The sequence below is a fragment of the Dromiciops gliroides genome, chromosome 3 (assembly GCF_019393635.1).
Source record: "Dromiciops gliroides isolate mDroGli1 chromosome 3, mDroGli1.pri, whole genome shotgun sequence".
Taxonomy (NCBI): Eukaryota; Metazoa; Chordata; class Mammalia; order Microbiotheria; family Microbiotheriidae; genus Dromiciops; species Dromiciops gliroides.
Genome location: NC_057863.1, coordinates 226643631 through 226787809, shown reverse-complemented (window position 1 = coordinate 226787809; position 144179 = coordinate 226643631). Strand labels below are relative to the sequence as shown.

The window sequence follows — 144179 nt, the reverse complement described above, 5'->3', positions numbered from 1 at the left end:
ACCCCACATTTCAATTGTATAAATATTCAATAATAGTATTGGGGGCAAGGTCATGTTTTATACTTATTCTTTATCACCTTGGGAAGGTCCAGTGATGGTTAGAGGAGGTCATTTAACTCTAAAACTAATTTTCACTTTCTAAAACAATATACTATATTAAATTTCCACTAAAATTTAATTTGCCCTATGCTTAATATGCCAATGTGAGAAAATAATAATTAATAATGAATTTTTTGGGGGGACACAGAGTTCAGTTTCAGTCCTTCCCCCCCCCCCACATACTCCAGAATGTCTAGTTCTTGAGGAACTTCAGAAAATTTTTTCTGGGACAAACCCAAGGGAACAAAAGAAATGGAGATAGACACTTTCGTCTAGGTCTATGAAAAACCACACTTAGTTAAAAGTAAAATACAGACAAATAGTCTTCTTTGATTAGGAAAACTGTCAGGGCAGGTAGGTGGCGCAGTGGATAGAGCACCGGCCCTGGAGTCAGGAGTACCTGAGTTCAAATCCGGAATCAGACACTTAACACTTACTAGCTGTATGACCCTGGGCAAGTCACTTAACCCCAATTGCCTCACAAAAAAAAAAAAAAGAAAACTGTCTCAGATTCTAAGCAGTGTTCTAGGTTGTAAATATCATAAAGATAGTGAGATTTTAGTTGGATGGTATTCTGTTTCTATTCTGAAGGAATTCTTCCTGAAATGGTATTATGAGGAACAATTTATTATAAAGAACCAAAAAAAAAGAACTGGTCCCGGTAACAGCAGTACACATGGTATGTTAAAGTGGTTTCTACCTCTATAGTTGCTTTGAATTTATGATGTTTTGCTTACCATTTGATTATTTTTTTACTTGAATTGGTACCGTGAACCACAACAGCTAGCTAACAGTACCCATAGAGGAAGTGGAGAACTGATTATCTCTAATGAAATTGTGAAATTTTCCCTTTTTGTACCAAAAAGCTTGGGTGGTGTCTTCATGGGAATGAGATTATCTAGGGTCCTGAAAACCAAAATGATGTGTACAAACATTTTCCTGGTGGTACTAGGAAGCCAATTGGGCTGAGTGAGTAGGGGGCTAGACTAGACTTGAGGGGATCTGCACTTGAATAAGGTGACTTTGATTCAAGTGGAGTAGAGGAGGAGGGACAGATGGGTGGCAGGTAGACTATTCAGCAGGCAATTGTGGTAGTCCAGGGTCGAGGTGATAAAGGCCTGTACCTAGGTTTTGACAGTGGAGAAGGGAAAAGAAACACCAGATAGTAAGTACCGATTTGTGGGTGGTAAAAATCCACAGCTATTTGGTTGGCACCTGATGGATATGAGAGGTAAGGAAGAAGGAGATGTTGAAGAAGACACCTCAGCTGTGAATGGGGGGAGTAGGAGGATGGTGGTACCCTCAAATAATATCAGGGAATTCAGGGTTAAGGTAGGGCTTAGGAGGGCAAGGATCTTGGTTTTGATTCCACAATTCCTGAGTTGAAGAAATCTAGGGAGTCAGTGGCTAATGAGTGAAATCAGCACCTACCTAAAATTCCAGACAGAGTACTGGAAGAACACTTGGAGAAAATATCTCTTTCCCCAAGCTAACACACGAAGCACTTGAATCACCAACCGCCAACCGCCTTCACCCAGTGCTCTCCAATGGAGAACTAACTGAGCCCCCTTCTGTTACCTTGGAGATGAAGGGAAACATTTCCTTTGTGATGTAAGCAAGACTGGGCATTGGCTGTTGGGAGTACTGCTCACTGTAGAAAGCCTGGTTTAGGTGACCCATCACAATTGTCCAGCTTCAAGATGGGGAAAATGTCCTTGCTATCTCTCTTCATAGGCATGAGGCTTTTGCTTAATAATTTATTTTTCTCTCATTTGTTTCTTGCTTTCCAGCCTGGAAGCATTGGTGCACTCAGGAGAGAAATTAAAAGGGTCACTCTAGGGCCACTCCTATGATCTATCTTCTTCCAAGTGACCCTTGAATCCAAAATCCTCTCTGTTTCTTTCTGAGAAACAGAGGCTTTACATTAGAACATTGTTTCAAAGCAAAACACTAAATCTTTCTTGGCAGCAAGGATGGGCTTATGTGGGAAAACATGACAGTTTCTTATAAGTTTCTCTACTTCCCAAATAAATTGGAGTGTCCTCATATGCTATAGCCAATTGCATGCCCCCATCCCTGGGAACTGATCCTACTTGGGGTGAAAATGGCTCCAATCCCAGGCGGGCCGACCCGTGCCTGTGCCTCTGGGGGTTCGAGGTGTGGGTTAGGAAGCCCAGTATTAGGGCAAGGCACATGGGGTCTGCTCAGCCAGGGTCAAGGCCTGGGGGGGAAGGTGTCATTTTTATTATATTAGCTCGGCCTATCCATGAGCAATTGATATCTTTCCAATTTTTTAGATCTGATTTGATTTGTGTGAAGAGTGTTTGGTAATTCTGTTCATAGAGTTCCTGGGTTTGTCTTGTCAAGTAGACTCCCAAGTATTTCATATTATCTACTTTTACTTTAAATGGAATTTTTCTTTCTATCTCTTGCTGCTGGACTTTGTTGGTCATGTATAGAAATGGTGACCATTTATGTGGATTTATTTTATATCCTGCTACTTTGCTAAAGTTGTTCATTGTTTCAAGTAATTTTTGAGTTGATTCTCTAGGATTCTCTAAGTATACCATCATATCATCTGCAAAGAGTGATAGTTTTGTTTCCTCCTTGCCTATTCTAATTCCTTTAATTTCTTTTTCTTCTCTGATTGCTAAAGCTAACATTTCTAGGACAATATTAAATAATAGAGGTGATAATGGACATCCCTGTTTCACCCCAATCTTTTTGGGAAGACCTCTAACTTATTTTCATTACATATAATGTTTGCTGATGGTTTTAGGTAGATACTACTTATTATTTTAAGGAAACCTCCACCTATTCCTAAGCTCTCTAGTGTTTTAATTAGGAATAGGTGCTGTATTTTGTCAAAAGCTTTCTATGCATCTATTGAACTAATCATATGATTTTGGTTAGTTTTCTTATGGATGTGGTTGATTATGTTAATAGTTTTCCTAATGTTGAACCAGCCCTGCATTCCTGGTATAAAGCCACCCGGTCATAGTGTATTATCCTGGTGATGACTTGCTGTAATCTCTGTGCTAATATCTTTTTTATGATTTTAGCATCAATATTCATTAGGGAAATTGGTCTATAATTTTCTTTCTCTGTTTTTGCTTTGCCTGGTTTTGGTATCAACACCATATTTGTATCATAAACCAAATGTGGTAGAACTCCTTCTTCACCTATTTTTCCACATAATTTGTACAATATTGGAATTAATTGTTCCTTCAATATTTGGTAGAATTCACTTGTAAACCCATCTGGCCCTGGGGATTTTTTCTTAGGGAGTTCATTAATGGCTTGTTCAATTTCTTTTTCTAATATGGGCTTATTTAAGGATTTTATTTCATCTTCAGTTATCCTGGACAGTTTGTATTTTTATAAATATTTATTAATTTCATTTAGATTGTTAAGTTTATTGGCATACAGTTGGGCAAAATAGTTCCTAATTATTGATTTAATTTCTACTTCATTGGTGGTAAGAACTCCTTTTTCATTTTTGATACTGGTAATTTGGTGTTCTTTTTTAATCAAATTAACCAATATTTTATCTATTTTATTGGATTTTTCATAAAATCAGCTCTTACTTTTATTGATTAATTCTATAGTTTTCTTGCTTTCAGTTTTATTAATTTCTCCTTTAATTTTCAGGATTTCTAGTTTAGTATCTAATTGGGGATTTCTAATTTGTTCTTTTTCTAGCTTTTTAAGTTGCATGCCCAATTCATTGATCTCCTCTTTTTCTTTTTTGTTCATGTAAGCAGTTAGAGCTATAAATTTTCCCCTAAGCACTGCTTTGGCTGCATCCCATAGATTTTGGTATGTTGTCTCATTATTGTCATTCTCTTGGAGAAAGTTATTGATTGTTTCTATGATTTGTTGTTTGACCCACTCATTTTTTGGAATGAAATTATTTAGTTTCCAATTGATTTTCAGTCTACCTTTCCATGGCTCTTTCTTACATGTAATTTTTATTGCATCATGATCTGAGAAGGATGCATTTACTATTTCTGCCTTTCTACATTTGACTATGATGGTTTTGTGCCCTAATACATGGTCAATTTTTGAAAATGTGCCATGTACTGCTGAGAAAAAGGTATATTCCTTTCTATCCCCATTCAATTTTCTCCAGACATCTGTCATGTCTAACTTTTCTAGTATTCTGTTCACCTCTTTCACTTCTTTCTGATTTATTTTGTGGCTAGATTTATCTAAGTCTGAGAGGGGAAGATTCAGCTCCCCCACTAGTGTAGTATTACTGTCTATTTCCTCTTGTAACTCATTTAACATTTCTTCTAAGAATTTGGATGCTATACCACTTGGTGCATAGATGTTTAATATTGATATTACTTCATTATCTATAGTAACTTTTAGCAAGATGTAGTTTCCTTCCTTATCTCTTTTAATGAGATCAATTTTTGCTTTTGCTTTGTCTGAGATAAGGATTGCTACCCATGCTTTTTTGACCATAGCTGATGCACATATTCTTCTCCAGCCTCTCACCTTTACTCTCTGTGTATCTCTCTGCTTCAAATGTGTTTCCTATAACCAGCATATTGTAGGAATCTGGTTTTTAATCCACCCTGCATTTTGTTTCCTTTTTTTGGTTGTTTATTTTGGTTTTTTGGCAGGGCAATGGGGGTTAAGTGATTTGCCCTGGGTCACACAGCTACTAAGTGTCAAGTGTCTGAGGCTGGATTTGAACCCGGGTGTTCCTGAATCCAGGGCCGGTGCTTTATCCACTGCACCACCTAGCTGCCCCCTTGCTTCCGTTTTATGGGAGAGTTCATCACATTCACATTCACAGTTAAAATTATTAACTGTTTATTTCCCTCCGTTTTCATTTCCCCTTCTTTCCCCCTATTCCACTTGACCAGTGTTTTTCTTCTGACCACTGCCTCCCTCAATCCGCCCTCCCTTTTATCAGCTGCCCCTCTTTTTCTTGCCCCCTTTTCCCCCACTTGCGCCCTCTCTTTTATCAATATCACCCTTTTCCCCCTTCCCTTTTTGTTTCCTTACAGAGTAAGCTAAGTTTCTTTATACAAATGGGAGTGTATTTTGTTCCCTCCCTGAACCAAGTCTGATGAGAGTAAGGTTGCAACAATGCCCACCCCCTCCCTTCTTTCCCTCTGTTGTAATGGGTTCTTTTTGTGCCTCTTCCTATGATATAATTAACCCCATTCCACCTCTCCCTTCCTCTCCTCCCCCTAGTCTTCTTTTATTCTGTCCCTTATGTTTCTTTATATCACATCAAACTTGATGTAATAACACTACCTTTACAGAGATACAGATCTTGAGAGTTAAAGGTATTATCTTCCCTTATATAGACTCAAGCAGTTTAACATCATTGAACAACCCTTTTCTCCCCCTTGTTTACCTCTTTATATTTCTCTCGAGTCTTGTATTTGGAGATCAAATTTTCTGTTCATTTCTGGTCATTTCCCTGGCAAATTGGTTGCCATGGCAAGTATAAATTGATTCTAGAAGTATTGTTTTTGATAAACATATTCCAATGGAAAAAAAAGAGGGGAACATTTGTAAAAGCTTTTTTTTAAGTTTTCTTTGAGATTGTGTTGTGCTTTAACTTGTATTTAAATATGTTCTGTTTTTTCACAAAAGTAATTGTATACTAAGTCCAAAAAAGGAGTATTATTTAAAATTGTTGCATAATTATATATTATATTCTAAGTCCAGATGTATTCACATTTTTTGCAATTGTTTATTATCATCATTTTTTAAATCCATATGAGACTTGGATTATGGGAACTAATCATTTAAGACATTAATTGCCTTTATTCTGAGTTATCAGATGCCAGTTGGCCAAGATACCATCCAATCACAAGAGGAATACATGCAAGAGCAGACATTGAACTGTCACATGAGGGGAGACATGCCTGAAGTCAAGGTATGGCTGAGGGAACGGCTTTTGACAAATGTTCAGGTTGGATTCTCTTGGCTTAATATTTTATTTTCTTTTTCCCCACAATACTGTACAGATGGTTGGAAGTTTTGATCCCACCCATCTCATTTCCACACCTGGCTTCTATGGCCCCTCCTATATGACTAATGTCATGGACATCTCAATCCCATGCATCTGATTAAGTCTGACTCAGTTTCCTCCAATATGTTCAGTGGCATGGACATATATTCCATCCACCTATTTTAAGCTTGGCATACTGCATGGACAGTATATATTGCTCAAGTGTGGGAATGCTCATATCCCATCATTTCTCTGTTCTTTTATGGTAACCCCCATAATTATCTCAGTTGTCATGATAAATAATAGTGTTGAATTTGGCCTTGACATCTGTTACCAATTATATTAGATTTTTTAATTTCTCATAATGACATGAGGATAATTAGGCAGATGATGCAAAAAGTGATGAAACAAAGATAAAAATTATTTTTAAAATTAATAAAATTTATATTATAATAATTAATAAAATTAATAGGAATTTGGGAATCCATGTGGTCTACCTACTGTCACATAGCTCTCCTACATTGGTTAGATACTTAGGGAGTCTTACAAATTACAGTTAAATACTAGTCCATTCTAAAGTACCTTTTTAAATTATAAATTACTCTGTGGGGAAAAGGACAAAAAAGCCCCTTGTAGACTCCCCTTAATTTGTAAACTTGCCAGGTTTCTAGAAACCTTCTGTGTAGGCAAAGTCTTTAGCCATGGGAAAAGAGTTTCTTATAGGTTATGGAATTCCTTAACAAGGAATGGTCTTCCTGAGAATTTATGTTTGCTTATTATATATTAGCGATTTCTAGTGATTGATCTTTCTACCTGGATGAGTATAAACTCAAGGAGAGGAGGAGAAAAACAAGTGAGAGATGTTACTTGAGGTCTCCTGTGTGTGTGTGTGTGTGTGTGTGTGTGTGTGTGTGTGTGTGTGTGTGTGTGGGTGTGGGTGTGGGTGTGGGTGTGTCTCCTGATAAACTTTATTACCTATTGTAATTCCATGAGAGTTAAAAATAACTATATCTGGTCTTAAGCTGTGACTATTGAAATTTGTTTTCCAAGATAAAGTCTCTTGGGACTGGAAATACTATTGTTTTGAGTTTTGAATAAAGGTATAGTTGTCTGATGGATCATTAAGTCAGTAATCCCCTAACTGAGAGAAAAGCCACAAGCTACTCAGAGGGAATGTGTTCCTGAATTGTTACAAGTTGAGGTCAGTATCTGGTAAAAAGTTGAGGGGATGACCTTGGCCCTGCCTAAGGTAGGATATTTATGGCTCAATTTCCTCATTGTGTTCCTTTTGAATAGGAATGTTTCCCACCTGGTTACTTCTGAGTCTGGTTATGAGGCAGAATTGTTACTCTTTGATTGGTTGTCACCTGTGACTCCTACCTGAAAGTCACACAGAGTCAAGGATACTTTATCCTGCCATATATGTGTTTTTAGGCTTAGATGTGAAGGACCAGTCTGATGCTGTTATAATCATGTCCCTGTTTTATTCTTTTATACCAAATTTCTATAATCAGAGCAAGTGGTCAGTAGAAGATATGAGCACTATTCAACTATATAAGATCTAACTCTTTTCAGGCTAAATGTATATTCATTCCATATCCCAAACAACTGAGTAAATTCATGTGTGTAATCATTTGGTAGAAACTCTCTCCCTGCAAGAGTTTTTTTCCTAATGTTTTTATGTATAGGATTGAATACTCAAAATAGCATCTGATACTGCTAAAGCAATTGGAATCAGAGTGGAAAATTTTGAGGAAGCAACATCAGGCAATCCTGCATGTCAAATGTAAATTATACTAAGGGGACATATAAAGGCTTAATTCATTCTCTAAAGTTTCAAATGAATGCACCTATAAGATTTAAGCTATTTAGCCTAGAAATCCTAGTCCTTTCTATATTTGAAACAACTAAAGTGGATGAGTATCCATTACTCATTTTATTTATATGTATATATGTAGGTATTTATATGTATATATGTATTTATATTTATATGTATATATGTGTATATGTATGTATATTATGTATATAAAATATAAAAGTCATATATCCACACACAGAAAGACACAGACATATAGTATATATAAAATCAGATCCTCAAATATTTTTCCTTCAAAAACTGATGTAAGAATAATTGGGTATGGATTCAATAGTTCTGGGAAACAAATTCTTATTTTACTAATTATTAAAACTGAATCAGAAATATCAAGTATGTTTTGAAGAAAAGAATTTTAGTGTTATCACTTTTTTAGAGGAGGGTAATATTATGTAATATTTTGTGTTACAGAAATGGAAAATTCCATTTTATTTGAGTTTATTGTATAATGTGGAAATAGCACCTTTGTTAAACCATGTCCTCTAGAACAAACATGTTTTCTTGTAAACAATTTATGTGATATTCACAGGTTTGAAATTAATTCATTACGTGTTATCTTTAGTCCTTTGCTACAATTGAAATTAATTTCATAATATTTACATAAACTCATTTGCATATCATGCCAGTTTCTTATGCAAAGGATTCTATAATCTATGTTTTATTTGAGGAATAGGTCTTCATCTGGCTCTGCACCTCCTGAGGAGGCTATTGATTGATTGAATTAAATCAGAATTACTTTCAATTTAAGAGTATATTGATTTGGAATACTAAAATGCTTAACCATAAAAAACTGTAAACAATTGAATAAAATTTTGAAAAAAAATATTAAGATCATGTAATTTGAAAAGGTTTAAGAGTTTTGTTTTCTGTGGCATTTTGAAATATTTACCTTGTATGTCTTCCATGTATCTAGGCATTAATAAACCTTTGTCTTGTTATTAATGATGTTTATGCCAGGTCCATAATTATTTAAAGCATTCATGACATAAATTCTCTAAGGTTCAGGTAAACTATGAGGCTTCAATTTTGCTATTTCCCTTATAGCTCTAATCTTAATATGATTTTGGTTTTCACACTGTGAACTGGTTATTGGAGAAGTAAAATTTGAGAGACTCTACTAATTTCTATCGAGATCTCTTTTGTAAAAGATTTTAGCAGGAGCATCTGAGGAGTCTCTACAAGTAACTTGGAAACGGAAAAACAAATCTACTAAAAAAGGTGCCCCTGAGGACAAGACATTTTCCAGGTTGCCCCAAGAAAAGATTTTCCAGAGACCAGACAATGACATGGGACATCTGAGATGCAAGATGAAATTAAATTTACCAATTGAATAGAGGTTGGGAATGGGTTGATGGTCATTATTATAATATTTTACTTTGGATTTTTATTTCCTTTATATGTATGTATGTGTATGTATGTGTGTGTATACACACACATGCATATACACATACATACATCATATATACACACACACATACATACAAACACACTGGGTTCTCTCTGTTATCATAATGTCATGTAAATTGTGCCTCTAAAATCAGTCTAGTTTTAGTTACTCTGACTATGGCTTCTGCTATGATTGGTCAGTCTTGTGGTTATACTAAATTGTCAGAACAAATTTTGATAAGTCTCCCATTGACAAAAGGGGGAAATTGAGAAAATCAAATTGTTCTGATACCATTTTGTTATTGATGCTATTCTATATTACCCCCAATATGTTGAAAAACTGGCCAAGGCATGTTTCTTTGTCTCTAAACTTAGTTCAGAACGTCAGCTGATCTGTTAATAATCATGCCTGCTATTATCATCTTAGTAGTTATTAGCATTTGTTCTTTGCGTTGTATCTGTGGGTTATTATTACTATGTGTATCCTGTCCCACTCTGGCAAAGGGTTCCTGAGGAACATCACAAAAGGTAAGTCCAGGGGGGAGCTAGGTGGACAGTGCATAAAGCACCAGCCCTGGATTTAGGAGGACCTGAGTTCAAATCTAGCCTCAGACACTAGACACTTACTAGCTGTGTGACCCTGGGCAAGTCACTTAACCCCAATTGCTTCACCAAAAAAAAAAAAAGTTAAGTCAGAAAGCATGTAAAAGTGACCCAGCCAGGTGGTGGATTATGGGGTACTATGGTTTTACCTGTATGGTGGGGTCATATAAGGAAGGATGACTTCTAGTTCACCTTGCTAGGGAATTTAGCTTCTCATTCACCATGTTACATAAGGAGGAATACATATGCATGCACATCTTCCAGGCACACTGTCATATCATTAGTCCAGCCTCGACAGTTTTGGAGCTATTTTTATCAATAGTTTCTCAGGGAAGCAAATGTGTACTCCTAGCCTCTCTCCTACATGACATGTTTGCCACTCCTTACAAAATGGGGTCCCTTAGGGTACGATACTATGGGGATCTGGGATCCATGTTGTTCATCCACCATCACAGACCTCTGCTACTCATGTGTGAGTTGCTTATAATAAATCTTTCTTTTGTTATTTGAAATACTGGCTGTTCCAGACTCATTGTTGGGTAATTTCTGTTACCTCAGATTAAAGTGGAATTTATTCTCCCAAGCCCATTTTGTCATCCAACAACATACCAGCAATTGTGAATCTCAAATGACATTTACTTAAAAATCAACCAAATAAAAGTATTCTTTCAGAGATTCCAAGTGTACAGAGCACTGAAGTTAGAGTTAGGAATGGCTAAATTCAAATCCAGCCTTAGACACTTAACTAGCTGTATGACTGTGGGTAAGTCTTTTGGCCTCTCTCAGGCTCTTTCCACATCTATAAAATCAGGGTAAGAATAGGATCACACCAGAGTTGTTGTGAGAATAGAGGAAGATAACTTATGCAAAGCTCTTGACATACCTTAAAACTTTCCACCAATGTTTGCTATGATTGTTACCAGAGTTTTGCATAACCTGTCTTTATGTCCCCAATGTGACAGCTTGTCAATTCTCATGACCAATAAGTCAATTACAGGTAAATCCCAAAGTAAAAAAAAAAAGGGGGCAGAAAGATAAAATTTTCTCTATCACCATTGTGAATCTCAGGGTTTTCTTTTCCTGTTTAATGAAAATCAGTTCAGCAAACATAAGATATCAACTCTGCTGGGAGAACTAAGGAAGGAAAGATGAATAAAGGCATAGCTTTACTCATAGAATGCTCTGAATAGCATTTTCGTAGAGCAAACTACAAAAGCCTAGTTAATGCATATAGTAGCTGAACAGAAGCACCAAAGTGCCTTAACACTAAGGGAAAAGTAAAATTGGTAGCTTTGCTCTAGGTGTATTTGACCACCATGAATGACCAAACCCCTACTTTTGGTGGCACAAAGTTAGAAAAGAAAGTATAGCAGCAACTCTTGTGTCACCTGCAGTGAAGGACTTTTCTGGTGGGGAACTAGAGTGTCCTTTGGAGGTTCCAAAGCATGGATTGTGCCTGTTTAATAATCCTAAGTTGGTGACTAACAATGATTTGGTATTATTCTTTTACAAATTTTGAAATTTCATTTTGAAGTCATTCTCTCAATTAGGCTGCTATCGATGAATCTCTTGCACTAAAACTGGTTTTAATCTCAAGGTTACTCCAATAAGTCCATGAAGAATTAAATCAGCAAGAAAAAAAGTCAAGAAACTCACCATTCATAATAAGCATAGGGTCTTCTAGAAGTTCTGGTATTGGGCATAGCTTGAACTTCCTAGAATAGGAAGTAAATACATTTAAAATGAAACCCTGGTTTTAAAATGACAAATAAACAAATCTGCAACTTTGGAAAAGGATTATTTATCATCATTCTTTCCATATAGATGGTCCCTGGAAGAGGAATCCAAGACAGGCTATATATCTGTAAAATCTATGTCCTTTTCTGAACATATGTCAAACCTGCCATGGGAGTTGTCCTTGTTATGGAAAACTCAGTCTTTTGTCAGTATTGACCAAACTCATAATTTCAAACAAGGTAAAGTAGTTCCTAATAAAGAGACAGCCTCCAAAGTGCTATTTCACATGAAAAGGGGAGAGAAGAATTTAAAGGGTTGTTTCTGATTTCAGGTATGAGTCTGTCATTTTTACAGCAATGGACAGAATGGTGGTAATATTGTAGAGCTGGATTCAGGGGGACCTGAGTTCAAATATGGCCTCAGACACATGACACTTACTAGCTGTGTGACCCTGGGCAACCTAGTTAACCTTCATTGCCCTGCAACATCCACCCCCAAAACAAACAAACAAACAAACATAATTCCAGGGCAGAAAAGAAAGCCTCTGGTTTCTTGCAGACCAGAGCATAGGCCAGGAGAGTGATGAATATGCCTCTCCTTAAATCATATGACCTTGGAAGAACTAAGGACTTACAGGTTCCTAGAAGTAGCTTAAAGAACAGCTGCTCAAATCCCCCTGAAGCTTAGGACTGTGAGCCTCCTCCCCATGGTGACAAGGGAAGATCAAAATACACTCTCAGAAGAAGATAACAAAGTGAAAGCTCCTGGATCCAAAGCTTCCAAGACAAATATGAATATTTCTCAGTCTATAGAAGTGCTGAAAAAAGGGCTTTGAAAATAAAGTAAGAGAGGTCGAGAAAAAATGGAAAGAGAAATGAGAGTGATGCCAGGAAATCATGAAAAAAAAGTCAATAGCTTGGTAAAGGAGACACCAAAAAATACTGAAGAAAATAACACCTTAAAAAAAAAAAAAGACTAGGGGCAGCTAGGTGGCACAGTGGATAGAGCACCTGCCCTGGAGTCAGGAGTACCTGAATTCAAATCCGGCCTCAGACACTTAACACTTACTAGCTGTGTGACCCTGGACAAGTCACTTAACCCCAACTGCCTCACTAAAAAAAAAAATACTAGGGGGTAGCTAGGTGGCACAGTAGATAAAACCCCTGCCCTGGATTCAGTAGGACCTGAATTGAAATCCAGCCTCAGACATTGACACTTATTAGCTGTATGACTTTGGACAAGTCATTTAACCCTCATTGCCCTGCCCCCACCCCTGGGAAAAAAAGCCAGTAAGGAAAAGAATGCCTTGAAAAGCCAAATTGGCCAAATGGAAAATGAGGTACAAAAGCTGTTTGAACAAAATAATTCCTTAAAAATTAGGATTGAGGTAATGGAAGCTAATGATTTTATGAGAAATCAAGAAACAATAAATCAAAACCAAAAGAATTATAAAATAGAAGGCAATGTGAAATATCTATTTGATAAAATGATAATCTGAAAATTTTGGGGCTACCTGAAAGTCATAATCAAAAAAAACAGCCTCGACATCATCCTCCAAGAGATTGTCAGGAAAAATTACCTTGATATTCTAGAACCAGAAGGCAAAATAGAAATTGAAAGAGATCTCAAAATGAAAACTCCCAGGAATATTATAGCCAAATTCCAGAGCACCCAGGTCAAGGAGAAAATACTCCAAACAGCCAGAAAGAAACAATTCAAGTATTGTGGAGCCACAATAAGGATAACACAAGATCTAGCAGCTTCTACATTAAAGGATCTGAGGGCTTGGAAAATGATATTCCAGAGGGCAAAGGGATTGGGATTACAACCACGAATCACCTGCCCAGCAAAAGTGAGTATGATCCTTCAGGGGAAAAATGGGATTTCAATGAGAGGATTTTCAGGTATTGTTGATGAAAAAACCAGTTGAACTAAATAGAAAATTTAACTTTCAAATACGAGACTCAAGAGAAGCTTAAAAAGGTAAATAGGAAAAAGAAATAATAAGGGACATTAAAAGAATAAACTTTTTACATTCCTACAGGGGAAGATGATGCTTATAACAATAAAGGCAACTGTATGGAATATATTTAGACAGAAGGCACAGGTGTAAATTGAGAGGGTTGAGAGGGCAATGCACTGGGAGAAAGGAAGAGCTGGAATGGGAATATGGGGGAAGTGCCAGGGAGTGAGTGAACCTTACTCTCATCAGAACTAGCTCAAAGAGGGAAAAACATATTCAACTGTGTATAGAAATCTATCTTGCCCTGCAGGAAAGTGGGAGGGGTGTGGGTGGGTGTGTGTGTGTGTGATAGAAGTGAGGGCAGATTGGGAAAGTGGGCTGTCAGAAGCAAAACACTTTTGAAGAAAGACCAGGGGAAAGGAGATAGAAAATAGAGTAAATGGCATGGACAAGAAATACAGTTAGCAATAGTGACTGAAAATTCTTTGAAGTAAGTTTATCTGATAAAGGCCTCATTTCTCAAACATGTAGAGAACTGAGTAAAATTTATTAAAATAAGAGCCATTCCCCAATTGATAAAGGATCAAAAGATATGAACAGCTTTCAGATGAAATACTCAAAGCTATCCATAGCCATATAAAAATGCTCTAACTTAGATTAGAAAGATGCAACTCAAAACAATTCTGGGGTACTACCTCATACCTATTGGATTGGATAACAGGATAGCAGAAGAAAATGACAAATGTTGTTGGGGATATGTGGGAGATGAGATATTAATGCACTGTTGCTGGACTTGTAGACTGATTCAAACATTCTGTAGAGCAATTTGGAACTATGGCCCAAGGACTATAAAACCATGCATACTCTTTGACCTAATAATGCCACTACTAGGTTGGTATCCAAAAACAGATAAAACCCCAAAAGTGAAAGGACCTATGTGTACAAAAAATATTTAGGGCAGCTCTTTTCTGGTGCAAAAAATTGGAAATTGAAGTGATGCCCAACAATTGGGGAATGGCTAAACAAATTGTGGGACATGATTATGACTGAACTCTACTGTGCTATAAGAAATGATGATCAGGATGCACTCAGAAAAACCTGTAAAGACTTAAATGAGCTAATGAAAAGTAAAATGTACTATATAAAAGGTATAAACAATATTGTAAGATGATCAGCTGTCAATGATTTTGCTATTCTCAGCAATACAATGATCCAAGAAAACTCTGAAGGACTCATGATGAAAAATGTGATCCATCTCCAGAGAAAGAACTGATGGTGTCTGAATACAGTGAAGCATAAATTCTTTTAGTTTTGTTTGTCTGTTTACTTTCACAAACTGACTAATATGGAAATGTTTTGCATGACCACACATGTATAATATATTGAATAGTTTGCCTTCTTAAGGGTGGGGCTGAAGGAACACACCTGTAGGGGCCAAATTTCATATGGGGAGAGTGAAATGGGTGGCTCACCATAATATTGCAGTTCAGAAAATGATGAGGGACCTCTAGGTCCAAAGATTCCTCCCTTCTGAACTGCCTTTTTAGTTATCTCCCCCAGGTCAATAAGAAAGGTGTTTAACAGCCTCATTTCCACAAACAAATCAGGTTTTATTGATGGGAATAAAATACACAGCAAAAATAAAATTAATTAAGCCAATGACAAGGGAATAGGGAAAGAGAAAACATAAATAAGCTCCCTGGCTCTACCAAAGACCAACATAATCCCCAAACTTGCTTCCAGATAATTCAAAGAGCTGGGCCTGTTTTTATTAACTCACCACCTGGGGTGCATAGGTTCAATAGGAAACAGCTGTGTAACCTCTCAGCAGTCTGCTCCCAGAAGCTCACTGACAGGAAAAGACCAGCTCCCCTCAGTGAGCATTCCCTTTTCTACTTTTACTCTCCCTCTCCCAAAACAGAGGTCCTTCAAGCTGGACGTCTAAGAGTGGTTCCCCTGCTGACATCAGCAGAATATGTCACTCAGGGCAGGCCAGGTGTGGCCCATATCCAATCATCCCTTGCTGTTTTCCCAAACAGTACCAGATCATTCAGATGGGACCCCTGTGCATCTGCCAAATTCCATTATTTTATCATATTTCTCACTTTATTTTTTTGAGGAACGCAGAGTGTTTTCTTGATGAAACAGTAAAATTAAGAGAATATAATACCCTATGCTGACAAACAGTATGTTAATAACAATATAGGAAGGGGAGAAAGGGGAAATTTTGTTCAGATAGGCTGTCCGTCATGGACCCACACTTTGACAGTGTCTACAGAGGGAGGGCCTCTGCAGAGAATACATATTACAGAGGGTGTATATAATAACAGAAGGAAAAAAATGTTCATTTTAAGTCTTTGAAATCTTGGCTGGTTTGAGTGTTGAGATGCCATCAGGGAAAGTAGACTCTGGTCTGGACCCTGGTTGTCTCTGGATTCTTCTTTAGCTGTTGAACTGCTGGATTTTCACTAATCCTTAGTATAGCATTGTCAATGATCAAATTAAACAGTGAGAGTTCTTCAAAATAGAACTCATATTTAAACTTGATAGATACAGCATATTACATCCCCCCCCTCCCGCCCCGCCACTTTGGAGGATACTTATACCTATGTGCAATACAGATTTGAGGCAGTTATGCAATCTATAACACTCCTTACCACCATTTGTCTGGACCAAGGTGAAATTTAGTAATGTGTCTGTGATGACACCTGAAAATGTTATGAAAAGGTTACCATACCAAATCTATGGTTCCAAGACATCCAATAATTGGGCTAGGTCCCAGGAATATGGATTCTGACCATACAATCAGACTGAATGAAAGAAAAAAAAAAAACAAGTTAAGTTAAACCAGGTGCATGTGTTGGAGCTTCTATGACACCAAGCCATTATTGGTGGGAGAGAGGAAGAAAATGGAATATGTCCAGCAATTGTGGTCTACAAAACAGCTATCATAAGCAAACTATGGACTTCCTGAATATATTTGGCTGTTCTCTCAGTTTCCTCCATCAGGGCATCTTACATGTACCTGTCTGTCCTCCTGTTGTACATATATTCTCTGCAGGGCCTGCATTGTGGAGTTGAACCATCTCCATCAAGCTCATAATAAGAGCAATTAGTCTCTGAAAAGATAAGTTTCTGTGATTCATAAATCTCATATTAATTTCACCAAAGACAATATGATGGTAATAACATGTGTTATGCTGCATAATTTAGCATATATTGGTAATATATACAATAATTCCAAAGCATACCCAGAATATACATAGTCACAATGACATATAAATGATAAATGTTAAATGAGCTACAAGAGGAAATAGACAGCAAAACTATACTAGTGGGGGACCTGAACCTTCCCCTCTCAGAATTAGATAATTCTAACCACAAAATAAATAATAACAAAGTTAAAGAGGTGAATAAAATGTTAGAAAAGTTAGATATGATAGATATATGGAGAAAATTTAATGGGGATAAAAAGGAATATACCTTTTCTCAGCATTACATGGCACATATTCAAAAATGGACCATGTATTAGGGTACAAAAGTGTCATAATCCAATGTAAAAAGGGAGAAATAGTAAATGCATCCTTCTCCAATCATGATGCAATAGAAATTATATGTAATAATCAGTCATGGAAAGGTAGACTGAAAATTAATTGGAAACTAAATAATCTCATCCTAAAGAATGAGTGGGTCAAACAACATATCACAGAAACAATCAATGACTTCATCCAAGAGAATGACAATAATGAGACAACATACCAAAACCTATAGGATGCAGTCAAAGCAGTGCTTAGGGAGAATTTTTATATCTCTAAATGCTTACGTGAACAAAAAAAAGAGAAAGAAGAGATCAATGAATTGGGTATGCAACTTAAAAAGCTACAAAAAGAACAAATTCAAAATCCACAATTGAATACTAAATTAGAAATCCTGAAAATCAAAGAAGAAATTAATGAAATTGAAGGCATAAAAACTATAGAATTAATCAATAAAACTAAGAGCTGGTTTTATGGGGAAAAAAACAGTAAAATATATAAACTTTTGGTTAATTTGATTTAAAAAAAAAACCAAATTACCAGAATTTATTCCAATACTATAAAAACTATTTGGAAAAAGAGGTGAACAAGGAGTTCTATCAAATTCCTTTTATGACTCAAATATGGTGTTGGTGCCTAAACCAGGCAGAGCCAAAACAGAGAATGAAAATTACTGACCAATTTCCCTATTGAATATCAATACAAAAATCTAAAATAAAATATTAGCAAGGAGATTACAGCAAGTGATCACCAGGATAATACACTATGACCAGATGGGATTTATACCAGGAATGCAAGGCTGATTCAACATTAAGAAAACTATCAACATAATCAACCACAACAATAACAAAACTAAAAAAAAAATCATATGATTATCTCAATAGATACAGAGAAAGCATTTGACAAAATACAACACTCATTCCTATTAAAAACACTAGAGAGTATAGGAATAGGTGAAGCTTTCCTTAAAATAATAAGCAGTATCTGCCTAAAACCATCAGCAAACATTATATGTAATGGAGATAAGTTAGAGACATTCCCAATAAGATCAGGGGTGAAACACAGATATCCATTATCACCTCTATTATTTAATATTGTACTAGAAATGTTACCTTTAGCATTAAGAGAAAAAAAAGGAATTAAAGGAATTAGAATAGGCAAGAAATAAGCTTTCACTCTTTGCAGATGATATGATGGTATACTTAGAGAATCCTAGAGAATCAACTCAAAAATTACTTGAAACAATGAACACCTTTAGCAAAGTAGCAGGATATAAAATAAACTCACATAAATCATCAACATTTGTATACATGACCATCAAAGCTCAGCAGCAAGAGATAGAAAGTGAAATTTCATTTAAAATCATGGTAAATAATATAAAATACTTGGGAGTCTACCTGCCAAGAGAAACCTAGGAACTCTATGAACACAATTACAAGACACTTTTCACACAAATAAAATCAGATCCATATAATTGGAAAAATATCAATTGCTCATGGATAGGCCAAGCTAATAAAATAAAAATGACAATTCTACCTAAATTCATTTACCTATTCAGTGCCATACCAATCAGACTACCTAAAAATTATTTTATAGAGTTAGAAAAATAACAAAATTCACCTGGAAGAACAAGTCAAAAATTTCAAGGGAACTAATGAAAAAAACTGCCCAGTAAGGTGGGCTAGCCATACCAAATTTGAAGCTAAACTATAAAGTGGCAGTCATCAAAACTATTTGGTATGGCTAAAAAATAGAGTGGTGGATCAACAGAATAGGTTAGGCACTGGAGACACAATAGTAAATAGCTATAGTAATCTACTACTTGATAAACCCAAAGACTCCAGCTTCTGGGATAGGAACTCAGTATTTGACAAAACCTCCTGAGAAAACTGGCAGAGACTATGGCAGAAACTAGGCATAGACAAACAACTTAAACCTTATACAAAATAAGGTCAAAATGGGTTCAAGATTTAGACATAGGGGCAACTAGGTGGCGCAGAGGATAGAGAACCGGCCCTGGAGTCAGGAGTATCTGAGTTCAAATCTGGCCTCAAACACTTAACACTTACTAGCTGTGTGACCCTGGGCAAGTCACTTAACCCCAATTGCCTCACTAAAAAAAAAAAAAGACTTAGACATAAAGGATGATAAATTAGGAAAGGAAGGAATAGTTTACCTCTTAGATGTATGACCAAATAGAAGACAGAGTACATTATGAAATGGAAATTAGATAATTTTTATTATATTAAAAAGGTTTTACACCAAAAAACCAAGGTAATCAAGATTAAAAGGGTAGCAGAAAGCTAGAAAATAATTTTTACAGTCAGTGTTTCTGATTAAGGCCCTCATATATAAAATATGTAGAGAACTAAATCAAATTTATAAGAATACAATTCATTAACCAATTGAGAAATGATAAAAGGTTATGAACAGGCAATTTTCAGATGAAATTAAACCTATCAATAATCATATGAAAAAATGTTCTAAACCACTACTGAATAGAGAAATGCAAATTAAAACAACTCTGAGGTACCACCTCACACCTATCAGATTGGCTAGTATCACAAAAAAGGAAAATGATAAATGTTGGAGAAGATGTGGGAAGACTGGAACACTAATGAATTGTTGGTGGAGGTGTGAACTGATCCAACCATTCAAGAACAGTTTGGAACTATGGGCTATAAAACTATGGAACTAAAGGGCTATAAAAACTGTGGATACAGTTTGACCCAGAAATACCACTACTCAGTCTAAATCTTAAAGAGATCATAAAAAAGGGGAAAGGACCAACATGTACAAAAATATTTTTAGCAGTTCTCTTTGTAGTGGCAAAGAATTGGAAACCGAGGGAATGCCTATCAATTGAAGAATGGCTGAACAAGTTGTGGTAAATGAATGTGCTGGAATATTATCGTGCTGTAAGAAATAATGAGCAGGTCAATTTCAGAAAAACCTAGAAAGACTTAAGTGGACTGATGCTGAGTGAACTGAGCAGAACCAGGAGAACATTGCTCACAGTAACAGCAATTGTAAAATGATAAAAAATGATAGACTTGGCTCTTCTCAGCAGTGCAATGATCTAAGACAATTCCAAAGAACTCATGATGGAAATTTTTCTCCACAGCCAGAAAAAAGAACTGTGGGTTCTGAATGCACAGTGAACACACTGTTTCTACTTTTTGGTTGTTGCTTTTTTTCTTTTTTCAGGTTTTTCCTTGTGTTCTGATTCTTTTTTCACAACATAAGTAATGCAGAAATATGTTTAATGTGATTGTACATATATATCCTAAATCAGATTGCTTTCAGTCTTGGGGAGGGAGGAAGAAAATGTTAGAACCAATAATCTTATGAAAACAAATGTTGAAAACTATCTTTGCATGTAAATGGAAAATAATAAAATATGCTTATGATTTAAAAAACAAAAGATGGTTGAATAATACTCCTGAAGCAGCACTCAACTCAATAACAAATTGACCAGAGATGACATATCTCTACCTACAAGGTGTTCCTCTGCAAAAATACCAAGCACCTGCATTACAAAAGGATGCCTTATGAAAAGGCAAGATACTGATTAGGAATAAATCTGATGTTGGATATGAGGACTCAGCATAGACAACCTCAACACAAATGCAATCAAAAAATATTTACTCTATGCCCATATTTAAGACACAGCTGAATTCATTTAGAGATAATTAAGTTCTCTCTAAAGTTGCTGTTTTAGTCATAACATTGAGTGACAAAAAACAAAATTTCCCATGCAAACTCTATACTTTAAAGAGATCTTCAGTTTTCTATTTCTATGTGGCTAGCTGAATTTATTTTAGATGAATTATCTGAACTCTTATTTCCTTCTTTGCCCCATTCAGGCCTATGATGAGGCACAAGACCACTTCTTTAAATGCTATCACTCAAAATATGGAAAGAAACTGTTGGTAACAAGATAGTTTCCCACCATAATGACTATTTGAGTGAGTGGGGAGAATTCAATATCGTTTGGCCATACCAGAATGATCAGGCTGTCGTAATGTTCTATTGGAGTAAACTATTCTGATCCCAGATATTCCCCAAAAGGGAATGGCGTGGCCAGCACAGAAACACTAGGGATGACTAGTCAGTCACAAGACAATCCCTTGTCCAAAGAAAAAAGGGGGATATGCACTGGGGTGGGAAGTGAGTTTGCATTGATAAGAAAGACCTCCTAGAATTAGAAATACTTTCTACCAATGTAAATTCAGTGTCTTTTCCCCAATTTACAGGGACAGATGCTGAGTACTCAGGAAGGTGAAGTGATACATTCAGTGTTAAAGCCATAAGCAGACACTGTAGAGAAAGGAATCTATGGGATTTCTTAGTTCTGGGACATCCTTTCTACTCCCTAGGAGAATATGCATGAATCACTTCAGTTTGGGGGGTTCAAATTATTCATGAGCATATAAGGGCTAGCCACATTTTTTAACCTCCTTTCCTCCTCTAGCTTCTTATTGTCATTCTCTGACTCAAAATACTTTTTTTTTTTTAACCACTCTTATGGCCTTGTGAAAAGGACCTCTTTTTGTTGTTTCTCATGCTTTGTTTTATAGTAAGTCATACTCCCATGGTTCTTTCTACTTTGGTTTCAGTTTTGGATTTCTAAAATTCCTGATTAGATTCATCCATATCTACAAACTAATTTTATATTTCAAAGCTAAGAAATGAGTAAAAATGGAAATTTAACATAGAATATACAGAGAAAAACTTCATATTCTCCAGATTCCTTCCACAAAAAGAAAAAATATCACCGTAAGGGGAATGTAGAGCAGTAAAAGTAAACAAGAGTTGTGGTACAACAGTGTTCCTTCTGTGACAATTGAAGAAGACCTGAGGAAAAACCCCAGGAACAGACTTTGGTCTGAGTAAAGTACAAACACCTCCAGGCTATCTCCACTGAAATAAGAAAGAACAAACCCTGGGGGCACCTGGGTTGGAAGTTAGCCTCAGCTTCAGCCACAGGAATTCTCACCTTACAGATAGTGTGGGGATCAGACATTAGAGCATGAGAAGATTGAAGGAACCTTTGCTGTTGAGGGATTCAGGCCCAGCTTGGCTCCCCAGATGAAGGACCTCATCTGGGCCTGGGACTGGGCTATGGCTAAAGGAAAGAAGGACCTAGCATAAACCCTAAGTGCAGCAGCAGTAGGGCAGGTATGTTGGAAGCTGTGGGCATTTAAAGAAGAACTGAGTTCCTGGTTTATGTTTCAGGCCAGAGGAGAGAACTAAAGGTTATAGCCACTGAAGGGTCCTCAACAAGTAAGAGTGTTTCCATCAGAGCTTGGCTGGGGGTCCTAGCTGTGGCTTAGAGGGGTAGATGAGTGCTGCAGTTAGGCCCTAGAAAAAACTCAAGAGAATAACAAAGAGTAAGAAAGACCTGAGCCCTGAAGCACCATTCGTCATACCACAAGATTAAAGCTAAAAAGAAGCTGCTGCTAAGAAGAAAAACAAAAACAAATGAACAAACAAAAAAATGAGTAAGCAAAGGCAACAGAACCCAACCATAAACAGCTACTATGGGGATAGAGAAAATCTGAGTTTGTATTTAGAGGATGCTGAAGTACAAAAAAAGCTATTCCTACTACACAAAGCCTCATGAAATGGTTATGTGCCCCCAAAAGTTCTTTAAAGAACTTAAAAAGGACAATAAAAATCAAATAATAGAAATTGAGGGCAGAAATTAGGAAAAAAAAAGAATAATCCAAGAAAATTATAAAAAGGAAGTTATCCAACTAGAAGAAGAGATCAAGAATCTTAAAGGAGAAAATTCCTTGAAAAATAGAAGTGGGCAAGGGAAACCAATGACATTATGAGATATTAAAAAAAATTTTTTTAATCATAAGAACGAAAAAATAGAAGACAATGTGACACAATCTCATAAGAGAAACAACTGATCTGGAGAACAGATTGAGAAGATCAATTAAAAGAATTATTAAACTTACTGGAAGCTATAATCAAAAAAAGAATCTTGATATAATATTACCAGAAATAAAGAAAATTGCTTTGACATTCTAGAACAAGAAGGTTAAGAAGAAATAGACAACTGATCACCACCTGAAGGAGATTCCAGGATGAAAACCTACAAGAATATCATAGCCAAGTTTCAAAACTCCTAGGATAATGGAAAATATTATAATCTGCTAGAAAAAAAAAACAATTCAAATACTGTGGAGCCACAATCAGAACTGCACAAGACCTAGCTTCTACTACACTAAAAGACTGCAGGTCTTGGAACACTATATATTGAAGAGCAAAAGAACTGAGGTTGTGACCAAAAATAATTTACCCAGTAAAGTAAAAGTCCTGGAAAGAAAAGCAAGACATACAATGAATTGTCAGACTGTCAGGTATTTGTCAGAAAAGAAATTTGACATATATGGTCAAGGAGAAATATAAGGCAAACATCAAACACAAGAGATTCAATAAGGTAAAACTACTTGCTTTTTATATATATAAATGTTACAAGTATTCTTAAAACTTCCATCAGTACTTGGGTAGTTTGAAAGGTTGGGGCTGAGTATGATGGAGGTGACTAAAAATAAAATTGTGTAACAAAAGGCCAAACGGAATAATTTATCTTATATGAATGAAGCACAAGAAGAACTGCTAAGTAGGAAACTGAGAGGGGTGGATGGCTAGAAGTAATGAAAGTCTACTTCCATCAGATCTTGGTTAAGGAAGGAACAACAAATACATGAAGCAGGGGATAAAAGTCTTCAAATGTTAAAGAAATCAGGAGAGGAGACAGGGTAAGGGTTTTTGAAGGGTATATAGATTAACATTTAGGAGTGTGGGAGAGAGGAAAAGGGAGGAACCCATAGAGGAATAGGTAGAAGGGGGAATAGAATAGGAGGGTTGGGGAGAGAATGAGGAAAATATATTTCATTAGGGTGTGTATTAGGAAGCTAGTGGTTGGAAGTGTATTAGAAGGAGGATAGGAAATAAAAGAGAGTTTTGCTTGTTATGATTCTCTCAAGTCTTGTATTTGACAGTCAAATTCTCTACTCAGCTCTGGTACTTTCATCAAGAATGCTTGAAAATCCTTTATGTCATTGAATATCCATTTTTACCACTGATAGTTTATACTTCAGTTTTGCTGAATAGGTGATTCTTGGTTGTAATCCTATCTCCTTTTCCCTCCAGAATATCGTCTTCCAAGCCTGCTGGGCCTTTAATGTAGAATCTAGTAAATCTTTTGCTATTCTGTGTCTCCACAATTCCTGAATTGTTTCTTTCTGGCTGCTTGCTATATTTTCTTCTTGACCTGGGGTCTCTGGACTTTGGTTGTAATATTCCTGTGAGTTTTCATTTTGGGATCTCTTTCAGGAGGTGATTGGTGGATTCTTTCAATTTCTATTTTACCCTCTGTTTCTAGAATCTCAGGGGAGTTTTCCTTGATAATTTCTTGAAAGATGTTGTGTAGGCTCTTTTTTTGATCATGGCTTTCAGATAGTCCAAAAATTTTTAAATTACCTTTCCTGCCTCTATTTTCCAGGTCAGTTGTATTTCCAGTGAAATATATCACATTGTCTTCTCTTTTTCACACTTTTACTTTTGTTTTATTGCTTCTTCGATTCTCATAAAGTCATTACCGTCCATTGCTTCAGTTCAAATTTTAGGAAATTGTTTTTGTCATTGAATTTTGTTTTCTTTTTTTTCCCCAAAGTTTATTCAATACGAAACATCTCTACACTTTTGATTGAGGAGGCTGACCATGTTCACGACAAAATCCACCTCTAAACTAGAATTCTGTTGCTGACCCAGCACTAGCCTCAGCCTTCTTGTCAGCACCAGGGGGAGCAGTACTTCGTCTATATACGTCTCTGTCAGCTTCACCACTAGTAAGCCTGGCAGGTCACTTACCCTCCAGGCCTTTAGGCCTTGGCCTTCCTGTCTCAGGATGACTTCTTCAGAGTATGGCAGGCACAATCTCAGGACACAGGTGAAGGTGATCCCAGAGATACTGAATGCCCTCATTGGTGAGATACCAGTAGAAATGCCTCCATGCAAATTGCTCCTTAACATAGCCATGAGACTTTAGAGACTGCATAGCCTTCATGACATGGAGATTGGGCACATTCTTCTCTGCCAGCTCAGGATGCTTTGGCATGTGGACATCTTTCTTGGCTACCATTACTCCCTCCTTAAGAAGGGCTTCGTAGATAGCAATGTGGTTCTTCTTGGACATCAACATCTCGGCGGCAGGTTCTCATCATTGAGTTTTTGTACCTCCTGTTCCAATTGACTTATTTTACTTTTGAAGGAGTTTTTTCCTATTCAGTGAAATTTTCTCCCTCTTCTTCCATTTGGCCATTTCTGCTTTTCAATGCATTCTTCCCCTCACTGGCTTTTTCTACCTCTTTTGCCTTTTAGCAGAGTCTGCTTTTTAAAGTGTTATTTTCTTCCATATTTTTTGGTCTCTCCCTTACAGAGATATTGGCTTTTTTTTCATGATTTTCTTGTGTCACTTTTAATTCTCTTCCCAATTTTTCCTCTACCTCTCTTGATTTTCAAAGTCCTTTCTGACACCTTCTTTGGCCTGAGATCAATTTTTATTTTTCTTGGAGGCTTTGACTTTGTTATCTTCTTTTGAGTGTTTTTATCTTCCTTGTCACCATAGTAACTTTCTGTGGTCAGGACTTTTGTCTGCTTTTTTCTAAATTTTCTAAGATATTTCTTGATTTTTAACTCTTTGTTAAAGTGAGGCTGTGCTTCCAAGGTCTAAGGCAAACTGTTCTGAAGCTGTTTTCTGAGATACTTCTAGGGACTTGTAAGTTTTCAGTTATTCCAAGGTGGTATCATCTAAGTATAGGTATCTCTACTTCTCTCCTGGCTGGTGCCCTGGTCTTTGTACAACCACAAGCACTCTTTTCTACCATGGAACTGTGATCAGGGATCTATTGTGGCCTCTAGTTCTGGTGTGTTATTGTTCCTCCTTGCCCTGGAACTGCCACACAAGACTGCAAACAGGATCTGAGTATGGGCAAAGAAACAGAGTCCTGCCCCCAGTGCCAGCAAAAAGACCCCTATGACTTATGAAAATGGCAACCCATCTACAGAGAAAGAAGTGATAGTATCTGAAAATAGATGGAAACACATTTTTTTTCTTTCTTTTTTTTTTCTTTGGTGAGGCAATTGGGGTTGTGTGGCATGCCCGGGGTCACGCAGCTGGTGGGTGTTGGGTGTCTGGGGCCGGATTTGGGCTCAGGTGCTCCTGGTTCCAGGGCCGGTGCTTTGTCCACTGCACCACCTAGCTGCCCCTGGAAACACATTTTAAAAAAATTTTTTTTTCTCTTTGACAATTCCTCAGTCTGAAGTTTTGGGAGTTTTTTTTACTGTTTTCACTCACAACCTAGCTAATGTGGGAATGTTTTCCATGACTACTCATGTATAACTTATTTTGAAATGCTTGAGTTCTAGTGGGTAGGGGGTGGGAATGGAGGAGGAAGAGGAGTTGGAACACAATTTTTTTAAAAAATTGATGTTAAAATTTGTTCTTACATATATTTTGGAAAATAAAATTCTATTCAATAAAAAAAAAGACCCCTATGGTATCTTTCTGATGACTTGTTCAAACCCCTTAGTATCTGTGGGCTGAGAGTCTGAGAAGCAGCTACTGATACTGCTGCTGATTCAGTGGCTCCCAAAGCCTGCTCCTGGTTTGGTAGGGCCCAGTCTGTGCTGGCACGGCCTGTGCTGGACTGTGTTCCACTCTCACCCAGGTATGACAGACCTTTCCTCCTGACCTTCTAAGTAGCTTTGTCAAGAACATGATTTCACCTCATGCTTGGCAGGGCATAATAGGACAGAATGGAAGAAAAGGACAAGGGACTTGACAAGAGGGTAGAGTAGAGTTGGACTGGCTCACCAAGGTCAAGAAAGGGATAGAAGAGTAGCTAGTGAAGGACTGGATGTCCTCAGAGAAAACGGGGAGGGGGGTGAGAGAATGGAGGTCAGAGTGTGGATGGAAAACAAAGTTTGGTATTGGAAGGCAGAGGAGAGGGAGAAGGAAAGCTTATTGACTGTGTGAGAAAATAATGAATGGCTTTGGGGACCATCCATGGAGGGAGGGGGGAAGGGGAGGATAATATTAAGATTGATTGGAATGACTTTGCTGGTGAACTCACGTAAAGTTAACCCAATTAAAACCACACCTACCTGAAAACACAAGGGGGCAGAGCCAAGATGGCAGAGAGGAATCAGCAAGCTGCCTGAGCTCTCCTTCTGTTCCCTCAAAAAGAACATTAAATCAAGCCTCTGGATGGATTCTGAAACTACAGAACCTGCAAAGAGACAGAGAGACACAGTCTTACAACCAGAGATAATTTAGAAAACTTCAGGAAATGTCGGTCTGACTCGGGCAAAAGGGAGGCGCAGCACAGGGCAGCAGCCCAGCGCCGAGGGGGTCGGGGCAAGTCAGCCAGAAGCTGCGGGCCACAGCCAAACAACTAAGGCCCCTGGACCCTGGCTCAAAAATCTGGTGGCCCAACCGGACAGTGGAAAAACCTACCTGTACCAGCCAAGAGGGCAAGGTGCCAGCTAGAGGGTCATGAACAGGATAGGCTCAACTAGGCCCACTGATCTAGCATGCTCAGACAGGAAGTGCCCAGGGAGGCAAACTGCACGCACTATAAAGGCCTCAGTGTAAAAAGCAGGTCACACAGCACCTGTACCCCTGCACAAGAAGCCCAAAACAGGGACCCTGGTGCCCACAGAGCAGACCTCAACTTAAAAAATAAATAAATAAGCTGCAATAATGAGTAAGAAGCAAAAAAGAGCCCTCTCCATTGAGAGCTTCTGTATCAACAGGGAAGAGGCAAACACAAACTCAGATGAGGACAATATCCTCAAATTGCCTACATGTGAAGCCTCAAGAGGGATGGTGAAATGGACTCAAGAACAAAAAGCTTTCCTGGAAGAGCTCAAAAAGGATTTCAAAAATCAATTGAGAGAGGTAGAAGAAAAAACGGGGAGAGAAATGAAAGCAAAACAAGAAAACTATGAAAAAAGAATCAGCAGCTTGGAAAAGGAAGCACAAAGATTGACTGCAGAAAACAATTCCTTAAAAAATTCATCAGGCCAAATGGAAAAAGGTGATTAATTTCACTGAAGAAAACAATGCCTTAAAAATTCTTTGGGTCTTTTGCCCAAAGAAATCATGGAAAGGGGAAAGGGACCCACATGTACAAAAATATTTATAGCTGCTCTTTATGTGGTAGCAAGGAATTGGAAGTTGAGGGGGTGCCCATCAATTGGGGAATGGCTGGACAAGTTGTGGTATATGAATACAATGGAATACTATTGTGCTGTAAGACACGATGAACAGGAGGAGTTCAGAGAAACCTGGAGGGTCTTGTGTGGGCTGATGATGAGTGAGATGAGCAGAACCAGAAGAACATTGTACACAGTATCATCAACATTGAGTGTTGATCTACTGTGATGGACTATATTCTTCTCACCAATGCAATGATACAGAAGAGTTCCAGGGAACTCATGATAGAAGAGGATCTCCAAATCCAGGAAAGAAAAAAAAACAACTGTGGAGTAGATGCTGCATGAACCATACTATTTCTTTTGTTTTTGGTGCTGAGGTTTTTCCTCATTGCTCTGATTTTTCTCTTATAACATGACTAATGTAGAAATATGTTCAATGTTATTATATGTGTGTGTGTATATATGTATATATATATATATATATACATATATATATAACCTATATGAGATTACCTGCTGTGTAGAGGAGGGGGGAGGGAGGGGAGGGAGGGAGAAAAATCTGAAATTAGAAAGCTTGTATAAACAAAAGTTGAGAACTATCTTTACATGTAACAGGAAAAAAATAAAATACTTTATTAATTAAAAAATTCATTTGGCCAAATGGAAAAAAAATGTGCATAATCTCATTGAAGAAAACAATGCCTTAAAAAATTCATCTGGCCAAATGGATAAAAGGTGCATAATTTCATGGAAGAAAACAATGCCTTAAAAATTAAAATTGGACAGTTGGAAGATAATGAGAGTAGGGTTGAAACAATGTTCACCCCTCCTTTCTTTCCCTCTATTGTAATAGGTTTTTTTTTCACCTCTTCATATGATGTAATTCACCCCATTCCACCTCCCCTTTCCTCTCTTCCCCATAGACTCCCTTTTTAACCCCTTAATTTTCTTTGTATCATCACATCAAAGACAATTTATATTTATACTCTCTGTGTAAAATCCTTCTCTTGGCCCAAACACATTTACAGTTCTGAAGAGGTATGAGTATTATCCTCCTGTGTAGGGATGTAAACATTTTAACCTAATTGAGTAAAAAATAGAAGAAAATGTGAAATACCTCTTTGGAAAATAACTGACGTAGAAAATAGGTCCAGGAGAGATAATCTGAGAATTATTGGACTGCCTGAAAGGCATGATCAAGAAAAGAGTCTAGACACCATATTCCAGGAAATTATTAAGGAGAACTGCCCTGATATTATAGAATCAGAGGATAAAATCATCATTGAAAGAATCCACCTACCACCTCCTGAAAGAGACCCCAAAAGGAAAACCCCAAGGAATATTGTAGCCAAATTCCAGAATTATCAGGTGAAGGAGAAAATACTCCAAGCAGCCGGAAAGAAGCAATTTAAATATCATGGAGCCACAGTCAAGATTGCTCAGGGGGCAGCTAGGTGGCACAGTGAATAGAGCACCAGCCCTGGATTCAGGAGGACCTGAGTTCAAATCCAGCCTCAGACACTTGACACCTTCTAGCTGTGTGACCCAAGTCACTTAACCCCAACTGCCTCATAAAAAAAAAAAGAAAGAAAGAAAGAAAAGGATTGCTCAGGACATGGCAGCTTCAACATTAAAGGACTGTAAGGCTTGGAATATGATATTCCAGAAGACAAAGGAGCTTGGATTACAGCCAAGAATCTCTTACCCAGTAAAAATGCGCATTCTCTTTCAGGGGAAAAGATACATTCAATGACATTGGGGTCTTTCAATGTTTCCTGATGAAAAGACCAGAACTGAATAGAAAATTTGATCTTAACATACAAGACTGAAGAGAAGTTTATAAAGGTAAACAGTACCTTATATGTAAAAAATAAAATAAAATAAAAAATAAAAATAAAAAAAATAAAAAGGTAAACAGAAGGGGGAAAAAGTTACTCTATTAGGTTAAACTGTTTACATCCCTACACAGGAAGGTAATACTCATAACTCTTAAGAATTGTAAATGTATTTGGGTAGAAAGAAGGACTTTACACAGAGGGTATAAATATAAATTGTCTTTGATGTGATGATGCAAAGAAAATTAAGGGGTTAAAAAGGGAGTCTATGGGGAAGAGAGGAAAGGGGAGGTGGAATGGGGTGAATTACATCATATGAAGAGGTGAAAAAAAACTATTACGATAGAGGAAAAGAAAGGAGGGGTGAACATTGTTTCAACCCTACTCTCATTAGATTTTATTCAAAGAGGGAATAACATATATGTTCATTGGGATAAAGAAACTTACCTCATTCTTTAGGGAAATAAAAGGGGAAGGGGAAGGGGGGACTGATAGAAGGGAGGACAAAATCAAGGGAGAAAAGGGTAAAGAAAAGGAAGGGGGTGATAAAAAGGGAGGGCAGAATGGGGGAGGCAAGGGTAAGAAGCAAAACATTGGTGAGGAGGAATAGGGTGAAAGAAGGGGGGGAAGTACAAAGGGGGTAAATAGAATGGAGGGGAATAGACAGTAATAATAACTGTGAATGTGAATGGGATGAACTCTGCTATAAAACGGAAGCAAATTGCAGAGTGGATTAAAAACCAGAATCCTACCACCTGCTGTTTACAAGAAACACATTTGAAGCAGAGAGATACACACAGAGTAAAGGTAAAAGGCTGGAGCAGAATATATTATGCTTCAGCTAAAGTAAAAAAAGCAGGGGTAGCAATCCTTATCTCAGACAAAGCACAGGCAAAAATAGATCTCATAAAAAGAGATAAGGAAGGAAATTACATCTTGCTAAAAGTTATTATAGATAATGAAGTAATATCAATATTAAATATGTATGCGCCAAGTCGTATAGCATCCAAATTCTTAGAGAAGTTAAATGAGTTACAAGAGGAATTAGACAGTAATACTATAATGGGGGGGGATCTGAATCTCCTCCTCTCAGAATTAGATAAATCTAGCCGAAAAATAAATAAGAATGAAGTGAAAGAGGTGAATAGATTACTAGAAAAGTTAGACATGATAGATGTCTGGAGAGAATTGAATGGGGATAGAAAGGAATACACCTTTTTCTCAGCAGTACATGGCACATTTTCAAAACTTGACCATGTACTAGGGCACAAAAACATCATAGTCAAATGTAGAAAGGCAGAAATAGTAAATGCATCCTTCTCAGATCATGATGCAATAAAAATTACATGTAAGAAAGAGCTAGGGAAAAGTAGAATGAAAATCAATTGGAAACTAAATAATTTCATTCTAAAGAATGAATGGGCCAAACAACAAATCATAGAAACAATCAATAACTTTATCCAAGAGAATGACAATAATAAGACAACATACCAAAATCTATGGGATGCAGCCAAAGCAGTGCTTAGGGGAAACTTATAGCTCTAAATGCTTACATAAATAAAAAAGAGAAAGAGTAGATTAATGAATTGGGCGTGCAACTTAAAAAACTAGAAAAAGAACAAATTAGAAATCCCCAATCAGATACTAGAGATCCTGAAAATTAAAGGAGAAATTAATAAGACTGAAAGCAAGAAAACTATAGAATTAATAAATAAAACTAAGAACTGGTTTTATGAAAAAACCAATAAAATAGATAAAATATTGGTTAATTTGATTTTAAAAAAAAGAAGAAAACCAAGTTATCATTATCAGAAATGAAAAGGGTGATGTTACCATCAATGAAGTAGAAATTAAATCAATAATTAGGAATTATTTTGCCCAACTGTATGCCAATAAATTTGACAATCTAAATGAAATGGATGAATATTTACAAAAAGACAAACTGCCCAGGTTAACTGAAGAGGAAATAAAATCCTTAAATAAACCCATATAAGAAAAAGAAATTGAACAAGCCATTAATGAACTCCCTAAGAAAAAATCCCCAGGGCCAGACAGGTTTACAGGTGAATTTTACCAAACATTTAAAGAACAATTAATTCCAACATTATACAAATTATTTGGAAAAATAGCTGAAGAAGGAGTTCTACCAAATCGTTTTATGATACAAATATGGTGGTGATACCAAAACCAGGCAAAGCAAAAACAGAGAAAGAAAATTATAGACCAATTTCCCTAATGAATATTGATGCTTACATCTTAAATAAGATATTAGCAAGGAGATTACACCAAGTGATCACCAGGATAATACACTATGACCAGGTGGGCTTTATACCAGGAATGCAGGGCTGGTTCAACATTAGGAAAACTATTAACATAATCAACCACATCCATAAGAAAACTAACCAAAATCATATGATTATCTCAATAGATGCAGAGAAAGCTTTTGACAAAATACAGCACCCATTCCTAATAAAAACACTAGAGAGCTTAGGAATAGGTGGAGCTTTCCTTAAAATAATAAACAGTTATCTACCTAAAACCATCAGCAAGCATTATATGCAATGGAGATAAATTACAGGCCTTCCCAATAAGATCAGGGTGAAACATGGATGTCCATTATCACCCCTATTAATTAATATTAGACTAGAAATGTTAGCTTTAGCAATCAGAGAAGAAAACAGAATTAAAGGAATTAGAATAGGCAAAGAGGAAACAAAACTATCACTCTTTGCAGATGATATGATGGTATAAGTAGAGAATCCTAGAGAATCAACTCAAAAATTACTTGAAACAATTAACAACTTTAGCAAAGTAGCAGGATATAAAATAAATCCACAGAAATCATCAGCATTTCTATACATGACCAACAAAGTCCAGCAGCAAGAGATAGAAAGAGAAGTTCCATTTAAAGTAATGGTAGATAATATTAAATACTTGGGAGTCTATTTGCCAAGACAAACCCAGGAACTCTATGAACACCATTACCAAACACTCTTCACACAAATCAAATCAGATCTAAATAATTGGAAAGATATCAATCGCTCATGGATAGGCAGAGCTAATATAGTAAAATGACAATACTACCTAAATTAATTTACTTATTCAGTGCCATACCAATCAGATTACCTAAAAATTATTTTATAGAGCTAGAAAAAATAATAACAAAATTCATCTGGAAAAACAAAAAATCAGGAATATCAAGGGAAATAATGAAAGGACAAAAAATGCACAGGAAGGTGGGTTAGCAGTACCAAATCTGGAGCTTTACTATAAAGTGGCAGTCATCTAAATTATCTGGTACTTTCTAAGAAATAGAGTGGAGGATCAATGGAATAGGGTAGGCACAGGAAACACAGTAGTAAATGACACTAGTAATGTTGTTTTTGATAGACCCCAAAATTCCAGCTACTGGGATAGGAACTCAGTATTTGACAAAAACTGCTGGGAAAACTGGAAGATAGTATGGCAGAAATTAGGCATAGACCAACATCTTACACCTTATACTAAAATAAGGTCAAAATGGATACATGATTTAGACATGAGGTGATAACATAGGAAAATTAGGAGAGAAAAGAATAGTCTGCCTTTCAGATCTTTGGAAAGGAAATCAGTTTATGAACAAACAAGTGATAAAGAATATTATAAAATGCAAAATGGATGATTTTGATTACATTAAATTAAAAAGGTTTTGTACAAACAGAAGCAATGCATCCAAAATTAGAAGGGAGGCAGAAAGCTGGGAAACAATTTTTATGGCCAGTACTTCTGATAAAGACCTCATTTCTAAAATATATAGGGAACTAAATCAAATTTATAAGAATCCAAGTCATTCCCCAATTGAGAAATGGTCAAAGGATATGAACAAGAAGTTTTCTGATGAAGAAATCAAAGCTATCTATTCCCATATGAAAAAATGCTCTAAATCACTAATGATTAGAGATGCAAATTAAAACAACTCTGAGGTACTACCTGACACCTATTAGATTGGCTAAAATGACAAAAAAGGAAAATAATAAATGTTGGAGAAGCTGTGGAAAAATTGGAATACCAATGGATTGTTGGTGGAGCTGTGAACTGATCCAACCATTCTGGAGAGCAATTTGGAATTATGCCCAAAGGGTTGTGAAGCTGTGCATATCCTTTGACCCAGCAGTACCACTTTTGGGTCTTTTTCCCAAAGAGATCATGGAAAGGGGAGAGGGACCCATATGTACAAAGATATCTATAGCTGCTCTTTATGTTGTGGCAAAGAATTGGAAGTTGAGGGGATGCCCATCAATTGGGGAATGGCTGGACAAGTTGTGGTATGTGAATGTAATGGAATACTATTGTGCTATAAGAAATGATGAACAGGAGGAGTTCAGAGAAACCTGGAGGGTCTTGCATGGACTGATGATGAGTGAGATGAGCAGAACCAGAAGAACATTGTATACAGTATCATCAACATTGTGTGTTGATCTACTGTGATGGACTATATTCTTCTCACCAATGCAATGGTACAGAAGGATTCCAGGGAACTCATGATGGAGGAAGATCTCCAAATCCAGGAAAAAAAAAAAAAGAACTGTGGAGTATAGATGCTGAATGAACCATACCATTTCTTTTGTTTTTGGTGCTGTTGTTTTTCTATTTTGAGGTTTTTCTCATTGCTCTGATTTTTCTCTTATAACATGACTAATGCAGAAATATGTTTAATGTTATATATATATATATATATATATATATATATATATATATATAACCTATATCAGATTACCTGCTGTTTGGGAGAGGGGGGAGGGAGAGGGGGGGAGGGAGAAGGGGGAGGGAGGGGAAGGAGGGAGAAAAAGCTGAAATTGGAAAGCTTGTATAAACAAAAGTTGAGAACTATCTTTACATGTAACAGAAAAAAAAAATAAATAAAATACAAAAAAAAAAAAAAACCTACCTGAAAGCCTTGCCCTCAGAGGGCATGTTCTCTGAACTCTGACTTCAGCACTTTCTGCTCATGGACCACCCTCAAGTCCAGAAAACCAATAGATTTGAAGGATGCTAGCCAATTAGCTAGGAGCAGAATTTGTTCCTGGGGCAGAGTTTGTTTCTGGACCTTGGAGGGGAATGGGGGGAGGGGGAATGTTCCCTGCAGAGGTCACCTGAGGCCAATGAACAGAATCCATTCAATGGCTCTAAGAGAGGGCCCATGGTCAGGAACTTCTTCCTATCTGACCCTGCTGTAGTTGGGGAAACTGATCCTACTTAGGGCCAAAATGGCTCTAATCCTGGGCAGGCAGGCCCCATGTCTGCTTCTCTGGGGCTCCAGGGGTGGGTCAGGAAGCCAGTTCTTGGGGAAGGGCACGTGGGGTCCACTCTGCCAGGGTCAAGGCCCTGGGGGGAGGGTGGTGGGGGTGGGGCACCCCGATGTGCCTGCACACCTGTAGTCTCCTGGGCCTTCAGCACCAACTTCAGGCCTCGCCTGTGTCCAGCCAGGAGAACAGGGCCAGGCCTGCACTTTGGGCTAGAGGTTCTCAGGCCTGCAGCAGGAGCAACAGAAGCAGGTGAGCCAGGAGTCCTTACTCCCACTTCAGTGGGCCCCGCCCTCCAGGAAGCCTTCCCACTCATTGGCCAGTGGCCCCAGATGCCCCGCCCCCCAACAGTCACGTGCTAATGGGCCTCTGGACTTTGCTTCCATCCTTCTAGGCCTCCAGCCCCTTCTGGTGTCCGCCCACCTGCTCTGACTCACACTTTTGTTCTGGGGCAGCCGGGCCAGGACAGGAGGCCAGGCCATCCCATAGCCTTCTGAACTCTGCCCTGAGAGCCATAGCAGCTTGCTCCTGCCCAGCAGCCCGAGGGGCAGCAAGAGCACCCACTGTCAGCCTCAGTGAGGAGAAGGGGCATCCAGGTGGTTGCGGGAGCTGTGTCTGAGGTCCCCCTGTCCCTGAACCTGAAAGGACTTGGGGCTACATGGGATGTGGGGGAGGGGGAGGGGACCAAGCCCAGACCAGGTACAGATGGAGGAAAAGGTTTGGAGAGTGAAGGGGGTCTTGTTGGGTCATGTGGTGATAACTTCATGTCCCTGGGCCCAAAGATGGATAGATAGAGGCAGCACAAAGCTTTCGATGCTTTCCATGTGATCAATGACACTAGGGATGACAAAGCGTCCAGGGTCACTCGTATCTGCCAATGCCTGGCATCCTATGAATTTGGACGAAAAATTTGTACTTGATTGAATTTCATCATCAAGAACAAGGGGAAAAAAGGATGATTTCAGCCCTGTTAGTACTCTGTGACCTAGAAATCCCTTTGTACTCTTCCATAACTGCCAAAGGGTTGAATACTTCTAAAGGATTAAAACCCTTTCATAAGTAGTAAGGTTTTGTTTTGTTTTTCTGTCTCACTAAGGAATAACGCCTGATTGCTAAGAAATGACATTCAGACAGATTATATCATAAGTATGGGAATGTATATTTCATTGAGAATTTCTCAACAGAGAAGCTTGTTCTATTCCAATCTAAGAGCCTTGTAGTAAACTGACCTATGCAGAAACAAAACCTAAATTCTTGGTGATAGAAGCGTGAGGCTGAAACTATTAGACTCTCTCTAAAGGAACTGAGTGAAAAGTGTCCTGGATTTTTCCACATCTTCTAATCAGGCATCTCTCTGAGAAGATTTTTCCCATTTCACCTTGCTATGATTTCTTAGAAATAGAACAGGTCTTAAATCTGACCACCCTTTGAAGGGAAAATCTCAAATTCTGATATCTTGGGAGAGATGTGATAGCACTTTGACATCTCACTTCCTTCCTAGATTCAGAGGGGCCTGCTGGATCTTGGGGAGGTGTCCACATGATGGTCTCTATTCTTTTTCAGTTTAACAAACCTCAGCTCTGCCTTGATATTATTTTGCTCAAAACCTATAGTTGAAAAGCCCTGGGCTGTACCCTTAGAAAAATTCAAAACACTAAGTTATTTTCAAAGCTACAAAATATCTTTATTTTTCATTTTTAAAAGTTGAGGACCTGGAGGTAGAGATTGAACTTGAGATTTGGCTAGACCACCTGCTCGATCATACCATTCACCATCATGATTCAGATAACTTATTTTCTTGTTTACACTGCTGTCACTTGGCTTTTTGGTAATCCTTCCGGGTATGTCAAACCACCTTATGGGTTATTGTGTGGATTTATAGCTCAAAATTCAGGTTTAAAATAGACTTAGTGATGAGTGAGCTAGCCTGGTCTCCAAACTCCTTTGTGAAGAGGAGAAAATTCTTTTGCGGGTAGATTAGGGTATAAAAATCTATGTCTGCATTAGTGTAAGGAAGTGACAATTGGAAACTTCTCCACTGATTCATCTCATTGGCAACACATCTGAAAGCTGGGGCCTTACAGAATTGTCTGACATTTTCATGACCCTTTCAGATGCTTTGGTTTATGGTCCCTGTTACATATGTAGGTGAAGAGGATTTGCAATAGCTAACTTGCATGAAAATTTTTACTAAGGAAAAAGAGTCACTTATCTTCTTGGATGGTGAGCTTCCATTTTGCCTATAACTTTTTTAGAATTATCTTTCTAGTGAGAACTGAGGCGCTTTGAATAGGTCCTCCACTGAGGTGAAGGGAAAGGGTTCCATTCCTTCAAGTTTCAGGTCTGGTCTCTAGACTTGGAGGAAGGAAAATATCACCACTTCTGCTCCAAAATCTTGCTCCCTCATCTCAACTTCATAAAGCTTTGTATGGAAAATGAAAAAATCTCTTGAAATTTTCCACTTTTAACCAACCCCCACTGGTCATGTTATCCATATCAGAGTGGTTCTGAACTCTCACAGCTATTAGTATTGAAATCTTCTTTGTCACCTGCCTGACCCCCTTCTTCCCATCTGCCTCAACCCAGCACTCCTTTCCATACCCACAACCCTCAGTATCCTGTTCTAAAACTAACCAACCTTTTGGTTGTGCTCTGACCCCAACCCCCAGTGTCCAATTCTTTTTTTCCCATAAAATTATTTTATTATTTTTCAGTTACATGTAGAGATGGTTTGCAACATTTATTTTTTTAAGATTTCTAGTTTCATTTCTTTCTCCTTCCCTCCCCTCCCTCCACAGTACCCAAGACATCAAGGAATCCGATATAGGTTGCATATGTACAATGAAATTAAACATGTTTCTGCATTAGTCATGCTGTGCAAGAAGAATCAGAGCAAAAAGAAAAAAACCTCAAAGAAGAAAAACAACAAACAACAAAAACAACAAAAAATAGAGATAGTATGGTTCAATCTGCATCGAGATTCCATAGTTCTTTTTTTTTTCTGGATTTGCAGAACATTTTCCATCATGAGTCTTTTGGAACTATCTTGGACCATTCTATTGCTGAGAAGAGTCTAGTCTATCACAGTTGTTCAACACACAATGTTGTTGATACTGTGTACAATGTTCTCCTGATTCTCCTCATCTCACTCAGCATCAGTTTGTGTAAATCCTTCCAGGTTTCTCTGAAACCCATCTGCTTATTGTTTCTTATAGCACAATAGCATTCCATTACATTCATATATTACAACTTGTTCAGCCATTCCCCAATCGATGGACAACCCCTCACTTTGCAATTCTTTGCCACCACAAAATAGCAGCTATAGATATTTATATATATATATGGGCCCTTTACCCTTTTTATGGTCTCTTTGGGGAAAAGACCTAATAGTGGTATTGCTGGGTCTAAGGGTTCCAAATCGCTCTCCAGAATGGTTGGATCAGCTCCACCAACAATGCATTAGTGTTCCAATTTTTCCACAGCTTCTCCAACATTTATTATTATCCTTTTTTGTCATATTAGCCAATCTACTAGGTGTCAGTTGGTACCTCAGAGTTGTTTTAATTTGCATTTTTCTAATCAATAGTGATTTAGCGCATTTTTTCATGTGGCAATGGATAGCTTTGATTTCTTCATCAGAAAACTGCTTGTTCATATCCTTTGACCATTTTTTAATTGGAGAATGACTTGGATTCTTATAAATTTGATTTAGTTCCCTATATATTTTAGAAATGAGGCCTTTATCAGAAATATTGGCTATAAAAATCGTTTCCCAGATTTCTGCCTCCCTTCCAATTTTGAATGCATTGCTTCTGTTTGTACAAAACCTTTTTAATTTAATGTAATCAAAATCATCCATTTTGCATCTCATAATAATCTCTACCTCATGTTTGGTCATAAACTGTTCTCCTTTCTATAAATCTGAGAGGTAAACCATTCCTTCCTCTCCTAATTTACCTATGGTATGATCTTTTATGTCGAAATCATGTACCCATTTTGACCTTATTTTAATATAAGGTATAAGATGTTGATCTATGCCTAGTTTCTGCCATACTGTCTTCCAGTTTTCCCACCAGGTTTTGTCAAATACTGAGTTCCTATCCCACAAACTGGAGTCTTTGGGTTTATCAAACAGTACATAAGTTATTTACTACTGTGTCTCCTGTGCCTAATGTATTCCATTGATCCTACAATCTATTTCTTAGCCAGTACCAAATAGTTTTGATGACTGCTGCTTTATAGTAAAGCTTCAGATTTGGTACAGCTAGGCCACCTTCCTGTGCACTTTTTTTTCATTAGTTCCCTTGATATTCTTGACCTTTTGTTTTTCCAGATGAATTTTCTTATTATTTTTTCTAGCTCTATAAAATTATTTTTAGGTAGTCTGATTGGTATGGCACTGAATAAGTAACTTAATTTAGGTAGAATTGTTATTTTATTATATTAGCTTGGCCTATCCATGAGCAATTGATATTTTTACAATTATATGGATCTGATTTTATTTGTGTGAAAAGTGTTTTGTAATTGTGTTCAGAGAGTTCCTGGGTTTGTCTTGGCAAGTAGACTCCCAAGTTTTTTATATTGTTAACCGTTACTTTAAATGGAACTTCTCTTTCTATCTCTTGCTGCTAGACTTTGTTAGTCATGTATAGAAATGCTGATGATTTCTGTGGATTTATTTTATATCCTGCTACTTTGCTAAAGTTGTTAATTGTTTCAAGTAATTTTTGAGTTGATTCTCTAGGATTCTCTGTTTATACCATCATATCATCTGCAAAGAGTAATAGTTTTGTTTCCTCTTTGCCTATTCTAATTCCTTTAATTCCTTTTTCTTCTCTGATTGCTAAAGCTAACATTTCTAGTACAATATTAAATAATAGAGGTGATAATGGACATCCATGTTTCACCCCTGATCTTATTGGGAAGACCTCTAACTTATCTCCATTGCATATAATGCTTGCTGATGGTTTTAGGTAGATATTGCTTATTATTTTATATTTTGAGAAAGCTCCACCTATTCCTAAGCTCTCTAGTGTTTTTTATTAGGAATGGGTGCTGTATTTTGTCAAAAGCTTTCTCTGCATCTATTGAGATGATCATATGATTTTGGTTAGTTTTCTTATGGATGTGGTTGATTTATGTTGAAAGTTTTCCTAGTGTTGAACCAGTCTTGCTTTCCTGGTATAAATACCACTTGGTCATAGTATATTATCCTGGTGATCACTTGCTGTAATCTTCTTGCTAATATCTTATTTAAGATTTTAGCATCAATATTCATTAGGGAAATTAGTCTATAATTTTCTTTCTCTGTTTTTGCTTTGCCTGGTTTTGGTATCAACACCATATTTGTGTCATAAAAGGAATTCGGTAGAACTCCTTCACCTATTTTTCCAAATAATTTGTATAATATTGGAATGAATAGTTCTTCAAATGTTTGTTAGAATTCCCTTGTAAACCCATCTAGCCCTGGAGATTTTTTCTTAGGGAGTTCATTAATGGCTTGTTCAATTTATTTTTCTAATATGGGCTTATTTAAAGATTTTATTTCCTCTTTCAGTTAACCTGTGAAGTTTGTATTTTTTAAATATTTATCCATTTCATTTAGATTGTCAAATTTATTAACATACAATTGTGCAAAATGTTTCCTAATTATTGCTTTAATTTCCACTTCATTGTTGGTGAAATCACCCCTTTCATTTTTGATACTGGTAATTTGGTTTTCTTCTTTTTTTATTCAAATTAACCAATGGTTTGTCTATTTTATTGGTATTTTTCATAAAACTAGCTCTTAGTTTTATTGAGTAATTGTATAGTTTTCTTGCTTTAAATTTTATTGATTTTTCCTTTAATTTTCAGGATTTCTAATTTAGTATTTAATTATGGATTTTTAATTTGTTCTTTTTCTAGCTTTTTAAGTTGCATGCCCAATTCACTGATTTCCTCTTTCTATTTTTTATTGATGTAAGCATTTAGAGATATAAAGTTTCCCCTAAGCACTGCTTTGGCTGCATCCCATAGATTTTTGTATGTTGTTTCATTATTGTCATACTTTTGGATGAAGTTGTTGATTGTTTCTATGATTTGTTGTTTGAGCCACTGAAGCTAGTGACTTTATAAGAAACCAAGACACAATAAAGCAAATTCAAATGAATAAAAAAATAGAGGCTAATGTGAAATATCTTCTTGGAAAAACTGCTGACCTGGAAAATAGGTCCAGGAGAGATCATTTGAAAATTATTGGTGTACCTGAAAACCATGATCAAGGAAAGAGCTTAGACATCATCTTCCAAGATATTCTCAGGGAAAATTGCTCTGATATTCTAGAAACAAAAGTTAAATAGAAATTGAAAGAAACCACTGATCACCTCCTGAAAAAGTTCCCAAAAGGAAAACTCCTAGGAATTTTAGCCAAATTCCAGAGCTCTCAGGTCAGGGAAAAAATATTGCAAGCTGCCAAAAAGAAAGAATTCAAGTACTGTGCAGCCCTAGTAAGGATAGCACAAGATCTAACAGCTTCTACATTAAAGGACCAGAGCGCATGGAATATGATATTCCAGAGGGCAAAGGAATTGGGATTGCAACCAAGAATCACGTATCCAGCAAAACTGTGTAAAATCTTTCAGAGAAAAAATGGGACTTCAATGAACAAAAGGACTTTCATGTATTTGTGATGAGAAGACCTGAACTGAATAGAAAATGTGACTTTCAAATATAAGACCCAAGAGAACCATAAACAATTGGAGTTGGGGGGCATACCTGGGGTGGTGCTGTGGGTGACTGCCTTGTGTCTGAGGCCAGATTTGGCTGGGTTCCTCCTTGGTCCAGGGTGGATGCTTTGTCCACTGTTTCACCTAGCTTCCCCATGATGACATCTTCAGGGTAAAATTAAGGGGTGAGAGGAATGCACTGTTGGAAGGAGAAGGGCAGAGGTAGCATGGTGTGAAAGAAACAGGAAATGCCTTATGGAGTGGGGGAAGAGATGAAGGAGGAGCAGGGCAATATATGAACTTTACACTCCTCAGAAAGACCTTAATCTCATCAGTTGTCTAAATGAGGGATTAATACACACATACAATTTGCTGGAGTAATCTATTTAATCTGGGCAGCAAATGAGCCTAACACTCATCAGAATTGGCTCAAAGACCTCAATCTCATCAGAATTGGCTCAAGGAGGGAATAACATACACACTCAATTGGGTGGAGTAATCTATCTAAACCTGCAGAAGGGGAAGGGGATAAAGTGAGAGGGGCAAAAGAAGGGAGGGGAGATTAGGGGAGGGGACAGACAGAAGCAAATCCCTTTTGAAGAGTGATAGAGTGAAAGAAGATAGATAATAGAGTAAATATCATGGGTAAGGGAATAGGATGGAGGGAAACAGTTAACAACAGTAAACATGAGAAGGGGGGGAAATTGTACAAAAAATATAGCAACTCTTTGTGGTGTCTAAGAATTGGGAATCAAGGGAATGTCCATCAATTGAGGAATGACTGAAGAAGCTGTGGTATATGATTGTAGGGGCATGGTATTATGCTATAGGAAATGACAAACAGAAATCAATCCCAGAAAAACCTGGAAAGACTCATATGAACTGATGTATAGTGAAGTGAGCAGAACTGGGAGGACATTGTGCATAGTGACAGCAGTATTGTTCGATGAGCAATTGTGAATGACTTAACTACTCTCAGCAATACAATGATCCAAGACAATCCCAAGGGAATAATGATGAAGCATACTATCCACTCCCATAGAAAGATGTGATAAAAAGAGCACTTGTGGATTGTACATATATAACCTATATCAGATTGTTTGCTGTCTTGTGGAGGGGGGAAGAAAGGGAGGGAGGGAGAAAAATTTGGAACTCTAAATCTTATGAAAATGAATGTTGAAGACTATCCTTACACGTAACTGGAAAAAATAAATGTTTGTTGCATCAAAAAAACAAAAACAAATAACCCTGAGCAAGTCACTTAACCCTGTTTGTCTCAGTTTCCTCATCTGTAAAATGAGCTGGAGACAGAAATGGAAAAACACTCCAAGATCTTTGCCAAGACAAGAACAACAAGAACACCACCACAAATGGGGCCAGAGTCAGACATTCTGAAACAATTCAACAACAAAACAAAAATATTTGATGTGTATTTTGCCCAGATTCATGTGTATATACATTATATGCAAATACAAATAAATTCTACATATATATATATATATATATATATATATATATACACATGTGCATAAAATCAAGTTGATAGCTTAGACGTTTTCTTTTTTTTTAATTAGTTTTATTTTCTATTATCTAACATTTACTTTGGGTTTCTCCCACTTGTCCTGTCCTCTGAACAGTGGGTGTGCATGGGGCAGGGGGGGAACCCTTTCAAGCAATAGTCATGCTGCAGCAAAATAAATTCCCATATTTGAGATGTTTTCTTTTTCTTTTCTTTTCTTTTCTTTTTTTTTTTTTTGGCAGGGCGATGAGAGTTAAGTGACTTGCCCAGGGTCACACAGCTAGTAAGTGTCAAGTGTCTGAGGCCAGATTTGAACTCAGGTACTCCTGAATCCAAGGCCGGTGCTTTATTTACTGCGCCACCTAGCTGCCCGAGATGTTTTCTTAAAAAGGTACAGTGAACCTATTTGATGTAGTTAAACATAGATCAGGTTACTTGACTTTCATACATAGAAGAACTGTTTGAAAGATAGGAAGTATCACATCTATCCAACTAATAGGTACACATCAGACAACACTGAGCCACTCTCCAAGGATGGTGCCAGTCACCATATTCATCAGCGGTTTTGCTGAAGTTATAGATGGTACTCCTGTCAAACTTGTGGATGCCATGATGCTAAGACAAATCACTAACACACTAGATGAGAATCAGGAAAAAGGAAATCTGAGGCTAGAATAGTGGGCCTGAGAGAATCAGATGAAAATGAAAAAGGATCAATGCAACATCTAACCCTTTTCCTCAATGTCAACTCCAGAAATACGGCATGTCTTCTTATGTGGTGTAACGATTGGAATGATGCCACCTGCTGGTGACTTACTGTAGAAAAGCTCTGCCATGAGGAGAAGGCCTCTGAGGGCAAGCCATACAGTCAAGGTCCTTGGCGTCAGGAAGTGATGATTGCTTGTGGGTACTGTCTATCAAGGCTACCAGCCAATCAACTTGAGGAGCCTCCCATTTCTGGGAGGGGAACATGAAGGAGGAAGCCAAGGCTGGCAAGACTGTGCTTCCTCTTTGGCTGGGGACTGTGGTCGTGTCAAATGCAAAATAAAGGAAGGGAATTAAACTAAATATCCTCTAAGATACCTCTCTAAATCTAGGAATTCCTTCTACCTTTTAGTGGAATATCACCTTTCTATCAAATCCAAGATTTTTTGGTTTTGTAAACTTTAATGGCAACTTTGAATAAGAAAAAATCCCTTTCTAAAGGGAAAGGACAAGGGCAGCTAGATGGTGGAGCGGTTAAAGCACCAGCCCTGGATTCAGGAGTGCCTGAGTTCAAATCCAGCCTCAGATTCTTGACACTTACTAGCTGTGTGACCCTGGGCAAGTCACTTAACCCCCATTGCCTGCAAAAAAAAAAAAAAAAGAAAGAAAACTAAAGGGAAAGGACAAAGGGGAAAGGCAATCATGATTTAGCATCCTTGTGGCTTTTCTTTTGTGTTTCTTCCATTCTTATCCTTTGCCTTCTATTGCTGTTTTTATTCCATCCCTGTTTCTCTAAAAGTGAAAGTGCACAGTAGATATTGTCCTAGGCTGGAAGTTAGAAAGACCTGAGTTCAAGTTTCTTCTCTGACAATACTTATATGACCCTGGGCAAGTCACTTAACTTGTATGTGCATCAGACTAGTCATCTTTTGGGCTTCTTGGTCAGCGTTCCTCAAGCAGGGGAAATCACAGACCTTTTGTGTTTTTTCTCAAATCAATATTAATATGTTCTTAGAGACCTGATGCTACTGTCCTTGTAAGAAAGCACAAAAATTTCTTTAAAAGTCTGAGTTTGGGGGGCGGCTAGGTGGCACAGTGGATAAAGCACCGGCCCTGGATTCAGGAGTACCTGAGTTCAAATCCGGCCTCAGACACTTGACACTTAATAGCTGTGTGACCCTGGGCAAATCACTTAACCCCCATTGCCCTGCAAAAAAAAAAAAAGTCTGAGTTTGCTTTTCCAAATCCCCAATGACATGCCTTATTATTATTGAAGTTTGTTCTTGGATATATATCAGTCTTGAAATTCATAACCACAGCATTATCTTCAAACTCTCCTTCTTCCTCACCCCATGTGGTAAGAGCAATATCCAATCTCTTTCCTCCATAAAGGTTGGGTTAGTTTTTCCTTGAAAAATTATAAAGCCCTACGTGTCCCCATGTCTTGATTGTCTCAAGAGACTACAGCTCATTGTAGGCTTGGTAGCTTCTGTTCACATGGACTTGGTTCCCTGGACTCATTAGGGCCTAAAAAAGTTGGGGCCTTTCGTATGTGTTCAATTGTGTCTGACTTTTTGTGACTCCCTTTGGGATTTTCTTGGCAAAAGGTACTAAAGTGGTTTGTAATTTCCTTCTCCAGCTCATTGTACAGATAAGGAAACTGAGACAAACTGGGTGAAGTTACTTGCCAAGGGTCATATAGCTAGTAAGTAAGTGTCTGAGGCCCCATTTTAATTCAAGAAGATGTCTTCCTGATTCCAAGCCCAGTGATCTATCCATTGCTCCACCTAGGCATTGTGAGAACCAGGGGCACCACCCCCTGCTGAGAAAGCATGAGGTGATCTTTCTGAGATTTCTTTTTTTTTTTTCTTTTTTTTTTTTTTTTTTTAGTGAGGCAATTCGGGTTAAGTGACTTGCCCAGGGTCACACAGCTAGTAAGTGTTAAGTGTCTGAGGCCGGATTTGAACTCAGGTACTCCTGACTCCAGGGCCGGTGCTCTATCCACTGCGCCACCCAGTTGTCCCTTTTCTGAGATTTCTGAGGTCAAATTGGCTTCTGGGAAGTCACATCACAATTCATGGACTGCCTTTAAGTCATGCCAATCAATGAACTTGAATGCTACCAGCCAATTAGCTTGGAGCTGTGTGTGGGGACTGCCCCTCTTCCTTTTCCACAGGGAGCTTCCAGTGGAACTGAGTGGGACTCTTTCTCTTTGATAGTATAAAAAAAATTAATATTTAACTAAATCTATTTTGAAAAAATTATATAATTGGACTTATATGAAAAATTATGATTATAACTGAAAAATTATAAGTTTAGAAAAATTATAATTGGGCCGTAAGTCCTGCCAAGGTTGCCATTCAAATGTGGAAATATTTTAACTTGCTTGCCTAATTTGGGGGGACTAAACTAACTGGAGGACTAATCTGGGGACTTTTGACTGGCTGGCTATCTGACTGCTATTAATTTAATATGGGTCATTTATAAAATTCCCCCACACTTGCCCCTCTCAAAATTGATAAGTAAAAGATTAAGAAGCCTCTTAATTAAATAATCAAAGCAGAGTTTATTTATAAAAATCAATGTAAAAGATAAGGGTAGGGGCAGCTAGGTGGCTCAGTGGATAGAGCACCGGCCCTGGAGTCAGGAGGACCTGAGTTCAAATCCGGGTCTCAGACACTTAACACTTACTAGCTGTGTGACCCTAGGCAAGTCACTTAACCCCAATTGCCTCACCAAAAAAAAAAAAAAAAGATAAGGGTAAAGAAATGCAGTTATACGACCTTCCAGCGTGTCTCTCTCGCCCCTGCATCTCCTTAGCGTTCTCTCTCTCACAGACTTCTCAGTGTCTCTTACTTTTACTGCCCTGTTTTGTAGCTTTTTCTCCATCTTCCCCTCCAGTCTCCTTAGCGTCCTTGTAGTAGCCCCCTTTCTGTCCGTTCCTCCCTTAGTGTCTTCTCCAACTTCCTTGTACCGTCTCCCCTTTGTCTTGTCAGACCCCCTTTTTATTAACCTGCTCTCCCAGGTGAAATTTGGGGCTGGCCGCCCCTCCAAGGCCGGCTGAACCTGTGCTCCCTGGGATGAGCTGGGGGGGTGGGTGAAGCAAACCCCAGCGTCGCTGAGGGTTTTCGTGCACCTCTCCACTGTGCACCTGGGGCCTGAGGTTTTTCCTGGTACAGCTTAGCCCTGTTCAGAGGTCCCCCACAGCTGCAGCTGAGGCAGAGGGGTGCCAGCTCCTCTTACACAGAAAAAACCCCTGAGGGCCTAAGGCTTTTTAATCTCAGCTCAAAGTCAGGGTCCCCAAATTAAAATAAATTTCCACAATACCATGACTGGCTAGGTGAAGGTGGCTTTCTCTCTATCTCTTTGCTAACCCCTAATATACTTTAATAAATGCTTAAATGCCTGAACTGTTGCTGAAGTTTCTAATTTATAAGTAAACCCTAGCTAGTTTTCCCACCCCCAACACTGGGGGCAGGAAAAGATGACCACATTAGATTTTATTCGTCACAACATCCTCAAACCCCATGATTTTCCACACCCTGTAATGCTGATTAAATTACTTTCTACATGGAGATAACTGGTTCCATGAACCCAAGATAAAAGCTAGACTATACCTGCTGAATATTTACTCTGTGTTATGACTAAGTAAACTTTCTTTGATAAATCATTGACTGACCTACTTGTGACCTATTTCATTCCAACATCAAACCTGAACTAAGAGGGTGCTAGCCTGAGTCGGCCCCATTCCTAACACTCCACATGTCCAATCAGTTGACAAATCTCATTTCTGCCTTCACCATATCTCTTGTATCTGACACTTTTCTCTTTATTTACACAAGTACTACTTCAGCTTATAACCTCTCAATTGGAATGATTGAATCCTAATTGGTCTCTGTACACTAAGTCTCTCCCTATTCCACACTCTTCCACATAGATGCCAAAATTATTTACCTTATCTACAGATCTGACCATGTCACTCCAGTTTTCAATAAACTCCAGTGTGGCTCCCTATTGCCTTTAGGATAAAATAGAAGCTATGTTGAACTTTTAAAGTCATTCCCAAGCTGGCCCCTATCTATTTTTCTATCTCATGGTACATTGCTCCTTTTCATCTGGGCTCTGTGACCCAATCAAGCTGGCCTTCTCTATGCCTCACACCCCCACACCTAAAATGCATTCCCTTCTTTCTCCCCTGGGTCTGGATTGAACTACATGTGATTTGAGGTTCCTTCTAATACTCAGGCCCTATGATTCTGGGATCCACCTGATAGAATACCTCTCTTCCTTCAAGACATAGCTCAGACACAACCTTCTACATGACATCTTTTCTGATTCCTCCTACCTGGTAGTACCCTTCACCCTTAGTTTGTATTGATCTACTTTACACTGATTTGTAGTTATTCTCTTGACATTTCTTCTGGAAGTACTTGTATGTGTGCTTAGTACCTTCTACATGAGATTAAGTTCATTGAAAGTAGGGATTGTTTCATTCTTTCTATCTATATAGTCAGCATCTGGGATTGTACCTGGAACAGAGAAGGGCCTTGATAAATGCTTAGCAATTGATTGATTGACTATATACTGTCTTCTCAGTCTCTTCTAATATATAATTGAGTCCACTCTAAATCTTCGCTTCATCTTCCATGGTATAAACTCAGTTCCCTTCCCCATCCTAGATGTTCTCCTCTGAAAATTTTCTAAGTTATCAGCATCTTTCCTCAAATATGGTTGGTTGGCAACCTGAATGTAATACTCTAGATACAGTCAGATGAGAGTAGAATACAATGGAGTTATCACCTTTTTATTCCTGATCACTGACTCTCTTAATGCAACCTATGGTTTCTTGGCTTCCATATTGCATGGTTGACTCATATTGATTTTTGATTCCATTTGATGTTAGATCATAGGATTTAGCAATAGCTAGCCTTTATCTAGCATTTAAAGATTTGTAAAGTTCTTTACAAATGTTAGCTAATTTTTTTCCTCACTACAACCTTGGGAAGAAGATTTCTATATCATTCAAGTGTTTGTACTATGATTGCAAGGATTCACCATTATTTTAAGGTCATGAGTCAGTTTCCACCAGATTGTGGTGTAATTTCTGGCATGAAGGTGAACCTGAGTCCTATGAAGCCATGCCAAGGACTTTGAGTACCAACTAGATAATGAACTATATCTGTTGTACAAGAAACAGCCAAACTAAGTTTAGAAAAATTGTACAAAAGGAAAAACTTTTTAGTCCCCTGAAACTCATGAACACCGTTTACTAAGGGATGTAATGGTTGTAATAGGCATCAATGAAGAGTGTACCCACATTCGTGAAATCATGATGCGTTTATGGTACTGCAGCATACTATTTATAAGACTATAGAATTATAGATTGAAAGCTAGAAAGAACCTTAATGGACATTGAGTCCAACCCCCTCATTTTACATATGAGGGAATTGAGGCACAGAAAGGTTAATTGACGTGCCCAGCTTCATACAATGAGTATGGTAGGATTGGAATCCAGGATGTCATTGCTCCATGTCCAGTGCCCAATCCATTTCACCACCCTTGTCTCTCAGTCTCTCTCTGTGTCTCTTTCTCTCTCTCCCCCTATCTTTTTAGGATTTGAGCAATATTTCCTTTAAAAACTTTTATTGACAATAATAAAATAAAATAATATTTTAAGTCATAATAGTATTTTCCAGTTGCATATAAAGATACTTTTCAGCATTCCTTTTTATAAAACTGTGAGTTTCAAATTTTTCTTCCTCCTTCCCTATCTCTCTCCCCTCCACAAGACAACAGCCAATCAGATATAGGTTATATATGTACAGTCATGTTAAACATATTTCCACATTAGTCATGTTGTGACAGAAGAATCAGAAAAAAAGGGAAAAACCTCTAGAAATAAAGAAAAAAGTGAAAATAGTATGATTCAATCCGCATTCAGATTCCATAGTTCTTTTTCTGGATGTGGAGAGCATTTCCCATCATGACTCCTTTGAAATTGTCTTGGATCATTGAATTGCTCAAGAGAGCCAAGGCTATCATAGCTGATCATCACATAATGTTGCTATGTACAGTGTTCTCCTGGTTCTGCTCACTTCACTTAGCATCAGTCCTCTTAAGTCTTTCCAGGTTTTTCTAAAATCTGCCTGCTCATCATTTCTTATAGCACAATAGTATTCCATCATATTCATATACCGGAACTTGTTCAGCCAATCCTCAACTGATGGGCATCCCCTCGATTTCCAATTCTTTCCCACCACAAAATCTGCTAGAAATATTTTTGTACATGTAGGTCCCTTTCTCTTTTTTATGATCTCTTTGGGATACAGACCTAATAGTGGTATTGCTAGGTCCAAGGTTATGCAAATTTTTATAACCCCTTGGACATAGTTCCAAATTGCTCTACTGAATGGTTGGATCAGTTCACTACTCCACCAACAATGCAATTTTCCCACATCTTCTCTAGCACTTATTATTTTCCTTTTTTGTCATATTAGCCAATCTGATAACTCAGAGTTGTTTTAATTTGCATTTTTCTAATCAATAATGATTTAGAACTTTTTTTATATGGCTATAGATAGATTTAACTTCTCTATCTGAAAACTGCCTGTTCTTATCTTTTGGCCATTTCTCAACTGGGGAATGAATTGTATTCTTATAAATTTGATTCAGTTCTCTATATATGTTAGATGTGAGGCCTTTATTAGAAACATTGGTTATGGGGGGAGGAGCCAAGACGGCAGAGGAAAGATATTAAACCCACAGGGTTCCTGATACAATAACCCCCAAAATAGCAATAAAAGAACCCTTGGGGCAGAAAAACACACAAAAATACGGGCTGAGAGTTTTCTCCAGCTATAGATAGATTTCAGGAAAACCTGGAAAGACCTACATGAACTGAAGGAGAGTGAAATGTACTGTATACAAAATAACAGCAATAGTGGGGGATGATCTGCTGGGAAGCATGTGGTTATTTTCAGCAAGGCAATGATCCAATATAACCCTGAAAGACTTATGAAGATTGCAGCCCATCTGCAGAGAAAGAACTAATAGTATCTGAAAATGGATGGAAACACATTAAAAAAATTTTTTTTTCATTGCCTCTTTGACAATTCCTTAATCTGAAGTTTTGGGTTTTTTGACTGTTTTCTTTCACAACTTGCTAATAAGGGAATTTTTCCATGATTACTCATGGATAACTTGTTTTGAATTTCTTGCGTTCTTGTGGGTGGGGGGTAGAAATGGAGGGGGGGAAGAGAAGTAGGAACACAAAGTTTTTTTTAAAAATTGATGTTAAAATTTTGTTTTTACATATATTTTGGAAAATAAAATTCTATTCAGAAAAAAATAAAGAAACCAGCTACAAAAAGTGTTTCCTAGCTTTCGGCTTTCCTTCTAATCTTGACTGCATTTGTTTTGTTTGTACAAAACCTTTTTAATTTAATGTAATGAAAATGACCCATTTTGCATTTTGTAATATTTTCTATCTTTTCTTTGGTCATAAATTCTTCCCCTCTTCATAGACCTGAGAGGTAAACTATTCCTTCCTCTCCTAATTCGCCTATGCTATCACCCTTTATGTCTATATCATGTACCCATTTTGACCTTATTTTGATATACAGTGTAAGATGTTGGTCTAAGCCTAGTTTCAACCATACTATTTTCCAGTTTTCCCAGCAGTTTTTGTCAGATAGTGAGTTCTTACCCCAGAAGGTGAAGTTTTTGGGTTTAGCAAACAGTAGATTATTGTAATCATTTACTACTATGTCGCATGTACCTAACCTCTTCCAATGATTTACCAATCTATTTCTTCGTTTGTTTGTTTGCTTGTTTGTTTGGGGGTTTTTATGGGGCAATCGGGGTTAAGTGACTTGCCTAGGGTCACACAACTAGTACGTGTTAAGTGTCTGAGGCCAGATTTGAACTCACGTCCTCCTGACTCCAGGGCTGGCGCTCTATCCACTGCACCACCTAGCTGCCCCTACCACTCTATTTCTTATCCAGTGACAAATAGTTTTGATGATGTACACTTTATAGCATAGTTTTAGATTTAGTATAGCTAGCCCATTTTCCTGTGCATTTTTTCCTATTAATTCCCTCGATACTATTGACCTCTTGCTCTTCCAGATGAATTTTGTTATTATTTTTTCTAACCCTATAAAATAATTTTGGTAGCTTGATTGCTATAGTACTGAATAAGTAAGTTAATTTAGGTAGAATTTTCATTTTTATTGTTTTAGCTCAGTGTATCTATGAGCAATTGATATTTTTCCAGTTATTTAGATTTGATTTTATTTGTGTGAAAAGTGTTTTGTAATGGTGTGCATATATTTCCTGGGTTTGTCTTGGCAGGCAGATTCCCAGATATTTTATATTGTCTAAAGTTATTTCAAATGGAATTTCTCTTTCTATATCTTGCTGCTGGGTTTTGTTAGTCATATATAAAAATGCTGATGATTTATATGGATTAGTTTCTATCCTGAAACATTGCTAAAGTTGTTCATTGTTTCAAGGAGTCTTTTTAGTCGATTCTCTAGGACACTCTAAGTGTGCCATCATATCACCTGCACAGAATGATAGTTTTGTTTCCTCTTTGCCTATTCTAATTCTCTCAATTTCTTTTTCTTCTCTTATTGATAAAGTTAACATTTCTAGTACAATATTGAACAATAGAGGTAATAATGAACATCCCCTTTTCACCTCTGATCTTTAAGATAACATTTTAAAGCATTTAGCACAGTGCCTGGAACATAATAAGCCCTTTAAAAATGCTTGTTCCCTTTCCTTTGTCTGTGTATCACCTGAACTTCCAAAGCTACCTGTCTCTCCCCTTGCCCCCAGAGAATCATCTTTTACATCAAAGAATGAAGAAGGGAGAAATCCACTTGAACAAAAACAATCCACCTATCAGTGGAATCTGACACCATACTGAGCATAGTATTTCTGGAAAAATCATTCTTTGCCTTTTCCCCATGGATGGTGCAGCTATTTCAAGAAATGGTAGTTCATTCATGGCCCCTAGGTGGGGCAGTGGATCCAACACTATGCCTGGCATCAGGAAGGCCTGAATTCTAATTGGACATCAGACATTTATTAGATGTGTGAGAAAATAGCTATAAAAGTGCTTGGTACATAATAAGTACTACATAAATGTTAGCTATTCTATGTTATTATTCATATTCCCATGGAGACCCAGATCAAATTGTTTCAGGCAAAGGTCCACATGTTACGGCTCTTTTTTCGGGAGACTGGTAAAAGATGCTTGGGGATGGAGCTCATTGTACCAGAATGCAGGATGCTTAGAACAAGAAGTCAGGTAGAAGGCATGGACAGGGACACAATATTGTTCAGGCATCAGAGCTTCCCTGCCACCTCCCATTCGCATTTAGTGTTTTGCCTGCCCATGTCAGGAGTCACAGTATGTCTTGTGGGGTCTTCTGGTGACATCCTAGGCCACCATTTTCCTTTTGGGGGGAAGGTCCTCAAATTTTAATCTCATTATGTTGTGTCTTCCATACAGATACCTCCTATCTCCCACAACCACTGACAGCTCCAACAACCAGGGAGCCACAGGCAGGGAAGATAGAATAGTCAGTCCCCTGATGTCTGCTGCCCTTTTCCCCCCATCTCCTACCTCTCTCTGGGCTCTTAGGGATTTTTCCTGTCATGGGAGCAATATATGACTGCCTGGAGCCCTTAGCTACCTCCATTTTAGCACCTATGCTGTTCTAGCTCAGCCCTGGTCAACATTGAGGTTCTTCAAGTCACATGACTTGTTAGGGGAAAAAACACCCCATATAGTCCACAGTGGGCAAGCCTCTCAGAGGCCCTGTGTGAGGGTCAGGCCTCTTGAGGTGGACCTTGTGACAGCTGCTAGAATCTCATGAAAACAACTCCTACCTGATCATATGAAGCTGCTTCTCATGTGCTAAGTGTATTAACAATAAAACCTTTTGAAAAAAACAACACAACAACTTACCTGTGGGTTCACATTTGATCTGTGTACTGGAGATATGTGGGGGATGGAGTTGTTTGTGTGAGGGGTCTCTGGACCTGGGTTTTTTTTAAATTTCTATTTTATTTGGCCCCTCCCAAACACAAAAGCTTCATCTCCAAAGACTTATTATGTTCCTGATTCCAAAGGGCAGTTAGTAGGGAGAATGCTGTGATGTATCTTCCCTGGTGGGTATCCTGCCCTGTCTTCTTCTGATCTCTGGGCTCCCTTTGGGTCCTAGAATACCATGATAGCAGGAGGAATTATCCCTTACCTTCCTCTGTGCTCTGTTCTGTCACAGGTCAAGGAACTCAGTGTGGGTCCAAGTGTGTGCAGGATGTGTCCTGAGCCAGATGAACTACACATAGTGGCCACTGATAGGAAGGAGAATTCACTGAAGGAAAGGAGCATACAGACATCATTCCAGGAGCCCTTATTCAGAGCTAAGAATGTCCATAATGACTGAATCTCTAGGTTCCCATCTTGACCAAGACATTTAATTCCTCTCAGGGTCACAGAAGATTGTCACATGTACCAGATACCACCAGGTACAAGCATAATGACCCAGCCTCCCCACAGCAGGGGCCTGTGCTGGAAACCACCCATGGAGAGTATGCCCTGATGTCAATGACCCTCACTTCAGGGGTCCGTGGTCATGGGGAGCACCCATGGACAGCTAGCATAAACTCACCTTTGGCGAGGGCTCCTGGTGTGCTGCTGAAAGGGTCTGGCAGGCAGTGTTCTGGGGGCTGCAGTGCCAGCTGATTCAGCCCATTTGTGGCTCTTGCGGCCTGCACTGAGTTGTGTGGGGACATTAACTTTGGGAACTTCCAAGACTGGAGCACAGGGTTTATCTCAAGTCACAGCTGAATTGTCTCATCTTGTCTGGCAAGGACAACTGGGAAGTTGAGCCTGCCCCACCCCCTCTGAAGTAGCAGAAACTAATGAGTTATGAGATTCCTTGAGGTCTGGGGTTGCTGGGGCCAAGGGGAGGCAGAGATGCCTGGGTCCCAGCCTGGGGGAAGAAGAAGCAACAGTGGCTGGGCAGCCCCTCACCCTCTTTTGTTCCTCCTTTGAAAATAAAGAAGTCACCACCCGAAAATCCATTTTATTTGATTTTTTTTTTTTTGCGGGGCAATGGGGGTTAAGTGACTTGCCCAGGGTCACATAGCTAGTAAGTGTTAAGTGTCTGAGGCTGGATTTGAACTCAGGTACTCCTGAATCCAGGGCCAGTGCTTTAACCACTGCGCCATCTAGCTGCCCCTTTATTTGATTTTTAATGAACAAGCAGTTACTTTCTCTCCTTGTTGTTGTTGTTCAGTCTTGACCTAATCTTCGTGACCCCATTTGGGGTTTTCTTGGCAAAGATACTGGAGTGGTTAGCCATTTCCTTCTGCTCCTTTTACAGATAAGGAAACTGAGGCAAACAGGGTGGAAACAGGTCTGCCCAGGGTTAGACACCTAGTAAGTATCTGAGGCCAGATTTGAACTCAGGAAGATGAGTCTTCGAGACTCCAGGCCTGGCACTTTAGCCAGTGCTCCACCTATCTGTCCCACTTTCTCTCCTATTCACCCCCAATTGAAAAGAAAAAGAAAACCCTTGCTACAAATATGCATAGTCAAGTCAAACAACTTCCCACATTGTCCTTGTCCAAAAGTTTTTCTCCCATTCTGCAGTTGGAATCCACTGTGACTTCTTGGACAAAGGGAGCTCTGAGTGAAGAAACTCCCTTTCCTTCTATAAGCAAGTCTGCACAATTGACAGACAGTCTTAGAGGGTGACCTGGAAAATGAAGAAGTGACTGCCCCAGGACTAGACAGCCAGTAGGTGTTAGAGGTGGTACTCAAACTCAGCCCTTCCTGAGTCTCAGGCCAGCTTTGTAGCCATTGCTCCCCTATTCCTCTGACACTGGCAGGAATAAGTGGAATAAAGAACAGCCCTACCACCTGGAGCTCCTAGCAGAGATGGCACTTTGAGAAGGCACAGCAAATATTTCAACAGCCCAGGAACCCAGGAAAGACAAAAGGAAAGGAAGTGAAGACTGCACTTGCTCAAGCTATTTCCTGGACCTGGAATCCCCCCACCCCTCACCCACTGCATTTCTACTATTGTTGAAAATCTCTTTCAAGTGTTACTTCTCCATGAACCCTTCCCTGATTTCCCCATCAGTAGCAATCTTTCCCCATCGAGTTCACATTTTACATGGTCTGGAGCCTCTCAGTTTCTCTGGTAATATCATGGATTAGGTATCTATCAACACTTTCCTAGACTGTGGACTCATGGGGACAGGAGCCATGCCTTATGAAACTCTGGCCCTCCCCAGCAGCAGAGTACTCTCCAGGTGCTAGACACTTCATAACATCAGTTGAATTGCCATGTTAATGAATGAATGAATGAATGAATGAATGAATGAATGAATGAATGAATGAATGAATGAATGAAAGCCTTGAACAAAAGGTTACTGAGACCAAGGCCCATTTTCTTACAAACCTATGGGTGTTTAGCCTAAAAGCTTCCCCCAAGCTTGCAAAGTGTATCCATGCTCCTGGATGTGCCCAAAGTTTAATAGTAACCATATTTGTAGACTTCGGCTCTGATGCCAGCACCCTCTTATTTCGGGTTATTTGGGACAAAATGAGACACTCACGAGTCACTGAAACATTGAACAAAGGAGGGGGTTTAGGCAGTTAAGTGGCCCAGTAGATAGAGAGCCAGCCCTGGAGTCAGAAGGACCTGAGTTCAAATGTGGCCTCACACATTAAACTACGTGACCCTAGGCGAGTCACTTAACCCTGTTTGCCTCGGTTTACTCATTTGCGAAATGAGCAAAAGAAGGAAATGGCAAACCACCCCTATATCTTTACCAAGAAAACACTAAATGGCATCACAGAGAGTCAGACATGCCTAAAATGACATAACAACAACAACATCAACAACAAGCGTTACCCAAGACTGGTCAGTGGCAAAACTGAAATGGATGAAATTTATCTTTAGTGCTCCCACTGCACATTTCTCCTTGTTATTGCCCTCTATTGGCTATAAAGGCAACTTAGTGATATAATAAAGTATTGGGCCTGTAATCACCTTATGTTCTCTATTCAAATATGGCCTCTGACTCTTTACCAGCTAAGTGACCTTGGGCAAGTCATTTCACTGCTAACTGCCTCGGTTTCCTCATCTCTAAAGTGAGGATAATAAAAGCACCTACCTTATCTCTCAAGCTTGTTGGGAGGATAAAATGAGATATTTATAAAGTGTTTTGCAGAACTGAAACACATATAAATGCTTACTATATTATTTACATTCAGGTATTATCTACCTGTGAATGATTATCCTTTCTATGATACTTTGAATCTATTCTCTTCATTATGCCTTTCCTCCTTTTGCCCTTTCATCAGTATTTAAGTCATATGATTCCTATTTCCAGATAACCTGATAATCATGTGCTAAAATGAAGTTTAGTACTAATGCTTATGCATTTATCTCCTCTGATTAACATATTTCGACTTTGAGATCTTTGGGAGATATATTGCTTTATTCCAAAGGATTAACTTTAATAATGGTCATCTCAGGGGGCAGCTAGGTGGTGCAGTGGATAAAGCACCAGCCCTGGATTCAGGAGTTCCTGAGTTCAAATCCGGCCTCAGACACTTGACACTTACTAGCTGTGTGACCCTGGGCAAGTCACTTAACCCCCATTGCCCGGCAAAAAAAAAAATTAAATAAAAAAAATAATGGTCATCTCAGGCACTGTTTCTGTTTAATAGCAGAGATATTTTAATTTTAGGCAGGAGTATGCCAAAGGCAGCTTGATCTGGCTCTTAAGAGCTGATAATTAAAATTTCATTTATTGAGCATTTATACCTCAGAAGGTAGCAGACACCAACAGACTTACAGACCAAAGCTTCATCAGCACTTGATTTGTTATTTTGTTGATTTCTACACTTAAAAAATTTATAGGGGGCAGCTAGGTGGCACAGTAGATAAAGCACCGGCCCTGGATTCAGGAGGACCTGAGTTCAAATCCGGACTCAGACACTTGACACTTAACTAGCTGTGTGACCCTGAGCAAGTCACTTAACCCCCATTGCCCCTTACAAAAAAAAAGAAAATTATAGTGAAAATATTAATATTCATGACACCTCATAATTTTTCCCCAAAGAGCCAGTTATTAAACATATACCAGCACCCCTGAAGTATATGCGGGAAGGAGGGGGGGATTTAGTATTTCTTAGATCCCATCATTTAGGTAATCACCTACATGGAGGATTAGCCTTGACTCCAGTCAATTTCATAGGACTAGAATGAAATGTTATGGGGTATGTTTTCTTGAACAAGTGATTCTCTCAAATACATGGGAAGATCTCAGATTGCCTGCTACAGAGTAAATGTTCTGGGAGACTAGAATAAGCATAATCGGGGCTGCCTGCTTATTTATTGTCCTGGAAGCAAAGGAAACATGTCCATGGCTTCATAGTTCTCGAGAGTAGTGCAACCCTTCTCCCTGGCCCAGCTGGAGGACCTTCCTAAGGAGGCACTGACAGGCAGTGGCATTTCCTGTGCATAAGAACAAAGTCCCCTGGACCATAGGGCATTGAGCCTATCCTGATAGATCAGAAACTCTCTGTTCTTGTTTCCTATGCACTTTATCTACTACTGACCTTTCCTTTTGGTTCCTTGGAAATGTTTCCTAGATCTCCCTTCCTGACATATTGTCCTTTCATATTATTTTTTCTCCTCCTTCGAGCTCCTTGCTCTATTTGACTTCTTGTAAGACCTTGACTGACTGTGAACTGTCATAAACATCAGAGATTTCAAGCTGAGAACAATCTTTATCCCATCCCTGACAACCTCCAGTATCATGGGAGTTCCCACAGACTACAATGTTGACAATTTTTCTTCCTTTTATGGGTTCTTATCTTGGGATCCATTGACTACTGGGATTCATGGTTAGATTTCAGTAGGTGAGGCAGCTTGGTGGCACAGTGGATAAATCACCAGCCCTGGATTCAGGAGGACCTGAGTTCAAATCCAGCCTCAGACACTTGACACTTACTAGCTGTGTGACCCTGGGCAAGTCACTTGACCCTCATTGCCCCACACAGAAAAAGATTCCACTAGGTGCATAAACATGAAGGGGGGGGGGGGATCATGTGTTTATTTCCATTAACTTCTAGCTGAAATTAGCATTTAATTATACATTTTAAAAAACTATCCTGAGAAGGAATCCATTGGTATCACCAGACTACTAAAGAGGTCTATGATACACACACAAAAAATGTCTTTCTGTCCATTGTTCTATAGAGAGCCCTAAGGGAGAGCAAGAGATGCTCACAGCTGTCCTCAGTAATGTCAACAGCTGCTAATGGAAAACAATGACTTCCAAGATCAGCTGATTGCTGGCAAAAAAGAAAAAACAAAATCTAGCTAAAGTTATGTAGGACTGTGACCTTCATCAAAGGTTAAAGTCCTACAGGAAAGGATGTGTTTCCTCTCTGAGTGGCCTGAGGTAGTTCTTAGAAATTTGTGGGACATTAAAACACATTTACTGGTCAAAAATGCAAAGCTTCTAATAAGGCCAATCACTTGGGGTTTATGACCTTGAGATATATGCATGGACTTAATGACAGAACATTATGTGTTGAAGAAAGATATCATCCAATTACTATATTGGTAACACCTAATAAAGCAAAGATGCTGCTGGTAAAGACTACAGGTAGAAGAAACCAAGTTGGGAGTTTTAAGGAATGTGGACCAATAGGAAGGCAACATCAGAAGCATGTAAGCACAGATCCAGGCAGAGTAGGAGGTGATACAAGATGTTAATGCACACCTAAGCCCTCAGGTGAGGGCTAAGAGAAGAAAGCATGACCAAATGTTAGGAGTGTGAGAAACAGGTGCAGACCACCTTCTCAAAATAAATTCTTTCAGAGGCAACTTTGGTATGACAAAAGCATTTTATTATATTCTCATTAGAATGGGCACCCGCAGTAAAACCAATTAGTGAGTGCCAATGCTAAGTGTGCTCAGCCTGTATTTATCCTAAGCCCTGACTTGGTAAGTCCCTCCCCTGAGTTACTATATGTTGCTAGGCTCAGGTTCACAATCTTCCCAGAAGAGTTCTAACTAAATTGTCCTTGATATGTTACCCCTCCCATCCACATACACCTTCATACAACCCATAATCGAAAATGGTGTGGAGATTTTAGACATGGGAGAAGTTAATATTCATAAGTCTATTAAGCAAGTACAGTAGTGAATAGGACTGAACTTTTACCTACTTTTACTAGAGCACTGGTGAGTCAGCTCAGATTAGTTTTTATCAATTCTTCCTCTAACCCTGAAAAACTTAACTTTTCTTAAATTCTTGAGTTGACCTGGTTTACTAGATAATATTGCCTTGCTGTTCCGCATATGGGCATACTTTTCCCTGAGAAGAGTCCACTGCTTTAACAAGTTGTTACTGTATCTCTCAGGTATTGTATATTTTTTAAGGTATTCCTCAATTTATTTTGGGTGCTCCATTTTCTTAGCATATAAAGTTCTTATTGTTCTTTTTATTTCTGATTTTGCTGCCAGTTCACCTTGTTTATTTGTTATTTGGCTTGTTTGATTTTCTGCCCTCTTATTAATTAGGTTGGCTTAAGTTTTATCTGTTTTGTGAGTATATTCAAAGACTCCTTTTAGTTCTGTTTATCATTTCTATAGCAGTTTCTAATTTATTCATTTCTCTTTTAATTTTCAACATCTCCTTTTTTCTGCTTATTTTGGCTTTATTTTTTGAGCCTGTAAATGGTGATTTATATAGAGTTATTATTATATCCTGCAACTTTGGAGAAATTATTAATTTTTTTCAATTTCCTTTTATTGACTCTCTAGGGTTTGCTAAGTAAACCATCATATTGTCTGAAGCAGCCTCTTTTCCATTGAACTCTTTCTTCCTCTGAGGTTTCAAGACTGTTCCTCCTGTGAGGTACAATAACAGGTTGATATTGTAGTGGACTCTTCTCAGAGAAAAGCATGCCCATATAAGGAATAGCAAGGCAATATTATCTAGTAAACTAGGTCAACTCAAGAGTTTAAGAAAAGTTTTTCAGGGTTAAAGGAATAATTGATTAAAAAAAAAAGTTTGAGCTGACTCTCACTAGTGCTCTAGTAAAAGTAGGTAAAAGTTCAACCCTAGTCACTACTGCGCTTGCTTAATAGACTTATGAATATTAAATTCTCCTCCCATGTCTAAAATCTCCACCCCATTTTCGATTATGGGTTGTATGAAGGTGTATGTGGATGGGAGGGGGTGGAGAATCTAGTTAGAACTCTTCTGGGAAGATTGTGAACCTGAGCCTAGCAACTTATAGTGACTCAGGGGAGGGACTTAGGATAAATACAGGCTGAGCACACTTAGCATTGGCACTCACTAATTGGTTTTACTGTGGGTGCCCATTCTCATGAGAATGTAATAAAAAGCATTTGTCATACCAAAGTCGCCTCTAAAAGAACTTATTTTGAGAAGGTGGCTTTCACCTGTTTCTCACAACAATAAATTCAAAATGGGTAGAGGACATGAATATGAAGGAAATACTATAAAAATTAGAAGAGAATCAGATCATATATCTCTCACAGCTATGGGTACAATATGTGTTCTTTAATTATAATTTTTTCAATGAAAAAAATCCATCTGCTCTACCTTTCAACACTTCTCTCCCCATTGAAAAAGAAAGCAAACCCCTTGTAAACATTCATAGTCAAGGAAAAATAAGTTCGCACATTGACTGTATCCAAAAATCTGTTTCAGTTTGCACCCTGAGTCCATCATCTCTAAGATAGTGTGTTTCATCATTAGTCCTCTGCAATCATACTTGGTCATTGCATTGGTGAGATTTCTTTAGTCTTTCAAAGTTGTCTGTCTTTACATTTTTATTGCTATTGCATAAGTTGTTCTAGCAAATGTTAATATTAAGGAAATAAGAGATAGAGACAATTAGGAAAAAAATAGAAAAATTTGGTTACATAAAATTGATAAGCTTTTCCACAAAGAAAATCAGTGCATCTAGGTTTTGAATCAGAGCATCTGAATGAGAAAAACATTTGTATCAAATTTCTCAGATAAACATTTATATACAAAATTAATTTGCAACTGTTACAGGGGCAGCTAGGTGGTGCAATGGATAAAGCACCAGCCCTGGATTTAGGAGTACCTGAGTTCAAATCTGGCCTCAGACACTTGACACTTACTAGTTGTATGACCCTAGGCAAGTCACTTAACCCCCATTGCCCCACACACAAAAAAAAACTTATTACAAACATAGAGATGTGTATATTACACACATATAAATACACATATGTGGGTATACATATATATATGCATATATGTACACCTAAATCTATTTATACATATGCTTCAATATATGTATATATCCTCTGATCACCATATATACATAATATATTCTAATCATCTCCTCATTGGCTTGGAGTTGGGAAACAGGTTTGCACACACTTCCAATGGCAACATACCTTCATGCCAGCCAGACACACATGCACACAAAAGCCACAGAGACACAAAGTACAACCCTCCCTTGCAGACATGTACAGACACAGAACACAGTGACCCAAGAAACACATGCTCCAACACAGAAACAACCCATTCACAGAAGACTCTCCCACAAGATGAAGGAGATGTGACGCTTCCTTCCACATGCTTCCCACCCCCAGCAGTTTTCTCTGGAAACTGTAGCTCCCAGGCACCTCAGCACCCCCCTCCTGGCACCAAGGTGGGGGTACACGAGAGGGGGGTGGTCAGAAGAGACATTGGCTGCTCTCCTTGTTTTCTGATTTCCAATGTCAACCTGACTGGCCCCTGAAGCAAGACAGAAATGGGGATGGTATGTCTGTTCCCAAAGTCACCTTAGATACCCTCACTCCCAAGTCATTATTTTAAAACATAAATTCAAAACTGAAACCAGTAAAGGAATCCCCCAAAAGGGTCTGGGGCATCCCTGGAGTGACACAGGCAAAACCCACCCAGTTACAAGTACACCTCCCAGGAGCCATCTAGCAAATGTTCACAGAAGTGGGGAAGGGGACAGGACTCTACCCAGGATTCTTTCCCCTGCTTTGGGCAGGGAAGAATGAGTCTGTTCTACCAGCTCTCCCCCCCCTGCCAAACCCCCACCCTCCACCCCCCACCCCTGACATTTCCAGGCTGAGTTCAATTGCCTTTGAAGTCCCTCTTTGGTAAGGTAGAGGGCCAGGGAATATCGCGGTTTTTTATGTGATTTGTGGCACATGATGGGGACAATGCAGGCTAAGGGGCCCACCTTAGCTGGAAAGGGTCCTTCAACAGTTCACTGGCTGTGGCTCTCTAGGCTGGGTCCTGTACCAGTAGTCCATCCAGGAAGCACTTCAGGGAGGGAGCAACCTTGTGAAGGTTTTTCATCCTGGGGGGCAGGTTGTCCTGGTCATGGTATTCAAGGGTGGCTCATTTAAATAAGGGGTCTCCCCATCTACCATTTCAATGACCATTACTCCTAGGGATCATAGGTCCACCTCTGGCCCACAGGGCAGACAGAAGATGAGATGGGAAGCCATCCAGTAGGGGGTGTCCAGCAGGGATTTCCTCCTACCTACCTTTCTGTTAACTTGGACTCAGAAGACAGAGTTGGGCAGGGGCAGCTAGGTGGCACAGTTGATAAAGCACCTGGGCCCTGGATTCAGGAGGACCTGAATGCAAATCCAGCCTCAGACACTTAACACTTACTAACTGTGTGACCCTGGGAAATTCACTTAACCCTCATTGCCCCGCCCCTGCCCCCCCAAAAGAAGAAGCCAGAGTTGGAGAGCTTCACCCTCCAGTCTTAGTTCAGCAGGACTGAATTGTTCTTAATGTTCCAGTGATGTATATCATGGTATAGAATACAGACAGAACATTCAGAATAGCAAAGCACACAGCAACAAAGTGTTCCTAATTCATCCTAGTGTGAGTGGCAATGTCTATTAGGGGTCCCCCTTCCAGCAATTCCATGGCCACCCAGAACTCATCCCTAACCAGGTAGTTTTTGTACATCTCTACCACATTCTCACGCTAGTCTTCTCCCACCATGACCACCTCATTAAAGAGGAACTCTGGTTGCTGCTGCTTTCAGATGTCCATCTCACAGTAACTAGTTAGCCTGTTTCACACAGTGAAGATACACAAAATGCCAGTGGAACTCTCACCAATCTTGATGAAATTGTTCAGGCAGGATAGAGGTCACCAGAGTCTACCACAAGGTTCAATGCATCTAGGAACTGTTCATGGGACACCTTGGGCAAGCAGTATCTGGATTGGGGCACAGCAGGCCAGGCTAAAGGGGAATAGGAATGGACAGGAGAGGCCAGATAGGGTTCTGAGGTGTGTGAGCTCAGGATACTTTAAACAGAGGGCTTTGGGCCCCAGGTAGCACAGGGCAGTGGCCAAGGAGTGTGGAGGGAGGCCTCCTAAGAAGGGACCAGTAGGCAAAGAAATATGGGGTCTTGGGGCTCTTTGTGGGATGTCACTATGAACACAAGGGTATGTGTTACAAGTATCATCTTCTCATGTAGGAATATAAACAGTTTAACCCTTTAATATCCCTTACGATTTCTTTTTCCTGTTTACCTTTTTATGCTTTTCTAGAGTCTTGTATTTGAAAGTCAAATTTGATATTCAGCTCAGGTCTTTTCATTAAGAATGCCTGAAAGTTGGGGGCAGCTAGGTGGGACAATGGATAGAGCACTGGCCCTGGATTCAGGAGGACCTGAGTTCAAATCCAGCCTCATACACTTGACACTTAACTAGCTGTGTGACCTTGGGCAAGTCACTTAGCCCCAATTGCCTCACCAAAAAAAAAAAAAAGAATGCCTGAAAGTCTTCTGCTTCATTTAATTCCTATTTTTTCCTCTGTACTCAGCTTTTTCTGGGTAGGCAATTCTTGGTTATAATCCCAGTTTCTTTGCCTTCTGGAATATCATATTCCAAGCCCTCTGATCCTTTAATGTAGAAGCCACTAAATCTTGTGTTATCTTAACTGTGGCTCCATAGTACTTGAATTGTTTCTTTCAGGCTGCTTGCAATATTTTCTCACAAGGGTGTATGTTTAAAGGCTTTATATTTTCTCACAAGGGTGTGTGTTAAAAGGCTTTAAGGCTAATGACTTCACCCCACATCATGGACCTGGGGGTGGTGGGGTCCAAACATCAGGCCCCCAATGGGGATTGTTTGTCCCTGGGTGGTGGGGACTCCTTGGCTGGCCCTGCTTCAGGCTCCATGGTCTTTGAATCCAACTATGTGGTTCCAAACCTCTGCAAGACCCTTTTCCCTAAACTCTGGTTGTCCTTTCTCCTGGGCCTGGGCATGGCCCCCTGTCCCCTTGGCCTCAGTCAACCCATTCTCTTGATGACATGAGGCTGGAGGACCAAGGAGGGACTGGGGACAGCTATCTTGCTGCTGAAGGGAGTTGGATCAGGTTATAGGCATGTTCTCTATCTTATTCAACAGCAATGAGAATATCCCAACTTTCCAGCCCTTGTTCCCCAAAATAATGGTCTTATGGGCCCCATGCTGGCTGGCAGTGATACAGGCTGGGTCAATGAGGGGTTTGGGCTGTGGGTCCTCTCTGAAATGAGCCTCTACCACTGATAATGGAGCCCTGTGGACTTCTGGTGGTCAAAGCCCACATGTACTGGAGTGCTCAGAGTTGGATGGTTGAGATATATAGCCTCTGTGTCCTCTTCCCACCCATGGTACATAGACCATTGTCACCTCCTCCCAGATACCAGGCCTTGCCACCCATCTACGTCACTGACCCTCCTAGGGCTCAGTTGACTCTCAGCTTACCCAAGCCATAGTACCCACCACCATGTTGAATTCCACATCAGCATCCCCAGACTTTTTTTTTAAGTATTGCTCAACTTTACTGAATTTTTTCTTTTCTTCCCATTTTTCTTTTTTCCTAAATTTAAAATACATTTTCTTATGAGAAAGGGGGAGTGAACACTTATGTATACTTGAATATGCCAGGCACTGTGTGAAGCACTTTACAAATATTATCTCATCTGATCCTCACAATAACTATACAAAGGCGGGTGCTGTTATACCCATCTTATACTTGAGGATACAGACAAACAGATGTTAAGTGACTTGCCCACAGTCACACATCTAACAAATGTCTGAGGCTGGATTGGGACTCAGGTTTTCCTGACTCTAGGCCCAGAACTCTAACCCTTGAACTACCTTGCTGTCAGATGTCTCTTTGTAACAGGAGAAGGTGAGAGATATTGGGAAAAATTTTAGGGCTGTAAAAATTTATAAAAAAGTTTTTTTTTAAAAAAAAGACAATAAACATAAAGGATTCTGACAGTGTTTAAACTCTGTTACTCGAAAAGCACACAGAAATTGAAAGAAAAATAAAATATTCCATGGATAAACCTCCATGGTATAGTAAGGTTTTGGAAAACCAGATTTATTACAAAAGAAATGAACAAGCATGTGGACCCCAAAGAGTTCCCAGTCCTTACAGAGGTTAGCTTATTCATGGCAGAACAAACAAAAGGAGGAAGAGAAAAGAGGAAGGGGCCTGGCATGGGAGGGAAAAGGTTCAGTAAAGGTGGTAAAAGGACAAAAAGGGAAGGAGCAAGACAATAGCACAGGCCTCATTCTTTTCCCTGGGAAGCACAAGACCAGGGCTTCTTAAACTTTTTCCATTGTCGAGCCAATAAATGTTTGCAGGATCCCAGATATATAGGTATAGAAAATGGGTATACATAACTTGTTATTGTTGCCAAACTTTTAACAACCCCCATATTCAGTTACACGATCTCATATGGGGTTAAGTCCCCCAGTTTAAGAAGCTAGGCACCAGACTATGAAGATAGGAGAATATGCTTATCTGCAAAGGATGCCAGCTGCTCAAGCAGTTACCCAACATGCCACAGACTGGCTGGTGCCTTTCTTGTCTCCCAAGGACACAGAGGGAATCCAGCTTGGGGGTACAAACAAATTATGTCAGGTACAGTGTGGAAGGACTTCTTCCTTGACACATTCAGGGCCTCCTGCATGCTCTGAGTCTAGTATTTCTGGAAAATATGGCAACTCAAACAAGTTGAGGGGGATGCCTCAACAGCCTTTAATAGTATCTGTGCAGGTTGGTAGCATAAGGTAAAGGAAAAGAAAAACCATCTAAACCATCTAAACCATCTAAACCATCTAAACCATCTAAACCATCTTGTATGGCCCTCAGCCTTGGAAAATGTTCATTGCATGAATTTTCCAGCAGCTCCCTTTCTCCTCTCTCTGGGCATAACTTATTCTCTCATTACTTAGAGTATTTCCTTTGGCTCTGCTCCTACTAAACAAGACTTATGAATACCCATGGAGAAAGGACCAGAAAACTAAGGCAATTATGATTTTAAATGAAATTAATGGCTAACTCCTTGATAGAAATCTGGGGAAGGAAACTAGAAGCATCCTCAGTTGGTAGTGAACAGGTTGCTCCAGGCTGGGATGGCCAGAAATAGTCCAGAGATGTGCCCCATGAATGGGCTAGAGCAGCTCAACCTTGAAGTACCCTCTGGTGGCTTGTGTAAATGTTGTTACTCTAAACGAGACAACTAGGTGGTGCAGTGGATAGAGCACTGGCCCTGAAGTTGGAAGGACCTGAGTTCAAATCTCACCTGAGGCACTTACTAGTTGTGTGACCCTGAGCAAGTCACTTAACCACAATTGCCTTAAACATCCAGGGCTACCTCCAGAGTTCCTGATAACATATCTTGCCACTGGACCCAGATGGCTCTGGAAGAGAGAGTGAGTCTGGAGACTTTGCACAGCCCTCCCTCACTTAAATCCAGTTCAGTGCAAGTCATGATATCTGTCATGGTCTTCTTTGAGATTGGAGCACGAAATAACAACAACTACTACTACTACTACTGCTACTTTAAGCAGACATTTCTGAAACAATGCCCTTCTTTATGACCGAAAAAAAATCTTGGTTTTACATTGTGTACACTGATGCTTTACATAAAAAGGAGCATTGAGTTCAGACTGAGTCTCTACTACAGATCCCTTAACACAATCATAATCTGTGACTGGTCCTTTATGTCACTGATCTCAAATTGTGCTGATTTGTTGAGACATGACTGGAGTTTTCACTAACCTGGATGTGAAGCAGACATTCAACTGAATACAAAGAGAAATTCCAGGCCTTTTTCAGATAATTTGACCAGTCTTGACAGCATTCTGGTTCTCCACATCAGTTCATAGGATCAAGAGCATGTGGTAGATACTTCATAAGTGTTTATTGAATGGATGAATGAATCTATTTAGGATCATAGATATAAAAGAGGCCTCAGAGGTCATTTGGTTGAACTTCCTCATTTTACACAAAGAGACTGAGGCACAGAGAGGTAAAAATATCTGCCCACATTCACACAGGTAGTCAGGAGCAGAGAGAAGATTTGAACCCACTACTTTGGTTTTTTTCTTATAAACAAAATTTTTAATAAAAGTATTGTATTATTTTCCAATTACATGTAAGGATAGTTTTGAACACTTGTTTTCATTAGATTTTTAGTTCCAAATTTTTCTCCCACCCTCCTTACCCTCCCTCCTCCCCAAGACGGAAAGCAATCTTCATTAGTCATATTGTGAAAGAATCAGAGTACAAGGAAAAAAACCTCAAAAACAAATAAGAAGAAAGGGGGGAAAAACAGAAGTAGAAACATTATGGTTCAATCTGCATTCATAATCCATAGTTCTTTTTTCTGGCTGTTGAGAACATTTTCCATCATGAGTTCCTTGAAATTATGTTGGATAATTGCACTGCAGAGAAAAGCCAAGTTTATCACAGTTGTTCATCACACAATGTTGCTGTTACTGTGTACTATGTTCTCCTGTGAACCCATTACTTCTAAGTCCAAATCCAGTGCTCTTCTGACTGCATCATGCCATGACTATCTTCTTCTAATACCTCTCAGATTCAGAAATAGTCATGTAGCTCAAGGGCATTCTTATATGTCCCATGGATTAAGGAATACATTCAATTAGCTTAAGTTTTGCTATCATGATAGACTCGAAATGCCCTTTTAAAAAAAATCAGTTCCTTGAAGTATTTTTTTATTTATATGGCAACATCTTAAAGTATTGAGAAATTATTTTTAAAGTACTTAAATTATATAAAAAAGACCCACTAGGAAAAATGCTATCCATCTCCAGAGAGAAAGAAATCATGAACTCTGAGTGTAGATTGAAGCATATTTTTTCACTTCATTTTTCTTGTTTTTTTAAGAACATAGTCTGGGGCAGCTAGGTGGCACAGTGGATAGAGCACCGGCCCTGGAGTCAGGAGTACTTGAGTTCAAATCCGGCCTCAGACACTTAACACTTACTTGCTGTGTGACCTTAGGCAAGTCACTTGACCCCAATTGCCTTACTAAAAAAAAAAAAAAAGAACATAGTCTGGGGCAGCTAGGTGGCGCAGTGGATAGAGCACCGGCCCTGGATTCAGGAGGACCTGAGTTCAAATTTGGCTTCAGACACTTAACACTTACTAACTGTGTGACCCTGGGCAAGTCACTTAACCCCAATTGCCTCACCAAAAAAACAAAACAACAACAAAAAAGGAACACAGTCAACATGGAAATGTTTTTTATGTCTTCACATGTAAATTGGGTACCATTGCTTGCTTTCTTAGTAGGTGGGTAAGGGGTTGTATGGAGGGAGAGTAAAATTTAGAACTGAATTTAAACATTGCACTGGCACTGTCTATACTTGCTATGCCATTGCCTGGCAAAACTATAGAGTCTGAAGGACATGACTACTGAAGCTATGGGTGATGCATCCTGTTTTCTCTTATTGTGGAGGTGCTACGTGCCCTTCACAGGATTGGGGATTTGCTCCTTGTCTTGAGACAGGATTGACTTTTCTGTGTTTCTTAAACAACCAGATCCTACTCTAGAGTAGTCTATGTGCATTATCAGGAGTAGGCTGTCCTACTTGGGCTCTGGCTCTAGGCAGGTCAGTAGTGTGTGATGATTATTTTCCTCCTTACACAGAACACTCTGTCTTCCACCTCTCCCTCCTCTTCTCCACTTTGTAGAACCATACAATTTCTATTTTTTTGTCTTTCTTTTTTGTGGTTTTTCCTTTTTGCTCTGATTCTTCTTTCACAACATGTGATTGTACATATATAACCTATATCATATTGCTTGCTGTCTTGGTGAGGGGGGAAGCAAGGGCAGGGAGGGAGAAAATTTTGAAACTAGAAATCTTAAAAAAACAAATGTTGTAAACCATCTCTACATGGAACTGGAAAATAATAAAATACTTTTATGGAGGTAGGGTGGGGCAGCTAGGTGGCACACTGGATAGAGCACCGGCCCTGGATTCAGGAGGACTTGAGTTCAAATCTGGCCTCAGACACTTATCACTTACTAGATGTGTGACCCTGGGCAAGTCACTTAACCCCAACTGCCCAGAAAAAAAAAAGTGGGGGGGAGTGTTCTGCAATTTCTACTATGGACAGCTGATTGGCAATAAACTTGCCAAGCCAGCCACAGCCTGTTACAGAATCAGCTTCTAGAGCTTCAGATAGATACCAGGAGTTAGCAGAGAGCCACAGATATATAAAATGGTTAGTCAGTCAATAAAAATTTATCAAGTGCCTATGAGACATATAGCAAGATTGAAACCCAGATCCTTTGGGGATACAAAGAAAGGCAAAAGACAGTCCCAAGTAACTCACAGTTTGATGGAGAAGCTAAGAGGCTAAATGTCATTTCAGTTCAATACAATTGAACAAGCATCATTTCATTTCAGGGCTTTTTTGTTTATTTGTTTGTTTTGCGGTGGACGGGGGGGGGGGGGCAATGAGGGCTAAGTGACTTGCCCAGGATCACACAGCTAGTAAGTATCAAGTGTCTGAGGCCAGATTTGAAATCAGGTCTTTCTGAATCCAGGGCGAGTGCTTTATCCACTGCACCACCTAGCTGCCCCTGTTTTGTTTTGGTTTTGTTTGGTTTTTTTTTTTCAGTTCAGGGGTAGTTAACCTAGGGCCCATGTACTCTAAAACATTTTTTGATGACTGCATCTCAATATAATTGATTTCCTTTGTAATTCTAGGTTATTTTATTTTGTGCATTTACAAACATTATTCTGATTTGGAGTCCATAGGCTTCACCAGACTGACACACAAAAAAGTTAAGAACCCCTGATTTAGTACCTACTATATGCAAAGAACCATGCCATATGTTGAGAATAAAAAATGAAAGGCTAAAAGATGAAAAATTGTACTGTCTTCCTTTCACTTCTATAATGTCTTTAATGATGTTTTTCATTCTATTCTCATACATGTCATTGTGATAAGTGACTTTCACCTAAAACAAAACTCGATTGGCCTTCCGAGCACTGACCTGTGTTCCCCGTTCATTTCCTGGATCCTAGGCACCCAAGACAGGGATATAGAGCAAGAATACCTGTAGAGGGGACATTTGCTGTCATCAGCAGTTAAGGGGATTTGTCAGAATTCATAGTGGTTTACATGATCTGATGGGACTTTTTTAAGAGTCAGACATGGCACTTTGTAGTTGACTGTGATTTCTGGAGTGCGTCTGCATCAGGGAGAGATAGGATTTAGCTAGAGTTACCCTAAGACAAGCCTGGCAAAATAACCAGTCAAGCCACCAGATGTGATACCAGGAGTTGATGTTTGCCAATGGCAATGTAAGAAAATGGGGAGAAGACTGAATGTGTTGAGCTGCAGTTTTTACCCCTGGTGATCTTTGAGATGTAGAATGTTTGGCAAGCACTCAACCACAAAAAGACTTTGGAACCATTTGTCCTTGATGTGAGGACAATGGGGAGATCTGGGAAAGTCAGAGGAAGGGGATTAGAAATTCAAGCTGTATAAGATTAGTTATGGTTTGCTCAGTCTATTAATGTGGTTATGTCGTACCTCCAATTTCATTTTGGTAAATTTCTTCAGTTTAAATTCCAAGTGAGTAAATTCTTTGGGGACACACTGAAAGGTTGAAGCAAGATTGGGGCACTAAGTACATGTGGTCCATCCATTTGAAGTTATGAATTTTGAGAAAATTATTCCATTAATCCTAGAGAACAGAAGGAAATCTAGAAAGTATACAGTCAGGACACTTTTAACTACCATGTTAAATTTTAAATATACTTTAAAACATAACAATAAGCAATACATAATAGAAATTCGTGGTGTCATTTTTTCTTTTCTTGTTTATTTTTTTCTTTTGTCTTCAATTTTCTTTGTTATTTTTATTTATGGACACATTTGTTGACTTCTGTCAAATTCATAATAATAAAAGGTATTTTTAATCTATCCCACTATATTTAAATATGAACCACTAAAGAAATGCAGGGGAATGGGAAGAACATCTAGTCATGCTTAGTTTCAGGAAGCTGAAAGTTCTTGTCCCCACTGTTGACTTGCAGAGATAATACTATATTTACTACATCCACAGCAGGTACTCCAAACCACTTCTTTGTAGAAACACTATACATGTGTGTGGTCACATGAGTGGTCACAGATAGGAAGGTATTGCCCCAAATAAAATGACTGACCAGTGAAAACTGGTGTGACTATGGCTTTAGACTGCTAGAATCCATGTATGTTATGCCAAGGTTAATAAACAAGAGACTAAATATTACCTATGACATAGATTCCTATTCTTCACTGAATTGGTATGATTAAATTTTAATGCCCAATATCCTTGTCCCTGATTCCTTACTCCTTACTATGCAATTAACCCCTCATTTCATAGTTTCCACCTATATTCCTATCTTCCCAATTGAATAACAGGGAAGTCTCCTATTGGTGCCAGCTGGCTCTTTATCTAAAACTCTATAAATCTGAGCCCTGATGGAGCTGGGTCTTTGGTTGAAGTGTGAAAGTTGTTGCAGAGTTCTACATCTGGAAGCCACCCCACTGTGTGCATCCTTCAATGAGGGCTGAGGGCAATGAGGGTGACACACCAGGACCATTCCCTATTTACATCTGTCCTCTTCTTCCCCTTGAGAGTACTAATAAAGTTTGGTTAGCTACTATCCCTGTGTTCTGCTACTCTTCATCCAAACTCTCTTAAATCACAAAAATTCAATAAATATTGATTTTTGTTAGTATATGTGTTTTGTGAGGCTTATAAAGCTCATTTATTTAGGTTTTAATCGATAACTGTTTATTAAAACTTTACTATGTGTCAGGCCTGTGTAAGGGTCTGGATATACAAGTAAGCAGAAAGAAATGATCCCTAACATCAAGTAGATTATATATGAGCTGGAGAAGAGAAGAAATATTATTAAAAATAAAACTTATACGGGATATTCAAATAAAATATATTAATATACACTTTATATTATATTGAAATATATACAGGATAAATTAGAATATACATTAAATTATTAGAATACATATTAATATTAACATATATACAGTCTAGATATAAATTCAATAAATACAAACCTAAAGGAAGTTGTTAAATGCAAGGTAATTTAGGAAGAAAGGCACCAAGAGGGGAAGAAACAGGAAAGATTTTAATACCAAAAAGAATCGCAATGGAATTTCAAAATACATGGCTAGTTCCATGGTTTAGGTCTTTAGCTTTTTTGTTAATAGTTCAATCAATCTTATATCATCCTGTTCCCCTCTACTCTATGTTTCAGCTAAACTGGATGTATGAATTATTCCCCTATTTCATCTGTCCAGTTTGTGGTGGATTAATTTGGAAATTGAATCTGGAGAAGTCACTGCTGTGCACAAGCCCTACAGAAGTTGGTCCCAAAGGCAGGCAGAATTGGTTGTAATGGAAGGAGAGTTGTAGAGAGTCACCTTCTAGCTCTACTGGGGTAGGGGGTGGGGAGGGACAGATAACTTCCTAATAATTAGAGCTGTTGTTGTTGCTCAGTCATTTCAGTTGTGTCCAAGCCTTTGTGACTCCATTTAAGGTTTTCTTGGCAAAGATACTAGAGTGGTTTGCCATTTCCTTCTCCAGCTCATTTTCAGAGAAGGAACTGAGGCAAACAAGGTTGAGTCACTTGCCCAGGGTTACACAGCTTATAAGTATCAGAGGCCAGACTGGAACTCAGGAAGATGAGTTTTCCTGACCTCAGACCCTGCTCTCTACCCACTGTGGAAATGGGCTGTCACAAGAGATAGTGAGCTACCTATCACTGAAAGTCTTCAAAGAGGCACCTGGATGACTGCTTCTTAGGGATGTTGTTTACTTATGGTTTGGACTACATGACCTCTGAGGTCCTTGTTTGTGTGATAACTTCTAGCTTATTATAAAGAATATTAGGTTTTATTCTAGCTCTGGCTGAAAAGCTTTTTGAAGCTACTACCCTGCTGCATCTTGACATTAGAACTTAGGGAAAAGAGACCATTATAATCAATCATTTATTTTTGTTTTCCACCACAAAACTGTTCATTGGCTCCTCTATACATTCTTTTCACTGCCATGGTGATAACTTCCAAATATAACAATTATGATCAACTATATTTTTTGGTGAATGGCGCAGTTAGAAAAATGACCTTGAATACAGAAGACCTAGGTTCAAATCCTTCTTTTGACACAGACAACTTTTTAAGCCTTTTTAAATTAAAAAAATGCATAGATATACATTGGTAGAACTTCTTCACCACAAGTTTCCTTCACTAATGAAATCATGGGTGATGGATCCAGTTTTTTTTGTTTGTTTGTTTTTTTGTTTTTTGTTTGTTTGTTTGAGGGGCAATTGGGGTTAAGTGACTTGCCCAGGGTCACACAGCTAGTAAGTGTTAAGTGTCTGAGGCCAGATTTGAACTCAGGTTACTCCTGAATCCAGGGCCGGTGCTCTATCCACTGCGCCATCTAGCTGCCCCTGATGGATCCAGTTTTTTTAAAAAGGGTATTATTTGGTGCTCTTGCCTGGACATAGGGGATGGCTAGATGCCACAGTGGATAGAGTACTGGGCCTGGAGACAGGAAGACTTATCTGCCTGATTCCAAATTTGGCCTCAGACACTAACTCTATGACCTTACATAAGTCACTTAACCTTCTTTGTCTCTGTTTCTTCATCTGTAAAATGAGCAGAAGAAGGAAATGTCAAATTACTCTTTGACAAGAAAACCCCAAATGGAGTGACAAAGAGTCAGATATGATTGAAAATGACAGAACAAAATTTGCTTGGAGGTTTCTAAATAGGAAAAAAATCTAAAACTCATAAACATTGTTATCTCAAAAAATCAGCAAAATAGAGATGCTTTTCAAAAGAGAGAACAGAAATGGTAATTACTTCAAAAAACCCATGTAAAATACTTTTAGAAATTCAATTATATGGTGCTCCTTAAAGAAGTAGAAAACAACTTAAATAGCTGAAGAAATATTCAGTACTCATAATTGGACCATGTCAACATAAGAAAAATGATTATATTACCAAAGTTAATTTGTAGAATTAGTGCCAAACCTCAACCATCAAAGAAATACTTTATAGAAATTGATAAAATAATAACAAAATTCATTTAGAGGAACAAAATGTCTAGAATATCAGAGGAAATAATGAAATAAGGTAAGAATGAATGTGGAATAGCACTTCTAGAACTCATGTTAAGCAGGCATCAAAAAGCACTTGGTATCAACTTAAAAATTGATATCAATGAACAGAGTAGACAAGGAACAATCAGAAATAATAGTACTCAATAACCCTGCTTAATAAATTTGAAAACACACATATCTTAGGATAGAACTCCCTGTTTTGGGGGCTTGAGGGGGGCAGGACAATGAGGGTTAAGTGACTTGCCCAGGGTCACACAGCTAATAAGTGTCAAGTGTCTGAGGCCAGATCTGAACTCAAGTCCTCCTGAATCCAGGGCCGGTGCTTTATCCACTGTGCCACCTAGCTACCCAAGAACTCCCTATTTGTTAAGAACTACTGGGAAAAATGGGAAGTAGCTGGACAGAAATTAGACTTAGACAAGCATCTTATACTATATTCCACAATAAATTTAAAATAACTACCTGAACATTGAATATCATACCATAAAAAATCAGATCATATGTTTTTTACAACTACAGCTAAGAAATATGTCAAAGACATATTCTTAGCTAAAGAAGAAAAACAATTACAAAAGATAAATAACTTTGACCACATGAAACTGAAAAGCTTTCTGGGTAAACAAAACAAATTCATCTGGGTTAAGAAGGGAAGTGATCAAATGGGGGGAAAAACCTCTTTGCAACTATTTCTCAACTAAGAGTTTGGTATCCAAGATTTATAGACAACTAACAGAAACATTTAAGACCAGAGGCCATTCCCCAATAGATAAGTGATCAAATGCTATGAACAAACAGTTCTCAGAAGAATTGCAAACCATTAACATCAGTTTAAAAGAAGGTTCTAACAGTGATTCAAGTACAGGGCTTGGAGTCAGGAAGATGTAGGTTCAAATCCCGTCTCTGACCCTGGACAAACAATTTAACCTCTCATCTGTAAAAGGGGAATAATAATAGTAGTTACCTACCTACCTCACAGGGTTGTTTTGAAGATCAAATGAGCTAGTATATGTAAAGCACTTCGTGCACCCGAAATTGCTTTATAAATGATATATATTGGGGCAGCTAGGTGGCGCAGTGGATAGAGCACCGGCCCTAGGTTCAGGAGGACCTGAGTTCAAATCTGACCTCAGACACTTAACACTTACTAGCTGTGTGACCCCGGGCAAGTCACTTAACCCCAATTGCCTCACCGAAAAATAAATAAACAGATAGATAAAAAAATGATATCTATTATTAATTTGTTTAACCATAATAAATCAAAATAACTGTAACATTTCACTTCACATCTAGCAAACTGATAAAGTTGACAAAAATGAGAATAGACTATGCTAGAGGGACAATTTCGTAGCAGAGTGCATAGAGCACAGCACCTGGAGTTAGAAAGAACTGAGTGTTCAAATCTGGTCTCAGACACTCATTAGCTATGTGACACTAGGCAAGTAATCTCATCTCACCTCATTTCTAAAATGGCAGCAGGGGGGGAGGGGTAATAATAACGCCTACCTCTCAGGGTTGTTGTGAGGATCAAATGAGATAATATTTGTAAAGTAGTTAGCACAGTGCCTGGAATATTGGAAATGCTACGTTAGCTTCTTTTTTTAAAAAAAAGACTGGCACAGAAGCCTATTGTTGGTGGAGCAATAAATCAATACAAGAATTGTGCAAAGCAATTTGGAATTATAAAATAAAGTGACTAAAATATCCTTCCATTTTTTTTGTTTGTTTTGGGGGGGTGGGTTTTTTATTTATTCATTCATTTGTTTATTTGTTTATTTATTTAGAATTTTTCCCCACATTACATGTAAAAACAAATTGTAACATTGATTTTTAAAACTTTGTGTTCCAAATTCTCTTCCTTCCTCCTGATCCCCCACCTTAGGAACTCAAGCAATTCAATATAAGTTATACATGTACAGTAGTGCAAAACATAGCAAACAAAAAAAAAACTTTAGAAAGAGGAACTAACAACAACAAATTTTACTTCTATCTGAATTCATGTACCATCAATTCTTTCTCTGTAGATGGACTGCATTTTTCGTAAGTCCTTCAGAGTTGTCTTGGATCATTGCATTCCTGAAAATAACTAAGTCATTCACAGCAGATCATCTTACAATATTGCTGTTATGTTGTATACAGTACATTTCACTTTGCATCAGCTTATTTAAGTCTTTCCAGGTTTTTCTGATAGCATCTTGCTCATCTTTTTTTTTTTTAATAGTAAACTACATTTATATAGTACTTTAAAGGGAGGTTTCCTTACAAAACACCCATGAGATTGATTATTGCAACAACAATAATAGCTAACATTTATATAGTACCTTATGCCTGAAAAAGAATTTTCTTCACAATAGCCCAGCAAAGTAAGTACCACCACCACCACCACCAAGATCATCTTACATTGCTCTTGCCTCTGCTTCAAATTTTTTTCCCAGTTACTATTGCTGTGTTCCCCTTCATCGTATTCACTCCCCATGATATTTACTCAATTTTCTATCTTCTTTTACCTTATCCCTACTCAAAATTGTTTTGCTTCTGACTTCCCCCCCCCCAATTTGCCCTCCCTTCCTTCACTCCTCCCCCTCCTTATCCCCTTCCCCCCCCCACTTCCACAACAGGGCAAGATATATTACTATACCCACTTGAGTGTGTATGTTATTCCCTCTTTTAGCCAATTCTGATGAGAGTAAGACTCAATCACTCCTCCACTCCTCCCCCACCTTTCCCTCCACTCCATAAGCTTTTTCTTTCTTTTTTTATATGAGATACTTTACCCCATTCTACCTCTCCCTTTCTCTTTCTCCCAATGCAATCCTCTCACCCCTTAATTTTATTTTAAAGATGTTATCATGGGGCAGCTAGGTGACACAGTGGACAAAGTACCTGCTGTGGACCCAGGAGGACCTGAGCCCAAACCCAGCCTCATACATAAGACATTCCCCAGCTGTGGGACCCTGAGCATGCCTCTTTACCCCAACTGCCCCACCAAAAAAAAGATAAACAAAAAATATATGCTTTGAAGATATCATTCCTTCATAATCAATTCCCACCTTTGCCCTCTGTCTAAATTTATTCCTCTCAGCTGCCCTAATACTGAGAAAGTTCTTATTAGTTAGAAATATCATCTTCTCATGTAGGAATATAAACAGTTTAACCTTTTAACATCCCTCATCATTTCTTTTTCCTGTTTACCTTTTTATGCTTCTCTAGGATCTTGTATTTGAAAGTCAAATTTTCTATTCAGTTCAGGTCTTCTCATTATGAATGCTTAAAAGTCCTCTTTTTCACTGAATTCCCATTTTTTTCCCTGAAAGATTATACTCAGTTTTGCTGGAATATTTTGCCCTCTGGAATATTATATTCCATACCCTCTGATCGTTTAAGGAAGAAGCTGCTAGATCTTGTGTTTTCCTGACTGTGGCTCCACAGTACTTGAATTGTTTCTTTCTGGCTGCTTGCAATATTTTCTCTTTAACCTGGGAGCTCTGGAATTTGGCTATAATATTGCTGGGAGTTTTCATTTTGGAATTTCTTTCAGGGGGTGATCAGTGGATTTTTTCAATTTCTATTTTACCTTCTGCTTCTAGAATACCAGGGCAATTTTCCCTGACAATCTCTTGGAAGATGATGTCTAAGCTCTTTTGTTGATCGTAGTTTTCAGGTAATCCAATAATTTTCAAATTATCTCTCCTGGATCTGTTTTCCAGGTCAGCTGTTTTTCCAAGGAGATATTTCATATTGTCCACTATTTTTTCATTCATTTGAATTTGCTTTATTGTGTCTTGATTTCTCATAAAGTCATTAGCTTCCATTTGTTCAATCCTAATTCTTAAGCAATTATTTTCTTTAGATAGCTTTTCCATTTGACTTTTCAAGCTGTTGACTTTTTTTATGATTTTCCTGCATCATTCTCATTTCTCTTTCCATTTTTTCCTCTACCATTCTTACTTTATTCTCAAAGTCCTTTTTGAGCACTTTTATGGCCTGAGACCAATTCATATTTTTCTTAGAAGCTTTAGATGTAAGAGCTTTGACTTTGTTATCTTCTGAGGGTGTATTTTGATCTTCCTTGTCACCAAAGAAACTTTCTATGGCCCACATTTTTTCCCATCCCTGTTCATATTACTAGCCTATATCTTGACTTTTAACTCCTTCTTAAAGTGGAGCACTGCTTCCAGGATGCACTCACTATCCCAAGCTTTAGGGGATCCCAGGTAGTACGATTTAAGGAGAGGCAGGTTCTCCACTCACCTGGCCTGTGCTCTGGTCTGTTAATAGCCCCAGGCCTACTTGCTCTTTAATCCAGAAACAAAAATATATTTCACTGTGGTTGCAAGCTCTAGGTGAGCCTGTGCCCCTCCCCCACCCAAGCCTCCACCACTCAAGACTGCTTCCCGGTTCCCAGTATGGGGAAAACAACTGAGTTCCACCTCAATGCCAGTAGATCCCCCTATAATCTCTCCCCAGCCAACCACTCAACCCTCTCACCAGACCATGAGCTGAATTCCAGAAGAAGCTGCTGCTGCAGCTGATTCAGAGGCTCTGGAGGTCTCTTTCTCTGGTGCAGCTTACCTGGGGCTGGATCTGTGTTAGCACAGCTGTGGGCCTGGGCTCTACTCCAACCCAGGTAGAGCAAACCTTTCCTGCCGACCTTCTAAGCTGTCTTTGGATGGAAAATGATCTCACCCTGTCCTTTCTTGGTTCTACTGCTCCAGGAATTATCTTATGGCATTATTTGGAGGGTTTTGGAGTGACCGTGTGGGGAGCTCTGAGAGGTTACTGCCTTTCCTCTGCCATTGTGGCTCCACCCCCTATCCTTCCACTTTTTAATGATTATATATATATCTGCTTTCTTACCCTCTCCCTCCAACTCCCTTCTCCATTGAGAAATAAAGAAAAAAATTCCAGTACAAGCATATGTAGTCAATCAAAACAAATATTCACATTGGTCATGTTAAAAAAAAAAATGCCTCATTCTTTACTCTGAATCCTTTTCTTCCCCATCAGAAGAAAGTTTTCATGGTTCATGGTTCATGGTTCATCATGAGTATCATCTATAATTATAGTTTATCCTGACACTGATAAAAGGTAGCTAAGTTTTCAGGTGGATATAGAGTGCCTTCTGGGTCCTGGAGTCAGGAAGACGAGTCTTCCTGAGTTCAAATCTGGCATCAGACATTTACTAGTTTTATGATCCTGGACAAGTCACTTAACTGTTTGCCTCAGATTCCTCCTCTGTAAAAATGGGCTGGAGAAGGGAAGAGCAAACCAGCTTCAGTATCTTTGCCAAGAAAACCCCAATGGGGTCACAAAGAGACTGACACAATGGAAAAATGACTGGACAATAACAAAATTACAATGATAAGCATTCCTAATTCTTTCAAAGTTGTTTCAAAATTATTGTCATTTTATAAATTGTTATCCTATTTCTGTTTACTTAACTGTGCAACAGTTTATACAAGTCTTCCCAAGTTGCTCTTGACATGGGGTTGGGAAAAATCAGAAAGTTTCTCCTTTGAGAAGCAAAACCAAAGATGACCAGATAGCAGAACAGACATATCTAGGAATCAAGAGACTATTAAAGTTTACATTGACCAACTAGATATCAGGACAGACACCTAAGAAGTAAGGAGAGATAAGCAGGAAGGTCAATTAGGTGTGGCTACCACCTGACCTGAGCTGGAAGACAGAAATAGCCCCAAAGATCAGGACCATCATTTCAAAAAGAATCTCCCTCAACTCTCAGGAATATGACAAACATCCAGCTTTTCCCACCCCACCCCAAAAAGGAACTTTCCATTCTCTGGTGGAACCCCTTCCCTCACCCCCTCCATCTATCCTCTATAAAAAACTTTTGCTTTTCTTCTGTTCTGGGAGGATGATGTTTCTGAGTCACCTTCTCCCATGGGGTGAAGTCTTTGACTTCCCACTTGGTCACTTTCTCTAGCACCAAATAAAGACCACTTAAATTCTAATTGGACTGTGTGTGAGAGTATAATTCTTTATTGAGGAATACCTAAGGATCCCCGCCCTTTCGCCCCCATGACATTCCTGTCTTATAGCACAACAGTGTACCATCATATTTATATGCCAAGGCTTGTTCATCTGTTTTCTAATCTATGAGCACTCCCTTAGATTTCCATTCCTTGCCACCTCAAAAAGAGTTATCAATATTTTTTACACACTTAAAGTTTAGGATTAATTACCTGAGCTGTGTTTTTCTCTTGAGACATTTCTTGTAGATGTTTTAAAGCCACTCTCTTCTCCTGCATTTGTCTTGAGCTTCCCTTCCACCATAATTGCTCTTTATGGTGGGAATCTTTTATTTCCTCATTCTACTAGACTACTTCCTGACTTAGGATTTAGTGTTAGGGTTTTGTGGCACTTCTAGAAGGAAGGTTTTGATTGGTCCTGTTGATGTTTTCTTGGAGTATTGAATATTGAGTCGTCCCAGAATCCTAAGGAGAGGCTGGGAGTGCCCGCCAAGTGGCCTGATCCAGGATAAAGTGTGATAAGTGCCTACTTGGTCTGAGCTCTGCAAGTTCCTGATCTGGGTTTGGGTCTGAGCAATAGAAGAATGCTACTGGGGGACGAAGCCAAGATGGCAGAGGAAAGACATTAAACAGAGGGCTCAGGATACAATCACCCCCAAAATAGGAATAAAAGAACCCTTGGGGCAGAAAAACACACAAAAATACGGGCTGAAAGTTTTCTCCATGTGTGGGGCAATTATGGATTTGAGTCAGATTAAACTCTGAGGATGGAGTATGGAAGATACCTAGCCAGGGCAGCTAGGTGGCGCAGTGGATAGAGCACTGGCCCTGGAGTCAGGAGGACCTGAGTTCAAATCCGGCCTCAGACACTTAACTAGCTGTGTGACCCTAGGCAAGTCACTTAACCCCAATTGCCTCACCAAAAATACCCACACCCCCCCCTCGAAATAGCTAGCCTCTTACTTTAATTACTTATTAAATTCTCACTGTCTCCTTTAAGATTTATTGATGAGATAATGGACTTGGGTCAATTCTGTAAACTTTGGGGAGGGAGTCTGGAAGATATCCAGTCCCCCAGTAAGTTTTATTATTTGTCACAGTTCTACCAATTAGCACTATTTACTTTACTTCTGCTTAGTTCCCACATGCCAGCTATACTTTAGTTTATGGCCTGTAATAAAAATCATGTCTCCGAATAGTCAGCTTATGGGATCCGCTCTCACATGTCAAAACCCCAGTCACTGTCATGGATTAATTGCAGTCAGATAAGGTAGTGATTTCTGCCTCCCTCTTTCTTTGACATTCCTAAGACTTGTACCCCTTCCCCTTCTCCCCTTTGTTTTTGGACATGTCTCCATACATGGATCACAAGCAGGGCACGCACCTTAGGTGAGACAGGATTGGATGTTAGATTGTGAGCTCACCCACCCTAGGTGCATGTGGGGACATTCCTTTTCAAGATTACTATAAAAACCTAAAAGATTGGGCATATCTTTGCAAGACTTCAATGTGTAATTGGGTTTTGCCCGTCCTCATGAGGATGTAATAAATCTGTCTCTGCTTGACTTGGTGGTCTTCTTGAGTTATTTGGATAAACTGAGGCAGTTTGTCCCAAACACTCCAGCTATAGATAGATTTCAGGGTGCCATGCTGGGCCATGAATAAAGCCTAACCCCACAATCGGGCTGAAACAATAGACATCTGCCAGAGGAATTTGCCCCAGTGCCTCTGAATCAGCTGCAGCACTGGCATCTTCTGGAACCGAGAGCGCGGTCGGACTGAACGGCTGGCGGGGGTGGGGGGGCAGGGTAAGTGCAGGGGTACCAGTGGACTGGGGGGAAGGATTCAACTGTCCCACCCCAGCAAGCAACCAAGAAGAAATCCTGAGCGGCCGGAGACCCAGGTGGGGGAGGGAAGCAGGGGAGCAGTCTCATCAGAAGCTGAGAACCACACCACAGAAAGCTTTGCTGGTTGGTTGCTTAGTAAAGTAGGCCTGAGGTTATCTCTGGACCTGAGAACAGGCCAGGTGAAATTAAAACCTGCCTCCCCTCAACCCAAAACACCTGGGACCCCCTGAAGCTGAGAACAGGAGTGGAGCCGAGAAGCAGCCCCCCACCCCCAACACCACCCTCCCCATCACCCCGCAGTAGAGAGTTTAAAATCAAATGAAAGTGAGGCCAGGCAGGCTGAGAAGAAGCCCAACCATCCCCCGGGCCATGCTGTAGCTTGAACAGTGTGTCCTGGAAGAAGCGCCACACTTTAAGAAGGAGTTAAAAGTCAAGAAATAGTAAGCCAGGATGAGTAGGCAGAGAAAGCAGAAGACCATCAAAAACTTCTTTAGGGGTTAAGGTAGACTACAATACAACTTCAGAAGAAGAAGATAATAACAGGGTCAAAGCTCCAACATCCAAAGCTTCCAAGAAAAATATGAACTGGTCTCAGGCCATGGAAGCTCTCAAAAGGGACTTTGAAGAGAAAGTAGGAGAAATAGAAAGAAGATTTAGAGAAAAGGAGGAAAGAATGGAAAGGGAAATGAGAGTGATGCAGGAGAGTCATGATAAAAAAAGACAACAATTTGAAAAGCCAAATGGAAAAGGAGATTAAAAAACTGTCTGATGAAAATAACTGCCTAAGAATTAGGATTGAACAAATGGAAGCTAGTGACCTTATGAGAAACCAAGACACAGTAAAGCAAATGCAATTGAATGAGAAAATAGAGGGCAATGTGAAATATCTCCTTGGAAAAACAGCTGACCTGGAAAATAAATCTAGGAGAGATAATTTGAAAATCATTGGAGTACCTGAAAACCATGACCAAAACAAAAGCTTAGACACCATCCTTCAAGAGATTGTGAAGGAAAATTGCCCTGATATTCTAGAAGCAGAAGCTAAAATAGAAATTGAAAGAATCCACTGATCACCTCCAGAAAGAGATCCCAAAAGGAAAACCTCCAGGAATATTATAGCCAAATTCCAGAACTCCCAGGTTAAGGAGAAAATACTGCAAGCAGCTAGAAAAAAGGAATTCAAATACTGTGGAGCTCCAATATGGATAAAGCAAGATCTAGCAGCTTCTACATTAAAGGACAGGAGGGCATGGAATATGATATTCCAGAGGGCAAAGGAACTGGGACTACAGCCAAAAATCATGTACCAAGCAAAACTGAGTATAATCTTTCAGAGGCAAAAATGGGATTTCAATGAGAAAGAGGTCTTTCAAGCATTTGTGATGAAAAGACCTGAACTGAATAGAAAATTTGACTTTCAAATACAAGACCCTGGGGAAGCATAAAAAGATAAACAGGAAAAAGACTTCATGAGGGATATTAAATGATCAAACTGTTTACATTCCTACATGGGAAGATAATACTTCGAAATCATAAGAACTGTCTCAGTAAGAAACTCAGAGAAGACACAGGTCTGAACTGAATATGAAGGGATGATATCTGTAAAGCATTTATGTTTTGTTCTTTGTGGGGCAGACAGGGTGAGGTGTCTTATGTCTGGGGCTGGATTGGGGCTTGGGACCTCCTGGGTCCAGCGCTGGTGCTTTGTCCACTGTGCCAGCTAACTAATCCATGATGACATCATTAAAATAGGATTGAGATGTAGGAGGAATAAACTGGGGGAGGGAAAAGGGGAGAGATGGTCTAGAGAGAGGTAATTCACATGAAGGAAACAAGAAAAAAGCTTATGGAGGAGAGCAGAAGAAGGGGAAGGAGTTGGGGAGTGAGTGAACCTTAATATCAAAATTGGCTCAAAGAAGGACTAACATACATACTCAAGTAGGTATAGTAATATATTTTTGCCCTGAGGGAGGGGAGGGAGAAAAGGGGGGAAGAAGGGAAGGAGGAAAGGGCAGATTGGGGAAGAGAGCAATAAAAAGCAAAACACTTTCAAGGAAGATGAAGATGTTATGCATTACTGCACCAGTATGACATATTGAATTGCTGATCTCATAGGGAGGGTTGAGGAGGAAGGAAGAAAAATTTAGAACACAGAATTAGCTCAAAGACCCTGATCTCAGTTGGTGTGGGCCCATAGAGGGAATAGATTTCATACCCAATTGGGAGGAGTAATCTATTTAACCCTGCAGGAAAGTAGGAGGGGGAGAGGATAAGGAAGGAAGGGTGAAAAAAAAGGAGTGCAGAGCAAGGGAGAGGATAGTCAGAAGTAAAACACCTCTGAGGAAGAATAGGTAAAAAGAAGATAGAGTAAATGTCATGGGAAGGGAGTGGGATGGAGGGAAATAGTTATGGTGATTGATTATAATGGAAAAACATATGTTACCTACTTTGCTGGGCTTTTATGAAGAAAACTCTCTGTCAAGCTTAGGGTACTATATACAGGTTATGATGAACAGTATACTATCAGAAAAACCTGGAAAGACCTACATGAACTGAAGCAGAGTGAAATGTACTGTATACAAAATAACAGCAATAGTGGGCGATGAACTGCTGGGAAGCATGTGGTTATTTTCAGCAAGGCAATGATCCAATATAACCCTGAAGGACTTATGAAGATTGCAGCCCATCTGCAGAGAAAGAACTGATAGTATCTGAAAACAGATGGAAACACATTTTTAATTTTTTGTCTTTCCCTCTTTGACAATTCCTTAATCTGAAGTTTTGGGTTTTTTGACTGTTTTCTCTCACAACTAGCTAATATGGGAATTTTTCCATGACAACTCATGTATTCATTTTGAATTGCTTGAGTTCTTGTGGGTGGGGGGTGGGAATGGAGAGGGGAAGAGAAATTAGAACACAAAGTTTTTTTTTTAATTGATGTTAAAATTTTGTTTTTACATATATTTTGGAAAATAAAATTCTATTAAATACAAAAAAAAAGAATGCTACTGGATTCAGCCCCTCTCAGCAAGCTGGAAAGCTCTATTGGTTCAGAGTGAGAGAATGGTGATTCCTATCCTCGTTATTCCTCTGTAGGTTGGGCTAGGTGTTACAATTGAGCCCCTCCTCTGTTCCTAGGCTCAGCCACACCACTCCTGCTTCCTTCTGAACTTCCTCCTTTTCTGACAGAGCTTCTCTATCCAGAATGCCACCTTTCTCAGTCCACTCTGGATCTGTGAACCAGAACTGGGGAGTGTGGGCAACAAAGCTGCCAGCTGACTTCTGTCCCTGTCAGTCACAATGTCTTGGTATGGGCCCAGGAGTGCCACAGTTTGTGTCCGGGACCTCCTCTTGTCCTGGTACACAGTCTTTACCTGAGCAGTGGAATGCAGTGTTTTCTGGGCCCCACCCCATCCCCAGTGTCTACAGACCTCTTTGTCTGTCTCCCTATGCTGACCTCAGCTAGACAAATGAATCACTGTGACTTTTTCTGGACTTCTTTTTCCCAATTAGGATTAATTCTAGCACACTTCCTAGTTCTCTTTGGAGGTTAATGGAGGGGAAATCAGCTGTACTACTTCCTGCTACTCAATTTTCTCGGCACTGAACTGTCTTTTTACCCTTTGACACAGAGATAACATGACTAGGTATATACCCCAAAGGGGTCTATCACTGATAAGAAGAAAACCCTAAAAATACCAAAATATTTATATCAGCACTTTTTGGAGTGACAAAGAATAGGATAAAGAAACAAAATAGGTGCCCATTCCTTGAGAGTGGCTAAGCAAATTATGGCATATGACTGTAATGGAATATTATTGTGATATAAGAAATTATAAATATGATGATTACAGAGAATCATAGAAAGACTTACATGTGTTGATGCAGAGTGATGTAAGTAGATCCAAAAAAAACATTATACACAGTGAGAATGACAATATAAATGGAATGAACTTAAAAAGGAATTTAAAAATCAAATAAGAGAGTATATTTTGAATAATGGAACTACCGGATCAAAGCTTGTGATTATTTTTGTAACTTTTATTGTGTACTATCAGATTGCTCTAAACATTGTTTTGTAGTGATTTTAAAAAATAAATTAAGATTTAAGAACAAAAAGATAGCAATACGATTTTGATTTAGTAATTAAAAAGTAAAAAAAACACTTCAGAAATGTTCAGCTTCACTAATAATGAAAGAAATACAAATTAAACAACTTTAAGGTACTACATTCTACCCAGGAAATTGGTCAAAATAATGAAAAGTTACTAATTTCAGTAATAGGAATGGAAGATGTGTAGATAAACAGATACACTCCTTCATTGCTGATGGTATTGCTCACATATTTTCCTAGCATCATTATACACAACTGCAAAATAAAACAAAACTAGAAGCAACCTGAATGTCTAACAAGAGGAAAATGTCTAAATATTTTGTTGCACATTAACGTTATGGAATACTTTAAATACCATTGAGATAAACATATGGGAGAAATACAAAGAAATCTGGAAAAGTTTTCTGAAATAAAGCAAAAGGGGGAAAGGGAAACAGAAGAATTGAGCATATACTTACTGTAACTATATAAGAGGAAAAAATGAATGAAAATGAATATGCAAAAAATGTTGATGGGAACTTATAATCCATGAGTTAAAAGTTAGGCTATTTGGGGGCAGCTAGGTGGCACAGTGGATAAAGCACTGGCCCTGGATTCAGGAGTACCTGAGTTCAAATCCGGCCTCAGACACTTAACACTTACTAGCTGTGTGACCCTGGGCAAGTCACTTAACCCCAATTGCCCTGCAAAAAAAAAAAAAAGTTAGGCTAGTTAATACATCAAAATTAATACATTTAAATGTAAATAATGATGAAGCAAGTTTGTTTTTAAGATACTGAACCAATCACTTCATCTCCTAATAACTAGTCCTACTCAAGGTACACTTAAACTTCTCTAGAAATGTAATAACTTAATAACAAATTCCCACACACCTCTGGAGGTTAAAATTCTTAATTGTGCTCAAACTAAAAAAACTGTGTTCTCTCAGTTCTCCACAAGGTGACAGTATAAGCACAAAAAGTATTCAAAAGGAAGGATAGAGAATTTAAGCATTCTTTTGAAAACTTATTTTAATTACCTGTTCATTGTGACCTTTCTTTGTCATTATTATTAAAATTATGAAAGTAAATCATTTGTGATCAAAGGTTAGATGTGATGTCCACATTTGGTTGAAAATAAAAACAAATAAGGGCAGCTGAGTGGAGGGGTAGATAGTGGACCCAACCAAGTCAAGAAGACTTATTTTCCTGGGTTCAAATCTGGCCTCACATACTGTGTCACTTAACCTTGTATGCCTCAGTTTTCTCATCTGTAAAATGAACGGGAGACGGGAATGGCAAACCACTTTAGCATCTCTGCCAAGGAAATCGCAAGAGGGAGCATGAAGAGTCAGACATGACTGAAAAATGACTTGAATACACAAAAACAAACTAAAAAGAAGTAGGATTTACTTTTGTTTACTTTGAGGTGTCAGCTGCTTCCTCAGGCCTGAATGACCCTGGCAAAGGTGACTGCCAGTGTGTGTCACTAAGTCCTGGTCTTAAAAGAAACAATTCTATATCCTAAAGAAACTGTAGAAAGAGAGGGCGGGGGTGGAAGAATACAAACCAAGTAGCCTTATGTTATGAACTGTGTGCAGGATGTTGGGTTTCCTAGGTATTTGGTATAGTCCTTAAATCAGTATTCTTATTCCTTTTTTTAATCCTGTACCCACTTGGAAATCTGATGAATCTATATATTTCACAGAAGAATGTTTTTGAATATACAGCATAAAATCCATGAGATTACAAAGGAAATCAGCTATACTGAAATACAGTGATTATAGTCTTTTTTTAAGTTCATTAATTTCCCCCAACTTCCCATTAAGAACCTCCATAATATATATCAGTATAATAAATATTGATTGGTGATAGTATTTATGTGTATGTCCTCTAAGCCCCCTCCTGCTATATGCTTAGTACCTGGCATATAGTAAGGATCTAATTAATGCTCTAATTATCTATCAATTATATCTTTCTATCTACATGTCTGGGACAGAAAGATGGCACAGTGGATAGAGTGCTGAGCCTGGAATCAGGAAGACAAGTCAGATCATTACTAGCTGTGTGAACCTGGGCAAGTCCCTTAATCCTGTTTACCTCAGTTTCCTCATTTGTAAAATGAGCTGGAGAAGGAAAAAGCAAAGCACTTCAGTCTTTTTTTGCCAAGAAAACCCTACATGGGGTAGGTCAAGAGGAGTCAGAAATGATTGAAAATAACAAAAACAATCTACCTGTCTGTCTATCTGCCTGTTAGTCTATCTATCTGTATGTCTATGAGTCCATGTATCTATCCCCTCCTTTACTCTCTCCTTCACCTGCACCTGAAACGTTCACATTTCTATCCATTAAATTCTTTCTCTTCTTTCAAAGGGCAAACTCAGATACCACCTTTTCAATGAAGCCTTCTCTGATTCCTCCCCCACCATAAAAACATCTCTCTTCTTATTTTTTTTTTGTTTGTTTTCGCAGGGCAATGAGGGTTAAGTGACTTGCCCAGGGTCACATAGCTAGTAAGTGTCAAGTGTCTGAGGCTGGATTTGAATTCAGGTCCTCCTGAATCCAGGGCCAGGGCTTTATCCACTGTGCCACCTAGTTGCCCCCTCGCTTCTTACTTCTAAGAGCACTTTATCTAGCTCCAGATTCTTCCTTTTGTCCTGAACATATTTTACATCGTAGCATACTTATTTGTGTGTCTATCATATCCCCCTGTTAGATTTTTAGCAACTGGAGGGCAGAGACTATGTCTTGATTCATATTTCTATCCCTGGGATCTAACTTAATAAATACCCTTTATACAGTAAGCACTTAATAAATATGTGTTGACTTGAACTGGAAGTAAGAAAAAGGGGAAGAATAGAGAGAATGAAGAAACAGAAAAGAAAAAAATGAGCACGGTTTTATGTAAAATGACCACTACTCTCTCGGGTTCTATTCAGTGGCAAAGATGCTTTAGAGGGTCTGCTTTTTCTGTTTTTGAAGAACTGATCATGCAACCAAGTGTTTAGTTGACATTGATCTGGTTCCAAGTCTTATGCTACCACTTCTCTGGAGAAGAATAGGAAAGAAGTACAACCAATTTCATGAGTTAAAACTATATTGAAACCCAAACAACTTTCTCTATTCTTCTGTGTATATGGAAGAGTCCATTTTAGTTGGTTTTTGTTAAAGTAAGACTTGGGGGTGGGGGAAGAGCAAAGGGAATAAATAAAATCACTGGGAAATCAAAGGGAATAAATAAATACACTGAAATGCTGAAACACTAACCAACAGTCCCCTTAGGGACTCATTGCACACTTTGTATTTTCATCTTCATAATAATTTACTGAAACTCTCCTGATTCGTGTAGAATCAAATAAAAAATCCAGGTCTTCATACCTCCCACTATCAGCCATTACATTGAAGTATAGATAGGGTGATACTTGGAGTCTGGAGGACCTGGGTTTATATCCTACCCTCTACATGCTTACTAGCTGTGTGACCCTGAATAAGTAATAACTAGTATTTTAGTATCTTTTTAAGGTTTGAAAAGTACTTTTATATATCTTATCTCACTTAATCCTCACAAGAACCATGTGAAATGGGTCTTGTCTTCCAGATGAGGCAACTGAGGCTGACAATGTTGTGTCTTAACCAGGGTCACACAGCTGACCCCGTGTTTTGCATTTAGGTCCTCTGGTCACCAAGTCCTGCCACTGAATCTCTTAGAGCCTCAGTTTCCTCATAGGTAAGTAAGGATAATAATACTTGTAAAATTAGCCTCACAGGATTGTTGTGAGAGTCAAACGAGATAATATTAAGTACTTTTTATACTATAAAGTACTGCAGAAATGTCAGATGTTATCATCCATACATAGTAGTCTTCCTTTGTCCTCTTCTCCACCAAAGTGTATATATCAATTCACCCTACAGCCTCCATGCTCCATCTCAAAAATTGACCAAGGAAAGGGAGAAAACATTGATTCAAAGCATTTTAGAAGCACTAGATTACTATATCTGTACTATAATAGTCTCGTGATTTGGGTTTTTTCCCCTTTACTTTGAAACAAATACCTGCAGCTCTCAGTCTATGATTCTAGGAAGTTTTGCTTTTCTGAATCCTTAAGTAAATTTCTAGGGCATTGGGGGAGGAATGATGTTTGCACCTTTTGAGTTACATACAGATGTGTGAGTATAATTGAAAAGTGGTTAAAATGTCCAAATGATTCTCCTCCCCTCCTTTTTTTTAAGAAAACAACAAAATTGGTCACTCTTCACAAGGCAGAACCTCTCCTGACATGATTATCTGGTCTCCTCAAGAAAAAAAAAAAGTGACCCTACATCTACCTGGTAGATACTCCATTGTTCTCTGGGGATAATATGCTACTAGAAGGGAAACAGAAGCTGTTTATTCAGAAAGGTAAAGTCATTGTTGGATTTTTCCTCTCTCCAGTACTAGGCCCAACCCCCACTATCCCCCCACCCCCACCCCCAGCTTTGCAAATTCCTCGGATTTCCCCTTGTGATAAACTATGATTAAACAAAAGTTGAAAATGGGAGAGCAGGGGGAAGGGAAAGGGAGACTGTTAGTACAACCTGTAAATTGTCCTTTTCCTGAATGTTTACGAAATTTTCTATAAAGACAAAGTATCTAGGAATTCCTAGGAAATTTCTGAAAAATTATTTATTGCATGTAACAAGATATTCTGCCTTTGTAATGAACAAAGTAGTTTGCTTCCAAAATACAATCTGATTACCAATTGCTGATTATATACAGATGGTTTAACTGTTTTGTGGATTATCTGTTGTAGAGCATTCTTTCCATGATGGTTTTCCTTTGCTACCAGGATTTCTGATCATTCCCTTCTATTGCCTAGACAATGTATATTGGCTTAACAAATGTCAACTGATTTTTTTTTTTTTTAGTGAGGCAATTGGGGTTAAGTGACTTGCCCAGGGTCACACAGCTAGTAAGTGTTAAGTGTCAGAGGCCGGATTTGAACTCAGGTACTCCTGACTCCAGGGCCGGTGCTTTATCCACTGCGCCATCTAGCCGTCCCCAACGTCAACTGATTTTAACGTGGAAACAAGCAAAATAAATGTGAGAAGAGAAACTTTCTTTCAAAAAGCACAACTAGGGGCAGCTAGGTGGCGCAGTGGATTGAGCACTGGCCTTGGAGTCAAAAGGACCTGAGCTCAAACCTCACCTCTGACACTTACTAGCTGTGTGATCCTGGACAAGTCACTTAACCCCAATTGCCTTTAAAAACAAACAAACAAATAAATAAACAAAAAGCAAAACTACAAAGTTCATTTTGAAATCAAATATTAAAGATTTGGGGAAATAATCTAGAGTTATTATTGATGCCCACTGTTACCTTCCATTTATTTTCACTGTCCCCTCTCTACAATTCCTTTTCCACAGACAGCTAACAGATTAATTTTCCTTATGCATAGATCTGTTTATGTGACCTGTCCACTAAAAATAGTTCAGTAGCTTACAAATGCTTGTCAAATAGTGGTTAACCTGATATTCAAAACCTTCCACATTCTGATACCAACAAAACTCTCAAATGCATTCAACAAATTTTATTCAACAAATATTCACTAAATACCTATATAATGTCTTTACAGAAATCCTAATCTGATGGTTTATTATGGCATGGAAATGACCCTAGATTTTCGAATCTTAAACCAGTAAAGACAAAATCTGACTTAATCCAATGTTGGAATAATCCCTGTGACAATTGGTGTCTGCTTCCCAAGAATTGGCCTAATTCCAGAAGACTCATTACCCAGAGACCATGAATAATTTGACCATGGTGATCTATGAAACAAAATGGTCCTTCATTCTGTGTGAGGTACTATGTAGCACAGTTTTTAGAATGTCTGAAAAGATTAACTGTTGATTCTATAAACCTGAGATACCTGTCCAACAAAACTGATTAACTACTGGAAGAACACTGATATTAACATTTTTACTGCAGATGAATCCAGAATATATAAGGAATATACATTATGTATACATATATACATGTGTATAAATGCATATGTGTTTACATATAAATATTTCTTTTATATATATGCATATGTGTCTTCTATATAGATATATAATTCAAATTCATATGAGTAGTGGGCAGCACTAGGAACTGGTGGTAATGGGATAAGCCTTATGTAGAATGTAGCACTTAAAATGAACTTCAGAGGAATCCAAGGATTCTAAGAAAGCAAAGGAAAAGAGAGAATGTATTCCAAGAATGGGGATAACTGGGGTAAAGACATGGGGAGAGGAGATGAAATGTTGTGCAGAAGAAATGGCAAGTAGGTCAATTGGGCTATACTGTATAGTGTATGGATGGTAGTATGCCTAAAAAAGCAATCTGGAGTTGTCTTGTGAAGGGCTCTAAAAGCCAATTCAAACAGGAGTTTGTATTTTATCCTAGAGTCAATGGTCATTAGAGCTTTTTGATCAGTGGAGTGCCATGGTAGGAATACTACTTTGGTAGCCCTATGAAGGAAGAATTAAAGTGGGGAGAAACTTTAGGGCAAAAGACCACTTAGGAGAGTAGTATTAGTAGACTTCCACCAGTCAAGGACGACCATGGATCAGCGCCTTGAAGAGTCACAGGCCACAGTGTGGCTGTGCAGTCCAATATGGGAGCCACAGCTCCTGCCACAACGAGGACATCAGAAAACTGCTGTCTCTGTTGCCCATCGGTTCCTGTGTCTCATTCGTTTTTCTTCCTCCCGATCTTGAAGGCCCATCTCAGCTGCGCACAAGCTGCTCTTGAGTACTAAACTCCATCGAGCGCGGTCCTTGGCCATCTCCTCCCAGCTGCTGATGTCTATTCCCAGAGCCCTCAAGTCTCGCTTGCATACATCTCTGTAGCAAAGCTGGGGATGTCCAGCAGGTCTTTGGCCTGAGGCTAACTCGCCATAGAGTAGGTCTTTAGGAATGAGCCCGTCTTGTATGTGGTGCACATGACCGAGCCAGCATAGCCGTCTTTGTTTCAGTAGAGTGTAGATGCTCGGAAGTTGCGCACATTGGAGCATTTCTGTGTTGGTGATCCTATATGACCAAGATATGCCAAGGATGCACCTAAGACAGTGCATGTGGAAGCTATTAAGCTTCTTCTCTTGTCTAGTATACGTAGTCCATGTTTCGCTGCCATACAGTAAGGTACTCAGGACGCATACTCTATAGACAGCAAATATGGTTCATCTTGTCAGTTTACTGTTTGCCCAGACACACTTGGCAAACTTAGCCATGTTTGATGTAGCTTTCCCAATCCTCTGATTGATCTCAGAATCAAGTGAAAAATTGTCACTGACAACAGAGCCAAGATACCAGAATTGGCTTACGACATCCAACAGGTAGCTACTGATGTGTATCAATGGAGGCGACATAGCACTCTGACACATGACTTTCATCTTTTTAAGATTTATGGTTAGGCCAAAGTCCGTGCGAGCTTGGGAGAAGCAATCCATCAAGGTCTGCAATTCACGCTCTGAGTGGCAGGCAAGTGCAGCAACATCAGCGAAAAGCAGGTCTCGAAGGGTGCTACCTCTCACTCTGGTTTTGGATCTCAGACGTGAAAAGTTGAACAGGCCTCTGTCCAACCAGGAATGCAGATAGATGCCATTAGTTGACGAACCAAAAGCATGACGCAACAGCATCAGAAGAAAATTCCAAACAGTGTGGGAGCAAGCACGCATCCTTGCTTGACTCCACTGTTTATGCTGAATGTTTCAGAGGTATTGCCTTTGAACTGTACAACACCCTGCATGTTGAAATGAAAGGAGCAAAGGAGGCTATGGAGTTTAGGAGGGCAACCAATTCTCGAGAGAATTTCGAAAAGACCTTCCCTGTTAACCATATCAAACGCTTTGGTCAGGTCTATGAAGGCAATGAAGAGGGGTTTTCTTTATTCTCTGCACTTTTCTTGCAGTTGGCAAAGCGAAAAAATCATATCAATAGTTGACCTCCCTGCTCAAAAGCCACATTGCTATTTGGGGTAAACGCGGTCGGCAAGTTTACGCAGTCTTAGCAAGATTACCTTGGCAAACATCTTCCCAATGACACTGAGAAGTGAAATTCCTCTGTAGTTGTTACAGTCACTCCTGTCTCCACTGTTCTTATAAAGAGTAACTATACGGGCATCATGCATATCCTGTGGCACTTCACCTTCTTTCCAACACAGAACAATTCATGCAGGGGCTTTAATAGGACGTTTTTAGAGCATTTGATCAATTCAGCTGCGATAGCGTCTACACCCGGAGCTTTTCCACGTCTTAGGGAGCTAATTGCATTCTCAAGTTCCTCAAGTGTGGGTACATTGTCCAACTCCTGTAGTACAGGGAAGGACTCCATGATGTTTAAAGCTGATTCTGTGATAGAATTTCTGATGGTGTACAACTCAGAAAAGTGCTCTACCCATCTTTCCATTTGCTTAACTGTGTCTGTAATGTACTCTCCAGTGCTGGCCTTGAGGGGAGCTGTCTTGCTCTGAGTGGGTCCGCAAGCTTTCTTGATGCCTTTGTACATTCCTCTGATGTTTCCCGTGTCAACAGCAACCTGCATTTCCTTACTGAGCTCAACCCAATATTCATTCGCACACCGCCTCGCGATTTGCTGAGCATTTCTTCTCGCAGCACTACTTAGGAGACTAGTGCAACAGTATAGGCAAGAGGAGATGGGGGTATGAAATAGGATGGTGATGGTGTGAGTAGAGAGGAACAGACAGATGTAAGAGCTATTTTAGAGGAAAAATCAAGAAAACCTGGCAAGTGATTAGATATGGCGAATGAGGGAGAGGGAAGAGGAAAGGATAGTTTTGTTGGAAATGTAGGTGATTAGAAGGATGGTAGCATCCTTACAGAAGCAGGGAAATTCAGAGGAAGGGAGGGCTGGGGGGAGCAAAAATGTAATGAGTTTCATTCTGGCATGTTGAGTTGAAATGCCTACAGCACCTTCAGTTGTAAAAGTCCAACAGAGAATTAGTGATGTGGAACCAGGCCTAAAGAAAAGCTGAATATGTAGACCTAAGAGTCTTCTGTTTGGAGATGATAGATAGTTGAACCTATAGAAGCTAATGAGACTTCTGAGAATCTATATAGAGAAAAGGCCCAGGTCAGATCCTTGGGTAAGAGCCACATTGGATGAACATTACATAGAGATGATCTAGCAAAGAATACTAATAAATGATGGTCAGACATATAGGAAAGTTTGGAGACAGTAGCATTATGAAAACCCAGGGAGGGGAGAGAGGACACAGGAGGAAAGGGTGCTCAAAGGTGTCAAATACTGCAGAGATGACAGGAACAATAAGGCCTGAGAAAAGACCATTAGATATGATAACTGATATTCTTTTCATTGATATAATTGGAGAAAGAAATTTCACTTAAGTGACAAGGTTGCAAAAATAATGCATGGATTGAGAGGAAAAGGAAAAGTGTAGACAATGAACATAGATGACTTTTTCTAGACTCGTAGGTAATCAACCTAGAGCTGAGACTTGAAGAAAGAAAAGAGCAAGATCGCTTGAGGGAGTTTTAGGGTCAAGAGAAATATTTTTTTTAAATTGAGGGAGTCATAGGCATGATTAATGACAGCAGCACCATGGCAAATTGCTGACTGGTTTGAACAATATTCAATATTAAAACGTTGGGAGAAAGGACAAAGAAAAGACACTACATGTACTTATAGTAGTTCCAGACCTAGTTAAACAAAGTGTTTGTTCTGAAAAATGGAAACTAAATAAAAATGAAAACATTGACTGATCATTGCCATTTCTTAGAATTATAAAAATCTCAGAGTTTGGAAGGTGCGTCAGTGACTTCAGCAATTCGACTTGGACATGATCAATAATCTTTTTTTACAGTATCTTAAGCAAATGGTCATTATAAGTTTTACTCAAATGTGAGTGGGTAACCTAGCATCTTTTGAAATAACCTATCCCATTTTTTGATGAGTCTAAGAAAAGTTTTTCCTTGCATCAAGTTAAATCTTCCTCTTTGCTTCATCTAGCCAATGCTCCCAGCTCTATCATCTGGAGTCAAGATGATAACCTTCTTTTGTGTTACAATCTTTCAAATACTTAAAGATAGTACTCATTCTTCTCCAAGCTTAACATCTTCAGCTCCTTTTACTGATCCTTTTTTTGGCATGGCTCCTTGCATGAGGTTCTTTGCCCCCATAATCCTTCTCCTCTGGCCACTCTTTTCTGTAAGCTTTCTAGTTTGTCAAAGCCTTTTTGAAAGTGGAGGAGTAGGGGCAGCTAGGTGGCGCAATAGATGGAGCACCGGCCCTGGAGTCAGGAGTACCTGAGTTCAAATCCGGCCTCAGACACTTGACACTCACTAGCTGTGTGACCCTAGGCAAGTCATTTAACCCCAATTGCCTCACTTAAAAAAAAAGAAAAGAAAGTGGAGGAGTAGCTGGTTTTGTGGTGGCTCAAAACTGGAAATCAAAGGAATGCCCATCAATTGGGAAATGGCTAAACAAACTGTGGTATATGAAATGTACTGGAATGGAATATACTGTGCAGTAAGAAATGACAAACACAATGACTTCAAATTGGAAAGACATGTATGAAATGATGTATTAGGAAGTGAGCAGAAACAAGAGAACACTGTACATAGAGATAGAAATGTTATGGATGATGAACTGTGAATGACTTGATCATTCCTTTTATTTTACACATGAGGAAACTAGCACCCGAAAGTGTCTTGCCCAAGATTACGCAGATTATAAAGAGTGGGACACAGAGTGAAACCAAGATTCCCTGACTTCTGTGCTCCTTCAACTATGTCCCACTACCTCCTAACTCAAAAAGAGGAGATAATCCATAACTCTTTGCTTTTTATTACTTTTTGGAATGCCTTATAGTATATTTTTACAAGTTGTTGTCTAGTCATTCAATCACGTCCAACTCTTCATGACCCCATGGACCATTCTGTCCATAAGGTTTTCTTGGCAAAGATTCTGGAGTGGTTTACCATTTCTTTCTTCAATTGGTTTGGGGTAAACAGAGATTGAGTGACTTGTCCAGGGTCACACAGCTAGTGTTTAAGGCCAAATTTGAATTTAGATCTTCCTGACTTCAGGCCCAGTGGTTTATTCACTGAGCCACCTAGCTGCCCCCTTTACAAAATACCTATCTAATTCATTTTTACATAGACTAAATTTTAAACTATCACTGCCTGAAAAAGTTTAACAGGCTATATATAAGTTACTAAAATAAGGTCAAAAGAATCCAGGGGCAGCTAGGTGGTGCAGTAGATAGAGCACCAGCCCTGGATTCAGGAGTTCAAATCTGGCCTCAGACTCTTGACACTTAGTAGCTGTGTGACCCTGGGCAAGTTACATAACCCCAATTGCCTCACACAAAAAAAAAAAGAATCCAGAAACTCTCTTATCCTGGAAATACTTACTTTCCTTACCAAAAAGAAAGATAGCAACCCTGAGCAACAGTGGGTTAGAATACAAATATATTTGGAATACACTGTGGGGGGGGGGGGGTGGCAGAAGATTTAAAGCTACATCCCCTCATAAACAGAGAAAGGCAACAGGATAAAAAAATATATAATAACAAGCTTGGCATGAGACTTAAGTAAGCCACTTTATGCAAAGAACATTCACAGATGAAAGTGGTGGGCAGACAAATACACATGAAATGTAATAAACTTGACCTGAGTTTAAATCTGGCCTCAGACACTTGACACTATCTGTGTGACCATGGGCAAGTCACTTAAACCCTCATTGCCCCACAAAAAGAAATAAATGAATGAATGAATGAATAAATAGATGAATAAATAAATAAATGACAGAAAGGACCTTGGTCTCTGGTACCTTATCCTTCCAGTTAATCTTCAGGATCTTCCTAAGACAATTCAAATGGAAGTAATTCAGTTTCCTGTCATGGTGCTGGTAGAGTGTCCAGGTTTCACAGGCATACAACAATGAGGTCAACACAACAACCCTCTAGACCTTCAGTTTGGTAGTCACTCTAATACATCTTCTCTCCCAGACTTTCCTTTGGAGCCTCCCAAACACTGAACTTGCTCTGGCAATGCATGCATCAACCTCATTATCAACCCGTACATCTCTGGAAATTATGCTGCCAAGCTAAGTGAGCTTATCCACAATATTCAAAACTTCTCTATTTGTTGTAACCAATGATTTCATTCATTTTTTTCCGGGGCAATGAGGGTTTCAGTGACTTGCCCAGGGTCACACAGCTAGTAAGTGTCAAGTGTCTGAGGCCGGATTTAAACTCAGGTCCTCCTGAATCCAGGGATGGTGCTTTATCCACTGTGCCACCTAGCTGCCCAACCAAGGTCCTTTCTTGAACTAAACTGCCAAGCATTCAAATTCTGTTGCAGACAGCTCAACTCTGATGGGTTGGCCACTTTGTTTGAATGTCAAATGTATGTTTGCTTAAAAGACCATTTTACAGAGAACTCACGGAGGCAGGTGCTTACATGGTGGTCAGAAGAAGCGACACAAGGATGCTCTAAAGGTCTCTCTGAAGAACTTTGGAATTGCTTGCATTACATTAGGAAACTCTCCAGTCTCCCATCACTAACTGTCTTTTTGGCCTTCTAGAAGGGTATTTCCCATAGACATCTCAAATTCAACATGTCCAAAACAAAACTCATTGTCTTTTCCCTGAAACTCTTCCCTCCTTAAAACTCCCTTGTTATCGTCAATGGTACCACCTTTTTCCTATTCACCCAGGCTCTAAAACCTGGTGTCATACTCAATTCCTCTTCTTCTCAGCAATCAGTTACCAGGTCTCGACATTTCTACATTCACTACCACCGCCACCACAAGACACACACATGCATATATACATATATACATACACACACTGTATATATGGTATATATGTGTATGTCTTTAAATAGAAAAAGCATATAGGTGTATGTGTGTATATATACACACAGATATACATGTGTGAGTATAAAACTTCTTTACTCATACAACCCAACATCTTGGTGCAGGCCCTCATCTCTTCATGCATAAAATATTTCAATAGCCTTCTTCCTATCACTGTTTTAAGACCCCCCCACACACTCCTGGCTATCTTTCACTTAGTTGCCAAAATGATTTTCCTAAATCACGGGTCTGACCACATCACTTTCTGCTCCTAAAAGCACTAGTAGCTTCCTCTTATTTCCAGGATTAAATAAAAAAATGTTCTGTCTGGCAAAGATAACATCTAACATCCTTGCCCTTTCCTTTCTCTCCAGCTTTCTTATACATGACTGCTCTTCATGGGCTTCAATCTGGAGCAATATCAGGATTCTTGCTGATGCTTGCATATGATGCCTCATCTCATGACTGTACCTTTTCAGTGTGTGACCCAAGGCCTGCAATGCTTTGTCTCCTAACTACCTTCCTTTTCTACCTTCCTTCAAGACTCATCTCAAATCTTAGCTTCTTCAAGAAGCCTTATTCCTTCCTACCCCCACACCCCCAGTGCCTTCCCTCTTTTCAAATTACTTTCTATATATTGCATGTGTATAGATCTTGTACATACATAGTTATTTGTATATTGTCTCCTCCTTTAGAATGTTAGCCCCTGAGAGCTGTGGTTTTGTCTTTCTTTTTATCTCCAGCACTTAGCAGTGTCTGACACATAATAAGCACTGAATATATACTTGTTAATTGACTAACTAACCAATATCACAATCACTAGGGAATCAAAGTTGTGGGTTGCCCAACATGTCAGAATTGGAAAATATTTTTGGAGGGGGCAATGAGGGTTAAGTGACTTGCCCACAGTCACACAGCTAGTAAGTGTCAAGTGTCTGAGATTAGATTTGAACTTGGGTCCTCCTGAATCCAGGGATGGTGCTTTATCCACTTTACTACCTAGTGCCCCCGCCCCCGGCAGGATTGGAAAATATAATGGGCAAGAAAGGTCAGTAACACATTTCAAGTGAATAATATTTGTAAGATCCTTAGCTCACTGCCTGACACATGGTAGGTACTTGATAAATGTTATTCCTCTAAACAACATGATTACCAAAGAATTCATGATGAAACATGCTATCCACTTCCAGATACAGAATTGACGGACATGGTATAGATTTTCACATTCTTTCTTTTTTTCTTCCTACCATCCTTCCTTTTTCTCTTTCTTGTTTTGTTTTGGACATGGCAAATGCAGGAATTTATTTTGCTTTCATACATATATATGTATATACACATATGTATGTCCACATGACCTTCTTCCACAAACCCAAATGAAAAGAGATAACCCTTGATAGCAAACCAAATGGGGAAAGAAAACAAAGTAAATAAAATCATAAAATAACTCTTTTCCCCTCCCCTTCTTTCCTTTTTTTTTACAATGATAAATTTTTATTTTTCAGCCTTTAAAAGTTATTTTAGACATATTTTTGAACTGGTGGTTCACAGCCATCAGCCCTTTCTACTTTTGTGCCTGTTTCATCTCCTGAAGGTTTTCCAGAGTCACTACCTTCACCATGCAGTTCCATTAGCTTTCCCAATTCAAATTTGGGTTTCTTGAGCATCTTGACTTTTCGAACAAATATGTCATGGAGAGGGTAAATGGACTGGCAAGACTTTTCTATGTCTTTTCCAATGCTTTCTGGAATTAGTATATTGACAACTTCTTTCAAGTCATTTGTCTGCACCTCCCGGGTCATGATTTCCATCATTTTCTTACAAATGCTGTTGGTGCTGGACATAAGAGGTCTTATGGATCCGGTTGTTGCACTTTTTGGTAAAACCAACACAAAAGAGGCAGAGCGAGTAGCCATCAGTAGTTCTGACATCAACATGGGCTTCAATCATGGTCTGCCACTTTTTGACCATGGAGCACATCTTCTCCCAGGTAAGATCCATTCCATGGAAATTAGTCAGACAATTTTTACCCTGAACATCTTCAGTAATTAACTTGAACTTATGAAAAGCAACCTCATCATTGTGCAGATCAGCAAGACTCACTTCAAAAACTCAACTCGAGACCATCAGGGGCAATTTTTGTCCCTTGAGTCCTTGTAACCATTGTCTTGCCAATATTGCCAATGTTGAACATAGCTGGTGCTTTTACATCATACCAACCCTTCTTTGAAAATGGATCAACCACTTTCTTCTTGGCTCCTTTTTTGCTGCCTTTGGTGAGGCGCTTGTTCTTGCCCACCGCCGTGATCCGGCTCTGAAAGCCAAAAGCTCCCCTTCTTTTTCTTTTTCTTTTTTTTTTTTAGTGAGGCAATTGGGGTTAAGTGACTTGCCCAGGGTCACACAGCTAGTAAGTGTTAAGTGTCTGAGGCCGGATTTGAACTCAGGTACTCCTGACTCCAGGGCCAGTGCTCTATCCACTGCGCCACCTAGCTGCCCCCCCCCCTTCTTTCTAAGTAAAGGTAAGGTCATAAAATAAAGGCTGGATCTCTTCTGTTAGTTTGGTCCTGTTTCCACTGAGCCTTAAAAAAAAAAAAAGCCAGGTAAGAATGCATGTGAATGACAATAAGAGCTTGCAAATTCACCTACCACTTCAGTATTTGCTTTATTTGAATATATGTGAAGTATTGGAGTATTACTCCAATTCATAAATTGGAGTAATTACTTCAGTATTCATGGAATGCCAGACAATGAGCCATTTCTTACTTTCATTTGAATACCAGAGCCTGTTATTTCCTTTTCCCTTTTATCACAATGTGTAGATTTAGGGTAACTTCCTAGAACTCTAAATCGTTTATTCAAGGTAAGCAGAGTTTCACTGGAGAGTTTGCTCACATTTTAGATGTGAAGACTTCAATGCTCATACTCTTCAGTTTCATTTTAGGAGCACTTATTAAGCACCTACTATGTAAACTGGCTCTGTGCTGGGATCCCCAAAGCACTGGAGACAAAACAAAAATAATGCCATATTCTAGAGAGAAGAAATACAAGATGAACACTAATTAGGAAATTTTTTTTAAAAGTCAAGACAGACAGCTTGGCATAGTGGATGTTTTTGGTCTCAGAATGAGAAGACCTGGGTTCAAGTCCATTGCCGACATATTCTAGCTGGATGACTCTGGGCTAGTCACTTAACCCCCCAGTGTGTCTAGGCTACCCTCTAAGACTTTAAATTACTGATTGGCATTTGTAGAGGGAGTTTCCACACTAGGAATCCACTACACCAATGAAATCACAGGTCTGAACTAGAAACAAAATCAATACAAAGAGATGTGGAGTGGGGACTTGAAACACAAGCACTGGGAGAATCTCCTAGAAGGTGACAACTGAGTTGATCTTTGAAGGGATTCTAAAAGGCTGACATCAGGAGTGGGAGCGTTTATGGATGGCATGAGTGGGGGCTGGCGGCTTTCGGCTTTCTGTAGGCATCACATAGGGCCAGAATGTGTTACAATGGGTCTGTAACTTCCCCACTCCCATGCCTTTTTAGACTGTCTTACCTTAAGAAATAAATCTCTCTGGTGGAGTTTACCAACAGGATCTGTGATCACCTTCCTTAGGCAGCCTACGATAACATTCTTTTCTTCCTCTAAGGTCAAATGACTTTACAATCCTTGGAAAGCATTCTGAAACTGACACTTGACTAAATGTTACCAAGATCAGGAAAAGGAATTTCCCAGAGGTGAAACAAGAAATACTAGAAGCAAAACAATTGTCTGGAGTATAGAAGGGACCTTGGAGGACAGCCAGTTCAACAGGTCATTTTTTCAGATGAGGAAACTGAGGCCTAGACAGTTGAAGTAACTTGATCAGGGTCATATAGCTGGGAGAGTCTTGAGGGCAGGATTCAAACTCAGATCCTCCACACTCTTTTCAGAACACTACCTAGCTGCCTAGGTTCATCCCTCAGTCTGAGTGCAAGAAAGTAGAACTAGAGGATGGGTCATGGCAAATATTTACCTTGATAGTTAACAATAATATTAGTTTTTAGAGATTTAAATAACTACTGGCTTATATCCCAATTTAAATTTTTTATTGTTATTCTTTCCTTTTTTATATTACTATGACCTCTCAATGATACCTTCTCCCTTCCTTTTAAACTTTTTTTTTTCTTTTGGGGCAATTGGGGTTAAGTGACTTGCCCAGGGTCACACAGCTAGTAAGTGTTAAGTGTCTGAGGCCAGATTTGAACTCAGGTCCTCCTGAATCCAGGGCCAGTGCTCTGTCCACTGCACCACCAACTGCCCCATCTCTCTTCCTTTTAACTAATAAGAAGTATAGTCAAAGAAAACAGCTATTATCCATATCTGAAAATGTGTCCTTCATCTCACACCATCATCTCAATATATCATCAAGAATTAATTAAGCTCTTAACATCTCTTTCTGTCTCTCTCTCTCTCCTCCTTTGTCTCTGTCTCTTTGTTGGAGACTTGTTTTCCCTATCTCTGCCATGATGGAAATGCAGTGGCCATTCACAGGCTGATTACTGATTATCATGGAAATTTTTATCTTAGATCTGTGTGTGTGTGTGTGTGTGTGTGTGTGTGTGTGTGTGTGTGTGTGTCTACACTACATATATGAAGGATCTGAAAGCCTATTGGGACAATGCATTTGTCAGAGTTCTGAAATCTTTAAATATTGTTTTCTTTACACTCTTCTTTCTTCAATATCAATTGACTATATCCCCCTTGCTTCCCTAGTGGTGTAGTGTGGTAGGTAGATAGAGCACTGCACTAGGAGTCAGGAAAACCTGGATTCAAATTCTTCAGAAACCTTCTACCTGTACAAGCCTGGTCAAGTTACTTTACTTTTCTGGGCCTTGGTTTCTTCATCTTTATCTTTATGCATCTGATGGACTCTAAGATTCTTTCCAGTTCCAAATCTACAATTGCAATGTACTGTATAAACAAGTTCACTTTTCATACAAATACAGTCAACCGCACTATCTATAAGGAGCTGGATAAAAACCCAGGTTCTGCCACTGAAGAGCTGAGCAACCTTGGGCAAGTCACTTAACTTCCTTGAGTCTCAGTTTCTTCATCTATAAAATGAGGGGACATCATAAAAGCTCAATAAATGCTTATTTCATTTTCCTCTTACATTTTTAGATCCTTCATGTGACTGGATTTACTGTGATATTTGCTTTATTACAGTTGTCTGGAACTGAACCTGCAATATGTCCAAGGTATTCTTATATTGTCTATAGTATTCCCTTGATTCTGCTTACTTTGCTTTGTCAGGTCATATAAGTCTTTCCAAACTCCTCTGAGTCTTTCATATTTATTATTTCTTCTGGAACAATAATATTCCATTACATTAATATACTACATTTTGTTCAGTCATTCCCTTATCAATGGACATGCATTTTCTTTAAAGAGATCATAAAAAAAGGAAAAGGTCCTCATGTACAAAAATATTTCTATCATCTCTTTTTGTGATGGAAAAGAAATGGAAATTGAGGGAAAGCCCATCAATTGGGGAATGGCTGAAAAAGTTGTGGTATATGAATGTAATAGAACACTGTTGTGCTACAAAAAAATGATGAACAGGCAGATTTCAGGAAAAACCTAGAAAGACCTACATGAACTGATGCTGAGTGGAGTGAGCAGAACCAAGAGAAAATTGTACACAGTAAAAGCAACATTCTGTGATGATCAACCATGATAGACTTAGCTCTTCTCAGCACTATAATGGTCCAAGACAATTCCAAAGACTCATGACTGAAAATTCCATCCACATCCAAAGAACTCTGAAGTCTGCAGACCAAAGCATACTATTTTCACTTTTTTATCCCTTCATGGTTTTCCTCCTTTATTCTGTTTCTTCTTTCACAATATGACTAATTTGGAAATATATTTAACATGATTGCACATGTTTAACCAATATCAGATTGTCTGCTGTCTTGGGGAAGAGAAAGGGGAAGGAGGGAAAAAATTTGGACCTCAAAATCTTGTAAAAAATGAATGTTGAAAATTATTTTACATGTAATTGGAAAAAATAAAATTCTATTTTAAAATAAAAAAGAAATATTTGGGTACATATGAGACTTTTCTATCATCCTTCTGGGAAACATGTGGAGTATTAGTATCACATCTACTTCGATAATCATTAAGACTCAAAGGATTCACAAGTATTAGTTTCCCCATTTTGTGGATGAGGAAACTGAGGGCCAATGACTTATCCAAGGTTATACAGTGCCATAATCAGGACTTAACTCTTCTGACAAAAAGTCCTATACCCTTTCTGCTATATTGTGCTGCCTACTATACTGCCTGACCTTTTGGGCCTATTACCTTGTATATAAAATAACAGTAAATGCACATCTGTATATAGTTCTTGTAAGGTCCAGTCAAAGTCCTCCTTTTTGTGGAAAGCTAGAACCAGAAGGAATTTTAAACATCATTTCATTCAATCCCTCATTTTACAGATAAGAACACAGAGGCAGAGGAACAGTGAAGTGATTTGTCCAAGGTCATTCAAAGAGTGAGTAGCAGAGCTAGAATTTTAATTTGGATAATCCAACTTGATAATTAGTGTTCACTCCATTACAGCACATTGCCTTTTCACTTAACTATCATTTTTTTTTCTGAGTGATACTCCTATTTGTGTCTTCCTCGATTCTTGCTCCAAGAAGTTTTCCCAGACACCTCAGGAACAAAAGTAATTTCTCCCTACTCTTAATACAGAATTTTGTATTTTTGTCTTTTAAGCAGACTCTCACCTTATAACTTGTTTTTTTGATTAAATATCTCTTCTTACTAGACTGTAAGCTTTGTGAGAGGAGGGAGCATGTTTTCTTCCTTGCATTGCTCCTGCATTTCCTAGCACAGTACCTTGAATGTAATACGCATGTATTGCATATTTGTTGCCTATGCCTTCTACTCATCCATATTATTTCCACCTCCTCTTATCAATTCTGCCTCCTTGCAGTATACTCACACCAACTGATTTTTATTCTTTTAACCTAAATTCCAAACCTGATGATTATGATAGAACACCTGGTTTAGTAGACTCCTCCTATTACAAGGTGGCTGGGAATGTTCCAGTGTAATCTAATTGCACCAATTAATTAACTGAAAGGAAAGAGGTAGAGTAGGGAATTAGAAAGAGGACTAGACTTGGAGTCAAAAGATTTGGATTCTAATGCTAACTGTGTGACTAGACAAGTAATTTAGCCTCTGAGCCTCATGTTCATCTGTTAAGTGAGGATAATAATACTTGCAGTATTAATGACAGTCTGTGGTGAGGAAAATTCTTTGTCCACTTTAAGGGTTCTGTGTGCATAATTAGTAAAGCAGGAAACTCTAGGCAAAATTAGCCTTGGGCAAAGTTGTAAAAGGCATCTCCCATGCTCTTCTGCCTTCTATTCAATAGCACCCTTCCCTCCAGATACCTAGAGTAACCTTCCTGCTTCAAAGTTGTCTTAGGTCTCCACTGATGTGTAACACACAGGTTTACTCTTCCACAATGGGTGATGCAGATCTTCCTCTTCAACTCAGGACTTTGGAAGGTTCTAGTCCAAACTCCTTCCCCCTTTTTACAGAGGAGGAAATGGAGAAGTTAAGAGACTTGCTCAAGGTCACACAGGTACAAGGGACAGTAACTCTGACTTCAAATCCAGAACTTACTTTCTATCAAGTCAGAAGACCCGAGTTCCATTCAGTAACTTGCTTGTAGCATCTGGCAAATAATAATTTCTCTGATCCTCTTGCATACTCTGGGTGCAGTGTTTCTGGACAATATGACAACTCAAAAGGACAAGTTCAGGGGACCTCTTAACTGTCCTCACCAGCAAAATGAGGGTATACTTTGTACTGCTTTGTGAAAGCAAATTACTATATAAGTGTAAGGCATCATCAAAACCTGTTGTCGGCTTTGATTTGCCAAAGAGCTGATAAATTAGTTCATACAAGATGTAGGCAATAAGACAACAAGGTATGGTGGAAAGAACTTGAAATCAGAAGAGACCCAGGTTTGAATCTGGGCTATGATAGTTACTTGTCAGTTAAGGTCTCTGAGCTGCCTTTTTATCTCCAAAACCCATGGATACTGCTGATATTGTCACAGGGTGGGTACAGTGAGCGTAATTACCATGAAACAAACAAATAAACAAAACTCTCTTTCTTTTCTGCTGGTGTTTTTGTCCCAGTCATAGAATTAAGATGGCTTCCCAACCTTGGTTTTTCTTTCCTTCTCAATAGTTGGTGAAAGAGGAGAAGGGGAGGAAGAGAGAGAATTTGGAATTTGAAATAAAATAAATAAAAACAAACAGATAAATAAAATCGAATTTAAAAGTATGGGTTCCTATCGCCTATCACAGTGCCTGCTTGATTTCCTGTTGATTGATTAATGTTGTTTATCCATCTTCCAGGCATAACTGCATTATTTGTGGCTCCCTTTCCTCCTCTGCAAAATGAGAAGGTAGAACTAGACGATTCCTAAAGTCTCTTACAATACCAAAATCGATTATCTTAAAACGTGCAAGGGGTGATTTCATGTTAGTTTATAGAAGACCTTTAGATGAAAAAGACTCTCCAGTATCCGTGGGAGCTTGTTACTTCTTGAGTAGTAACTTCATCTCCCTCAACCAACTAATTTCTTTGTCTTCAGAGGTATAGAGAAGGAGATTTCACTGGGTACCCTGAGCAAAATGAATTTTCTAATGGATAGGAGGGATTGACAAGATTGGACAATACCAAAACTCTCAGAAAAGACCTGGGAGAAATCAAAATTTCCTGGCCAATGCAACCAACGAGCCTTGAGGACGTCCTCTCTCCTAAATAAAGGCAGATTCGCATGCCAGCAGTTGTTATAACAGGAGGGACCAGGCTGATGCCTCCTCCCCTGGAATTGGGAGCCGGGAAGTCAGGATTAGCCATCTCTAGTCCCTTATCTAGGAAAGCCCGATGGATGAAGCAGCCGCCCATCCTGCCCCTGGTGCGGTTTCCCTTCCCGGCTGGAGCCTCCGGGACCAAGCCAGAGCGTAGGAGGAAGAGGGGCTGGAGCTGCCCCAAAAGGAGGAGACTTGGGAGGGGGAGGAGAAGGAGGAGGTGGAGAAAGTGCTGCTACTCCCTGCCCCTCCCCATCCCCCCCGCGTGGGAATAGCCTACAGGGTGGGGGGGAGGAGGAAAGGGGAGGAGGGAGGAGCAGCGGGAGGAGGAGGTACGGGCCAGGCTCTAGCTCTCCTTCCCCTCCTCCTCCCTGATATGGCCAGTGACGAGGAATGAAGATGGCCGGGAGAGCCAGTGGGAAGGAGCAGCCGTGGGGAGCGGCAGAAGTGGTGGCGGCTCCCAGGCCGTGATCCAGCGCCGGGGAGAAGAGCGGATCCAGACTGTCTCGACGGTGTGGGCTGTTGACTTGTCCACGGAGGGTCCGAGCGGTCGGAGTGGGAGACGGCGGAGGGTCCCGCGGGAAGTCTAGGCGGCGGCTGGAGAAGGGCCCCGGGCCGGGAGCGCAGCGAGAGTGTCCGGGGGTTCCTTGCAGACGCGGCGGGCGCGGCGGCGGGACTGCTTCGCGGGCTCCGTGTTCAGAGCTGCCCGGGCACGGGCGGAGGACAGCCGGGGGCAGCGAGAGCGGGCGGAGGATGAGCCCTGTGCGGCGGAAGAGCTGCTGCTGCCCACCGCCCTCCCTGCTTTGCCCATTCGCTCCCCGCGCCTCCTGCGCTGGTTGGGACAGTTGTTAGTGCTGGAGGAAGAGGCGGAGGAAGCGGCGGCGGGGGGCGGCCGGGGCCCGGGCTGGGCAGCTGCAGCTGGCCCGGCCCGGGGCGGGGAGGCGGCGGCGGCGGCGGGGGCTGCAGAGCCGAGGGGCCCAGGGACCGTGTGGCGGGGAGGCGGCGGCCGAGGCAGGGTAACCATGCCTTGGCTGAGCGGGGGCCGACGGCGGAGGCAGCAGCAGCAACAGCCGCAGCAGCAACAGCAGCCGCAGCAGCAGCCTCCACAGCAGCAGCAACCGCCGCCGCCTCCGCAGCAGCAGCAGCCTCCACCGCAGCAAGGGGGGCCCGGACAGGCGCCGCCGCCGCCGCCGCCGCCGCCGCCACCACAGCAGCAGAGGGGCCGGGAGAGCTCGGAGCTGCCCCTGCCCGCAGGTTGGGAGGAGGCGCGGGACTTCGACGGCCGCATCTTCTACATTGACCACAACACCCGGCAAACCTCTTGGATCGACCCCCGGGACAGGTAAGGCGGGGTGCATATGTGTGTGCATGTGTATGTGTGTGTGTGTGTGTGCTGGAGGAGAGGGAATGGGCTGGTTGGCTAAGATGCTCGCCTCCGGTGTACCCAGGGATCCCAGTGGACGGTATCGGTAGCAGTGGCAAGGGATGGAAAAACCTCCTCCACGGAGGTGCTTTCCTGTTTCATGCCACAGCAAGGACCAAAATCAACTTTTCTCCCTCCCCTTCTTTCTACCCTTCCCCCTCCCCAACTCGAGGGGCAGGAAGTTGGACGTAACAAACTAAAGCCCACCCCTGTTGGCTCTGTGAAGTTTCTGGACCCGGGCTGGGGTTTCGGGGAGATCCCGCCCCGCTGGGCAGAGTTTGGAAAGTTGGGTTTGGAAGGACTTTGGCGATGGGCAGCGAGGTGGGGGTGTTGTTGCAGGCTCTCCCTTCTCTGAATGCGGAGCTTCCCAGCTGCCCAGGGCAGGGCTGGGCAGGAGGAGCCTCGCTCCTTCCTCCCGGATCCCAGATGGAGGAGCGGATATTCTGACTCGGTTCCTTCACGTCAGACTCTCTTTTAGTAGATTAAGAACTTGGACGCTTGGAATTTCCTCTTCTCATGTGTGATGGCTGCCTTCCCCCCCCCTTTTCCCCGCCCCCCCTTTTTTCCGATGGTGGCTTCTCGCGGTCCTACTGCGTGCCTCGGATGGGATGGTGGTCCGAAAAAACAGTCCTCCCAAATCAGACGTGCAGCCCAACGAATACAATATCGATAATCCACGAGAACTATATCCAAGGCTGCGGGAGGCCGGGACGAAGGTCCTCGGTGTGCAGGCGGACGCTGTCCCCCGGCTGGCTTTGGCTTAGGGCGAGCAGCGCACGTCCGTCCGAAGCCCTTCACTTGTGAAGCCCTTCACTATTTTTGTAGTTGTAGCTGAGATGAGCTGTCAGTCTCTCCCCGACATCCTTGTTGCTTACCTTGTTTTTAGTGTGAACTTTGTTTTCACCTAACTATGCTACTATCTGGCAAGGTAGAGCTGGGATTTTCAAACTTTTTGGAGTTTGATGACCTATTATTGTGCTTCGGTCACTCTCCCATCCCTTCTAAATGTGCTTCCTGTCATAGAGACACTTCTTCAAATGAAAATGGAAACAATTCTACTTTGGGAACTTACTGAGAATCTCCTTATATCCTTTGAGATAACAGGGACCCTGATCTGTTGGGAAATGATGTCAGGAAGTTAGAGCAACTATATTCTTTGGGGATACTACAGAAAAGAATTTTAGAAACGTGTTTTGTTTTTGTTTTTTAGAGAAAATGCATAGTAAATCCCTGATAGCTAAAGAGATTTCCAAATTCATGGCTAAGTTTTATTTCGTTTCATGAAGTTTCATTTAGTGAATTTTTGTGCTTTTAATAAAACCGAATGGGTTCAAATTTAAAACCAGCCAAGTTATTGCTAGACTGTTGCTAGTAATGCTTCTAGAGAGAAATCTATCTTAAGTCTCTGTGTCTGTACTCCTGAAATCAAGTGAGTTTCCTTTTATCTGATCCCTTGCCTCACTTAAAACAGCTTCTGAAACTTCAGCCTTCTTCTAAAGAGGCCCAAAAGAAGTGCTATGGGCCTTCAGTGCTTTAAAAAATTTTTTTGAAAGGATCTTGTATGGTCCCTTTATGCTGGCTTCCTCCTACCTATAGTAGAAAGGAAATACTCCTTGGCCTTTTGTTACTTTGAAATAAACTTGTTGAGGGGAAAGCCTGTTCGTTTGCTTCCTGAAAACTATTGATTCATAAGTCTTCCCCTCTTCCTCCTCCTCCTCTCTCAAAGGGTCCTCAGTATTTTGTTTGGATTCCTTAGAGTTCTGGGCTGGGAAACAAGTATAAAATGAGATCCAATTTTATAAGTGAAAGAAATGCTTAGTGTAAAGGTATTTTGGAAATCAGGTGAGATCATATTGTTATTTTAACCAAAAGCCCAAACCACAGCTGTTTGAGAGCTATCAAGGCTTAGACTGTGCTGGAATTGGTAGTACTGCTTGGAATGTAGAGCATTCTTAATTTTGCACTTCTTTCAAGTACACAATCAACTTGAAAATAAAAAAGGTTTAAATAATACTTTCCTTTGAGGAAACAGAAGATTATTTCAGGAGAAAAATGTGGGGAAAATCCTTTTGTTGTGGTGGTTATATTGTAGAATTTACAATAAAAATAATTGTAGACATTGCGTTTACAATTGTTTTAATAACATAAATGAGGCAAACAATATAGAAATATGAATTCTTATTCTCTTGCTGTAGTTATAATACATTTCCCCCCCATTCCTTGATTTTTTGAAATTCTTCTGGAGAATGTGCTATAAAATGACTTTTCCATCTTTTTAAATCCAATTTTTGTTGCTGGAGACCTTGCTTGTCGTAATCTAACATTCTTCTAAAGGTTTACTGAACCCTTGAACTGGGCATGTATGTGTTAGTTAATCAAAGTCAGTGAAACTAAAGTCAATATTTTAGGTTTTAGTAAAGTAAAACCATGTCTATGCTTTTTATATGAGACAATGTTTTTATAGTAAGTGAAAATGCAACAGGGGACAGTTTGAACTTCAGCTCCCATAATACCTTGCCAGAAATATGTATGGAATGTTAAGCAGGCCACAAACGTTTAAGTGGAGTCTCTGTTAAAGATTGTAATAGTAATGTTTGCAGTTCCTCTTTTTCACAACACAACATTGCTCATTTTTTATTAGTGCCTGGTTATCCTCTAAGTTGTAATTAATTTTTATTATATGTTGAGAACTGTGCTGAGAATTTTTCATATATGATTCTGACACTGTTAAATCTTGTTTGGGGCACACTGGCAAGTAGTATACTACCCACAGTCCCCTAAAATTAGAGAATTTAGTCGTGGTGTTGTTCCCTCACCAAAACTGGTTGTAAATAGGGAGCTGACTGGAGAGAAGGAACATAAATCAAATCTTTCTTAAAAGAGTTAAGTTATAGAAGAAAGAATTAACAGAATGGATTAAGCAAAACCAGCTGATTACTGCTGTACTATTCAAAGCCATTTCATATGTAACTAAGCATTTCAATAGCATTAAAATAACCTTCAAAATTTAAAATTGTTACCCCCCCTCCCCCCGCCAAAAAAAGCTTTGCTATTGGCTAAATAGGATAAATTTCAGCTAATTTTGCCCCTAGGATAGTTCCCATGTACTTTGGTTCCAGTGGGTTGACCATTAATGAATTATGGGAACTGAAGTTTCTTATTATTGGTATCAAAAAGAGAATTCATTCCTATATTAAAATGTTTAGGCATGTAGATAAAATATTCTTTAAGAAAAAGTACTTTACAGTTGTGTGAACAAAAACAAAAAAACCCTGGTCTTACCTTAAAGCTTTCTGTGATGTGTTTTTTATACCTGAAAACTTTGGAAATTCAAAATTAATTTTGTTTGATTGAGAAAGGTTAGTGTGTAATTTATAAGACTATCAGTTTCATTACATCGTTGTTGTTGTTGTTGTTTGTCCTTTGTTCTCGAAGAGGTTACAGATTACCAAGCAGTACACAGAATTTATGTGAAGCCATGGAATCAACTTTATGTTTGTAAATTGTTTCGGAGGTGCTGTTAGAAATAACTCTCTCTTTCTTTCTTTCTTGGTGAGTCAATGAGGGTTAAGTGACTTGCCCAGGGTCACACAGCTAGTAAGTATCAAGTGTTTGAAGCTGGATTTGAACTCAGGTCCTCCTGAATCCAGGGCCAGTGATTTATCCACTGCACTGCCCAGCTGCCTGCAAGAAATAACTATTTCTAATTCATTGGAATTTTCTGATGCTTTATGAGAAAGAACTGATCTCTGTTGGTAAAGGAGTTTCTACTTCCATGAGTTCCTTAATAAATAAAATCATAGGTCCAAAGCACTGGGCTTGGAATCAGAAAGACTCATCTTCATGAGTTCAAATCTAGTCTTAGACACTTACTAGCTGTAGGCTAGTAGACCTTGGGCAAGTCACTTAGTCCTGTTTGCCTCAGTTTCCTCATCTGTAAAATGAGCTGGAGAAGGAAATGGCAAACCATTCCATTATCTCTCCCAAGAAAACCCCAAAACGGGATCACCAAGAATTGGACATGACTGAAGCTACAGAACAACAACGAAATTGTTTATGGTCGTTGAGGTTAAGAGGTTTTAGTATAAAGCAATTAAGATTATGATTTGGGGGACATAGTTTTGAGTCGATTTATATAGTCTTTGTGGCATACTGGTTAAAAGCAATACTTGGGACCAGAAAGATGTCTTCAAGTCTTCTCATATATATGTACTGTGTGGTGCTGGACAAGTGATTACCTCTTAGTGCCCTCAGCAACACTCAAAAGAGGATAAGTTGCTGAGAAGGTGCTGACAATTGTTAGGGGCAGTTTCCTCAGTGATTTCCTTGTAACAGTAAAATCACTGGTCCTTCCTGGTCTCTATCTCTATGGTGATATAGTATTTTAAATCACATTAGTTTTTGGTAGGTAAAAATTTGGAAGTAAGCAGCAGGCTATTTTGAGAGAATCAGTTGCTTCTTTTAATTGTTTAAGCCCATATTTCTTGAGAAATTGTCTTTGTAGCTTATTTGAGTCTTGATGTTGCTAACTATAGTTCAGATTTAAGAAAGGCAGTACTGGAAAACTAAACAGTTCATCATAGAAGTTGTATGTGTATCTTGGAGATTAAAGAGGAAATGTATGGATAACACTGTTGTTAGGAGGGAAACATAACATACACGTTAAAATTTTTCTGGTATCAAATTGGGTAGAGGAATCAAGAAAACCTGAATTCAAGTGTTACTTAATATACATATTAGCTGTGTGTGACCCTGGGCAAGTTACTTGCCATCTCGGTGTCCCAGGCAGAATGCATTAGCAGAGGGAATTTCCTTATTCAATATTCCTTATATAAATAAAATATCAGGCCTGAAATAAAAAAGATAGTGAGCTACATTATTCATCATTTCATACATTAATCAAATTGCACTGAAGCACTTTGAACAGTTTTACTATATCTTGCTTTAAAGAAGAAACTGCATATATGTGCATACATACATATACTCTGTACACAATTTTTTCTTTTTTTTTTTTCTTTTGGGGCAATGGGGGTTACGTGACTTGCCCAGGGTCACACAGCTAGTAAGTGTCAAGTGTCTGAGGCTGGATTTGAACTCAGGTACTCCTGAATCCAGGGCTGGTGCTTTATCCACTGCGCCACCTAGCTGCCCCTTGTACACAAATATTTAAGTATGCTAATTCTATATTAAGGGCTATCTAAAATAACCAAGTAGGTGACATAATTGTTACCTTCTTGGAACTTTTAGTTTAGAATGAACTTACAAAAGTGTTTTCTATGTTTGTCTTAGTTTACTCTTAGTTTAAATAAACTATTCCTGATGAGTTGTCTGAAACACTGAGGTATATGTGTGTGGTTAGATATGTTTTTGTGTGAATATACATGCCCACACACATATATACACACAGATACAAATGTATGTATGCATACATACATATGTCCATCTACACACATATACTTACACATATGTGTGTGTGTCTACACACACTCACATGCTATATTTATATTTTTCATTGGTAAAAGGAACTCCCAGTTGAGGAAATTCTCTTCTATAACTGAACCATCACTACTACTTCTACAGTATGGTCTTAGACTCTCTAAGAACACCAAGAGGTTTAGTGACTTGCCTAGAATGGTGCAATACAAGCAGTATGTGTCAGAATATTGACTTTATAAGGTCAGATAGTCTCAATCTTAAGGCCAAATCTCCAGTCTATGTGTGAAAACCTCCTTTCTGTTTGTATATAATTTTAGTGTTGGTTTAGATAATATACCTGCTCCTAAAATAGTAGGAACGCCCAGATCCAAGAATGGCTTCATTTTGGGTGTTCAACTGCTCCTTTGTGTCATAACCCTTTTAAGAAAGATGAATAAAATACAAAAAAATAAGGCCTAGTCCTCTTGAAATACATAATTTCCTTTTTCTTCTCTTTCATTCTAGTTTTTAACATTGGAGTAAAGTTTTTCTTATCCTTCCTGGTAGATGATAATGTAGGGACTTTAGTGATACTTTTTGGAAAATTAGGGGATTTAAGTTGTGTAGAGAAGAACCTTCACTCTTTTTTTGTTGTTGTTTTGTTTTGTTTTTTGGGTTGTTGTTTTTTTTTGTGAGGCAATTGGCGTTAAGTGACTTGCCCAGGGTCACACAGCTAGTAATTGTTTTATTGTTTTTTTTGCAGGGCAGTGAGGGTTAAGTGACTTGCCCAGGGTCACACAGCTAGTAAGTGTCAAGTGTCTGAGGCTGGATTTGAACTCAGGTACTCCTGAATCCAGGGCAGGTGCTCTAACCACTGCGCCACCTAGTTGTCGCTGAACCTTCACTCTTAATTCTGTTTTGTTTTGTTGGGTTTTTTTTTAACCAATCTTAGCCACAGAGAGAGGGTGACTTAATGGAGAGAGAAATGTCCTTGGAATCTGAAAGACCCAGATTCAATCCCAACTTCAAGACATACTGGCTGTGTGACCCTGGGCAAGTTCTCCAAGCAACTTTCTAAGACTAAATTTCAGAGAAGGCACCTTTCTGCCTTGTTAGAGGAAGTTCTTCACCTGGAACCTGTACACTGTTGAAATCATAGGTTCAACAGCAACAACAAAAAACTTCACCACTATCCTAATTAACATAGTTAGACTCTCAAATAGGGGGAGTGGTGAAAGTAAATGAAATCTTGAGTTCAACTCACCCCACCCACTGGTGAAATTGGTGCATGTTTATGCAATGCCTACTATGTAGGGAATGCTGTGGCAAAAGCTATCTGGAATTCAGCAAATGCAAAAGCAGGTGTCCTAATTGGGGAAAGAAGAAAAAAATGAAAAAAAATAAGCTAATTTAAATTTTTATTTATCATAACAACCTCAGATGTCTCATAAATTCCCACATGATCATCAAATGAATTAAACAGGCAATAATTGCTATAGGAGTTCCAAAAAGGTAGCGATGAGGTCAAAAAGTGTTGATAGCATCATTTTACAGATAAATGAATGAGTAAGAAAGCATTTATTAAGTGTTTGCTATATGCCAGGTTCTGCTCTAAATGCTGGGGATACAAATACAAAAAATGACACTCTTCTATCAGTGAGTTTATATTCTATTTGGGTAAAACAAGTATGAAAAGATGAGTAGTCACGGGAAAAGATGAAGTCACAGAGAGGGTGAATGGATTCATAGAGTGATAAAAGAGTATGCCCTTACCAGAAGACAATAAACATTTATTAGACACTTACTGTGTGCTAAACTCTCTTAAGCACTGAAAACACAAAGAAAGGCAAAAACCAGAACCTGCTCTCAAGGAGCTCACATTCTAATGGGGGAAGATAACATGAGAACAACTCTGTGCAAACTAGGTATACGAAGGATAAATTAGAGAGGCAATCCTAAAGGTAAAGCATTAGCATTAAGAGGAACCAAGAAGGGGCAGCTAGGTGGCACAGTGGATAAAGCACTGGCCCTGGATTCAGAAGGACCTGAGTTCAAATCCAGCCTCAAACACTTGACCCTAGCTGGGTGACCCTTGGCAAATCACTTAACCCTCATTGCCCCACCAAAAAAAACCAAAAAACAAACAAAAAACAAACAAAAAAAAGGAACCAAGAACGACTTCTTGCCGAAGGTGGAATTTTAGCTGAGACCTGAAGGAAACCAGGAAGTGAACATGAGGAAAGAGAGATTTCCAGTCATTGGGTATAGTCAGTACCCAAGAAAGCTCATGGAGTCAGGAAGTGGAATGTTTTGTGTGAGCAACAACAAGGAGGCCAGTGTCACTGGAGTATACCTTATGGAAGGGGCAGGAAGGTGTAAGAAGACTGGAAGAGTAGGATGGGGCTAGGTTATGAAAGGTTTTAAAAGCCAAATGGGAAAAAAAAAGAGCCAAATGGAATTTTATATTTGATCCTTGAAGTAAAAGGGAGTGAGAGGAGTTTAGTGAATAGGAATATGAAAGGCACCATCTATGCTTTAGGAAGAAGATTTGAGTGGAGGATGGACTGATGTGGGGAAACTTGGGGAAAAAACAAACAACAACCTAGCAGTATTTATTTGGTTATTGTTTGCTGAACAAAGAGGTTTAAGCCTGAGTTTGAGGCAGAGGAGTGGGAAGGTGGAGTTTTGGATCAGTGCCATGAGAGCCCAGAAAGATGAAAATATTAAGATCCAAGGAGACTGTGTGATTTGCTCTGATGTGAGTCATCATTATTAACCAGCATTTATTTGAGTGCAAACTACAGGAAAGGCTTTGATTGAGGAGGCAGAAGTTGAATTGAGTGTTGAATGGATAATCTTTGATTCTTCAAGAAGTAGGCAAGAAGGCTGGGGATGTCTTGAAATTGGGTCTTTAGGGAGAACAGATGAGTTCACACGCTCTAAGGCAGTGAAGCAGAAGACATACTTGAGCTTTAGTGTGTAGATCAGTTTAGATGTTTTATGGTACAATATAAAACGTGCTGTATTTGGAGTCAAAGGGTGATGGGTTCAAATGCTGGCTGCGTGACCTTGAACAAATTATTTACTTTTTCTGGGCTTCAGTTTCCTGATGTTTTAATTGAGTGGATTATACTAGACCAGGAGACTGTTGCCTTCTGCCTATTTTTTCATAGAGTCCAGGAACAAAGGATGATTTTTACAATAAAACTTTATTTTAAAATGTAAAAAAACCAAAAACCTCCACCATTCTTAGATTCAAACGAAATACTTGATATTCCCCACCCAAAACTTAGTTTTTTCTAACATCTCTAGATCATTAATGGTATTAGTATCCTGCTAGTCACCCTGTCCTAAAACCCAGTCGATTCTTTTTCCCCCATATATAGTCATTTTCCCCTCAAAATTTCAATATATCCACATTTCACATTTGTCCTCACATAGCTCAGTCCCTAGTTTAGACCCTCATCAAATCTCTACTGGTTTATCGAAGTAGCCTCTTAATATTTCAGCCCAAAGACTCAAATGTTTTCAATTTATCTTCTATACAGCCATCAGATTTATATTCTTTCTTTTTAAATAGTATTTTTTTCAATTACATGTGAAGACAATTTTAAACATTCTTTTAAAAAATTTTTGAGTTCTAAATTATCTCCATCCCTCCCTCCCTCAGCATCCCCTCCCTAAATGACTTTATATAGGTTATGTATGTGCAACTATATGAAATATATTTCCATATTAGTTGTGTTGTGAAAGAAAAAACAGAACAAAAGAAAAGAACCACAAAAAAAGTGAAAATAGTTTGCTTCAATCTGCATTTAGGTTTCATCAGTTCTTCCTCTCATTGTGGATAACATTTTCTATCATGAGTCCTTTGGACAAATTGATATTCTTAAAGTACAGGTCTGACCATCTCACTCCTTTGCTCAGGAAGCTTTATTGGTACCTTTAGGATAAGGTGTCAACTCCTGTCTAGCATTTAAATCCCTTCTCAAGCTTGATCTAATCTATATTTTCTGACTTGTTTAATATCATCCCTTGTGTATCCTACTTGACCTCATCCATACTTTTCCTGGAATGCTTTTTCTTTTTCTTTTTTAAATAGTAAACATTTTTTATTTAAAGTTTTGAGTTCCAAATTTTGTCCCTCCTTCCCTCTCTTCCCACCCCCCTCCCTGAGGTGGTAAGTAATCAGATACAGGTTATACATGTTGTGTTTTTTTAAATTATGGCTAAAACTGTATTTTCTAAATTAATTGCTATTGCTGTGTCTTATAAATTAAATCGCTATTGCACCAGTTTTGGCAGTAAACATTTATTATTCATTATTATTATATATAACAGTAAAGGATTGACTATGTGGTAGTTATCATGAGCAGGAGAAAAGCCCCAAAAGGTCCATACTGTCTCTCAGAGAGAATTTAGAAGATCTACAAAATCTACATTTGTCCTAAGAGCTGCAGTGCACACTAAGAGAGCAAGCGAAGAGGCAGCCAAGAGCCAAGAGCCAGAGCTAAGAGAAAAACAGACCCTGGCTTGGCCAAGGGTTTTATCCTCTTTTGATAGAGGCTGGTCGTTATATACATTGATCAAAGCTAATTGGTTAGCATCATTCAATTCCAGTGGTTGACCTGACTTGAGGGTGGTCTAAATGAAAATGAACTCTACAGATGACGTCAGGGAAAGAATGTAAAAGACCCTGACTGAAGGGTAAAGGTGGAGTCCAGTATCTAGGTGTAGTTTGATCCCTTGAGTTCACTGAGCTAGACAAAAGAATCAATCTCCATTTCTTTTGTTTCTTTGGGCCTGTCTCAGGCAAGATCTGCTGAAATTCCTCAAGAACTGGACTTTCTGGAGTGTGTGTGTGTGTGTGTGTGTGTGTGGTGTGTGTGTGTGTGGGGGGGTGTAAAGGGCTGAAACTGATCTTTGGGTCTCCCAAAGAAATCCATTATTAATAATTATTTTCTCACAATGTGCAATTATGTAAAACAATATCATATTGGTCATTTTGTATAAGAGAACTTGAAAGAAAGAAAAAAAAAGAAAGTGAAAAATAGCATGCTTTAGTTAGTGTTCAATCAATATCACTTCTTTTGTTGGAGGTGGATAGTATACTTCATCACTGGTCCTTTGGGATTGTCTTGGATCATTATATTGAGGAGAATAGTTAAGTCATTCACAGTTCTTCATCACACAATATTGCTGTCACTGTGTACAGTGTTCTCCTGGTTCTGCTCATTTCACTATACATCAGTTCATATACGTCTTTCCAGGCCTTTCTGAAGTCATCCTGCTTGTCATTTCCTATAGCACAATAATTGGAATGTTTTTTCTTTTTACCGCTATCTCACTGAATTCCTTGTTCCATTCAAGGCCGAGCCCAAGTGCCACATCCTACACTGGGTGCAGTGGATAGAACACTGGGCCTTGGAGTCAGGAGGACCTGAGTTCAAATTCAGCCTCAGACACTTGATACTTACTAGGTGTGTGACCCTGGGCAAGTTACTTAACCCTGATTACCTCAAACATCTGGGGCCATCTCTAGTCATCCTGATATATATCTTGCCACTACACCCAGATGGCTCTGGAGGGGAGAGTGAGGCTGATAACTTTATAGAGCCCTCCCTCACTTAAATCCAATTCATTGCAAGTCATGTCATCTGTCATGGTAGTTTTTGAGAATAAAGGACAAACAACAACAATGACTCTTCCTGGTTCCCTCCTCCCTCTCCCCCCAATGACTTTGTATTTACTTACATGTGGTTTTCCCTTGAGTAGGATATTTGCTTTTTGCTTTTTTGTTTTGTTTTGTTTTTTTGCGGGGCAATGGAGGTTAAGTGACTTGCCCAGGGTCAGGATATTTTCTTTTTGAAGTCAGGAAACTGTTTCCTTTTTTTTCTTTTGTATCCATAACACCTAGCCCACTTTCAGCCTCACTTACCTCCCCTTTTATTTAACCTGACTTTTTAAAAGATGGTTTATCAACATTTTTCTTATCAATGGTATGTCAGCATAGATTTGCCTCTGCACTATACCATGGATAATCTCCGGAGAACTCTCTGGAGAGCTAAGAAAATTATCCAAAATTTCACTGCCAGTTTATCAGAGACAGCAGTTGAGAAACAGTTGGTGTTCCTGACCCTAAGACTGGCCCTGTGCTGCTGACTGGCCCTCTATCTACTAGGACTGGCAAATAGCAGGTACTTAATAAGGCTTGTTGAATTTCATTGAACTGAAATATTATTCAATCCTTCTGTTTGAATTCTCCTTACTAACACTTGGTCTACGACCTTATCATCCCATTTCTATACTTCTGTGATAGTGTTCCTTCTATCTGATCTCCCTGCTTCCATCAATTCAACTGAAATTGCTCTTTCCCAAGACAAATCTTATGGTCTTTTCATAATCCTCATCCTCCTTGAACTCTGTGGCATTTGGCATTGTTGATCTTCCTCTCATCTGAGTCACTCTCTCCTCTAGGTTTCAATGATACTCTTTCTTTTCTCCTACCTTGACCTGATCATTTCTTCTCAGACTTCTTTACTAGATCTTTGTCTATGTCAAACCTACACCTGTGGGTGTCCTTTAAGGCTCTAGCCTAACCCCTTTTCTTTTTTCTTCTGTATTTCATCTCACAACGTGATCTCATCAACCCCCATGGATCAGATCATCATTTCTGACTATTTCTGTTTTATTTATCCAGTCTCAGTATGTCTCCTGAGCTACATAGTCTTACTTTTTGATCATTTTGAACTGAATGTCCTATAGGTGTCAAATTCAACAAAAACACAGAACTCATGATCATTTCTCCCAAATCTTCCTCTCTTTCCAACTTTTTTATTAGTGTGGAGGGTTCTACTATCCTCTTGTGGCATGGGTTATCAAACTCTGTGCTAACCTTGACTTATCACTCTTATGTACCCGATGTAGCCAATCAATTGACAAATCTTTTCATTTTTAATCTCATTTTTACAACATCTTTCATAGGACTCCTCTTGGCTTGAAGCCACTACCCTAGTTGAGATCTTTATCATGAGTGGATTTTTGCAGAAGCTTTCTAATTGCCTCTGGTCTTTCCACACTCCAAGTCATCAACCACTGGATGAATGTATAGTGGTTCACTATTATTCTGAGGTCAAATATAAATTCCTTTGACCGTTAAAGCCTTAATCCATAACACCTATGTCTTCCACATACTATTGAGCTACTTGCTGTTTCTTTATTTCTTTCTTTCTTTCTTTCTTTCTTTTTTTTTTTTTTGCGGGGCAATTGGGGTTAAGTGACTTGCCCAGGGTCACACAGCTGGTAAGTGTTAAGTGTCTGAAGCTGAATTTGAACTCAGGTCCTCCTGAATCCAGGGCAGGTGCTCTATCCACTGTGCCACCTAGTTGCCCTCTACTTGCTGTTTCTTTCACAAGCTCTCTTCTATCTTCCCTGCTTTAGGAATTGTCTGTCACCCATACCTGGAATGCCCTTCATCCTCATCATTTCAACCTCCTGAAATCCCTGGCTTACTTCAGGACTCAGTCCAAAAGTCACAAATGCCTCTTGCAGGACCCCCTTCAAGTTCCCCTGCCCAGTGCTAGTCTTCCACTCTTAAAATACCTTCTTTCTGTTATTTCAGTTCTACTTACTTATATCCATGTTGCCTCCCCTTTAGAATGTAAGCTTCTTGAGGTCAGTTACTGTTGTTGCTTTTCCTTGTATTCCTCCCCCTTAACGCAGTTCTTGGTAACAAGAAAGTGCCTAATAAATGATTGTTGATTTATGACCCCTGCTCAGAAATGTTCAGTCATTCTCTTTTGGCTAGAAGATAAAGTTAAGTCTCTCTGACTGGCATTCATGGCCCTCCAGAGTCTTAACCCCCCATCTTTCTTTCCCGGTATGATGTAGTGTGTAGTGAACAAGCACAGGAGTCAGGAAGACCTGGGTTCAAGTTTAGTGTTCTTTAACTCATGGTCTCAGTGCCCTAGGCCACCCTTTTTTAAGACTCTACATTTCTGAGAAGACACCATTCTGCACTGCTAGAGCAAATTCCTTACACCAGTGAAATAACAGGTCCTTTAGAGGGAAAAAAATCTTGTGTGAGAATTATGGGTCGATTTGAGTGGTGAATGATTCTGCCAGGCCACAGGTCAATTAGAGGTTATTCCAGTATTCTGTAAACGAGGTGATTAAGATTTAAGTGGCTGGTAGTCAAGGAAGTGGTAGTTGTCTGATATATCATAAAGAAAAAAATCAGTATGGCAGCATTACTTTAATATCATGATGGTATTGGGAGTTATAGAAGGATAGTAAGACACTTCAGTCCTCTGACACTGGAAAAAATGGTGGCATCATGAATTTCTTGGTAGTTAGTCATTTTCATTTTCCTTAGTCCCCAATATACCAACCCTGCTAATCAGTATTCTGAATTGTACCACAGTAAGATGAATTATTTTAGGAGTACACAGTAATAAAAGTAGTTCAAAAGAAAAGAACTCTTCGAGCCCTGTTTACCTCATCTGTAACATAAAGGCTACTAGACATCTAAGGCCCTTTCTACCTCCTAGATTTTACCATTAAGTGCATGATTTCACACTTTCTACCAGGGAATACTTAAAGAGGCGCTAACTCTGGGGTCCGAGAAAGATCCTGGGCAAAATTCTGCCTTTTTTTTTTTTTTAGTGAGGCAATTGGGGTTAAGTGACTTGCCCAGGGTCACACAGCTAGTAAGTGTATAAAGTGTTTGAGGCCGGATTTCAACTCAGGTACTCCTGACTCCAGGGCCGGTGCTCTATCCACTGCGCCACCTAGCTGCCCCCAAAATTCTGCCTTTTGACACTATTTTGTGACCTTGTACAAAATACTTATTAACCTCCCGGGCCTCAATTTCCTCATCTATAAAATAAAGGATTTGGACTAGATGTACTTTTAAGTTTCCTCCAGCTCTAAATCTATAATATGCCTACCTGCAAATTCCCATCCTCCCCAAAATTTACCTTGTATTTAATTTTTATAGATTTATGTACATGCTGTCTACTTCAATAGAATGTGATTTCTTTGAAGTTCTATTTAATTTTCTTTTGTTTTTGTTTTGTTTTTTGGTGAGGCAATTGGGGTTAAGTGACTTAGCCAGGGTCACACAGCCAGTAAGTGTTAAGTGTCTGAGGCCGGATTCTATTTCATTTTTATCTTTGTATACCCATCACCTACCACAGTGCCTGCCACATTTTAGGTGCTTAATACAAGTTTGTTGATTGATAAGATCCATTTTCATAGTGGTTGATTTCTAGAAGTTAGGTTAGAATTTTATTTTTCATGATGTCACAGTATGGAATATATTTAAAAGGTCAATTCAGGATTACAAGCATTAAATCCCTAATAATGCACCAGGCACTGGATTTGAGAGCAAAAAGGACAAGAGTTTTCTTATAAAAACATTTATTTTTTTAAAAAACCTCAAATTTAGCTAGGTGGCATAGTTGGTAGAGAGTTAGGAAAATCTGCATTTGAATCTGGTCTGACACTAATTGTGTGACCCTGAGGGCAAACCTCTGTTTGCCTCAGTTTCCTCATCTGTAAAATGGGGATAATAATAGCAGGTACTTCCCAGTGTTGTTGTAAGGCTCAAATGAGATAATAATTGTAAAGCATGTTGTATAATGCTTGGCACATAGTAAGCACTATGTAAATCTTAACTATCATCATCATCACCATCAATTTATTTTCCCTGTTTTTTAGCCAGAAACATTTACTCTTTAAAATTCAGTGCCATTAAATTCTGGTCTTTTCATTAGGAAAATTTGAAAGCCCCTTATTTCATTGAGTGTCCCACTTTTCCCCTTAAGGATTATGCTCAGTTTTGCTGGGTAGTTGATTCTTGGTTGTAATCCAAGATCTTTTGCCTTCTGGAAAATCCTATTCCAAGCCTTTACTGTTGAAGCTGCAAGGTCCTGTGCAATCCTGACTATAGCTCCTTGATCTTTGAATTGTTTCTTTCTGGCTGTTTGGAGTGCCATTCAATTCTGAAAGCCTGTATTAAGTGTCTTGTGTGTGCTGAACACTCCATGGCCCATGATTTAATGGATTTTACTAGCTGAAGTACAGTAGCTTGCCCTTCACACATACTCTGTAACTACCCAATGCATGTGGTTGTATATGAGGTTTAAGGTAGCAAGGACCATTGGAGGAGGAGGAGGAAAGATTGGAAAGACTTCCTGATGAAGATAACTTTTGAGTCACTGGACTTCAAAGGGTACAGGTGGAGGACATTTCAGACTTAGAGAACATCCTGGATTGCTCAAGGTTTGGGGCTGGTATTGGGTGAGATGGAAGTACAATGTGAGTAGTCCACTTTGATTGGAGTTTAGAATAGTATGAAATAAGCCTGCAAAGGTAGTTTGGTGTGTTGTTGAAGATGATTTTCTTTGAGGTGGATGGTGTCTCAAAAGTAATAAATTTCATTGTTTAGAGGTAGTAGAAGGAGAGAAGGAATATTTGGATAAATCCTAACCCATCCTTTTTGGCACTCGATACAACCAGCCACACCCTCTTCTGTGAACTGCTCTGTCCTAGGTTGATAGTATTTATGGCTGGGAATAAAGAGAATTTCCTGTGTTTAATATCTATAAGACCTGTATTTCTTTGCCTCTTCCACTAGAGTAAAGGAACAACAGGACAAGAACCTGAAAGTTCATAACTATAGCTATTTTGTGTTATACCAGCATAATCAGATTACCTAAATGGCTGGTCTTCTGTTCCAAGGTGGGGGCATTTAAAAAAAAAAATTTTTTTAAGGCAGATTAGACTGGGATTCAAACACACCCTTACTGTTTTCTTACTTTTAATTGGTTAAGCATTTAACTTCCCTCTGCTTTCCTTTCTTATTATAGGTAGGAAAAAGTATTGGAAAATATATTTGAAATTTTTCTGGACCTTGTTGCTATAGATTCAGAGTGATCTCAAAGTAGAGATCTTGACACAATTCCATTGTGGCGTTTTGTCCCCAGTGCCTGAAATATTCTTCCTCTCTCCTACTGCTTCTTGGATCTCTAGTTCCCTACAAGGATCAGCTTGGGTGACACTTCTTTCAGGAGACCTTTTTTGATTTCTCCATTTGTATTTCTCCCCAACTCTAACCATGGTGTATTAAATCTATATATTTCCCAACTTATTTATTTCTGAACTTGTCTTTTCTGAAGAGAAGGTAAATTCCTTGAGGGCAGGGATTTGTTTTACTTTTGTAAGACACATAGTAGGTTCTTAAATAAATGATTATGGTGTGAAATTTTTTTTGGATCCACAAAGTCAATCCTTTTGATGTCCTCTAAGAAAATCTCTTTTGGTATTATTGTTTTAAATTTTGTGAGTTTTAAACTTTCCTCTCCCTTTTAGAAGGGGCTGATTTGAATTTTAGCCTTGTGAGGATAAGATTATTTAACTATAGACTATTACAGTGTTACCAATAGACTATTACAGTGTTCAATACTCCTCAATTACATATAGGAATAGGTGTCTAGGACATTGGATTGGTACTGTCTTTACCTCCAGAGAGCTGTTCCTTTGCTCCTGAAGTTGATTAGAAGTGGCTCCTTTAAAACTTAATGGCTTATAAAGACAATTCCCTTTATTGCATCCCAATTTCCACTTTATGTTTGACATCTCTCCTTTCCCCCTCCCTTCCAATATTATACCAGATTTTCTTTGAGTGGCCCAGGAGTACCTCTTTATTTTGTTTCAGTCAGGTTGACAGTAACCATACAAATACAAGAATAAATAATGTGAGATGGGGGGAAAACTCCTTAGAGTCTAGACTTCTGTGGCTTACTGATGAACACATTAATCATCCCTTCACATTCTTTTTCTCTGAATAAACTATGTGGTAAAACCAGCAATACCTGAATCTGTCTACTGTACAGAAAATATAGGTACATGTTTCTATACAGGAATATGTGCTTTTGCACTATCTTACTACCAACCGACCTAAATTTGTTAGCTATTTCCTAAAATAATAATGCCTGGCATTTAAGTTGGATTTGCGGGGGTCCTTTTTCCCATGTTATCTCATGGGATAATGTGCCCCAGGTGGTGCTTGATGTTTGTAGGGGTTAACACTTCATATTGCTCTCCAGAATTCCAGGAATTCAACTGTGCACTCTATTTGTAGAGAGGACTGGCTGACTTGAATGCAGAGAAGATACCAGGTTTTAGGGGATTTTTTTTTTTTTTTTGCTTTCGTGTTGGGGGAGGGAGAGAATTGGCACTTGGCATGCATGGGGAAGAGAGATACTGTTTTAGCTCAATTGTGGTCAGTCATCCAGAAAAGGTATGTCTATGGCATAATGTAACCAGTCTCCAGCTTTTTTTCCCCCATGAGGTGCCTCCCTGAAGAGTTTAGTTTTTAGCTATTCCTCTGTTCTCAAGGATATGAGGGATGCTGGTATATGCCCCTATTCCCTTCCCAGTAGAAGATAAACTTCTTCTAGGACAGATCTTTTTTTTTTGTCTTTGTATCCTCATAACCTAATATATAGCATAATTAATGCAGGGCATAGAGTAGATGCTTAATCCATCTACTATATGCTCATTGAATTGGTTCCATTTCAAGTTGGTAGAGTTGGCCTTTAAGGTCGAATGGTTGATAATGATCAGTTATGTATCCCTAACATATATAGTGGTGCAGAGGACAGTCATCCTTTTCTCTTAGCATCGAGTCCATTCCACTTGGTGTCTGAGTTAGCTAGAAGAGGGTGGATGCTATTGGACTGGTTGCCATTTTCCTTCCAATCTGGGATAGTTGTGAAGAACCATCTGAAGGAAAAAGATAGAGCAGAGTTGGTGGAAGTTGCCAAAGTGTAGGATAAAGTTTTAAGAATTTTCCTTAAGCATGTAGCAGTAAGACTTTTTTCCCTTTAGGTCTAATCTAACCTTTTTCTTCATATTTGTGCAGTTTGTTGTTTATTTGTCTGTTTTGTATTAAGATAGTGTGCTCCCCACAATACCCTATTCATGGTAGGGGCTCAGTAAATATTTGTTTTTCTTGATGATTACAATACAAACGATAATGTTGATTCTTTGGCATTCTTAATTCTAGGACTATGCAGTTGGAATTTCACTTCTGAAATTCCAAATACCTATTGTGCTGCTTTCTGACTTGAGGATTGCTCCTATCTTCCTTGAAAAGTTACCTTTGACCAGTTCTTATCTTGCTCTGTGAACCTACTCTCTTTTCCCCTGAAATCTTTGTGCATTCTTTAAATAGGAGTGTAAGATACCAGTTTTCCTGAGAAGTTTCAGTTAGGTAGAGGTTAAAAGCCATCAATTCTTCCAGGATGTTTTTTTTGGGGGGGTATTTAACTGAATTGGGTGGGATCCCTAAATAAATAGAATTGTAGTGCAATTGAGGCTATTCCATTGGAGCATATTATTTGACCCTGTGTGAAGGGAAAGGGCATGGGATAGGAGTATTTAATTTTAAGAAAGATGAACATTAATAATGGCCAATCAGTCAACAACACTTATTAAGCATCTACTATGTTCCAGGCACTGTGTTAAATTCTGGGGATAGAAAGAAATATAAAATAATCCTTGCTCTCAAGGAGCTCATGGTACAATGGGGGCAGACAAAAAATAAACTATATAAAATAAATTAGAAGTTCTTTTTTTTTTTTTTTTTTTTTTTTTTTTAGTGAGGCAGTTGGGGTTAAGTGACTTGCCCAGGGTCACACAGCTAGCAAGTGTTAAGTGTCTGAGACCGGATTTGAACTCAGGTACTCCTGACTCCTGGGACGGTGCTCTATCCACTGCACCATCTAGCTGTCCCAAATTAGAAGTTCTTAATTCTAGGGATGAGGAAAGGCTCACTGTAGAAGGTTGGATTTTAGCTGGGACTTGACAAAAGCCTGGGAAGCCAGGAAAGCCAGGAGATGGAGATGACAGAGAACATTCCAAGTATGATGGACAGCCAGTGAAAATGCCCAGAATCAGGATATGGAGCGTCATGTTGAAGGAACAGTCAATTGGCCAATGTTACTTGATCAAAAAGTACTTGGTGGGCAGCTAGGTGGCACAGTGGATAAAGCACTGGCCTTGGATTCAGAAGGACCTGAGTTCAAATCCAGCCTCAGACACTTGACACTTAACTGTCTGTGTGACCCTGGGCAAGTCACTTAACCCTCATTGCCCTGCAAAAACAAAAACAAACAAACAAACAAAAAAGTACTTGGTGGGGAGGGATGCTTCCAGGACACCATTGTAACTTAGGAGATACAAGGCCTTTGCCCCTTAAGGAGCTTACCGTGTAGAACCTTAGGGCTTTAACATTTCAACTAGTATTACAGTTATGCCATCTTGCACCAATACTCCAGTGTCATATGCTGGTTGGTGGTTGGTATACAAGGTACCTTAGGGGCAGCTATGTGGCACAGTGGATAGAGTCTTGGATCTGGAGTCAGGAAGATTCATCATCCTGTGTTCAAATCTAGCCTGTCACTTAACCCTGTTTGCCTCAGTTTCCTTATGTGTAAAATGAGATGGAGAAGGAAATGATAAACCACTCCAGGATCTTGGCCAAGAAAACCCCAAATAGAATTATTAAGAGTCGGATGTGACTGAAAAACAACTTAACAATAACATCCAAGGTACCTTGCTTGACAACAGCATAACTGCTTATAATAATAAGCATTTATGTAGCTAGCTATATTATATAGATATTATATATCATGTAATAGCCTATTAATATAAGAATATTAATAAAATAAGTATAATATTACCAGCTAGTATTTATTTAGCACTTACTATGAGCCATGCACTTTGCTAAGTACTTTACAAATATTATCTCTCTCTCTCTTTTTTTGCGGGGGGGGCAAGGCAATGGGGGTTAAATAACTTGCCCAGGGTCACACAGCTAGTTAAGTGTCAAGTGTCTGAGGCCGGATTTTAACTCAGATCCTCCTGAATCCAGGGCTGGTGCTTTATCCACTGAGCCACCTAGCTGCCCCTAAAAATATTATCTCATTTGATCCTCAAAACAACCTTGCCAAGTTGAGGAAGATGAGGCAAACAGAGGCTAAGAAACTTGTCCCAGGTCATACAGCTAGCAAGTTTCTGAGGCTGAATTTCTGAAGTTAGATCTTTCTGACTCTATCCACTGTGCCACCTAGTATCTATTTTATTTTTATTTAATTTGATTTTTTGGGGTAGTTCAGTATTTTATTATTTTCCAGTTACATATAAGGATATTTTTCAACATTTGTTTTCATAGGATTTTTTTTTTTGGGGGGGGGGGCGGGACAGTGAGGGTTAAGTGACTTGCCCAAGGTCACACAGCTAGTAAGTGTCAAGTGTCTGAGGTCAGATTTGAACTCAGGTCCTCCTGAATCCAGGGCTGGTGCTTTATCCACTGTGCCTCCTTTCAGAGGATTTTTAGTTCCAAATTTTTCTCCCACCCTCCCTTCCCTCCCTCCCCAAGACAGAAAGCAATATAATATAGGTCATATATATATATATACAATCGCATTAAACATATTTCTGCATTAGTCATATTGTGAAAGAAGGGTCAGAGCACAAAGGAGAAATCTCAAAAAAGAAGGGAAAAAACAGTCCAAAAGTACAAACAGTATGGTTCATTCTGCATTCAGTTCTTTTTTCTGAATGTTGAGAACATTTTCTATCTTGAAGTTCTTTGAAATTGTTTTGGACCATTGCATTGCTTAAAAGAGCCAAGTTTATCACCATTGTTCATCACACAATGTTGCTGTTACTGAGTACAATGTTCTCCTGGTTCTGCTCCTCTCGGTCAGCATCAGTTTATGTAAGTCCTTCTAGGTTTCTCTGAACTCCTCCTGCTCATCATTTCACATTGATTTTTTAAAACTTTGTGTTCTAAGTTTTCTTCTTCCCTCCCTCTTCGTCCCTCCCTATGAAATCCAACAATTCAATTTAAGTCATACATGTGCAGTTATGCAAAACATCTTCTCATTAGTCAGGTTGTGAAAGAAAATAGACAAAATACCTTTAGAAAGAGGAGGTAACAAATAAAATCATACTTCAATCTGTATTCAGATACCATCAGTTCTTTCTCTGTTGATGGTTTGCATTTTTCATACATCCTTCTGATATCATGCTCATCATTTCTTTCAGTTACTATTGGTACATGTATTACCCTCCATCTTATTCCCTCCCCTTGATATTTACTCTATTTTCTATCTTCCTTCACCCTATCGCTCCTCAAAAGTGTTTTGCTTTTTACTGCCCCCTCCCCCAATCTGCCCTTTCTTCCTTTGCCTCTCTCCCCCCATCTCCTTCCTCTCCCACTTTTCCCATCTTCCCCTCTATTCCATAAACTTTTTCTTTTTTCTTTTATGTGAGCTACTTTTCCCCAGTCCACCTCTCCCTTTCCCTTTCTTCTAGTGAATTCATCTTACCCCTTAATTTTATCTATGAGAAAACTCAGACCAAGAAGTCAAGTGACTTGTCCAAGTCCGAGATGGAATTTTAACTCAGGTCTTTCTGTGACAGCAGGTCCAGTACTTATCTCTTACACCAAAGCTTCTTAAACTGTGGGTCTTGGCCCCATATGGGCTCACATAACTGAATGTGGGAGTCTAGAAAAATTTGGCAACAGTAAAAGGTTATGTGTATCTATTTTATATACCTATAACCTCTGGGGTTGTGAGTAGAAAAGGTTTAGGAAGCCCTGTCCTACACTATCTAGCTGTTAAAATTCAATGTGTAGAAAGAACTGACAGCCAGGCAATGGTATTTTGGTCTGGGAAATACAGTTGATGGTAAGTGGAGGCCATAGTGCATTCACTCTTTGCCAGAATTGTACTATTGATTTCCAAAGCTAGAAGGAGTTATGCAATAGTATGACAAGAAGATAGTCTTGAGTGCAGCATGGAGATTTGGGGCTTCTGAGGCTGTCCTGATATGGTGAAATCTCATAAATCATGAGTCTACATGGCCTTATACTAGGAACTGAAGAACAGTGTTAGAGGCAGAGGATGAATCATCATTTGGAGCACTTGTTTTTTCTTCTCAAATTTCATGACGGATACCCTTGATTTATAGTAAACTATTCCTAAAAGGGTTGGTTTTGTTTTTTTTTAATAGAGATAGGAAAGTAAGGATATGCAATAGTAATTTTGAGGTATTAGTAATCTTTTAGTTGTTATAATACAGTCCATGACCTTTTCCACTCTTTTGGAACCTTTTTTTTTCTTTGTAATAGTTCAAAAACTGATCTTTAGTGTCCTGAAAAAGAAACAAAAATGAACATTATTTAATCTTGCATTTCAGAAGTCATTTAAGAATCTTACTGTTCTTTGGCATCATTGTTGCAAAGACCATCAGCTATATGAAAGCAGTCATAGAGTGTTTTAATAGAACATGCTCTGAGTGACATGTTCAGAATTTGGAAACTGAAATTCTCTTATATTTTTATCATGTAGGTTCCCCCATTTAAATGCTATAGATAAAGAATGAATGGTACTTTAAAAACAGAATGTTTTCTAATAGACTTTTCCAATATTTGTAATATTTTTCCTAGACTTTGAACCAAATTTAGGAGAGGTGAGGTAACAATGCAAAAAAAGTAAAGGAATGCAATTGCAGTAATTAGCAAAAAATATTTTCATGGAATCATTTAATATTTACTAAAAAAGGAGAGAGGTCATTGCTTAGAAGGCCAACATCTTCCAAGACTCCTTTGTTGGTGTAGAGTTAATCCATTTTCAAACTTAAATACTTTAAATTTTACACCTTTCTTTTGAATAAAAGGAACTTAATAATTAAGCCTATCAATCAATCAAGTATTTATTTGTTTGTTTATACATGCATACGTGCATGCTTCAATCTGTATTCAGACACCATCAATTTTTCTTTGGGGATGATATGATGTTATTTTTCATCATAAGTCCTTCAGAGTTCTCTTGGATCACTGAATTGCTCAGAATAACTAAGTCATTCACAGCTCATTATCTTACAACATTGCTGTTACTTTGTACACAGTACATTTCACTTCGCATCAGCTCATGTAAGTCTTTTCAGATTTTTCTGAGAGCATCCTGCTCGTCATTTCTTATAGCACAATAGTATTCCATCATAATCACATACTACAGTTTGCTCAGCCATTCCCGAGTTGATGGGCATTCCCTCAATTTCCAATTCCTTGCTAGAAAAGAGCACGTATGTGTGTGTATATGTGTATATATCTATATGTTTATACAGATGTATGTATGAATGTACATTTGTACATATAGGTCCTTTGCCTTTTTTATCTCTTTTTGGAAGCAGACCTAGTAGTTGTATTCCTGCGTCAAAGAGTTTGCATGGTTTTATTGCTCTTTGGGCATGCTTCTAAATTGCTCTACAGAATGTTTAATCAGCTTACAACTCCAAAAGTGAATTAATGTCTTATTTTCCCCACATCCCTTCCAATATTTATCGTTTTCCTCTTCCGTCCTATTAGTAAATCTAATAGGTATGAGGTAGTACTCCAGAATTGTTTTGATTTGCATCTCTCCAATCAAAAGTGAGTCATGATCAAATATTTATTGAGCACCTAGTATATAAAAGACATTAGGCATAAAATTACAAAGAATGAGACAATCTCAATTTACATCATATTGATAGGAGCGATAACAAGCACATATAAAATATATACAGCATAAATAAAAAATTCATAAACTTATATATACATGAAAAGCAGTGAAATACAAGGTATTTGGAGATCAAGGACACTATTATTTTAGAAGGATCGGGGACAGCTTCATGCAGAAGATGGTGTCTGTGCTGCATCTTAGAGGGAAGAAAGAGACACTGTGAGGTTGAGATAAGGAGGGAGGTCATATCAGGCATGGGGAATGGCTAGAGCAAAAGCAAAGAAAAAAGATATATAGTGTTATGAATGAGGAACAGAGAGAAGACTAAGTTTGGTTAGATCTCAGTAGGGACAATAAGGTTGGAACAGTAGGTGGGGAGAGGTTATATAGGTCTTTAAAAGCTAAGAAGAGAGGGGCAGCTAGGTGGCGCAGTGGATAGAGCACTGGCCCTGGAGTCAGGAGTACCTGAGTTCAGATCCGACCTCAGACACTTAACACTTACTGGCTGTGTGACCCTGGGCAAGTCACTTAACCCCAATTGCCTCACTAAAAAAAAAAAAAAAAAAAGCTAAGAAGAGGAATTTATATCTTAGAGGCACTAGGAAGCCACTGGAGTTGATTCAATACAGGAGTGACATGGTCAGATCTATGATTTTTTTTTCCATTTATTTGGAATTTTATTTTTTTCCCAAATTACATGTGAAAACAAATGTTTACATTGATTTTTAAAACTTTGTATTCCAAATTCTCTTCCTCCCTCCCTCCTCATCTCCCCTTTAAGAACTCAAGCAATTCAATATGAATTTTATAGGTGTAGTCATGCAAAACATTCCCACATTAGTCAGGTTGTGAAAGAAAACAGGCAAAAAAACTTTAGAAAAAGGAACTAACAAAAAAGTATGCTTCAATCTGTATTCAGATACCATCAGTTCTTTAAATGGGTTACATTTTTTATAAGTCCTTCAGAGTTGGGTCAGATCTATGATTAAAAACAAATTGCTTTGGTAGCATTCTAGAGAGAGGGCTGGAGAGGTGAGAAGCTTGAAGCCGGGAGACAAATTAGACAAATAATCTCGTCAAGAGGTAATAAAGGGCTAATCTAAAGTAGAAACTATGAGTAGAGAGAATGAGCTGGATGTGAGAGATGTGAAGGTAGCAATGTTAACATCTGGCAATGGATTGGATGTACGTGGTGAGGGGCAGTAAATTCAGGATATCCTTGGATAATAGATGAAGATCTGGAAGAGACCTTAGAGATCATCTAGTTAATCTTTCCTCATTTATAGACATAAATATTGGGGCCTCTTCGAGGTTAAATCCATTTGCCCAGGATCATACAAAATAGTATGTAGCAGAGCTCAAAAGTCGAACCCAGGTCCTCTGACTACAGGTATTGCAGTTTTTCCAAGTGTACCATGTTGCTTCCTGTGGTCACTTTGAGATATTACTGTCCCATTAACCAGCCAAACCAATAAGGAGGGGATGAGTTTTCATTATCAACCCCCAGGTACTAAAATACCATCATCCATATAATTCAGAGAATGGAAGGAAGCAAAAGAAAGAAAACAGAAAGGGATTGGAGAGATCTCAAGGGTTAATTAAAAAGAGTACCCGCCACTAACAAGATGGCTTTGGGTAAGGGATAAGGAGTGTGGGGCTTCATTGAAAATTACTACCCTCCTCATTTCTTAGAATGATTTTAAGAGAGAATCCTGGGCAAGAAGATAACAATAGATTACATTTTTAGAGTGCTATACAATTTACAAAGTACTTTTCTTCATATTACACTTGTAAGTTTAGGTTGTAACTCTCTCTGTGCCTTGTCATAGTAGACTCAATATATACTGAGTATCTACTTATCTATGGAGTCAAAATTATCCTGTCATCTAAATAATTCTAACATTTTTTTCCTTGCCTTTCTTGCATTCCCTGCCTTTAGCATTAAACTTCAGTGGTAAATTAGATTAAATGTTTGACTTCGGCATCTCTTCCCTTTATATTAAATACTAAAGTGATTTTAAAATCCTAACATTTATCTAATCAAGAATGTATAGACACTGTAGATAAGCCTGTTCAGTAGCCTAACCACAGTAAAGGCCTGTAGACCACTTGAAATGACCAGTACTATTGACAGGGAACCTTGCCAAGAAGCCTGATGATATTATCATTGTTTAGGAACAATTCCACCCCTAAATAGAGACTATCACCACTTAACAACCTGGTATTAATTATTGGGTGAAAGCACGCTAGTTTTCACTAATAGAATCAATATTAATTGAGATGTAGGTTGTGTGTGTCTGAGTAATGATTCACCAGTGTAGCAGTTTTAGTTTAGTCATTTATTCATTCATCTTTTTTTCAATTTCCTCTTCTTTTTTCATTCATTTTATTTTATTTTCAGTTACAGATTCTCTCTCTCTCTTTACCCTCTTCCCTACCAATTAAGAATTAAACAACTATAAAACTTACTATAAATATAAAGTCACACAAAAACAAATGTTCATTATTATCCATATTCCAAGAAAAAATTAAAAACAAAAGGAGAAATAAGCTTCACTCTTCACTCTAAATCCATAAATTTATTTTTGTTTTGTTTTGTTGGGCACTGAGAGTTAAGTGACTTGCCCAGGGTCACACAGCTAGTACATGTCACATGTCTGAGGCTAGATTTGAACTCAGGTCCTCCTGAATCCAGGGTCTGTTATTTATCCACTGTGCCACCTAGCTGCTTCAATCCATCAGGTTTTTTATCTGGATAGCATTTTTCATCATGAGTCCTTTGGAACTGTGGTAGGTCATTGTGTTGATCAGAGTTTTGTCTTTCACAGTTGTTTATCTTGACAATATTGTTGTTACTGTGTAAATTGTTCTGCTTCTGCTCACTTCACTTTCAGTCAGGTAATATAAGTCTTCCCAGGTTTTCTCAACCATCCTGCTTGTCATTTTTGCACAATAGTATTGCATTACATTCATATACCCTACCTTGTTCATCTATCCCCCAATTGATGGGCATTCCCTCAATTTCCAATTCTTGGCCACCAGAAAAGAACTGTTACAAATATTTTTGTGCATATAGGTCCTTTTCTTTTTAAAAAATCTCGTTTGGGATACAGACCTAGTAATGGTATTGCTGAATTAAAGATTATACATGGTTTAATAGCTCTTTGGACAAAGTTCCAAAATGTTCTCCAGAATGTTTGGATTAGTTTACAACTGTATCAACAATGTACTAATGTACCTATTTTTCCACATCTCCTCCAGCATTTGTCATTTTCCTTTTTTAACATCTTAGCCAATCTGCTGAATGTGAAGTGGTACCTCAGAATTATTTCAATTTGCATTTATCTAATTATTACTGATTTAAGTTTTTTTTTCACATGACCAATAACTTTGATTTCTACCTCTGAAAACTGTTTGTTTATATCCCTTGACCATTTATTAATTGGCAGTGGCTTTTATTCTTATAAACTTGGCTTATTTCCCCATATATTTGAGAAATGAGATCCGTATCTAAGAAACTTGCTGAAAAGATTTTTCTCAATTTCCTGCTTTCTTCTCATTTTAACTTCATTGGCTTTATTTGTGCAAAAACTTTTAAAATGTATGTAATCACAGTTTTCTATTTTACCTCATGTGACTGTTCTCTCTTGTTTGGTTATAAACTCTTCCCCTGTACATAGATCTTACAGGTAACTGTTTCCCTGCTTCCTTAATTTGTTGACGATATCACCCTTTATGTCTAAATCGTGTACCCATTTGGAGCTTATCTTGGTATGTGGTAGGAGATATTGGTCCAAGCCCAATTTCTGCCAGACTACTTTTCAATTTTCCCAGCAGTTTTGGTCACATAATGAGTTCTTGTTCTGGTAACTCTGATCTTTGGGTTTCATTTATCCTTCTATTCTTTTTTTTTTTTTTTTTAGTGAGGCAATTGGGGTTAAGTGGCTTGCCCAAGGTCACACAGCTAGTAAGTGTTAAGTGTCTGAGGCCGGATTTGAACTCAGGTATTCCTGACTCCAGGGCTGGTGCTCCATCCACTGCGCCACCTAGCTGCCCCTATCCTTCTATTCTTTTAATAAATACTTATTGGACACTGATATCTGTAAGGCATAGAGGACATATGAAGCCAAATAAAACAGTTTTTGTCCTCAAAGAAGTTATCCTGTAGTAGGATGATAACACAAGTGCACTAAATAATTGTATTACAAAAGGTAGAATATAGTAAGCTCCATAAGAATGCTATAAAATTTTATGGGAGTTCATGGGAAAAAGTTACTATTGGTATGGAAGATATTATGTGTCTGTGTAATTTTTAAAAATTTTAACCAGAGATTTGGTTTTAAAAAGCAACCCACATTGACCATGCCTAACAGCCTATAAAACATTCTATGCTCATAGTTCTTCACCTTTTTGAAAGTATGAAGGAATATTTTCTTAAGCTTGATCATACTATGAACTTTCATTTTATTATTCTTTCCATGTATATTGTTGGGGCCATTTTGTATATTGTTTTCCTGGTTATGCTTACTATACTTTGCATCTTAAGGCTTTCCATGTTTCTTTGAATTCCTCATTTCTGGTTTCTTATGGCACAATAATATTTAGACTATATCAGTGTAGAACAATTTGCTTAGCCTTTTCCTAGTAAATTGGCATCCCCTTTGTTTCTAGGTACTGGCTAATACAAAAGTTGCCACTATTAATATTTTATGGTAGGACTTCTTTCTGTCTTTTATGTCCTTGGAGTATATATTGGGGGATTGTTTTATTTATTTTTATTTTGCATTTCATGAATAACAAATAAAATGAGCATTGTTACAGGTAAAATTGAACAGAAAAGATTTTACTTTACACCAAATATTTGTACAAAATAAAAAAATTGGATCTTATAGCAAATATAAATATTTCATTTAGCTTGTTTAAAATATACAAAGGGGGGCAGCTAGGCGGCTCAGTGGATAAAGCATCAGCCCTGCAGTCAAGAGGAGCTGAGTTCAAATCCAGCCCCAGACACTTGACACTTACTAGCAGTGGGACCCTGGGCAGGTCACTTAACCCTCATTGCCCTGCAAAATGAATGAATGAATGAATGAATGAATGAATAAAGTATATAAAGGGGAAGAGAATAAGCATTTATTAAGTGACTCCTGTGTGCTGGGCACTCTGTTAATCACTATAAATACTATCTCATTTCAGATATATGAGTTCAACAGGTAACTTATTTATTTTAATTTTTTTAAATTTTTTTCCAACATGTAACTTTTAAGGCTATTCTACTTTTTTATATTTTATTCTGGCCTCCCTTCTATTCTCCTTTGGTCATCAAAAATAAACTTCAATAGCCCTCTTTTTCTTTTTCTTTTGGCAACACTATCTCTTGCTCCCATCTCCTTCACAATTCAACCTATTCCTACTTGAAAAACAAACAAAAAAACAGAAAAGCCTTGTAAAAATATACATTTTTGAAAAAATAAATCCTCACATTGGCCAGGTTTGAAAATGTAAGATTCATTCTGCACCTATAGTCTATTACCTCTTGGTTTAGAGGTAGGTAGCATGCTTCATCATTGGTACACTTGGAATCATGGTTGGTCTGTGTATTGATCAGAATTCTTAAGTATGTCAAAGTTGTTTTTATTGTATAAATTGTTCTTCCAAGTTTGCTCAGTTTACTCTGCAGTTTATGGATAGTTTGCTCTGTTTATACTAGTCTTCCTAGTTTTCTTCAGAACTGTCCCTTACATTATTTCTGATGGTACAGTAATATTCCATTACATTAATGTAATGTTAATGTACCATAATCTGCCCAGCCATTTTTCATTTGATAATGTGCAGCTTGGGAGATTATTTTTTAATTATTTATTTTGAGAGTAATCCTATGTTTTGCTTCATTGGATAATTGCCTGCATTTTCATAGTCTTAATTCTCAAGGCCATTGATTTTATTGGACAATAATGTTATTGACTATGACTCCAGCCAGGTAAACTCTTACAGTGGTTATTTTGTTATTTTTGTTATTTTGGTGATTTCTATGAATAAATGTTCATAGATGTAAAACAGGATGGGACTTCAGAGGTCATCTACCCTATCAACCTCAGCCCAAGTTATAGACAAAAGAACCGAGGCTCATGGAAATTAAGTGACTTGCCCAAGGTCATACAAATAAAAAAAATCATAAAGTGTAGACAGCAACATGTCATTTATAAGTGTAAATACTCATTACTTCATTATTTTTCAGAGAACTAGTTAACCTCTTCTAAAAGTCAAACTTTCAAGATTTTGGGATCATTTCTTTTCTTTTAAAAAAACTTTTTAAAATATAGTTTGTACTTCCTTGTCTTGAGTATGTATAATTTTGGAGTAGTAAATATGACTGTTTTATTTATTATAAATTTATTTTTCATAATCCTACCTGAACCATTCCTTTCTGCCAGGTAATCCATTTATTAAACTCCTATTAACTTTCTATCACATACCCTACAATGATTATTCCAGATCTTTCTCTCTTTTCTTGAACTTCTTGCATTTTGCTCATTTTGATATATATATATATATATATTGCCTGATATTGGCGCTTTCAACTTTTCTTTCCCAAGGTTTAGGACTTCTTAGTTTCTTTATCAATTCTTTTCTTTCTTTCTTCTCTTCACAGAGGAATAGCTATCATTGCTAAGGCAAAACTTTTTACTTATACACTTTTGCCCTTTCTCCCTGGAAGAGAGATACAGAAAGCAAAACAGACAGAACTTGTCAACTGATTGGTTGTGGGAAGTGCAGGGACTACAAGTTAAAGGTAACTACAGAGTTTTGAGAAGGTGACTAAAATAGTTTTAAATAAACCTTTATCAAGTCCTTATTGTGTGCCCAGTACTGTGCCAAATGTTAGGAAAAGAAACAATAATAATAACCAACATTTAGATAGTACTTAGTATGTGTTACACAGTGTGATAAGCATTTTAAAATTATTGTCTCCTTTGATCCTCACAGAAACCCTAGGAGATGGGTGCTATTGTTATCTCAATTTTTTTTTAATTTTTTTTTTTTAGTGAGGCAGTTGGGGTTAAGTGACTTGCCCAGGGTCACACAGCTAGTAAATGTTAAGTGTCTGAGGCTGGATTTGAACTCAGGTCCTCCTGACTCCAGGGCCGGTGCTCTATCCACTGCACCACCTAGCTGCCCCGTTATCTCAATTTTTATAGGTGAGGAAACTGAAGCAGAGGATTATTGGGGTTTTTTTGTTTATTTGTTTCATTTTTTGTCATTTGCTCAGGGTCCACAACTACTAAAGGTCTGAAGCCAGATTTGAATTCAGGTCTTCTTGACTCCAGATCCAGTGCTCTCTATCCACTATGTTACTGAAATAAAGATGTAATGCTGAGTATAGAGTAAAAAAAAGTATAAGATAATAGAATGGAGGGATATGAACAATTTCTAAGTAAATAACTATCAAAAACTCATTAAAACAGATAACTCATAAAAAAGTTAGAGATTAGGAGAATAGAAAATCATACAGTTTTTTAAAATACATTAACAAAATCTTTTTTTAAAAAGTAGAAGGTTGCACTAAACACTTTAAAGTGTTGTTAAGCTGTGAAACTATGATTCTAGATCCTTGGTCATAGCCTAATCAGCAGATTTAATGGCTTCTTTAAAATAAGTACTCATTTTCCTTTTTTCCTTTCTCTATAGCTTTTTACCCATTTACCCCTTCTTGGTATTACTACTTTCTTCTCCTTCAGCTTCTGTGATAACTGTAGCCTTGGTTCTCTTCCTATTTTTCTCATTGTTCTTTGTTGTTATATTGTCTCTTTCCCCTAGCTTTTTTTTTTTTTTTGGAAGGGCAATGAGGGTTAAGTGACTTGCCCAGGGTCACACAGCTAGTAATTGTCAAGTGTTGGAGGCTGGATTTGAACTCAGGTCCTCCTGAATCCAGGGCCAGTGCTCTATCCATTGTGCCACCTAGCTGCCCCTCCCCAGCTTTTTAATATAGATAATTTATGAGGTTCTTTCCTGGGCCATGGCTGCCCTCCCTGTAGTCTCTCAGCAATCTCTTCAACTCCCAGGGATTCAGCTATTACATTACTATTTATTGAAGAAAAACTTGTTTTGATTGGTACTTTTTGGACTTCTGTACAAGATATTTGTCTGGTAAATCTTGCAAATAATCAGAACTAGGAATAAGAGTAGGCAGCACAATGAGGGACTTTTTCTATTTTTGTAAATACACACATAGTATTTTTAACTTAACAAACATCAAATAAAATGAGCATTTAAATTTTACACATCAGAACAGGAAAAGGATTATACATGTAACTCTCAATCTTTATTATATATAGTTTGCTTTTTAAAAAGTATATAAATTCAACCTATAGGTTGCAAAGCTGTCTTGTTGGTGCTTCTTTCTGACCTTTCTTCTGTTCTTTTCAATGCATTAAAAAAATCACCAAATGACCTTTTCTTTATCGGGGACCAATGCTTGTATGCATTGCCCTCCACCTACCTTGGCTTGTCTCCTTGTACAAGGATTCTCACACCATGGAGGAGTTTATAGGTGATTCTTTTTGGCTTTATCATTGCTGTTTCTAGAGCATTTTAAAAACTTTACTAATATGTTTGTGGGGGATGTGGGCTCCTTTATGTCCTGATATTCCACCTTCTTTTTATAATCCTCTGAATGTATTTTTTTTCTTTTTTGTGGGACAGTGAGGGTTAAGTGATTTGCCCAGGGTCACACAGCTAGTAAGTGTCAAGTGTTTGAGGTCAGATTTCAATTCAGGTCCTCCTAAATCCAGGGCTGGTACTTTATCTACTTCACCACCTAGCTGCCCTTGAATGTATTTTTAATGCCAAAAAACTCTGTTCATGTGGTATGTATGTATGTATTTAGTTACATATATGGCAGTAAAGGTGCAAAGTGTAAAGTAGAAAGCAATACAGGAAAAAGGGGAAATTTCCAAAATTTGCTTAAGGCATGCAGATTCCTTGGCCAAGCTCTGAAATACACAAACAATGGAGTGTTCACAACTTTAAAAAAACCCACCTCAAACCATTCCTTTTCA

General features: G+C 38.8%; 1 protein-coding gene and 4 pseudogenes across 4 annotated transcripts in view; 2 read left to right on the top strand and 3 right to left on the bottom strand.

Moving 5' to 3' along the window:
- Nucleotides 1-24891: 24891 nt before the first annotated feature.
- LOC122747379 lies at nucleotides 24892-25398 on the bottom strand (annotated as a pseudogene).
- A 29309-nt stretch (nucleotides 25399-54707) lies between these two features.
- On the top strand, nucleotides 54708-55395 carry LOC122747378 (annotated as a pseudogene).
- Nucleotides 55396-63523: 8128 nt separating this feature from the next.
- LOC122747377 lies at nucleotides 63524-100782 on the bottom strand (annotated as a pseudogene).
- Nucleotides 100783-102334: 1552 nt separating this feature from the next.
- LOC122750487 lies at nucleotides 102335-103110 on the bottom strand (annotated as a pseudogene).
- A 7529-nt stretch (nucleotides 103111-110639) lies between these two features.
- Nucleotides 110640-144179, top strand: part of WWC3 (WWC family member 3) — a 212791-nt gene continuing 179251 nt past the window's right edge. For 3 of the 4 annotated variants that reach the window (XM_043996696.1, XM_043996697.1, XM_043996695.1), the window contains exon 1: nucleotides 110640-111043. In XM_043996696.1, the coding sequence (XP_043852631.1) occupies nucleotides 110724-111043 (320 nt within the window). In that variant the 5' untranslated portion in view covers nucleotides 110640-110723. The remainder of the gene's footprint in view (nucleotides 111044-144179) is intronic. The other variant, XM_043996698.1, reaches the window with a different exon arrangement.